This window comes from Lytechinus variegatus, chromosome 1 (genome assembly GCF_018143015.1).
Source record: "Lytechinus variegatus isolate NC3 chromosome 1, Lvar_3.0, whole genome shotgun sequence".
Classification (NCBI taxonomy): domain Eukaryota; kingdom Metazoa; phylum Echinodermata; class Echinoidea; order Temnopleuroida; family Toxopneustidae; genus Lytechinus; species Lytechinus variegatus.
In genome coordinates this window covers 32,932,789-33,056,017 of record NC_054740.1, presented here as the reverse complement: position 1 = coordinate 33,056,017, position 123,229 = coordinate 32,932,789, and the positions used below count along the sequence as shown (strand labels likewise).

The following is a 123,229-nucleotide window of genomic DNA, read 5'->3' as shown; positions in this document are numbered from 1 at the left end:
ATTATTCCTACGGAAGTGTGCCCACCTTCCTTTTGAGAGTCACTCACACCAAATAGTGAACTTAATTTTTTCGTAATAGGCCTTTTATTTATTTTACAATATAAAAAGTATTACATCATACGAAAAATATAATTTTACAAGACATGCAATGAAATATGGGAGGGGCAGATAGGTAAAGGGGCACAAAAGTGAAATTCAATACTATTGCCTCAAGGCATGTGTCCCCACACATATGCCGCTCAGGACTGCATGTTATAGATAAAGTATATAATATTCTCTTACACAAAATATTGCACATTAAAAAGTAGGAATGGTAAGGAATGGGGGGGGGGGAATCAAATGAAATAGAGATGTATTGGGAATATAAATAAATAGTACCATTGCAAAACTCGGTGCGGAACGCGGTAATATGATATTCATTGCATTATATGAGTTATTATAATTATTAAAATAGGTTAAGAAGGGCAAGTATATATGCAAGGCATATAACATAATTGACGATATCAAAGAATTCTTGGTGAAACTGATTTTAAAAGTGGGGAGTGTTGGATGTCCAAAATATTTTGGAAATCCTGGATCCGCCCTTTTTTGGAACCCAGTAGGACAGGCGGAACTTAAAGAAAATAGTAATGATATTAATATTAATAAATGATAATGATGATGATGATAATAATAATAATATATAATGATAAAAAAATAATAATGAAAAATGAGGCAACAGCGACAAAGCATATGGCCATCAAAATGTTGACATTTTAACGATGAAACAAGGCACCATATACGCTATTTTTAGAAATCAGTGATATAATAAGATAACGACAATCTTGCCCCATTTCAAATATAGCATGTACTTCTTCTTCTTCTCCTCCTCCTCCTTCTTCTTCTTCCGTTCTTCTTTTTCCTTTTTTCCTCCTCCTCCTCCTTCTTCTTCTTTCTCTTCTTCTTATTTTCCCCTTCTTCTTCTTCTCCTCCTCCTGATCTTCTTCTAGCTTCTTCTTCTTCTTCTTCTTCTCCTTCTTCTTCTTCTTCGTCGTCGTCTTCGATCTTCTAGCTTCTTCTTCTTCTCCTTCTTCTTCTTCTTCTTCTTCTTCGTCGTCTTCGATCTTCTAGCTTCTTCTTCTTCTCCTCCTCCTCCTTCTTTTTCTTCTTCTTCTTCTTCTTCTCCTTAATTCTTCTTCTCCTTCGTCCTTTTCTTCTTCTTCTTCTTCTGCTTCTTCTTCTCCTTAATTCTTCTTCTTCTTCATCATCATCTTCTAGTTTTTCTTCTCCTTCTTCTTAACTTCTTCTTCAACCTTAATTTAGATCTACGTTTTCAACGTGTTATGATTTTTTTTTTTCATTTATTTTTGCCCTCTGTTTCTCAAGCATCCTCAATATCAGTTGATTCAATTCAATACATCGAATGTAATATTCGGGTAGTGAATGAATTGAAGGTAGCATACTGATTTATTATTGTACGCGGTATTGTATTACATCATCGTAGTGAATGACGACGTGATTGAGGCCGGCAGCGCGGCACTGCTCTAAAAAAATATTTCTCTCCAATTTTACAGTTAGAAGATCACAGAGAATCATATTAACACATATGAAATATGGTAAGTATATCTACAAACTATGTATCTTACAGGGATTCTAACATTATATTTTTAGATTGTAGAATAAATCACTGGGGCGGAAGATCGAAAATTGAGTGTACTCGCGAATTATTTTAGTCCCACGCGTCTGTTTTGGTGAAGTCTTGCCTGTTGTCATATTCGTTGCGTCGCATATGCGCATCCGCCTGTCCGCAATTAAAGTTTCGGTTTACGCGATTGCTCTGCCTGTGCAATACCTCGGCCGAAGTTCGTGCAGGCTCGAGCTCCACTCCACACTATGCTCCTCCTACCCGAATTTCGGGACGGTGCAGCGAACTCGATCGGATAGCTGAGTCTGAGATAGACCAAAAGCTTCGGTCTCTGTTTTGTTGGTTGTTCAGCTGAACTTCGTTGGCTTCACTCACCAAATACACAGGGTCTCACGGGCCTAATTACTAGTGGTAGGCCATAGATATTCATTCGAGCCAACCCATTGCTATTTTTTTTATTTTGATATGGCTGATTGACAAAGTGTATGCATATGATTGTACATCTAACACTGATTCTTATTTTGGTAATTACTGAACTTCCTTTTCCCTAATTGGGAAGAAATATCACCAATTTTGGACTATATTTTGACTGGCGGAAGGATTAGGGCCATTTTGCTGTTTGAGTTGATGAATCTGCTCCCCCCGACGGTGTCTTCAAACACGCCAATTTATTTTTGAAATGAGCCGGTCGAGGGACCCTTTTCTGGTCAGATATGGATTGCCAGATATAAATCCTATCCATTGGTAGTAAACATTCGACCCCCGAATTTCATCCTTATTTTTTATGAATTTTTTAAAGTGCCAATTTAACACATGAGTCTATGGGTAATGAATTAGGCCTGTGAGACCACAGACTGACAGAGACCGAAGTTCTAGCGCGATCTGTACAGGGGACTCAATGGCCATATGTTTATGTACTTAAGATCGGATAAAATGGGGAAGTGAATTTGCGCGACAGCCGAGGTAAGTTACTGTTTTTGTTCCTTTTAACTTCATTTTTCTCCGTTTTTTGTCAATTGATGCCAAGAGGGATAAATAAAAGGTGGGATCAAAATAGGGGTTTATTGTAAAAATCAAAGAAAAAATATAAGGCCAAGAGAATGAAAGTTTTAGATTTGCGTCCACCCCCGCATGAAAATTTCATTATTTAAAAAAATTCAATTATTAAAAAAAAAATTCATTTATGTACTCTCCATCACGAAATTACAAGTTCCAAATCATCGCAGGGCAGTAAATACGCACTTACTACGTGCATATGGTATACCACTGCAGCGCACCTTCGATCTTTGCACAGCTAGCTAGCTGTGGCAAATTGTCCATTGACTGTGTACAACGGATAGACCGTCCCGGCTTAGCGAATCGGAGGTACATCGCTGATCAGGCAGATCACGTCATGACTACGTGGTCGCCAAAACAATTCCTTCAGGCTGCGTGCGAAAGTATCGATAACGATATCTGGTCACATTGTCATTGTCTACGCGGGAAATGGTCTTAATTCGTGATCGGATCGCTCCAGTATCGATCGAAAATTATCGAGACTCGGCAATTTCATGCATATTCACGCGACATTCAGAAACCTGGAAATCAATTAAATTTGTACACGTTGCAATAGACTCTACAGACTCCAACGAACACGATGTCATATCGATGCTAATTCGTAAGATTTTGACCGAAAAGCAAGAAGTAATCAAAATTCACTTACCTGTGCGGTATCGGTGAGAAAATAAATCCTCCGAGAATACCTTTCATAATTCGTATAAAATATAGGAAAGTGAAATTCTAGGTCGACTTTGGTACGAGGTGATAGAAAATTGCACACGTGTTTTGGTGGAATACTCTGTGGGGTTATGGAAGGCTTGCAATGCGCATGCTTACTATACTTCTCATTCATAAATTGGCTCTCAGCAATATCTGGATGATGTCATGTATTAAGCAAAATGTACACGCCCTCTAGATAATGAATAATGAAAAAAAGCCTCATGTCATTCGAAAAAATCTAATACCTTCTCATGGCCTAACGAGAAAGAAAAATAGCTAAATTTCTTACTCTTCACCCATAATTCACTCCGTGTCCATCCTCCGGTTATCCTCAAAATTGGTGATTTTGGGCCAGTATCAAATTCCTCACAGGTATTATTCACGGCCGATTTAAAAACATCACATGCGATCGGTCGCAGGTCAAACAACATTTTAAATGACATTTAACCTTTAAAGTATTTTATTCTATCTTTTAAAATAAAATTGGTATTCTGAGATGAGTTTTTATCTCAGATAAAATTTAAAATTTTATGTGCCATGAATTTTATCTTACATAAGATACGCGACTAAGCAGTGGATACTTGTATGTCTATGCACTGCTCAGTCGCGTATCTTATGTAAGATAAAATTCATGGCCAATAAAATTTCAAATTTTATCTGAGATAAAAATACAAGTATCCATCGCGTATCTAACCATTGCAACATGGATTATATGCTTGTGCGCGTGTTACTTTGAAGAAAAATTAAAATACCATTAAAATGGGTAGGGGTCATTTTATCTCTGCAACATCAATTTTAGTAATTTTTTAAGGCGATTTAGCTCCTAATGTTGAAATGAAAATGAAGAAAATGATATGGTCATTGAGAGTAATACCTTCAATTGTTCCTGTAGAAATAAGAAGTAAATGTATTTCATAAGACTTTTTCTTGACTATTATTTTCTTTGAAATGATGCTTGTAATGATGTACTATTGACATTGAAAAAAAAAGATGAGAATATTGTCATTTTTAATTAGAAATCTCTGTAAAGACGTACTAGCACATAGAGCAAGCCAATTTGAATTCAATAAATTGATGTCATCTCGCTCCTTTGTCACACCTGACGGAATGGATTTTCATTGGATGAATGAGATGAGAGTGCTATAAAAGAGCATTTCTCATTGGATATTGCTTCAAAAAAGGTGTCTTACAGAGATAAATTGAAGATTTATTTTTCTCAGAATACTGATCTAGAGAGATTTTAAGTGCATCTTATGTCACTGATTTTGATGGAGATAAAATATTTTATTTCATCTGAGATAAAATGGATCTCATAATACCACCCCTGGCATTAAAGTGAGTGATTGACAAGCATTATATGTTCAAAGTTTCAAAAGAAAATTGTTAGTTTACCTTCCTAATTTTATTTGTTATAATGTTTCTTCTAATATTTTGTTTATATGGAACCCTTTTTCTGTAGGCTGCCAAGTACCTGGCCCAGATTATTGTAATTGGAGGACAGGTTGTAGCAAGGGCATTCACAAAAGCTCTTCGTCAAGAAATACAAGGTATGGAATCATTGGTACTTGAAATTTTGTAGAAAAACAACATCTGAATTCTCTTGTCAAGCTACCTTTAAGTTTATATGTAAACGTAATTGCTCTTGAGTTATCACAGAGTTATCGAGCTTTAGTTTGATACATTAAACCTGAGTTAAATTATGCTTTAGGATGGATTAAAATGCAGTACGTCATGATAGTAAATACAGAAAGGAGTTGTTACAGCTTGGCAAGAACTGTGGTACATATACCTGTAATAATCACCTAATTGGTTGATGTGTTTGGAAGTCGGAACAGTCCAGCAAAAAGTTTATTTGAAAAACAGCAAAAAATAAGCAAGCACATTTACATGTATGAAGTTTCATCAAAATCTGATATTGAATTAAGTTAGAGCAGAGGTATGATATCTAAAAAAATTTGCTTATTTTCACAACCTATTATATGCACAACAACTTTGAAATAGGTACAAATGTGAGAATTGACGATGCTGCTACCTGCAACTCAATGTTTCTTTTTTTATTTAGGATATTCAATTTTTGCAGATATTTCAACTGTACGTTCACTTTTGATGAAATTGAGCATTAAATCAGAATTTAGTTTGGGTGTAGTTCTGCCTGCAGGTCTCATAAGGATAGGGGAAGGCGGGGTAAGTTGTGACAGTTTTTGCTTTTTGCATGTTAGAATTGATATGATTAATAATCTTGTCGAAATAAGTACCTTGCTTTGAAATTTCATTCTTCTGAAATATTTTCCACCTATATATAACTTTCTACCCCAACACTGAAAGTCATCGTGACCTTTGAAAAAACCGATGTCAAATGGCTCAACTTGCCCCATATATGGGGTAAGTTTGAGCCACCTTCTGGGGTAAGTTGAGCCACAAAAACTATGTACAAAATGTATGGGGGGAGAACCAGCATGTCAATGTTTTGTTTAAAGTCTTTTCACTTGCTAATTCTCTATAAATACTAACATCCTGTAAAAGGAAAAGAGCAGTCATGTTAATTTGCTCCTTTCAGCCTGTATTTCAATCAATTTTTATGGTTTGTTTGTTTTTTAAGATACATTACCATAGGAATTACCATGGCTCAACTTGCCCCATGCTGTTTGGCTCAACTTACCCCAGTCCGAACTTAGTGCGATAATTTTGTATCCACACATTTATTATGCATCCATTATATAAAAGACTATGACAAGAATGAAGATCCATACCTGGACTAATAATGTTGTTATCATGTCTTTATTATATTTAAAGACGTGTGTGTTTATAAAGCACTTATCTATTTCACACTCTTTTTTACTTTTTTGGCTGAAATTCACATTTTTCCCTCTAAAAAACTACTTTTTGTTCCAAAGTTGGAAACAATGTGGTGGGGTTAGGGGTTATGCTATGGGTCATCAATACATGACACCACCACAATGTCTGACTCATTCATTATTGGCCTGCGGCTGGTGGCTCAACTTGCCCCTATGCTCAACTTACCCCGCCTTCCCCTACCCCATTTTATGTCACTTTTTATGTTCATGTTGTGCATTTCTCTCTCTTTTTTTCTCTTCTCTGCAGCAAGTCAACAAGCGGCACAGAGAGCTGGAGGGGGTAAGCAAGGGGCCAAGACTGCAGCAGCAGATAACATTACAGGAATAACATTAGAAGAAGCCCAGAAGATTCTCAATGTCAAAAGTCTAGGAGACCAAGAGGCCATCTTGAAAAACTATGAACATCTTTTCTCTGTCAATGAAAAATCAAAAGGTGGCTCACTCTATCTTCAGTCCAAGGTATGTTGTTTGGTGTTGAGTCTAGAAACTCGTATTATTCAGAAACGATCACAGGTGATCTTTACCAGTGGGATATTTCTATTCTTGTGGTGAGGAATGAACATGGAAATGTGGGAGGAGAATTGGACACAGTTATTCCTATTGAATGAAGAGAGTAATTAAAATGTACTCTTATTGAAATGAACCCTTTGCCACTCATATGTTATCATAAAATTTTCTTGGAGTGGATTTTGCATGCAGAAGACAAGTAAGTTTGCAGAGGTTTTACCAATGTTTTACAATCACTGACCTTATACTTAAGAAATCACATTGCTGGGTATCAATTTTTCTAGATATTTTTTAAAGATGAAAATAAAGACACACTTTTGTTAAATTTCTATCAGCAAAAATTCATCCACAATGTGTTGCTCTCTACCCAGTTATTGATAATCTGTAGGATTTTTTTTCTCTCGAAAGCTTCAGTGCTTATGGCAGCATAGCTATAGCTGGGGCAATGTAATGAGACCTACGTAAGTCCATGCAAGCTTGTTGCATACAAGCATGTAATTGGTACTGTTACAGATTTTACAAGGTATGAACTTTCGAGTAGCCTTCATGGGCAGATTGAAGCAACATCACTATTTTCCCCTCTCTCTTTCTCTCAATGTAGGTTGTGAGAGCCAAGGAGAGGATAGACCAAGAGTTACAGGGCAAAGAGGAAGCCCAAAACAGGAAAACCATCCCACCCGATGCTGGTGGATCATCATCACAGTCGTCAGAGCAGCCAAAGGCTGATTCATGATAGTGGATAGTCCATCAGGCATTGACAGAAAACTGAACAATGAATTTCAGACAATGGGCAATTATTTATGGATGGCAGTGGAATCAAAACACTCCATCAGAGATGATTGATGGGTGGAGAGAGAGAGAGAAAAAGCAAAAAAAGAACCGGAAAGTGGAAGTGTCTTCCAGATGATGATGTACCATGGATGACAAGTCTGAAGGTGTGGCTGCTACACTTTCCTGTTACCCAATCCATTCTCAATAGATTTAATGCCATGCCTGTATCCATACAGAGTATGCTTAAAGTACGAATCATCTCATGTCTCGTTTTTTAGCCAGAGAGTGTTAGCTATCAAACACTATCATGAAATGTTATGCAAATAATGAATATTTATGAGTGCAATGGACTAAATACTTCATGAGGTCGCTTTATTGAATGGATCATTTCATCTTTCACCGAATGAAGTATTCTGTTCATTGCACGAATGAAAACATTCTTTGTTTTATATAACACCTAAAAATATATTCTTATTCATATGAAATTTATGAATTTCGATGCAAAATATATGCTCATGCTGTGCGAGCTCGGTCTGTTGATTGCCGTGTACTTGCAACATGCGCGCTGCAAACACGAGTGGTTTTACTTGTGGTGCCTGCAGTCTGGGTGCACGCATGCAATGGACAAAATTGTATGGATCCAAAATTGCACGATGAATGGATCCAACATTGCACGGTTGATGACGTCATTGCAAAATTGGCTGAATGATTGATATCAACAACCAATCAAATGACAAGAATCTATTTAGGTGTCCTATAATTGAAAATATAAACCAAGAGCAGCCCAAATATAATAACTTATTTACAGACCAGTTATGATCAAGATTCAATTGGTTTGCTGTCAGTGGTCAATTTGGCAGTGTGACAAAGATATGCAATTAGCTTCCTCAAGCTCACACTATAGTGAATGAAACATTGAAGTCATTGATTTGCATGCAATTGAATATCAATACTTTGTTTTAATTTTGTTTTCATACAGTATACCTCCAGTTCATTTTGAAGAGTGGAAATTTTGATCAGATTGATCGATATGTGTTGTAGGTTGACGAAAGTCTTCCCTTTGCATCGATGATTCATAAAAAGAAACGTTTGAAAGAAACAAAGTATGTGTACTTTGGTTTTGATTAATATTTGAATGATTCAACAAAAAATCTTTGACTTGAGTGTTTGAAATCTACTTGTACTATGGTAATGAATTTAAAGTGTTAGATAGTATTTATATCTGACTTCAAATGGTGTTAGAATGACCTCATGGATGCAAGTACATTTGTAAAAACTGATTGGAAGCATCAATGGCGTACCATATGATTAATTTCATCACACATTTCAAGCCGACTTCAATTACTGTTTACATATTTTAAATTTGTGGGATAATATTGATAAAGAATTTGAAATTTTCAATGTTTTCAAATAATAAAAACAAAAAAGAAAATGAGGCAAAAGTAAGGCAGAGCACACCCCTTACATGTACCTATCTCTGAATATGAGAATTATTAGAATGTAGTGTACTAAACTCTAGAGGGCAGCAATCATAAAAATATGTCAGTGCCATATTCATGATGTATAGCATAGTATATCTAGTATGCCTCATGCTTCTATCCTTAACAAATAAATACACAATTTATTTTACTCTGTCAGTCAAATTTAATTGTGAATGGTTAAAGCTAGGCTCCACACTTACTTTTTTTCTTGGTGGCCCAAACAATCTATAAAAATCATCAATTTCATATTTTTGGTGGCCCTAAAACAATAGAAAACATTACAATTTATCAAAACTTTTGTAGCCCAACCGGGCCACCAAGTGTTGGCTTTTACAAAATTTTAGTGGCCCGACTCTCATTTTTGGTTGCCCCGGGCCACTGCTAATGTCGAGCCCTGGTTAAAGATTTAAAGGCGTAGTATAAGAATAAGGGGGAATCGATCATAGTTTAACGTATGCATTTATAGAGAAATGTGAAACACTATATTTAATTTCTAAATTTGAATACTCATTTGGGTTTTATTGTACATTCTCCCTTTTGATCCAAGTCTTATATTGTTATTTATAAAATGTAATCGTTTTTCGTTAATCCAACATGTCCTTTCAATATACCATCTAAAAGTGAGTGTTCAAAAAAATCTGCCAGAAATTTAATACCAGGTTTAATGAGATGTAAAGAACAAAGATTCAGATATTGGACCAACTGCTGGGCAAAGTTTATTGAAGAAAGTTATGGATGACTGAATGGATATAAAGGAGTGTAATCAGGAAATACTGGATTACTTGAAGATACATTTTAAAATATTAAAAAGTGTGTATCTACATTTATATGAACATGAATTAAGACCTTTTCTGTGTATTTTTTTACGTGTTTGAAATGAATTTCAGTTTGAATTTATATTGGGAAGTAATTTTTTTTTAATTTCATTGCAAAAGGGCCTTGTTAGTACCAGTTTGAAGTATTCATATTTTTTTCACAACCACATTGTGGTATGGCAGTATGTCTCACCATGGTCTCACATACTCCATAATTTCAATTGTAAGCTGAATGTAAGACCCCTGTTACATCTGAGAGATTCCCTACCTCGGGCCGGCCCGGGGCCTACCTCGGGTCGGAAAGAAATCAGATGTAAACATCCCAAACCTACCTCGGGCCACCTTTTAGCGAACCTACCCGAGACCACATCCAGAGGTAGTCTCGGGTAGGTATCGGGCCGGCCCCAGTCCACCAATTCGTAAAGTAAGTAAAGTAAACGCACACAAGCTTTCGAACCTATCTCGGTCCGTTCGCCAGCTGTCAAATTACGTCATAGCCCTATCCCCTCCCCAGCCCCGTTGTTCTTCGAATGTTTTGCGGCATGCAACATGTGAATTGTGAGTAATAAAGTCTTTTGATTTGAGTGGAAAGAAGCTTAGCATTTTAAACGTATCCTTTTCAAGTCGATCATATCTTCAACGACTGCTGGGATCATCAGTGTAACTTCAATTAGGACACACAAATTATTCAGAGCCTAGATCGAGAGCACCCTTTCGTGTCAGCAGTTGGATACCGCTCGAAACCATACCGATAGGGGAGGGAATGAACACTGTGATGTAAACAGACCACATTTCGGACTCGGTCCGTTCGCGAAGCTAATCCACCAATAATCCAGTCAAGGTTGCAAGTGGACTCGGTCGGGTCTCGGGTAGGAAACTTTCAGATGTAACAGGGGTCTAATTGTGTTTTTTTTTCCTTAAAAGTTTTTCTGAGGGTTGTTTTCAGTAGATATGGCGAGGGGAATGCCACAAAATTTATGCATTTCAAAAATTCTTGCAACAATATTCAGAACAGTCTGCAATCCTTCTCACTGTACCACCCACCGACCCCAACACTAATGAGGTAGTCACTGCTGTGTTACCATGGCAACAGACCAAAGGTCTGGGAGACCCCCCATCAGGCTCTTGTTTATGTAGCGGGTGAATGAGATGGGGAGAATGTTGGGATTAAGGGGGGAGGGTGTAGAGTGGCAGGATTAGTCTACATTTACACACAGTCTTTGAGAGCAAGTTGGGATTCATGGGGTGAGAGAGTGGGAGGGCATTAGATATGAAGGAATTTGATCTTGTGGGAGTATACATTGTCAGAGAATCTAGGAGAAAGAGCTGGCTAGGATAGGAGGTGCAAACATTGACTTTTTTTTATTTAAGGAGAGAATGAAAATGGGGAAATAATGCCAAGAGTTGTGAAATTTAGTGAGAAAGAAAGTATCAAGATTGACAATGTACAAACTTTTGATAAAAATACTATTGTGAATTTGTTTTACTTCTTTGCTCATGTTGGGATTGATATTGAAAGAAAATTACAGATTGTACAAAATCACTCTATGTTTATGAGCCCAATTGAATGGCATGAAATATGTAGGGATAGACACGGAGGAGAGACAGATGGAAGATAGAAAAGAGGGGTGTGTGGGGTGGGGGTGAGAGGGGGGGGGGGGGGCAAGAGAGAGAGAATGGGGGGGGGGCAGAGTCAGATGGAGAGAATGGAAAGACTTTTTTTTGGGGGGGAGTGGTGATAACTTGAGAATTAAAAGGGTAAAATGACATACACTCTAGGAAAAAGAGAAAATGTTTGTGTAATACACTCTGGACAGAAAGAAAAGAGAAGAGATAGTAAATGCACCCAGTGTCCACAGTGAACCTGTGAAGTACAAGTTTGATGCTGACCCACCAGGACATGATCCGGCCAACCTAAAGAGGAGACAGAATTGGGAGCTGGTTATAGAGTCTAATGGGGTGTTGCAAGAAACTTGCGATCAATCGCAAGTCTATTTTTGGTCCCTAAATCAATCATATGTCTTGCAGTTAATTGCAAATTAGTGATTGATTGCTAATCTGCTCCTGGAAACAAGAAGTGTAATCCAATTTGCTACAGCTAACGTTGATCTATCAGTTGTAAAATAGCAACAGAATATTTGCAATTGATCGCAAATATTTTCTTGCAACACCCCCTTAGACTGCGTTCAGAAGCATCCATAGGTAGGTATAAAAAGAGACTGAAAGAGAGAGAGTGGGGGTGGGGCAGACAGACAGGACCAATAATGAATTGAAGCATTACACTTTGGTATGTTCACAAAATGTGACATTCCCAGGTGGTTAGTCATGGGAACTTCTCATGTTACATTATTTTGGCAGACACCCCTCTGAAGAAAAGTGCAAGACCCACATTCTATCATCTCAAGAAAACCAAGAGCAGAGTACAAGTTGTCTGGATTATAGTGATTTATACAAAACATAGATCGCGCCTATATCATATTACTTCACTTCTGAACAAAATGAAAGTTTCTTATCATTCAAAAAATGATGCAAAGAGAAGACTTTGAATAGAGAAAGTTTTGGGCAAATAGCCCGGGGGGGCTACTTACATTGACGAGTGCATACCATGCGCGACCAAAAAAAACACGTAAAAAGGACATCTTTTTCAAGATAGAGCATGTTACGTACGTAACGTGATAAGTGTGTCAAAAACACAAAAATAATGAAAAAAGGGTATCTATTTTGCTAGGAAAGCTATGTGCTTAGGGTCAGATTTGCTGGGATGATAAAACAAAATTAAAATGTTTCCCCAAATGTTTTACAAAGGATGTCCTTTTTGCCCCAACACTACATGTTCAGAGTCCGATTTTCAAGAGGTGTGGAAGGTGGGGCCATATACTAAACCAACATTAATGCTGTGTAAAGATAAAACCCGACGACCAACGGGCCCGTGACATAACAATAAAATATCGCTGTACTTGTTTAGGGGTTCACTTCAGGGAATACTTGCCAAGAGTATCGTTTTGTTTCCAAAACTTGTTAAGGGTAGGGTTTCACATGCCAATACTTGTTTAGGGGTGCATTTTCAGAATATGGAAAGTATGTGTTTGGGTGCTTTTCGAGAACCCATGGTCGTGCATGGTATCCACTCGTCAATGGAAGTGGCCCCCCTGGGGCAAATAGGCAGTGACACCATCAAACATTTGAAAGGAATTAGGTTATGCTGTTGTTTAGAGATATAGGCATTCATTTCAACTTAATATATTATTTTCCCTATTTCCTTTAACAAAAGTCTTTAGAACTTGATTCGTTTTTTTATCTTGCTCTATGACCATATGACCATGAATAGAGAAATATTGCAAAATTCAGTGAAAATCAATGTATCCATAGAACTGAATAAGTTGCATATTGTACATGCATATAAGACTGCTACATTCTACAGTTTTCTTTCACACAAAGAGCTAAAGGCCTGGTCACACCGCCCGAGCGTTGTTGGAGCGGAAGTGAGAGAGGGTCGAATTTCGCTCACAATATTTGGGAAAAAATCGAAAACAAAAAAACAATCGAAATTGAAAATGGTGAACGGTAGCGAGCAGGGATGATTTTTTTCTGACCGCTCCAACAACGCTCGGGCGGTGTGACCAGGCCTTAAATAAAACATAATCACCAACAACTATTACAAAACTCATATTCAGGACATATGCAATCACATAGAGACAGCTCGGGAGTATTTCATCAACACTGTCCAATCTGACAACTTTCCCCAAATTGATTGTAACTGAGCACTTTAACTATGGAAACTCTCGGATAAAACATGACTTAGTCGCTACAGGGTATTCATTTGTCTCGCAATCTACTATGGTCAACAAGGAAATTCGTGATCACTCTCGCAAAAAGTGTTCACTAGCTTACAAGTTCACGAGCTTTCGAGTGCCGCTGCAACTCTTTATCAAGTGACACGGATTGTCCGATATCGTACTCTATACTAACCTCCAAGACCGTACGCACAAACGCGAGAACAATAGGTGGGCACTGATCCGTTGTGTGATTGGTCAGGAGTTATGCAAATAAGCCAATCACACAACGGATCAGTGCCCACCTATTGTTCTCGCGTTTGTGCGTACGGTCTTGGAGGTTAGTATAAATAGAGTACGATATCGGACAATCCGTGTCACTTGATAAAGAGTTGCAGCGGCACTCAATCCGAAATAATGAACCTATTTAGTAAAACATGACTTGTCAGACAAAGCATCTGGGAAGTCCTTACACCTTGATATAAACACTTGTACACCATGAATATAATTAAGTGCCAAAACAGATTTAATAAGTCAGCAGTACAAAAGATGAATAGTTGCATTCCTCTTGTGGAAGAGTAGGATATAAAATAACCCAGTATTTGAATATAACATAAATACTGGATTAAATACATAATGTAGGATCTAAAATATCTCAATCCACAATACTTCCTGTGAAACGTGACAATCAATATACTTTTCTAGAACGTAAACAAAGGTAAATATCACATTCTGAAATCAATATGTCAGCGTGACATAACATTTGTAGATGAAAAATAAAAGTTAAGTGTATACATTGATCTCCTAATGTAACTTGTATCATTAAAATGCTGTTATGTGTGAGTAACCAAGAGTGATAAATTAAACATAAAAGATCAGTATGTAAGTGGTATCATGATTGTCTCAATAAACAATAAATGATTTTATTGAAAAAAACATGATTACCCCCATTATGTTTAGAATTCATAATTTAAGACAAATTAACTCATTAACAGAGTAACTCTTGATTTGCTTTAAGTTTAAAAAAATGGGTTTATATATCAAAATACTGACCACTTCATAATCAGTATATATCTATTTTTAGTGTTTATTATATTTAATTCAAAGAGTACTATATCATCAGTGAGAGTACATTACTTTGACATTAACTATAGTACTGTATTATTACACAAGAAAAATGCCTCTGGCAATCTCGCTGCATTACGCAATTCAATATACATGTTGCAGCATTGCTGACTTTTAAAGCAACTAAGGTTTTAAAAATTTATAATTTCAATACAAAATACTAAGTTTGTTGACCTCAAATGACCTTGGAACTTGATCATGTGACATGAAACTCTTGCAAACTGCTCAGTGATACTTGATTACTCAACTTATCAATTTTCATGAAAAAGATCCATATTCTTTCAAAGTTATGACATTTCAAAAATTTAAATTTGGTGAAGATCATTGTTGATACCATAACATGGTGAAAGTTCATTAACCCTACATGACCTTTGACCTTGGTTATGTGACCTGAATCTCATGCAACATGATCAGTGATAATACCCTCATGTTAAAGTTTCACAAAATGGGTCCATAGAATTTGAAATTATGATGACATTTCAAAAAAATAACTTTGGTTCAGATAGGTGGTGCCTATGGTTTGCTCTGTTATGCAGGCGAGACAAAACTGATGTCCCCTTATACCCCCCCCCCAAAAAAAAAAGCCAAAGATGTAACATTTCATTATCCCTAATTAGTTATATCCACACCTACTCATTTTTTTCATGCAGACCTTTTTATTTCTTGTGTTAACACAAAGAATACCTGCAAACCTTTCTTCAATAAAGGTGCAACTCCATACCACTATAAAAGATTTTTCAATACATAAGTATCGAGTCATACATTTAAAACAAATCTGATGCCTTTATGTTCAATTGAATGTGAATTAGTTACAACAGTATTCACGGATTATAACACTATTCACTCAAAACCAACATGTTACCCCAATCCATTAAATTATATACTTAAAACCTTTTAAAAATTATCAAGGCATCTGCATACAAATAGCATGGAAAATATTTAGGCACTTCATATCCCTGATGATCATAATGCCATATAATATGAAAATTTGAAGAAATAACTATCATAGTTTAAGATTAAAAATCTAAGCTGCATGCTCGTTCACATTTTAGTAAAAATCATATTGCATATTTCACTTTTGATTACTGTGTAAAAAATGACTGTATAGAACTTTGAATAAAACATTTATTTCAAAATTTCATTTTCCTCATAAATTTCTTAATTAAATACAAGATGATATTATCTACTTTGGGAGTTTTGAAAAAATAGAGTTCTTACTCTAATCAATTTTGGGTACAGTGTATGTTTACCTACATGTATTAACATTTAGGGCTGGTGGGAAATATTTTTTCAAAATAATCGGTGTACCGGTAAATACTATCATTTTTTACTTAAATGTCATCACAGAAAATAAGGTAATTTTAGTAATAAAATTATAGATGCAGAAAGTTGTACATGTATGATTGTGCAAGCCTGGGAAGTAAAATGAAAAAAAAAAACCACCATAGACCAATGAGATGTAGTTCTAGAATTTCTACAATAACTTTCATCACACATACAGTATCTGAAAAATAAGGACCACCATGAATATAAAAGATTAAGTTATCTTTTACTAAATTAACTCTCAATGCCATGGAATACAATCATAAGGCTAAGTTAATAATTCTAAATTTTAAGATATAATTTACAAAGTGTAATTGAACATACATGTACATGCATTCACATTGGTACAAATTTGCTATATCTTTTGATTTGTTTAAAAATATCTACACTAATTGTAATTCTATATAATAGTACTATAATTGTACAAAAAGGAAACAAAAAAACATTCATAGATCAGAAGGCATACTGTTCAATATAAGATACATATTAAGTACAAATATATTTGAATGCAGTAAAAGAAAATTACCTGCTAAACAAAATTTAATACCTGATAAAAAGTAAGCTATGAATATAAAATATATATAAACACAATGTAGAAAAGTTGTTGACAAATATTTAAAAGGCATTTTCAGGAACAATGCATACAATTCAAGACAGGCATCATGAGAAAAATTGTGACCAATAAGTGTAGTTTTTTCAGGACAAATCACAATCAAGCAGTGAAATTTAGAAACAAACAATTTTTCAACAATACCATTCAAATGAATTTTAATGAACATGTACTTCTTGTCACACAAACATATCAATCAACACATTTTTAAATACCTTAGGTAATACCTCAATCACATTTCCCCTACGGCGAGTCAAAAACAGCCGTTTTAACATTTTTTGTACCAGCTACATATACTGTACATATAGGTAGTTTGAATAAAAATGAAAGGCTGTATTTTACTTGCCGTACGGCCGCCGTAGAGGAAATGTGACTGAGGTATTAATCTAAGATCATAAATACATTAAAGGACAAGTCCACCCCAACAAAAAGTTGATTTGAATAAAAAGAGAAAAATCCAACGAGCATAACACTGAAAATTTCATCAAAATCGGATGTAAAATAGAAAAGTTATGACATTTTAAAGTTTTGCTTAATTTCACATAATAGTAATATGCACATCCCGGTCGGTATGCAAATGAGGGAAATGATGACATCACACACTCACTTTTTTTTTTGTATTTTATTGTAAGAAATATGAAATATTCTAATTTTCTCCTCATTGTCCTGTGAAACAAAGTTTTATTTCTCACTGAGCATGTGGAATAACCATTGTTTAACATTATATGGTTCAGTCGAGATGGTCCTTATTGTCAAATCTGTAAAAAATGAAATATTGTATAATTTAAACAATAAAAAACAAAAGAAATAGTGAGTGAGCGACATCATCGATTCTCTCATTTGCATGCGACTAAATTGTGCATATAACTATTTTGTGAAAAATAAGCGAAACTTTTAAATGTCATAACTCTCTTACTTTACATCCGATTTAGATGAAATTTTCAGCATTACGCTTGTCTGATTTTTCTCTTTTGATTCAAATCAACACTTTAATGAGGTGGGCTTGACCTTAAGTACATGTAGTCCATATTTTGTGAATTGTGATTTTACTGAGAAGAATAAAGTAGGAGGTACATGAATTTGGTGACCTTAAAAATACAATTGCTATCAAATCTACAGTATTAAAAACTGATAACCATACAATACAAGAAATTGTAATAAAAAGGTTTTTTATCAACATATTGTAACCCTGACATAACTCAAACTGCCTAATAAGATACACTAGCATTCATTGACAAATCTGAAAGTTTCTTTCATACATTGAATTACATTTAAGTTTAGAATGTAAAATCTTTTGAGATGCTGTTGCAACAATAATTGCTGGCCCAATAATTGTAATTGTAAGTTCAGACAGGAATCGCTGAAGATTTATAGACCATTACCACATTTATAAATTTAAATGTTGTTGTGAGACTGCTATACAGTGAGTGGCCATCCCACATAACACCGGCATTAAATGCATCTACAGTGGGCTTCCATTTCACCTTGAATAAACACAATTTTCTACAATGTTGATCCATGTCTGGTATCACTCTCATGAGGTGAAACTTTGTACATGCATTGACATTTCGTGTTACTGCTTACATAAAATCATAAGGAGTTGTAAAAATTCTTCAGTAACAACTTAGCCAACATATATTGTGATGTCATTACAAGAAAATGCAAAAAAAAATCAAAACAAAATAAAAAACAATCTTTCTAATACAGTCTGCATGTTATCATGCTTTGTCAAAATAAAACAGTGCAAAAAGATATTCAACAAACAAAAGAGTAAAGGCTAATACTGCTTCTAGCAGCGCACAGCAATGCCCTATCCTTCTAAAGTGTTCCATAAAACCACTTAAACATTAAGCTTGTCAAACATCAAGGTGTTTAATACATGTATGTGTTTACATGTTGTTGAATGATCAGTGAATAATAGTGTAGCACCATCTTGTACATTACAGATATACCATAGGGTATGTTGAGGGGCAAAAAATGCATCTTTTGTGGAAGAACCTTTCCTGCACCAAAAATACTGCAAAATTTTGAAAAGTGTTGCAGTATTTTGAGGGCCAAATACTATATATTTTTTGTGTGTGGATAATACAGGGCTTGAATTATGAATGCACAGGGGCACGGTAATCTTTTAAAAGGGCACTTTAAGGAAAGGGAGGCAGTGCTCCCTTCAGGGTGCATCCAATGCCATTAAAAAGGCATCAATAGTTAAATTTACTTTCAAATGGGACACACAGGATTACCACAGGACATTAAGGCCAAAGGCAAAAAGGATGCTTTATTTTGGCCTTAAAGGCTAAAAATATTTGGAAGAGCATTAAGGCCACCACTTTTAAGGGCATCAGAGGCCATGGCCTTGGGTTGATTTAAGCCCTGAAAATGTTTTGAATATGACCATTTAATTTTCATCAAACATGCAGGTTTTTTTTGCAAAAACATAATAAAATACTAAGAAATAGTCTGCATCTCAGGTTTATGTATTGTTGGAGTAGGAATAGGTGACTCGTAAGATACAAACATTGTGTAATAAAGTAAAAGGGAAAAACAAAAAGACCAAAAATAATGTCATCGATAAAAGAGATATCCATTGATCGATTTCAATCAATTCCACCCCCTTTTCTTTGATTGTCATCTGGCATCTGTGTGTCATTTAAACAGTATTTTCAAAACATGTTTAACTTTTATTCAAAATGGTGAGAAAAATAATGAATTGAGGCACCATTCCTAGCATTATCCTTGTCAATACAAATTTGCAGTAAATTAGGCATAATAAAGAGGACTTGGTCATGTGACCTGAAACTCACAATGTTCAGTGATACTTGATTAACTCTTTGGCCCAAATTCACAAAGGTGGTTTTGAAAACCCACGGTTGAATCCATGAGAAAAATAATGAATTGAGGCACCATACCTAGCATTATCCTTGTCAATACAAATTTGCAGTAAATTAGGCATAATAAAGAGGACTTGGAAAATAAAAACAAAAAATACATTAAAATGATATATTATATAGATTGTGTGCTCACTGAATGCTCAGTTCCAGTGTTGTGATTAAAATGATTTACTGTTCAATCAAACATCTTCAACTAAAGCTAAAATCATGTCAAATTACCGGTGCAATGTTTTAGTTGACAACCAAGTCAAAAAGAACAAGACTTTTCCAAGGCAAGATGTCCTATAATTCGTTGATATTCAACGATGTACAGTACATCATAAAATGCAGTTTTACAAATTAAAACAAAACTCACAGTAAAAAATTATCCATGACATAAAATGTATAACTTTGAAATAAAATTTAAATAGTTGATTAAAAAAGGCACCATACTAACAATTGAAATAGAAAAGCTGATGACTATATTGCCCATATATGAAAATATGAATACAAAATTACTTCATAAACTCTATGAAAAACAAACTAATTACTGATAGAATAGAAGTACTATTATCATGACATGCTAGTTGAAATAACAGAAGTAGAAGGCACAGTTTGTGTTTTAGTCAGGGGACTAGACGCTCCAGGCATCAGGACTTCCATTCCCGATGGTTTGATGGAAAGTCGAAGTCTGTCATCCCTTTTGGTGGCATCCATCGGTAAGGCACCAAGACCAAGGTTCAGACCGGCATAGGTCGCATCAAGTTTGGCACTTTGCGGAACAGTCCCTATGGTAGAAGGCTCTAGCATATGATTACCAATGATGCTACTGGATGGGACGACAGGGCTGGAGAAGAGGGGGCTTGTGGGTAAGGCAGTTGATATACTGGTCAACGCACCCGTGGGTACCGTCACGTAGCTATAGTGAGGTGGTAAATTCGGAGGGTGTACGATGATAGGATAGACGATCACTCCATCGGATACGCTTGTCCCAGTAGTCATTGCCGTTATGGCTGGTACCGGTGGCACGATGGGTTTGGGAGTAGGTGCCGGTGGGGATATGGACAAAGAGGGCGATGTTGATGTTATACTCAAACCGACAGGTCCTGTTATTGCAGTCACTGAATTAGTACTATTCGATAAGGAGTCTGTTGATTTGGAAGAATAACGACTTGCGTAGTGACCGTGAGATTTTATATGTTTGCGTAAAGAGCTAGGGTCCGTGTATCGTTTGTGGCAGCCGTGCACTTTGCAGCTGTATGGCTTTTCCTCTAAGTGTGTCCGTGTATGCTTAAAGCGGTCACTTGAGTTAGAGTACCTTTTGTTGCAACCCTCTACTGGACACACATACGGCCTTTCACCTGAATAAACCAAATGAGATTACAATTTAACTTCATATATGGTATTTGGTTTGTTGGATCAGTAGACAAGACTTCAGAATGAATAAGAATCAGAGATAAAGGGATTTGAATCTTGAGTTCAACCTCACAATACTAAACCAAAACAAGACAAAGATATTAAAAACAAGTGGAGTGCCTCTGGCAGTCTCGCATGCATTACATGATTCAATAGACATGTAGCAGCAGCGCTGACTTTGAAAATGACTATAGAATTTAATCATTCACAAAAAACACCATTCATAATTATGATGATAAAATACTAAGTTCATTGACCCTAAATGACCTTTCACCTTGACCATGTGACTGAAGACTTGTGCAAGACGATCAGTGATACTTGATTACTCTTATGTTCACATTTCATGAACTAGATCCATAAACTTTCAAAGTTATGATGGCAATTCAACAAATACCTCCAACACAGCCAAAGTTCATTGACCTTGGTCATGTGACCTGAAACTCACGCAGGACGATCACTGATGCTTAATTACTTTTATGTCCCAGTTTCGTGAACTAGATCAACATACTTCCAGAGTTATGACATTTGAAAAACTTAATCTTGGTTAAGATTTTGTTTTGATTTCCCCAACATAATGTAAGTTCATTGACCCTAAATGACCTTTGACCTTGGTCATGTGACCTAAAACTCACAATGTTCAGTGATACTTGATTAAATCTTTAAGTCCAAGTTTCATGAACCAGATCCATAAAATTTCAAAGTTATGATGGAAATCAACAAATACCCCCAACATGGCCAAAGTTCATTGACCCTAAATGACCTTTGCATTTGGTCATGTGACCTGAAGCTCGACTAGGATGTTCAGTAATACTTGATTAACTTCATGTCTAATGGTCATGAACTAAGTCCATTTACTTTTTTAAGTTATGACATTTCAAAACTTAACCTTCAGTTAAGATTTTGATGTTGATTCCCCAACATGGTCCAAGTTCATTGACCATAAATTACTTTTGACATTGGTCATGTGACCTTAAACTCTGGCAGAAAAATTCAATCCTATGGCTTAAAGTAATGTTGTAACCCGCAAGTGAAAACCCGAACCGTACCGTCCCGTATAATCCAAAAATTTGCAAGCGGGACCCGCTGACCCGTCGGGTTTTAACCCGCAAGTCAATTTATCTTTGAAAAATGAAAAATATTATTTCTGCAATCCCCACACTATACAGGCTCAAATCTGGAAAATATATGTCAACTTCTACCTAGCCTAGAGTGAATTTACTTACAATTTGCAAATTAGCCTTTTACTCCGGAGAGAAAATGTTTTTTTTGGGTGACTTAAGTACTTCGTACCACGAAATGGATGCGCTCTGATCTCGGAATTGAAAGCATTACGCAATTACCTCCTCGGATCGGAGCTAGCGAGCCGCAGCTCAGCGCGCTAACGTATAACTAGCGATAGCCCAGGCTGCCCAGCAAGGATCGGCAATGTTGTTTTTCAGTCCAGGTCGGTCGACACGGCGACTCACAACAATCATAATTACAATATTCAATTCTATGGGACCTTGTCTATAAAGTAATTAAAATTGCAATAAATACGTGGATAATGATACAGTCATTTTTTTCTTCTCGTTTACCTCCATATTATTTCCTTCTGTTTTTGTATTTCATTCGATATGGCCGCTAAAACTCGATGTTCAGTTTCCCGTCGCCCGCCCGCGTTATGAAATTTGGCCCGCGTTTGAAAATCAAATTCTAAAAATAATTCATTGTTTTACTATTTTGATATAGATCTAGATGCAAAACTGATATAAAACATTAATATAAGCTTTTCAGTCACATAATTATTTGTATGTCTTGTAAATACCTGTAAATCCTTTCTTTTTCTTGTGAATGGAATGACACTGCATGCTCAACCATACCTCGAGGGATGTTCGTGCAGGGAGCCCACAAGAACACCGTTCGAGTTATGGTTGAGCTACCTCAATAAATCCCAGAGTCTAGTAACCTCGCGTTGGTGAGTTATCATACGGCCTAGTAACATCCAAAATAACTGATCTTATTTGCTAATTATAACTTATACCAGGGGATGAGGTAAATATCAGACAAAAAATCATCAAACAAAGCTAAATCTGTTTTACAGGGCCGACGTGAGGCTCACGCACGTACGCATTGGCGCTTGTGCTAGCTAGCCAGTCTGAGCTCTGTCTCTCTGCCAGAGCTCTGGGGGACAATTCGCTCTGTAAAGGCCTCAATGATGGCGATTTTCTGTTTCAGACAGAGTTTATATTTCGGGTATATTATTCAAAACTGCCAATAAAGTTTGATGATTTCTTCATTGTCATGTATATTTAAGTTATTAATGAGTTCATTCTCACCAAATTTAGACTCCCCCATAGAGAAATGCAATTTTCGTGGAGATCTGCGTTTTCAAAGAACTTCAGGAAAAGTAAGGGTATGTGGGCCTTCATTACATGGCCAAGTACTGGAATTAGATGGAGTAAGAAATTCATTTATATCCAAGTTCAACTCACAGTCTCACCCACACAAACACACCCACACCCAAGATTTTAAGCATGAAAAAAACTTTAAAAATCCTACAATATTAAACAACAAGTAATAATTAATTTAATAAGTGAACAGGTATTCTTCAAAATACAAAAACGTAGTATTTGAAAAGAGCCCCTGAAATATTACCAAAAAATTGAAAATGGAGCCCCCGTAAAAAAAATGATTAATTTTTCCGACTTCAAGTTCCACAGAATAAAGTGCGTTAAAAGGTTACAAAAGGTCAAACTTTCATCTTCTGAAAAACAATAATGAAATCGGTTCCTCATTATGAGCTGGAAAAAATGGGACGGGAAACTCAACATCGAGTTTCATTGGCCCATGCGGTTGCTTTTGACTGCGCTGCATGCACTGGCGCTGGCCTTTGAAAGAGCAACTCGATGTATTTTATTATGTTGAACTGTCTCAGACTCTGTCCTGTTCACTGTTCACAAGACAAAAATACGCCGGCATTTTTTAAAAGGAAATATCTACGTCTCTAAAAGAATCTGCCACGTAAGAAGCACATGATCTTAACTCAATTTTCATTGTGAATGTTTTTATTATGCGTCGTTACTTCTCCCTTTTTTTTCGCATGACGGCCTGCGGGTTTGAGAATGAACTCGGCCCGGCCCGCAACCCGCGATCGGAGGCATACCGGCAGGTTAACCCGTACCGCAACGGGTGCGGGTTACAACATTACCTTAAAGTAAACATCATTCTTTTTGTAACTGTAATCCAGACTGGAACTGGTTTATACCCATACAGAGATTGTAAATTCAGTAGTAAACCAATTAATAATTCATGCCAAAGTCACCAAATGCCACCCCAAAATACTTGATATTGAATAAGACGTACCTGTATGAGAGCGGTTATGGATCTTGAGGTTCTCCAGTCGTGAAAAGCTCTTGAGACACAGCGGGCATTGATGAGGCTTCTCATTAGTGTGTGTACGTACATGGATTAACATCTTGTATCTAACACACAAAAGAGAAGAGTATATTCACACTAGTCATACATGTACATTTATAGAATAAAAAATACAACATACATTACACTGTACACTTTTTTAGTATGAAAGGGGAAATATCACTTTCCATATATATGTACATGTAGGTATTTAATATTAAATCAGCACAATGTTGACAATTGTCATAGCTCATTAGCTCATAAAATCTATCAACTAACGCATAAAGAATGAGAGTGGAAGGGACAAGAGGAGAGGTCTTTTAATTAGGGGGGGGGGGTGGAAGGGGAAATTGGGAGTAATATTACAACCAGATGAACGATTCTTGCAAAAAATAGTCCCCAAAAGTTGTAAAATTTTCCCTATAAATTATCATTGGTTCAATACAAAGAGTTGTTTAGAAAAGAGACATGATAACAAATAATGATTGAGTTCTTTCACTGTAATATTATGATATAGGCTTATTGGTAATAGGCCAATAAAATAGAATTTGTATAAAATAGCAAGTTCTCAATTGATACGTGTACTCATTCCGGTCCATACTACATGTACATCAACACATGTGGCTCTTCAATTACTTACAACAGTCAACAATTTAACAATATTGCAGTTATAGAGGAACATAAATGCAATTTCTCCCTCACCCATGTTTGACAAAAACATTTATCAAAACCTGTCAGCAAAATAAAATGGCTCCCAAAACAAAAATATGAAAATTTCTAAGTAAGCAAAATCTATAATCCAGTCACATTCTTTTAACTAGGCCAAATATGCAAAATACACGTATGCACTTGACAAAACCCCCCTTCAAATACTTTCCCTACCTCACTCTACTCTTTCAAACAATGTCCATTTTCCATAAACACTGAAAAACACAAAGTAATGTTCATGCATCACCATGGAAACATGTCAGGAAAATGATAACCCAATTTCAGGGACAACATGTGGAGTGTCATCAATCTCTCGCTAAACAGAGCCCTCCATTGTCTAGATGAATTCTGACACTGTGGGATGAGCCCAGGTATGCAAACGCTCAGGTCAAATGTAATACCAGGGTCAAGGGTAACTTATAAAGAAGTGATGGTCTGTTCACATTGCTTTTTATCTTCATTGAGTTCATTCCTTTAAAACAAAGATCTAGTTTCTGATATCTACAGTAAATCTAACCTCACTGCATCTTATACAAGATCTAAACTCAATTCAATTCCATCAAGACCAATTTAATTCTTTAAATCTTTCAATCATCAAAATCAATGTGAATATGGTGTGTTCACATTGCTGTATCATCATCTGCCTTATAAATCAATAATGTCTCAGTCTAACCCCACTGCTTCTGAAATGCCTAATAAAAGATCTAATCTCAATTCAATTCAATTGAGATCATGCAGTCCTACATGTATCTTTTTCCAACAAAATATAATACAAACCAATGCATTCAAATGATTTCACTTGGCACAAAATCATGTTCATTTCCCCTAACACAGGAAGTTACATAACTTTTTAGAAGTGCTTCATCTAGCAGACTTGACATATAAAACAGTAATTGTTTTCCTCAAATGATACACTACCTCCATACATCTCAATCAATTTGATTTCATTCCAACATTTTAATTTGAATTAAACCAATGCATTCCAAATCCACTTTTCCATGAATCCATTTCTTTCCTCTGGCAGCCCCCCCCCCCCCTCAGCAATACTCTGCATCTTTGTCCATCCAAAGATGTCTCTCCTCATACTACCTCAAGTCATTTCAAATCATCAATTTTCAATTCAGTCCACTTAAAATCTTTCAAATTAAAACTCAATGCATTCCAAATTTACCTTGCATTGAATCCCTTTCCTTTCCCCTCAGCCTTCCCATCTACAGCAAGCAATACTCTTTATCTTTCTCCAGCCTCATAAGTCTCTTGTCATACTACCTCAATTTATTTCAAATCATATCAATTTTCAATTTATTCAATTTCAAATCTTTTAAATCATAAATAAAAATGCATTCCAAAATTACCTTGCATTGAATCCTTTTCCTTTCCTCTGGCAGCCTTCCAATCTACAGCAATACTCTGTATCTTTCTCAAGTCTCACATGTCTCCCCTCATACTACCTCAAGTCATTTCAAATCATATCAATTTCAATTCATTCCATTTCAATTAAAACCAATGCATTCCAAAATTACCTTGCATTGAAGCCTTTTCCTTTCCTCTGGCAGCCTTCCCATCTACAGCAATACTCTGTGTCTTTCTCAAGTCTCACATGTCTCCCCTCATACTACCTCAAGTCATTTCAAATCATATCAATTTCAATTCATTCCATTTCAATTAAAACCAATGCATTCCAAAATTACCTTGCATTGAAGCCTTTTCCTTTCCTCTGGCAGCCTTCCAATCTACAGCAATACTCTGTATCTTTCTCAAGTCTCACATGTCTCCCCTCATACTACCTCAAGTCATTTCAAATCATATCAATTTCAATTCATTCCATTTCAATTAAAACCAATGCATTCCAAAATTACCTTGCATTGAAGCCTTTTCCTTTCCTCTGGCAGCCTTCCCATCTACAGCAATACTCTGTGTCTTTCTCAAGTCTCACATGTCTCTCATTAACATGATAAACCAATTCTTCAAGCCTGTTGAATCTCTGGTAGCACGATGCCCATTTACAGACCTGGATGAGAGGAAAACGAAAACAGGATTACAAATTATATAAAATGAAAATAGGCATATTAATCAAACAATATCATGAGATACCTCATACCATCAACACTAAGTTGATATCATTACATTATGCATACATATCGAGAATGTTTTTTTTTTAAATAATAAATCAGGGGCTCAGTCATTTCTAGAGGTGTCCTTTTCATGCCACTGTGCTTATGACTATCCCCACCCATGCAATTATTGTTATTATTTTACCCTTACATATTATCGTTACTTTATATACGTGTAATTGCTGTATGGAAATAAAATAATCAATCAATATTACAGGCGAAACTTAATGCTTTGATATCTTATATACTTTTATCTTATCTATCTTATATTATCTTGAAATGATCTTTTCTATTCAAATTATATGAATGTGTATGTCAAAACACTATTATGATATGATAGTACAATGTATGAAATGAAAAGGCATTTCAACAGATTATTTCTCTTGATTATACAGTATGTACATGACAAGTTATTTTGGACGAGATCCTGACCAGATTCAAATAACTCTGTATTTTCCTTCTTGATAAAAAAACTAGGAATATAAAATTTCAGGATATCGTATGCATGATTTAATCTATTTACCAGTAATGTGCTACGTGTATTTTCTTCAGGTCTGTCCATGATTGGTTCCGGTTCACTCTTGTACTCATTTCCATCGCCCACATGGTCAGTATGGAATATGGTCCTGGTGTACCCTATTGAACTACTAGACTTGCTGGAAGATATATTGCTTAGCTATGCAGAAAAAAAAATAATATCCACAGTAAATTTAAGCATTATAAGAAAATTAAAGATTCACAGAGCATTTAACTTACACTATGCTAGTTAATCAAATTAATGAAATGTATACAAGTATGATTATTTACAAAAATAATAGATTTGCAATGGACCACCAGCAAATCAAACAGTTCACCTGCCAGACTACCAAACTACCCACTTGACTGAATGCCGAACTAAATGCCAAACAGCTGAGGTACAATTACCCAAGATGGTTGCATTGCTCAACAGACAAATCACAATTGAGGGTTTATTTGGTAATTTCAAGTTTGATGTTGGTTTTGGTATTGGAACCACATTGGGTGATTTCTAGTATGGTGTTGAAATCTGGTGTTGGTGTTGGGACAACACCAACACCAGCTACACCATCGTACTTGAAATCACTCTGGTGATGGGATTGACCTCAGAAAATATGACGTATTTCCGGCAGTTTGTGTTGAGCTCTGGTGTTGAATGTCGTCTGCTGAACCGAGCATTACAGCTGGTGTTGATGAAATACGTGCAATTTCCCTATTCACCAACACCAACCCCCAGGGATTGGGAAAATCGTGATTTCAAGTTCGGTGTTGGTGTTGAGGAACTGTAGTTCACGAACAGGAGGCGAACACGATGGAACACCCCCATAAAATTATCTATTACATCTAAGATGAGCACAAATCATTAGAGTTTTACACATTTTAATGAAAAATAATATTCATGCTTTCTGCTTATTGCAGTGATTTTAACCTGTGCATTCTGTACGATAAGATTTTACTGCAATTTCTTCCCAATTTCGCTTTCGTCGAGAATTTCTCGCGCAAAGTTGAGATGATCAGCAGCGCAACGCAGAGGCGTGACATCATAGGATATTGATAACGCGATCAGTATCGCTCCTCTGAACTCAGCTCGGTGTTGGGGCTCGGTTCAGCAGCCTTTTCATGCTCTCAACACCAACACTGAACACCGTACTTGAAATCACCCATTGCCTTTCATATTACTCCAAAACCTAATCTGAATTTACACAAATGATCCAAATAGCATATAGCTCAACACCAAATGTAACATACACCAAGACCAGTCTCATTTTTATTTTGGCGATGTGGCAATGCTACAATTGCCAAACACCAACAGGTCAACACCAAAGAAATCAGCCATTATGTCAAAACTCAAAGTGGTATCAGTTTATGAGAAATTGTTTATTTCCCTCATAACATGGCTATTCCTTGCCCAAAGTAATACCATTCATGCATTTTTATCGATACAAGCTGTCTGATACAGTTAGTCCCAATAATCTCACTTCACCATTTTTGAATGCATAAATCTACAGAAATGAAATTCCTCTGACTTACATTTATCATGCCACCTTTTCCACTAATCGCTGTCATATGATGCGCTCCATCTGATAAGCCACCTACCAGAAGGTTGTCCAACGAGACAGCAGGTTTGCTATCCATCTCAATGTTACTGTTCTCAAGTCTTTGGTTACCTTGAATAGCGACAGGTGTCAGCGATGACTGTTCACTTGATAGTTCGTTTATTCCACATCCCACTAGTACTGTTACTCCTGTAAAAAGATGAACACAAACAGAAGATACAAATAAACAGCATTATTGCTAATCAATTATCAATATCTCTATTTCATGATTAGAGGTGTATACAAATCTCTTGAGTAGAACAACATTGCAAAAAGTGATAATTCTTTCAAAGGGGAAACCAATTGTATTGTTTGTAAAATGAAACAAAAAGCAAATTACAAAAGTGTTCTATGGCACATGAAACCTCTTATTAAGCAATAGGGGTGTTAATTGCACACATAGAACAATATGCAACATTAAATATGTATACTTGATAACTCGATGGAATAATAGTCACTCAAAATCAAAGTTACATGATCAAAAACCACCTGGGTCTATTAAAGAAAGGCACTGCAACATACAGTCACTTGTCACTCTACGGCAAATCTCTTAATAAAAGATTACATGTATAAATTGCTTGTCTCAAGATATGTTACAAAGCCAAATAGTTTAAAATATATACACGTAGGTGATTGGAATACTGTGTCTGTAATACCCTTTTCATAAACCTATCCTCCAATTAGCCGCCTAAGAGTAATGCGGATAATTCAATAAAAATTGCGTTCACAAACTCCGAAAATAAGCCACATTATTTTTTACGAGCGCCTGTCCTGAAAAAGGCGGATAATCGTCATGACAACTGGACACGCCCCCTCCGATGCGGTTGTGTTGGAAAAGGGTGACCTTGTGACCGCACCATGGCAATTATCCGCATTATTTGGAAATGCGTTCATAAACTCAAAACCTTGTCCCGATGCTGCTATTATGCGGATAATAGCAGCATCAAAGTAATGCGGATAACTCTGGTCCTCCTCCAATTTTACGACCAAATTATGCTGCTACATGTATTAGCCGCCTAATTCATTTTAATTGGGTTTATGAAAGGGGTATGAGTCTATCAGATGACGCTTCCTTGACTGCTCAAACAGTATTAAAGTACTATTATTTTCAGAGTGGTTGGCAGAATATATGACCATTCCTGATCAAGAGAATGTGCCCACTGGGTATGATAACTGGCAGAGTTCTAAATTTCTCACACCATTTTTAGGCTATACACACAGAATCTACATGTAAAAACAAAAAGTGCAACCTCTTATTGTAAGGATGCACATTTTGAAACTGAAAATCAATACCCAATAGATGCTATGATAAGATCTATTGGAATTCTTACATTAACTGAAAAGAAAAACGTAGGTGCATCGATACTTGATTCTACAATTTCCCAGGAAGGCAAGTTAAGCACTTGAGGGGGCAAAATTTCCCACGAGAAATAATTGTTTTGTTTTGTATTGTCACTGTCTATTCAATTTTTAAGTCAAGTTATGCTCTTTACTGTTAATGCTGGGAAAAGGTAACAGACTCAACAGAGCATGCTCATTGTTATTGATTTTTAAGAATGGTACAATTTTTCACAAACCAACACTATTCACCAGCGTGATGTTATTATTAGTTGGATGAAGTTCCACGGCGTTTTGTGACTTAGAGAAAAATAGTGCATTTTGTTGACTAGCAACACAGTGTACTTTTGTAGTCAAATGTGTTGCTCACAATCTCAAACATTACAGCATGCTCAAAAATAAACCTACCAATCATTTGAATTCTATGATGTTGTGCTTTGTACCAGTTTGTGTTTGACATGGTTTGAATAAAATACTATACTACTACTATACATGTATTAAGCTGAAAATATTCCTGGATCTACATGTAAACTGATACATGGTAAACTGCCCAATAAATAAATCGTTTACAAAAAAAAAGCTAGTACACCTACAATGTACATGTATGTTGATATTTGGTGGTGTTGAATTTTTTACTAGATTGCAAAGAAAGCATGAATGCTTGTGAGCAAGTAACCAGAGGTTGCCTCTCGGGGGGGGGGGGGTAACTCACAAAATAAAGCATACAGGGATGTGCAGCTGGAATCGGTCACTTTTTTTTAAAGAAATCCCTAAACATGGGGTATGGTCAAATTTTAATAAATCCTTTATGGGTACCTTTCTGGCCAAAATTACCCATAAATATAGGTATGGGTTTTGAATATTCAGCCACACACCCACGTCCAAACCAAATCTAAGTACCCCCCCCCCCCCCCGGGTCCTCTCCAATGGACCTGAGTGAGGATACATAAAATGCCTTGCCAATGGGCACTAGCGCACCAAGTGGGAATCGAACCCGGGTCACCGGAATCCAAAACCCCCCCCCTCTACTGACTGAGCTATCGCGCCTCCTCTTTTTTTTAAAAATAAATTAATATAGCCGGGAGATTGGGGAGAAGATAAATTATTTTTCAAATATCATCCCCATTTGGATTGTTCAAGTAACACCAATAATTACAATTTAATATTTCATGTTAATGTACATGTAGGCATGTCTGATAAAAAAATTAAATACTTTATAAAAATAAAAAGTTAATTATTTCGGAGGGGTGGGAGGAAACTGATCCTATCTCTGTACAATTACAATATCTTCACAATATCTTTCATTTTTATCTCAAATTTTTGTATCAACTCTACAAAGGAAACATTAATTAAGGTCTGATTAATGATAATGCAATTACTCAAGAGATACCATCTGATTTGATCTCATTTTTATACTGACAATCGCAGACTGGGACTATCTCACAGGCTAAGATAAAGTATTAAAGTACAAGAGTAGAATTGAATTGTCAATGTATTGGAACACAAAAATAAATTCATAGATTTTATTGATTGAAAAACAGAGAATAGTAGGTCAGATATACAAGGGAAAACCCATTTGCTCATGGACAATAAAATATTCCAGGCTTGCCATTTGTATGGGTAAAAAGAGAAAATTCTTGCATTTTCGATTTCTTTCATCGCAGGGGATAACAGGGGCATGTGAACTGTTTGGCTGTCAATAAAATATGGGTTGTCATGGAAACTAGAAACACTGCAAGAAATGCCTTCTAAACCAAGAATGTGACATTAGTCATGAATGATGATCATTGGGGGTACGTGTGACACCCCTACCCAAATTTAGATATTCCCAAATGATTTGTACTATCAGCCAATGATATGTACATTCAGGTATTTTTCTACTTTCCTCCCTTATTCATCTTATTTACATTTTTTTTATTTGAATGTACATGAGGTTAAACTTTAACAGAGGAAGGATTTCCATGAATGAATGCTACAAATATAATCATAGGGGGGGGACATAGAAAAGGGACCCCAGGCCATTGATCAGTTCTCTTGTTTGATTAAAAATCATACAATATTATTATTTTACTTAATTTGATCTGGATTATTGTCACCAGAAAACAAAATTTGCATAAAATCATCTACAATGTACATGTAAGCAAGTAAATTAAGAGGCTTTTATAGGAGGAAATTATAATTTGATTAACAAATTTTTTTTTTTTTTTTTTTTTTTTTTTTTTGACTTATGATTTATGATTTTCATACAGATCGAGCATACTGATCTTATGATTTTCATTACAGATCGAGCATACTGATCTTAAACAAATAGGAGTAATGCCGAAAATTTGTTAAACAAATTATAATTTCCTCCTATAAAAGCCTCTTAATTTACTATCTATTGTCCACGGCGGACGGCATTTGAATAGTAATGAGTCAGAAAGAAGAGGATCGAGGGTATTTGAATTCCAGTTCATCGTGGCTTAGCCGTGAACCAGAATAGCCTGGTGGTTGAGTCGCTGCCCGGAAAGCAGTAGATGGCAGGTTCGAATCCCACTGGTTCCAATTTTTTCTGACTTATGATTTATGATTTTCATACAGATCGAGCATACTGATCTTATGATTTTCATTACAGATCGAGCATACTGATCTTAAACAAATAGGAGTAATGCCGAAAATTTGTTAAACAAATTATAATTTCCTCCTATAAAAGCCTCTTAATTTACTATCTATTGTCCACGGCGGACGGCATTTGAATAGTAATGAGTCAGAAAGAAGAGGATCGAGGGTATTTGAATTCCAGTTCATCGTGGCTTAGCCGTGAACCAGAATAGCCTGGTGGTTGAGTCGCTGCCCGGAAAGCAGTAGATGGCAGGTTCGAATCCCACTGGTTCCAATTTTTTCTGACTTATGATTTATGATTTTCATACAGATCGAGCATACTGATCTTATGATTTTCATTACAGATCGAGCATACTGATCTTAAACAAATAGGAGTAATGCCGAAAATTTGTTAAACAAATTATAATTTCCTCCTATAAAAGCCTCTTAATTTACTATCTATTGTCCACGGCGGACGGCATTTGAATAGTAATGAGTCAGAAAGAAGAGGATCGAGGGTATTTGAATTCCAGTTCATCGTGGCTTAGCCGTGAACCAGAATAGCCTGGTGGTTGAGTCGCTGCCCGGAAAGCAGTAGATGGCAGGTTCGAATCCCACTGGTTCCAATTTTTTCTGACTTATGATTTATGATTTTCATACAGATCGAGCATACTGATCTTATGATTTTCATTACAGATCGAGCATACTGATCTTAAACAAATAGGAGTAATGCCGAAAATTTGTTAAACAAATTATAATGTACATGTAAGCAACTAATTTCAGAAAAAAACTTACATACATGTAGAGCAGTAGTTACCCAGCCAATGAAGAAATCAGAGTTTAATACATAAATGTAGACAATCATTCAATTTTGGTTTGGGATGAAGAGAAAGTGGTGCTTCTTAAAACCATTACCACAGACAGACCAATCCAATTTCTGATTCAAATAATTTTAAAAAAATAAATTTAAATATTCTTGGATAACTCCAACCAGGAAAAAAATGACACAGGTGCTCAGGGTTGTTGGCCCCTGAAAAGCTTGAAAGAGCCCAGGGAAATATAAAAGAGCCCCAGAAGATTCTCATTTACTGCAGTTTTTTAAAAGCTTATGTTGCAAATTTAGTCTGAAAAGGAGTGAATAGTAGCTCCTGAAAATGAATTATTTTGGGCCTGATTCAAACCCCCCATAAAGTGCAATCTCTTTATGATAACCTACATGTACATGTACATACAAGGCACACATTTTAGAGCTAACATTGAAAATAAACATTGAATGTGTTAAATACAATAAATATCAACAGGCCTTCACTGTAGGAGTAGGCCTACACTGTCAGAAAAAAAAACTCAGCTACTGGGTTCAGAAGTATCGGGAACCTTCACAGAGCTTAACAGGAGATTCTCACAGATCTAGTAAATCAAGGATTCCCTTCTCCTAATGTCAAGTTCAAGGTCACTGTATGGGGTCATGGGTCAAGCTACTATTTAGATGAGAGGCCAGGTGTTCTCCATTTCACTCAGCCAGGCAGATCTTTGAATGGAGATCACTATGTGTGTTCAGACGATGGGGGGGGGGGGCATACTAACAGACTGTGGTAAGGGACAAGGCTACACAAACATGCATGGGGAGGTGTCATTTTTTGATGACATTCCCCCCCAAAAAAAAAATTAAATAAATAATGATAATAATAAATAAATGAATACATGTAGGCCTAAATAAATAAATTATAAAAATGATTATAATAATAACAAAACGATAATAATGAGTGAACAAATACATATTAAAATAAATAAATGAAAATAACATGAAAAATAAAAAAGAATGACCTACATAAATAAATAAAAATGATAAACAACAAATAAAAAAACAATCATTAGTCAACTATTCTATAACTTCCTAATAAAATCTGAAAACTTTTTTCAATATAATATTAAATTCATAGAAAATGTAAATGTATGGGTTACATGTAGGCCTAATATTAACTTGGAAATTTTGCTCACTGACTATATGTACATGTATGTTAATGATTTGAAATTAAAACCTGAATTTTACATTTTTGCAAGTATCTCACAATCAAAGTTCTAGTTGCACATTGTCTCTATCCTCCTTGGTACTTAATAAGCAGTTGTAAATCTGGATTCAAAGTTCAAATAATTCCTAGAGGGATAACATCGAGGATCAAAACAAGACACTGGGAACCAAAGTGTAGGTGGCCATTCTGGCGATTTCAGCTAAACTAGGTTGTCATGGAAACAATCAAACTGAGTATAAAACAGAAGAAAGGTCCTGGATGTGGGCGGTTGTTGACATTGGAAGCGTTGCCGAGACAGAGCTCAAAGTCATGAATGTGAACTTGGGAAGCCTGGATTTTTAGATCAGATATTAAAAAGGGACATTTGAGTGGAATGAATGTTTAAAAGTGTAATTTTGAAAATTGAATTTCATTGTGTTTTTCTCTTGCATTTTTCTTTACCTATTTTTTTTCATCTTACCTCCCCCCACACATTTTTTTTTCTGAATTCAACACAAATATTTGTTTTTAAGATCTACAATTTTCTGTCCTTTTTTTAACAATCCATCATTTGTGTTTTTATATCTTCATTCTATCTTGCTTTTGATTTGTTATCTTATGTCTATTGAACTTTCACACGTACATGTATGTTGGTCTTATATTCAGACCTATTGTCTACAGTGTTCAGGTTTTCTAACCTTGAGATTAAAGCTCAAAGAGGGTTGATCAAAACAGAATATCAAGATTTAGCAGACGTGGGCTGATGGAGCACTACCCAATGCAAACTATTGGAAGGCAAGGGTTGAGCCTATTCCTTAATGCAAGCCCATTTCGGGGTAAATTCAGACAGTTTTTTTTTTTTTCGTTGAGTAGGTATTCAGGACCCTGTTGCATCATGTGGTAACTACCAGAGCAACATTGCTCATCAGCCAATCAAAATCAATGTCTCCATGACGGTGGTTACCATTGGATGGCAAAGTTGAAGAGCTGCCAACCTGGGGTCCGTTGCAGAAAGAATTGCAATTGATCGCAACTCTAAAAATCATGCGCAACTTGATTTTCAACCAATCAACAGCGCGCATTTGGGGCTCGCGTTTGATTTTTTGACTTGCGTTTAAACGCAACTCTTTCTGCAACAGGCCCCAGAACAAGAATATTTCAGTATTTCTAAAGCTGAAAATCAGTATTTTGGTGAGGAAATCAGTATTTTCAAAGAAATAGCAAAGGACAATACATAAAACTGAAACATTAGAAATCAGTATTTTGCATGAAACCATCAGTATTCTTCTAATTTTTCAGTAATAAATACTGAAAATCAGTACTACTTGGCAGCTGTGAAGTTCCCATAACAGTAAACTTTTCTGTAATGGGGCCCTGATCAGAGAAAAAAATAGCACAATTCTTGCAGCATGACAGCTGACAAAATTGGGTTCAGATAGCATACCTTGCTTTGCAAGGGCAGAAGAAGCAGATGACATCATCTTCTCAACTTCGACTTCGGTGTTGTTATTGTTGCCATGGGGATCTGTGTTTCCAGATTCTTCATTCTTGGAGCTCAATTGATGATGGCATGTACTGTCCTTCCTCCAATTATCGTCTTTGTTCTGTGAATCTGAAGCCGCATTGAATGGGGGTGGTTGAAGTCTGAATGATGTCGGGGTATACTTGAATTGGAGACCAGTTGAGGGCACTTTGTCCAAAAGGGGAGAGTCCATAGAATCCATCAGTTACATGTATAGGAAGACTTCACCACTCCTGCAGCAAAGATAGAGAAAATAACAAAATGAAAATATTAATAAACAAACACATGTAAAAGAATAAAATACACACAAATTGATAATAAAAGTTTGTAGGCCCTATAGTTTATTATTCCTTTTTTAAAGTTATTTGAATGAATTCAGATGAAATTGCAGAGTAAAGTTCCTATTAAGAAATCCATTGATCTTGTGTGGATGGTGTGATCTGGAATCCAAGATTTTTAGAATTAAATTTACATTGAAGTTGTCTTGGTCCACTTTTCAATCCTAGTGTGACTATTTCTGGATACATGGATGAACATAATATACATGTATGTACAAATAGGTAATTCAGACTTAATGGGAAATTGAGTAATTGGAAAGTTAACTAAATTTTGTACAAAGAAGCATCCCCCCCTCGGTATTGAGAAAACGACACATACATGTACATGTATGTACTGTACATGTACAAGTTGGAAATGAATATGGATCGCATACATGGATATACTGCTGAGCATGATCACACGCCCAATAATTACCTCTCCTCACTACATCTGCAATGAATGTAGGCCTACATGTACATGCAATGACTTAAGTACATGTAGGTTGCTTACATGTATGTATCAAAATACACTTCTAATGTAAAAATATATATTTCACTCTATAATTTCAAATCAAAGTGACTCCAAGAAAAACAATCAGATTTGCAGCTGACATTAACAGCATGATTATCATCATACATACATGATGGATACATTACAATAGAATAAACAAAAGTAACCCTTCATCTTGAAGTTTCTAGCTGATCCCTCCAAATCCTAACCTCTTTCACCTATTGACGTACATTCTAACAATGACATTCACTGTTTCTACATGCTACATTCCCAGTCTTTAAGACATTTAATATCAGTTCTTCTGGGACAAGAGACAGATCAGATTTATTTACGCTCAGGGAATGAATCAACCAGAGAAGATAATTTCTATAGAGGGGTGGGCCCATGGCCATGTTCATGTATATGTTTAGAAATTTGTGTCTTCATGTAGGCCTACATGTACATGTATGTTACATGTAATATGTGATTCTTTGCGTATGACACATCTTTTTTATGCTAAAAGAAATCATATGATTAAATGTAAACATGATATTCAACATATAAAGTAGTTTGTACAAGTAAATTCTTTAATAGTTTGAGAGATACAGTCTATACATTGTACATGAACACCATGCATTCGTTCACAATCACACACAAAATAAATCTTTAGGTGTATTCATTCTTTCCAATTTATTCAACAGGCACAGTATGAGTAACTTTTATGAACACAAAAGAATTTTCATAACAGACCTTATTACATGGGAAACCTCAAGCATTTGCAATCACCATTTTCATACAGGGGAACCCCTGGTGTGGGTACCTTGGGAAAAATTTTCCTCCCAAGAAAATGGGTCATCGATCAGCAGTTGAAGGGAGTGTTTCCATTAGACCAAATTAAGTTTCCAAACAGTAATTAGGGCTTATATTTTTTGTTGTGCTATTTGAATTTTCAAGATTTTTGCTGATAGTGATATGCCCCTTTGAAAAAAAGACTTTTCCTTAAAATGTATTGACATTAATGCTCCGACATTCAATTGTAGCCTATTACCGTACATTTAAAGATTGTTATGCTTTTCCTATTAGAAATTTCTTTTAAAAAAGGCTCCGTCCCTCACCCCCCCCCCCCACAAAAAAATACACAAGACATTTTGAATTTTTACATTACTGAATCAAATTGATAATTGAGTAAATACATGTAGTAGATAAAGAGAATTAAATCTTTTTTCAATCTAATGATATCCATTTAATAATTAAAAGCAAATGTATACAAAAATCGGAAGGGCCCCATAAAAGCCTTATGATCACATAAGAAGTTACAATTCAAGTCATCTTTCACAAGATTCAGACTAGATCATCATGCTCTAACACTGTTTCTACTTTGCAGCACATCTACTTTGCATTGATGGTGAATAGAAAAGAAGGTACTACATGTAAATCATGTACTGTACATGTAGGCTAGCCTACAAATAGAATTTATGTCTGTCTTGTATTCATTTAAAAAGGTGAAGATATGATATCATCATTATCATTATTAATATCTTATAAAGGGTATCCTCATCAGAGATGCACACTGTTCTCCCAGAGGGCCCTGATACTGTAGAGAATACCAAATCTACCAGTACATGTATACGAAAAGAATAAAGTTTGGCGAATTGCGTCTTTAAACTTGGATCATTAGATCAATAATTTCATTTTTTGTATCTTACACCAGCAGGCCTTAAATTTCAATATTTTTAATTCAGGGTGCAACTGTGCAAGGTACATGTAATTTTTCCTTTTAAGGGCACATTAAGAGAGCAAAAAAAGAGGGAAAAATTGAAAAAGCACAAAAATCTACAAGGTCACAAAAGGGGCAACAATGCTATTCAACAGGGCATCCATGACTATGGCCTTCAATGACCTTGGCTTGATATAAGCCCATGAATGCAGCTTTTTTATTGCATAAATGAAGGTAGACAAGGATGTCTTTGGATTGAGAGGAAGCACATTTCAAATATTTTTTAAAAAACTTCATAAGAGGGAAACTGCCGATGCTTATAGTTGCAACTGCTAAAAGGCTATCCTAAAGGATAAAGTGTAAGTGTAGTGTCTACAAAGTCTGCCTAACATATATAGGCCTATGTATAGTATTCCAAAAAAAAGAAATATTTCTACCAGACTACATATAGGCCCTATATAGGCCTATATGTAGTTTGCGATACACATTGAAGTGTACATGTACTCTATCAAAGGGCTTATGTCGAAAGGGTGGGTGCTGTCGCGTTAGGGTGCGTCAACGCGAACGCGAAGATTCGTCCAAAGCCCCCCCGGTTTGGCCGAAAGGGTGCGTTGGTAGCGCCACGTCGCGTCGCGTTCACTGGAACGCGCCCTTTCGTCCAAAGCCCCCCCCCCGGTTTGGACGAAAGGGTGTGTTTAATAATAATGAATAAATACAAATATTTATAAAAAAGCTGAATATAAGGTATTTCGTCAAACATTGCCAATTTGCACGTAAAATAGTGGATTTTCAATCATTTAAAGCATTGACAATTTGAGGAAAAGAAAGAAAAGTTCAACTAAGAATAATAATGTTAATAATAATAATAATTAAGATAATAATAATAATGATAATAATAATAATGATAATAACATCAGATACCCACCCTTGCAAGAAGCCACTTGGCGCCAATTTTTCACTCCAAATTCATTTCCATAAATTCACTCTTTGGGGTGAAAATTATTATTATTATCATTATTATAAGTATTATTATTACTATTGTTATTATTTTTATTATTATAAGTATTATTATCATTATTATTATACAAACAACACGCACATATTATTATTATTATTATACACACAACACGCACACATACACAACAGATACATCTCACAAAATATACTGAGGCAGGGTCTCAAGTGTAAAATATAGTAAGGTAGGGTCTGAAGAGTTAAACGTTGTGAATGCTGACCCGACATCAATTTTGGCCTTGCCCTTCCAGGACACATCTGCTGTAAGTTTTATAATTTGGGGGACACCTAATATCTCCAGGTATACGAATGTTTTCCTTTGTAATAAATACACACCTGCAAAGTATAAAATTGAAGGTAAGTTACTTTTTTTTTATTTGAAAGAACCTTGAAATCAGTCATAATTTTTACATGTATCAATTTTACACCATAAAACATTTCCACCGAAAAATCCTCATGCAGCATGCCGTCATTGTTTTTTTTTACCTTAAAAAGAATGTTTGTGCCATATGATGATTTATGTTCCAATGCAAATTTCACATATCACTCGTCTTTTTTGTTTGTTCAGCTTTCTTATAAATATTTGTATTTATTTATTCATTATTATTAAACACACCCTTTCGGCCAAACCGGGGGGGCTTTGGACGAATCTTCGCGTTCGCGTTGACGCACCCTAACGCGACAGCACCCACCCTTTTGAAATGTACTCTATCAAAGTGCTAATATCAAACAATACTTGATTTCACAGTCCACCACTTCACTCTTCCTCATGGAAATTTTCAGAAATTTCAATACAATGTTCTATACAATTTGGTAAGAATGGGCTAATGGAAACAAGCAGCATCTTGGGGTCAAAGGATTTGATATTCTCTTCTGGAGCAAGAAGCAGCACTGTTGGGGGTCTTGGCTGAGAACAATATTCCCTTTGACCTTTTGTTTGGGAGGCTTGGTACAACAGTTTTCCGATCTTACAACTACAAACCATTTCAAAGGCGTACTATAAAAAAGAAAGGATAAAACTAAAAGTGGTCATGGAAAGTTTTGCATCAAAATGTTAAAGGTAAAGTCCACTGCAAAAATAAAAAAGTTGATTTGAATACAGGGTACACAAAATAAAACTCGAATGACACTGAATATTTCAAGAGATTGAGTGTAAAAAATTGACATCAATACACGCATACTCATTTGCCTATTAAAAAATGAATACCTGTGGTGGAATGCAAATCAGGGAAACAATATCTTCACTCAGAAATTATATCCATTTTCCTCTTGATGTAAAACTTGCTTTGGTTCCTATAATGGAATATACATTGTACATGTAACAAATACATCATCACTATTTGGTAAAGAACTGGAGATCCTCTCCATCATCAAATACAAAAAGTAGAAAATACACTGTAAATGGTATCAAGAGTTGTTCTATACAGATCAGGTGGTACCGTACAGTACTATTGTTTTGTTGAATTAATTCACTGAACTCTTATCTTGTGGTTATGTGGTGTATCAAGTGGTTAGAACATTTGGACTCATGATTGAAAAGGTTGTGAGTTCAAATCCCAGCTCTGACATTATCTCCTCTTTAACCAAAAAAGGCCGGAGATTAATTTCTGTCATCTATAACGGTCTTAACGGTCAGCCACTATTAATTTAAGACAAATTAAACCTAGATCTATGAAAATGCTTCATACTGTATGTAATTGCTATACCACCTAGGCTTTGATGCAGGGCAAGTCCAAGAATTCGCGCGCGTTACGTATGGGACATTTCAGAGGCTTCAATGACCTGAAAAATAATGTTGATTGACTTTGATTAGATTGAATACCCTCATGATGGTAGACATCTAGGAGAAGAATAATCATGGAAAAAATGGTGGCATATGACCTCGACCTTGACCTTTTAGAGAGAAAAGATGGACCGTTACGTATGGGACGCAGAAAAAAGACAATTTTTAAACAATTTTTACAAGTTGAGAATTCTCTGAAAGTATTTCATTTGACAACTTGTAACTCAGTGTGATAGAAGTCACAATACTCTAGTATATCTAAGGCAAGTTTCATGTCATAAGCCAAATCCCTCTAATTACAGACTGTAATTAAACAAATTAATGACATGTTACGTATGGGACAGTTACGTATGGGACATTTGTCTCCATAGAGAATGTACACAATTTCCCCCATAATTAAAATAATTGAAATAATTTAAAATATGGAAATAACAAAAGAGTTTCTGTCTTTTAAAATGTTCTATTGAGACATATTTGATATGACTGAAAAGGAAATTAGCCATTTCCACATTTTTTTTCCTTGTTTTTCATGGTTTCATGGATTTCTTATGTATTTCTATTGTTTTTTATTTTATTCATATTTTTCCATTTTCACAATTTTTTCGCTTCAATTGTTTTCATTAATCAGTATTCATAACAAATCAGTCTTTAAAAACTAAAGAAAAGGTAAATAATCACTTTTTAGAGCACTCTTGAAATTTGTTTTTCTCCATTCACTTTGTACACAAATCTCCCCATTGACATTGTGTGTAAATGTCAATGTCAAATGTAAATTGTACGTAACATGTTGTCCCATACGTAACAATTTTTTAATTAACTTTTAATTAAAAAGTAAACTATATTTTTGAAACTTTTTTGGGTATAACATTTTCATACTTTATAAATTAGAACTTCCCAGAGATGCAACAATACAAGTATTGTATTATGAGAAATAACTTAAAAAAACATCCTCAAAATGTTACGTATGGGACATTCCGTCCTTGGACAAGACCTAATTTGCATAATTAATTAGATGACATCACTTCTTTTCCCCAAAAAGTAATAAGATGTTAGGGGGTCCATGTCCCACCTATGACTAAATCTCACAAGTTTTGTTTTTATTTTCTATAAGTTTTTATAATTGTCCCATACGTAACACCCATTTTACCAATTATGCAAATTAGGTGCCCCAAATTAGCATAAATATGCATATTATCAAATTTTTCTTAATGAAATTTTAAAATTCAACATTTGGGCTTTCTTACCCAACCAAAGATAACTTCTTAAATTAAAGATGAAATTTTGCCTTCTAGGGTGACCTTTTCTTGGACTTGCCCTGCAGCAGAAAGTTTTGCAGAGTTCCAACAAGAGTAACCTCAACAAAAACATACAAGTAGATAATAGTGAATTGAACAATTGACTGACCGATCAACCAAACGAATGAACAAACTAACGAATGAATGAAAAGAGCCTGGAATAGAAATCCCGGCACAGCACTTTATGCCCTACAGCAAGGCATTTTGTCTTGAATCAAATATATGTGCTGTATGTTAATTTAAAAAAAAATATATTCATCATAATTTAGATGCATATACTGTGTATTCAATGCGGCTTGAGATTTTTTTGTCACACAAACCATGGGGTGGCATTTTCCTCCATCGATACGCAAAAATCTCAGTCTCATGAATACTTCACTGTGGTAGCCTGCACTCATATTGGTAAAAACAATATTAAAAAGACAGAATTATTTAACTCAAAATTATTTGGCTCGCTTTGCATAGTCAACAAGTAAAGACCAGCCACAAGGGTCTCGTCTCAGCCAGAGGCTACATGTACCCAAGCGTAAATATTCATATCTGAATTATACGTGCCTTAAAACCCAAGATAACAACAACAACAACAGCATAATGAACATCCTGCTCAGTATGCAAATGAACGAGTAAACATCCAGGTAAGTGCAAAGTACATCCATGTAAGTGTATAACGTTCAGATGTAGGAAATCACTGGTCTGATAATTATTAAGAACAAAAACATTGTGTGCGCTTTGACTTAATACATTAACTACATGTATTCCTGCCATTAAGCCATTTTCAATCTACAATTTAGAATTGGAGCTCTTTGGACAGACTAGATCAGATGTCAATATTTTCTCTTTTCACAGAAAATGATGGGTGGACCTATTTCAACATGATCTACTGGCCATCAGAGGAGATGGTTTGAAAAAAAATAGTCTATGGTTTGCAAAGTGATGCTGGAATGAGACTATTTTCCTGAGGGATGCAGCCCCGAAGGAAAATGGTCCCATTCGTTTTACTGAAGAACCATAGTTTGGAATAACTTCCTGATGTCCCCTCCAATAAATTAGAAAAAAATACTTCTCCAAAACCCCCTTCTTTCATTCTTTTTCTTTTTTCCCTTCTTAATTCTGGTTAGATCTTGGATTTGAACCTCTCGCTGCAGAACAAGTTATCTCCAGTCTCTCGCCTTACTCACTGAGCTACACTGTAGCTGGAATTGTTGAAAGCCCAGGGTTTCATAATGGTTCAACTGATAAAACTACTACCGTAGTCTACTCTCTTAGAGTATTGGATATTTATTTTTCTGACTAAATAATCCAATGCAAGTGGGAATTACACACATTCAAGATTTTGACTCAATAAAGCCATATTTTGGTATGTATCCGACTTTTCCTTCCTAAATCTGTTAGATATATAGGTTATATAATTCTTGATAAACCTTCTCGGTATATTTTTTTTCAATTTTAGCAGAGAGGACATATAGATTTTTGCTCAGGCCATACGTAGTTTCACCAAACCTTTGATTGGAGACCATACAATGTACTTGGTTTATATCTGTCTTCAAGTGAGAAAATATCAATATCTCATTAATAAAATCTGAACAAGTATTTTATAATTGCGTGATCTCTACGCGATTGCTATAAGCCCTACTCAAAGTCAAACGCCCATCAAGCTGTTTCTGAACTATTTTACGGGTCGGTTACTATTCCTGGCTTGCGACGTCATTCTTGACAGTTGACAGTCATTGGAACTTGTTAGGCAAGGCTCGACATTAGCGGTGGCCCGGGACCACCAAAAATTCATCTCGGTCAACCATTATTGAAAAAATGTTAAGTTTTGGTGGCCCGAATCGGGCAACCAGTAATTTTCAAAGTAGCGCAATTTTTCTCCAGATTTTGCATGTATTTATCAACTTTCTACAGTTCAAATTGCAAGCCAATTCGTCATGCGCCTTTTTGTTAATCTACACACAAATACACACACACAAAGATTGCATAGTCATGACAGTACGTAGGCCTACTACCGCTAGCATACAGTAACTAATATTCAGCAGGCCGCGCCGGCTGTCTGGCTGAGCTTTGCGTGCATGAAACCACTGCAGCTAGCTATTCGCGAGCAGACTATTCAGACTCAGGGAGCTGTGATAAGAAATGTTACTGCTAAGAAATCTTCCCCAGAACTCTGAAAATCTACGTCAAAGTCACATTTTACACCAATGAAATGCCCTTCTACAGTCCGTATTACTGAAACCTGATTATCTGCAAGCATTAAAAGGAGGAATTATGACCTCTCTTTTGACTCAAAAAGACCGATTTCCAAATGCATTAATACACATAAAACACATAGGTGAGTACATCACAGTCCCGTATGTGCATTTGTATGTATGTTGATATTTGGTTTATTTCGAAGCTGTGTCTTCTAGCCAAAAATGAATAGGCAGCTTCTTTCTTTCTTGTTTACAAATGACTTCTTAAACCACTCTTAAGGAAGTAAATACTTTGGGAAGGCATTTCATTGATATGAAATGTGAATTTTTCCATCATTTTGTCAAATATAGGGAAGGAATTTTCTCACCGTTTTTTCCAGATAATTTTTGCCGTTTTCTCATTTTTTTTCTTTCATTTTTTTTACAGTGATTAAACCAGTTATACCCCTTCCCATTGAATATGCCTGATTAAAGAACATGTTTCTACTGAATAATAATAATAATTTTCCCCATTTTTTGATAATTTTGTCTTATTCATTTTTCTTACAAAGTTACATTTTCTTTTGTTTTTTCCGAAATATTTTTTTCCTGTTCTTTGTTTTTTCTTTCATTTTTTCTTTTGTTTTATTTCACTCATTCATTTTTTCAATTTTTTAATTTCTTTTTTCAGTATACTATTCTGAAAATGATTTTTGTTATTTCCCCCTTTTACACATTGTTCTATAAATTCTGCAGCATATTTTTCTGTGATTTTCTCCTGCTATAATATGCTGGAAAAGAGAAAATAAACTGGATTTGGGGCCTGCATAATCTAGGTTTTATGATCAAAAAGGAAGAAAGGAAAAATAATTGTTTTGTAAATCTATCTGAGTTTGCTATATGCACTATTTATTTACTTTACCATTATGAGTGTGTGTCGACACGGAGATTAAAAATGCACAACCTGGGAACAATACAATTCTTTTATTCTCTTTCAATCATTTCATTACAATGATAGAACAATTTATATATTACCACAAAATAAGCAAAGTAAAATAACAGCAAGCACGATTTACATACAAGATGTACAAAGAATAGTGGTACGTGTTAGTGACTGCAGAATATTTCACTTTGTTTTATTCATTTTAAATTAATGTTTTTCTTTATATTTTTCGGGCCACCAAACTTTACTAATGGGCCACCAAAAAAAATTATTTGAAGGTTTTGGTGGCCCGAATGGGCCACCACCAAAAAAAGTTAATGTGGAGCCTTGTGTTAGGCCTATCTTAGTATCTACGCATGATACTGTTTTAATCTTACTTAATTTATAATGTTAGACCAATTAAATTGCCTTTCCAGATGATGATCATGATGAAAACAGTATAATTTAAATGATCCAATTTGGAAAAAAATATATGTATTTACCGGTATAGGTCTTTTCTGTGTCAGTTTCTGGGGCATATTCAGCTCAGCCTCAAGTCCCAAGCGACCTAAACTTTAAAGGACAAGTCCACCCCAACAAAAACTTGATTTGATTATATAAAAGAGAAAAATTCAACAAGCATAACACTGAAAATTTTATCAAAATCGGATGTAAAATAAGAAAGTTATGGCATTTTAAAGTTTCGCTTATTTTCAACAAAATAGTTATATGAACGAGCCAGTTACATCCAAATGAGAGAGTTGATGACATCACTCACTCACTATTTCTTATGTATTTTATGATATGAAATAGGAAATATTTTTATTTTCTCGTCATTGTCATGTGAAATGAAGTTTCATTCCTCCCTGAACACGTGGAATTCAATTATTTTTACATTTTGTGCTTCAGGCAAGGAGGTCCTAATCGTCAAATTTGTAAAAATTGAAATATTGTATAATTCAAACAATAAAAAACAAAAGAAATAGTGAGTGAGTGACATCATCGACTCTCTCATTTGGATGTAACTGGCTCGTTCATATAACCATTTTGTTGAAAATAGCGAAACTTTGAAATGTCATAACTTTCTTATTTTACATCCGATTTTGATGAAATTTTGAAAATTGTGCTTGTCTGATTTTTCTTTATTGATTCAAATCAACATTTTTCTGAGGTGGACTTGACCTTTAAATAATTGACATATAAATATTGTCACTGAACCTGAAATTTAAATTATATTTTCTCAAGGAAGTGCAGGTTGGGTTTCCTTTTTTCTGTATACAACCAGTATAAAACTTTAAAAGACTACTAACAGATACATACCTGCATATGGGTCTGGCTTGACGATGTTCTGACTTCTGACTTCAGTTCAAATTCCTTCTCCAGCTGAACTCGAGGCTGCTGAGGGCTGAAGCTGAAGGCAAAGAGAAGCTTGATCCCCGGCCCTGACGCTGGCGAACCAATTCAAAGGTACCGTAAGTCGAGTTTTCGTCTAGCAGTAGCTGCCGCCATCCACATTTCAAATTCACTCACTCGGATCGGTCGTTTGACGGCAGAATTAGTCAGTGCTGCAGACGAAACTACAGTCCAGAGAAGGTACATTGATGTCTCCAAGTTGTAGTCAAGAAAGTCAATCTTATTCCCAGTCAAAAAGGAGCTCGAACCGCGCATTGTGGTGTCAGTCCATGGAGCACCACACCACACCAGCAGCATCCAGCGCAGCGAGTCTAGTCGGGCATATATATGTGCATATGCAGCGGCTAGGTATATGGGCCAGGGGATCGAAGCATACACCGTACCCCAGCTCGACGGCGCGGGCTTTGCAAGTACATGCGATTGCGACTTTGCTTGTGCAATGCGCATGCTCAGTTCAATTAGACCCCCAACATGCTAAACACAGAACAAGTACTAGTACTGGAAGATCGGAGCATCGACATCGATGGGAGGTGTTAAAAACTATAAATGCGGAAAAAACAAAATATAATGCCACACCCATTACTAAGTATTGTTAGGGTCCCATAAAATATGTCAGAAATGAATTGCATGAAATATCCAGTATAAAAATAAAAATATGCTTGGTCACCTCATCTTTCCCCCTTCCCCTTAAACATGTTAAATAATTTATTGCAGCATAGAGCTATAGCTCCATGATTGCAGGCAATTAAAAGAAAAAGAAAAAAAAAGCATAAAGCAAAAAGAGGATGGGAGAAACAAGACGAAGGAAGATACGAGGAGGAAGAAATTAAGGTGAATGAAATAACGGGAGAAGAATACACTGTTGCCCTTAACCTTTATGTTATTGTGCGGGCAATCTTTTGCTTCAATTTCTTGATTTTTTTTTGTCACTGCCGTTTCTTAGGGACTCTGGCTATATCTTGGATGTATCCCAAACTGTTCCCGGGGAGTGAAAAATATATATTTTGTTCATTTTTTGTCAACCCCCACAATGCGATTTTTTTTTTGCCCCCAGTGTACTTTTTTATTATTCTTGACGTTAAATCAAGGTTTAAGGTCGCAGGCGGGTCTTATATATTTGTCTAGGGTAGGGGAAAGGTTGATCGGTGAATATTTAAATATTTCCCACGTACCCCCATGCATGGTCAAGAGAGAGGAAACAACCATGTATCCTTAATTATCCTCCTTTCCCCCCAAAAAAATAGTTTCAGTCTTACTATAACAAGCTTTTAGTCTATAGGACCCTTTTTAATTGTGATTTTATGTTTGACTGAGATTCTACAATATTGGGAATATTTTGATGTTTGGGGAAGACCCGGGGGAAGATAGATATTTCCATATTGTTAAGTGAATTTTGAGCCTTGAATCGTTACAAATCTTCATATTCCCCTGAATAATATAAATCTAAGTCTGTGACCATTAATTTAGATCCGATTCCTGAGATGGGTTTTGCGGGGTAGGAGTGAGGGGTCTCGGTCACCTGGGCACTGACAAATACGTGCCCAAAATTGAATAAGATAACAAAAATGGGCACATGACTGTGTGGGTCCCGAGTGGGTTGATTTTTTTTTCTTTGTTAATACCCGGGACTGCATGGGGAACGTCCAACATGACCAGGGTGCCGAAAAGTAAAAGCGGCTGCAATATTTGATAAAATGAGAGAAGAGAGCATAGCCCTATCATTATTACAATATTTTTTTTTCAAATAGGGCCTGTGTTTAGGTCTAGTTGTAAAAGAAAAATAGATTGATTTGCCTTCTCCACCCCAAAAGGTAGCACCTTGAAAAAAAAAACTGCTGACGGCACTGTATGTATTAGTGTTTTTGAAAAAAAAATTATTACTATTTATTAGCATCTTTCGCGCGATCAGAAAATAAGCGGTAAGTCGCAAAATAGTTCGTACTGTTGGTCAAGCTTTGAACTAGAACTCTCCAAATATAAATGTTTGTATTCCCTGCCACCCCCCCCCCCAAAAAAAAAAACGTATGGATTTCTTTATGGCACAGCTAGGGCAGGCATAACAGTCACTCTCAAATGTAAGCCATAAAACATGAGTGACACGTGAACTCTATAGTGTATAATCCCCTCAACAAAAGGTTCAATTAGAGAAAAAGTGTGACGTATCTCCTCTCCAACTGATTATACAGTGCGTATTAAAAAACGGGACAGATTTGAAAAGTGTATGAAATTTTTGTATGAAATTATGATGTCTATAGTTTGGTGTTAATAGGCGCTCTGAAGTCTTATCTTTCAAATGCCATTAAAAATTTAGTTTCATTCATGCTTGAGCGAACACGAATGTTTTTGTCTGGGGTTAAAAAGGAGGCTTGCGCCAAAATGCCATAAAATGATAAATGATAATGATCGGACTTCTCGCTAATCAGCAGAATCCCTCTTAAACCTTTTCATTATCTTTGCCATAATTTTGAAATTATGCGGTCAAAATTAATTTTCAATTTTTTTTTATTTGCTTGAATTGTTCTGTTATTTCTTTTTAATATTGCTTTTGATTTTTGTGTGTGTATTTGAGTTTTGTTAGACGTGTATCAATCAGATATGATTATTTACGTCTGGGACCGACCTTTAACGTCACCATCCGAAAGACGTGACCAGGGCTCGAACCTCTGCATCAATTTGTAACTTCCCCACAGCTTGGATTACAGGCGCACGCCACAACGCCCACAACGCTATATTAGCTTTGAATATTCTTTCTTCAAGCAAAAACATTTTTTTCAACCAGAGTATGGGAGAGTTTTTTTTTCAAATCCTTTCATTGTGTGCTGCAAAGGTTAAGGTGCCTTTTGAACAGTGCCATACATATGGGCGGGGGCTTGGGGATGCCCCCCCCCCATTAAAAAAAAATCTTGACCAATAAAAAAGTGGAAAGGAAATAAAAGAAAAGATAGAAAGTAAAATATGATATCATTTTCTGAATATTATGTCAAAATCTATCACAAAGTTTAATATATTGTAATAAAAGTGGGAATATTTGCGTGCTTGTTTCGCTCGCTCACAACTTTTTAATACATTTTACCCGATCTGCCATATATCTAGCTCTTTAAAAATTGACTCAATACACCATTGCCGTTGAAAGACATGAATCCTTCCTGTTCATGCTGTCAGTTATATAATTAAACTTGGTCAAGGAATCAATAACCCCTTGAAAATGGATTCATGTCTTTTAAAGGTACCATAACATATTTTGTTTCACATAATAAAAGGATTTGAATAATTAAAAGTTTTCCCAATTAATAATGCAAATCTTCTTGCTTTTCTAACTTATGAAGGAAAATTCAAAGGTAAATGAAGTTTAAATGAAAAAAACAACAACAAAATAATTCAAGCAAATAAATAAATTTGTAAATAAAATTTGACAGCATAATTTGAAAATTATGACACAGATAATTAAAGAGGAAGTCTGCTGATTAGCTAGAAATCTGATCATCAATATTACTCATATTCTGCCACTTTGGCGCAAGCCTCTTTTTTCAACCCCCGACAAACACTTCCCGTGTTTGCTCAAGCATGAACAAAATTTATTTTTTTTAATTGCCTTTCAAAGATAAGATTTCACAGCATCTATAAACATCAAAAAGAGATGTATAGTATGAAGGCGTCCCACACATATACAAAGACTCGAAGAAAGAAATGACATACGAGGCTTATTGAAATCTGTAATATCAATTCCTTACTCTCTATTCTCCCTTTTCGCTCTCTCCCTTCCTCTCTCTACCTTCACTGTAATCCCCCCCCCTCTGTAACGCATTTCCTTCCTCTCTCCTCTCCAAGGTCCCAAAATACAAACCTGGGTGATGAATCGTACAAATTATTTTTATTTTGATTTTACAGGGTAATGAGTGGTCAATAAAAGCATTTGGATTTTACTTATTTTTTTATTTTCCTATATGAGCTCTGGATTCCGGAGCAATGAGTTTTCTGATGCTTTGAACAAAAAATAGGTACAATAGAAATCACATTTGATTTTTTTTTATGAAAATCTGTGCCAAGTATTTATTTCAACTTCATGAGATACACAACTCGTTCTTTATTTAAAATCGTGCTCAAAATGCCCGCTTTTCTGATTGGAATATAAAAATTTTCAGCTCGCGCTTCGCGCTCGCATCATTTCTGTAGCAAAAACCCATACTTTTCATGATTAAATAGGTGAATGCAAATGTCCCGTTTTCAATTTAAAGCCTCAAAAGAACTCCTGCTTCCATTAGCAATCATCTTTTCTTGGATATATATCTTGTTCTTTATCAAAAACGTCCATTAAACTGTCATTTTTTTCAGATCGAAAAATCCAAATTTTCAGCTCGCGCTTCGCGCTCGCATCTATTCTTCTTTTAGATACCAATCTTAATCATTGGTACCAAAAATGCTTAGAATATCAAGCTTTCAGGTCAGAATATAATTTTTTTTTAGCTCACTCTCGGCACTCGTACTATCTGTGTAGTGAGATATGTATCCTCCTCATGAGTTACTACAAACAGTTCTAAACAGGCACGCTTTTCCTGTCAGTATACTAAAAAAAAAAATCAGCTCGCGCTTCGCGCTTGCTTTCATTTGTTGGTGAGATACGTGTCTGTGTCTGAGTCATTCATATATATATATATATGTGTGTGGGTGTCTTGTACGATCCAGTGCCTTTGGAACATTAATGATTTTGCCCCCAAATCTGAAAAATGGATTGACGCCCCTGTTCTATATTATTTAAAATAAAAACTAATTATTAAATGAGTACTTTTACATTTCACACACTGATATCCATCTGCAATACATAATTTTTGCAAGGCAGGGAGCTAAAACTTTTCAATATGTCACACATACAGATTATGCAAAGTTTATTATTCTTAAATATTTCCAGTATTTTCGACATTCAAATAACATGATTTTTCTTGTTAATTTCAAATGACTGGTCATTACAAATACACCTCAAAACGGGCTTATGAATACAATACATTATCTAGTCTAGAGCTGCAACAAATGAAAATGAAGACAAGAATTAGGATACTTCTTGCCATCTTGAAAATTGAAATATCAAAATATAACAAAAATAGATGATTATTATAAAATGAAAAGAACAGATATAGGGTCTGAGATTGAATAAATCATAAATAAAATATACAGTGACCTAGTATTAAACAAGGATCATACAGCAACTAAATGATATGAATTTGAAATAATTACATCATTACTTTTTCATTTCACACACTGATATCCACCTGCAATACATACCGGTATATAGTTTTTTGAAGGCACATACAGATTACCGGTATGCAAAGTTTATTACTGCTTCTGAACAAAGTAACAGAAGAAACTGAAGAATTGGGATGCTCCTTTCATTCCTGAAATTTTAGATATTTTCAACAAAAAAAGGAGATATTCCATATCAAATGAAACGAACACACATACGGTCTGAAACCAAATAAACCGTAAATAGAACACACTACAGTGTCCTAGTACAGAGATCATACAAATTCTTTATTATTCTTGAATTGATAATTAATAATTACATCATTAACTTCACGTATCACACACTGATATCGACCTATAATAGAAGGCAGGGAGTTATAACTTTTCAATGCATCACTCATAAAGATTATGAAAATTTCATTATTTTTTAATTTAGTATTTTGAATGATCATATACGTTTTTGTTGTTAATTTAAAATGACTGATTATAATTTTAAATACACCTAAAAACATCAAGAGATCAAGCTTCTTGACAAACAAGACTAATCAGAAAAGCTGCAAAGAAGAATTTGGATGCTTCATGTCCATCTCTAGCCTGAAATGGCAGAAACAAATTCTATTTTTCATGCTTGCAGAATAGAAATTCATAAAAAGCGAAGAGGAATAATTAAAGAGGGCAGCATGTAACAATATCATTGCTTTTCTTCAAATGCATCTATAGTGTCTTGACCTACAAATATATTTTATTGTAAGGGCTTTGAGGAGAGGCTGGAAAAACATTGAGGTCGTTAAAGTGATTATGGATTTGTGACTGGTGTAATATCTAGCTAATGAAGGCATGTGAACCCACAAATGTGAATTGGACTCCATCTTGAATATTGTGTAGAATGTCAGTTTCATTTGGTGATGAGACGTGGAAACAAGGCTAGGAAAAGAAGACAATTGTGATCAAAATCATGAAAAAAAAAATAATGAAATTGCCCCAGTACTGAAATTTGACCCTTATACGACTGCAGCGGAGTATTAAATGGATGCATGGTTTCAAGTTGGACATTGCAGCTGCAGGGAAAAGAGCAACTGATGTAGGGCAGAAGATATCTCTGTTGTTGCTCAGCGCTGGGCGGGCTTTGCAAGACACTTTCTTCATGTAAGAATTACATGCAAAGGCAACAATCGATAAACATTTCAAGAGACAGGTAAATGTGCCGTGTGAGAGGCATTGCTTTTGACAGCTGAAGCAGGATGTCAATGAAACTATGGATGAGTTTATTGTGAGACTCAGACAGGAAGCAATGTTGTGTGAATTTCATGGTTCAATAAATCAGGGATCAGGTAGTGAAGAAATGAAGCTCTCATAAAATCAGATCAAAGATACTGGAAAGAGGTGCAGGATTGTCTCTCTACCAGAATTAAGAAGTAGCATCTACATTCAAAGCTACTTAGATGCAAAGCCAACACAATATGGATCGTATTGATAGAGCATCAGCAGAGGTCCAAACGATTTAGGCTAGATGTTGGTCGCAACATGCAATGAGTGGTCGGTCATCAAGCAAGACAGGAAAGTCATCACACTACCAATACGATATGGCTGCATGGCAGTGATATGGTAGGAGAGTTGTATACATTGAGCACCCATTACAGGACAGCATGTTGACAACGAGAAGGTGAGACAAAGAATGGATCGGTCGTGGATGGGTTAGATTTCTCTGATCGCCAACTACCAGGAAGGACGTGGATAAGGTAAGGAAAATGCTAGGTAGGTATCCATATGCTTTCAGTCAGTCGGACATGGACTTGGGGACATAGTAACCTTGTGACCCATATGATCCGTTTGACCGACCAGCAACCTTTTATGGAAAGGTATCGTCGCAATCCCCAGCTATGTATGCAGAGGTACGAGAGCATATTCGTTCAATGCATGAAGCTGGGGTGATCAGGGAGTCATTCTCACCTTATGCTAGCCCAGTAGTCCTAGTCAGGAAGGAGGATGGGTCCCTGAGGCTTTGTATCGACTGTCGTAGAGTAAACCAGCGGACAGTTAAAGACTCGCATGCCTTGCCGAGGATAGACGAGACTTTGCAAATGACGGAGGGTGCTATTTGGTTCAGCTCCCTGGACCTGAAGTCAGGGTATTGGCAACTAGAAATAGAGGAAAATTACCAACACAAAACGGCCCTTGTACTTCCTCCCCCTCTTGGGTTGTGGGAATGCCATTTGGGTTGTGTAATGCACCGAGCACCTTCCAACGTGCTATGGAGAAGTGTCTAGGCGAATTGAATCACACAGTCTGTGTTGTTTACTTGGATTATATCATCTATAGTAAAACAATAGAGGAGCACAATGGCTGAAATCTTATCTCTCATTCCATTCACAGTCAGTCCTCATAAATGGTGTTACCTCTTCATCTAGGCCACTGGTCCTCGGCGTCCCCCAGGGCTAAGTTGGAGGGTCCACTTTGTTTTCCATTTTCCATTAAACATCACTCTGTTCATGATCATTTATATACAGAAGATATTCATTTTTTTGTATCATTTTTACCCAATCAAACTAGTGCCACACAAGCCCTGTGTAATCTTAAAAGATGCATAATGGACATTGGCACTTGGTTGAAGTCAAACTCGTTACTTTTGAACAATAGTAAATTTTATTTTTTATGTTTTTTGCTCAAAGTTTCAACTTAACAAATTCAACATTGATTCCATTTCTATCTCAGACAATGACATCCCCTTGTCAAAATCATGTCACAATCTTGGAGTTATTTTTTATTCTCACATGTCCACCAAGATTACAAGCATTTGCAGATCAGTTCTTTATCGACTGCGCAATATTGGCTTCATAAGAAAATATCTCACTTGCTCAGCAAAACAGAGAAACTGGTACATTCATTCATTTCTTCACGATTCGATTTTGGTAATAGCCTTCTTTACAACTTACCAGATTCTCATCTTGGACAGTTGCAAAGGTTGCAAAATGCAGCTGCGTGTGTTGTAACTCTATCTAGCAAGCGCAGCCAGATCACCCCTATATTGAACAATCTTCACTGGTTGCCCCTTAAGTAACACATAGTCTTCAAAATCCTTCTTTTGATTTTTCATATAGACCAATTTCACGGCCGGTTTATGTATTTGGCCCTCTATCGGCGACGCCATTGCTGCGGTGGGCAAGTGCGCTGACCGCGATTGGCTCTGTGTACAAATTCAATGAAAGATTACAGATAAGCTCTGATATTGTGTCATTAACTTCATCATAAAACAATAAAATAAAGCATGGACACCTGGGTAGACGATGTAAGACAATGGCCATATCTGACCGATGAAGGTATGATGAATTTTTGCACTTTGGCTACTTTTTCCCCTTAGTTTTGTCAGTAAAAGTGAGTTGATGATGACCAAGAATCGCTGTTGGTTTTCATCAGGGAGCTCACTTCTTGTTGCTAGTAAATTGTGTTAGAGTAGCGGGAGAGTGAACGAGACAGAGTGAGAGGGAGAGAGAGAGAGAGGATGAGAGAGGGGAAGAGGGGGAGAGAGTATGTGTGAGAGGAGGGGGAGAGTGAGAGGGGAATAGTGAGAAAGGGGGGGTAGTGAGAGAGGGGGGGCTAGCGAGAGAGTGTGTGAGAGAGGGAGAGAGGGGGATAGTGTATTACAGAGAAGGGGATAGTGAGAGGGAGAGAGGGATAGTGTGAGAGAGGGAGAGAGAGAGAGGGACTGATATTTCCATCTAAGTCCTTTCTGTTGATGTTTTTTATCCACTGGCGACGCATTCCTTCATCACGGCCTGGAAACCTATGCAGGGAGTACGGCTTCACACACAAACAGGCTTCACAAGTCCAAGGCGAGTGAATTTCACATTCACTTTGCTTGCAATCCTGAAACTTTCTCCAATTGTTGTGGCAATTGAACACAGCACAGCTGCGACCTGAACTTCTCCGATTAATGCTCATTGTGAATCTTACAAGAAATCTGCTCAATTGGTCCAAAATAAAAAAAAATCGAACGAATGTACCAAATACCCTATTGACTTGTGTACTATAAAAGTTGATTCGCCCACCGCAGCATGGTGACCAGTCTGCTGCCCTCTCACGTTGTGAAATTTTTCATATATAGTCAATGATAAGATAAACTAGTGCCCCTGTATATGCCAACTTCTCAAAAGCTTTCATCCTCCATACTGATGTGAGTACGGGCATGGAAAGAGCTCACAGCTCTGGAGCAAAACCCACTGGCTCTGCACCCCCCCCCCCCCCGGCCAATAATGATTGCTTTCAGCCGCTACACAATGAGACGCAGCGTCATCAGTAATGCCTGGCAACACCTGAAGGATAACAAATTCCAATACAAGAATAATTAGTACCCAATCTTCAAAGAGGAGAATGCTTCGTAAGGAAATAAGGGAGCAAAGACAAACTCTGCAAAATATGCAGAAGCTGAAGGATGAACATGGCAAAGCGTATTTCCAATTCCTAGCAAGGCTTTACTTCTGTGACAAGAACTCAAAGAAAGAAGTAAAATTCAAGCCAAAAAACACGAACCCCCCCTCCTTGTTTTGTCCAAATATCACTTGGTCTAATAATAAGTGTAACAATCATTTAATCTAATGCCCAGATGGTCTTATTTTCACTTGGTCTATTCATCAGTTTGCGCTTTGTCAAATGAAAAGTTTATTCATAACTATTTCATGACATCATTTTAACTGAGTGATGTTAGACCAAGCTATTGGATGATATTGGTATAGCCCAACTGGAAATTAGACAAAATGATAAGTGGGCTAAATGGCGATTAGCCCAAATGATTAAAAGAGGAACTGGTAGTAGGCAAACAGGATTAGACCATGTGAGGTGAGGTAACCAGAAATAAAACAAAGCTCCTAAAAAAAATTACCCAACTGCATCCACAATGCCGGCCCTTTCTTGTAAGGCTCCTAAACAAATTCCCATCTATGGCTTCACCAAATGTGTTGTGTTAAATGTTGTAGTGTATGTATGATAATGATTTATGTGGCAACACTGTAAAGCTGCGCCTGCGCAGTGCAATATTATAGTGAGAGTTAAATCAGCCATCTTTGTGTCCTTATGTGTTTGTTTCTTGCTCTCACTATTCATCAAAATAAGTTAATGATACAGAGTGAAACGTGTCATTTAGTGGCGACGAGGATAAACTGTGATAATAGTTTTTCTTGTGCAGCGAAAATAAAGTAGGAAAAATTACTACTCTTTTGGGACAGTTGGGGAGTTTCAGGTGGAAAGTGGCAACTGGGTGCAGTACACCGAACGTCTAGAACATTTCTTTGCCGACAACGACATAGTCAACGTGGAGAAGAAGCGAGTTATCTTACTCTCCGTTTGTGGAGGACAGACTTACAGGCTGATTTCAAGTTTGCTGGCACCAAAGAAGCCAGTACAAGTGGATTATTCGACTATAATTGCAACGGTGACGAACCACAAGGTTGCGAAGCCATCGGAAATTGTTCAGAGGTTCAAGTTTAACTCAAGGCAACGAAAATCTGGTGAGTCAGTTTCGGATTATGTAGCTCAGTTGAGACACCTGGCGGAATATTGCAATTTTGGGACTAATCTTAAAGAGATGCTGCGAGATAGATTGGTGTGTGGGGTGAATGATGACAGGATCCAGCGACGACTGTTGGCCGAAGTCGCGCATAAGGCACTTTCACTTGCCACCACCATTACAGTGAGAGTGAAACGTGTCAAATATGGGATTACACAGGATCTTTTATAAACCTCCATTGTGTTTTTGATTGTCTATGCAGATGGAAGAGAAGACTCTTGACCAAGATTCCTGCTTGCTAAAAGCAGCTGCTAAATTTGGCTTTCTGTCCAGGCTAACCTAATAGGTACTACTGCATGCCTTATAAAATAAGGGGTTGCATTGCTCTTTAAAGTACATGATTGCAATATAAGTGACCTAATTAAAAACATTAATTGCATGTTTATCAGGTAAATTGTCTTTAAAAGGAGATATATTTTTCTTTGAAGTACATGAACATGATTTGCCAAAGACTTACAACTGATATAAATTGAAATATTAATTGCATCATTCATCATACACAAATAGGTTACATATGTTAAGCCCGTCTCACACTGTGCGATCCAATCCAATACGATTTTTCAAGAAATCACATTTCGCATTAAATATGAAAGTTGCAAGAAGTAAAATCATTTTATTTAAAGTTTGGCATGATGTGAGAAATACTAAAATCATATTTTTACTTTGCGGCAAGCTCCGTGGTCAGAGTAAAGTCCAAATGGGCTTCAAGTCACAGCCGATGATGACATCATTACGATTTGGAATTGAATTTGTTTTCATTCATTCGGGGAGGCTTGAACTGGACTGAATTTCGATTTCAGCAGTCCTACCACTATTCTGACCTCTAATCCGTAAGATTTTATTAGCTGGAATGTCCATATCAAACGTTATCACAATTTCTTTGAAATTCTGAACGCAATGAATCCCATAGCATGAGCCAGGCTTTATGCAAGCCACAAAAGTACTTTTTTCTTTGCCCTAGATTATGCCTGCCATCAGAACATCAGCTGACTGGTCAACCTTCAGGACTCTTGGAATCTTAACTTGGTTGATGGAGGCTTGTGTGTTGGTCAGTAGATGTTCTCTTAACTTCCTGAATGTCCCTGGTTTGACCAAATGGACCTTGATGGGACCAATGCTGCCCTTTTCTCTGAAGGAGTTGTAGACAAAAGAAGCTTCCCGCAAGTTCTTATCCAGCTATTAAGGGCAAATTGAGACACAGAAACAAAACATATTATTAACCGTATCAGACATCTGAGCAGGGCAACTTTGATACATTGTTGCCTGCTTAAGACTGGGATGAAATGGCCGGTCAATAAATTTTCAATTGTTTATCCATGGGCCCAATTTATTGCCCGCTCAGAAAAGTCAATGAGAAAATGCGTGGAAATGCAGAAGGCAATAAAAGGCAGCGCTAATATCCGGGTATTCTACGCGTTTTTGTACGCATCCTTGAAAAGCGCAGTGTTTACGTCACAATGTTAATCAAGTTAAGACAATGCTGGATACTGTGTCCCCAGGCCACTTACGTCACAATGGTAATTACGTCACAATGGTAAAGTTCAGAGGCCGAGTCTGCTCAACATGACAAAATTGATTCCCATTATTAATCTCTAAAAAATATCTAAATTCTAACGATTTTTGCTCTAGATGTCTGATTTGGTTAATAATAGCAATATTGACTGGCCTGGGGGCGAAAGGACATATATCACCCTCACTAAAATTGATAACACCCTCGTCTACGATTCGGGCGATATATGCTGTATCGCCCCAAGGCCAGTCAATATTGTTTTATTATATGTTTATATTATATCATAATTACACAGTACACAATATTACAGCAACAACAACAATAATAATCTGCCTTTATACATTGGAGCGTTTCTACACGCTGTACAGATGTATTGTACAAGGATGGAATTTTATGTCGCTTTCATATATGATTTATATCTCAAGTTGAAAAAATTAATATTCATGATAGGGGTATACTCTGCAAACTGTGCATGTGATTGTAAAAAAAAAAGGAAAGTTTTTGATAATTTCTTTTAGATAAACTTATCAACAAATCAATAATCAGTACTGATATGTTTTAAGAATCATTTCTGTCTGATACCACAACCCTTGATATGTGCTTAACAATAAACAAACTGTCTTACTAAAGTCATTGTATGTACTCTATAACAAATATCCCTCTTTCTCTTTGACAACATCCATCGTGAATCTAATGTGTATCTTCCTTCATTATCTATATTGGGTTGCTGCTTTCTTCTGTGTATATCCCTCACACTTGTACTTGGGACTGGAGATTCCATGAATTACAGGACCCAAAATTTGTGACATTTTTGGTGTCCCATTTACCCTAACTTACCTGGGCTATTTTGCAAGCTAAAAGTCCTACCAAGGTGCCTTTTAGGCCTTAAAGAACTCGGCCGCGAATCGTGACAAAAATTTGCACAAAGGTAGAGAATGACATAATCTACACAATTGCATAGATAAAGATAAGATAAGATCTTTTTTAATATGAATTAATTATGCTAATTCATTTATGAAATCATACTTTTTTTGCACTATGTCACTAAATAAAGCTCCTAGAAAGCTCATTTGTGGTGAAAATATTCTTTGTGCCATTCCTAACAAATATAAATTAAAAAAAAATCTGCTATCAAAATCAGTTTCTTATGCATTCTATTGTTTTTTAAATTTCTTATATATTTTTTGTTTCAACAAGATTCATTGCTACATCATTTCAGTCACAAATAGCATCAAATCAATGACTGTTGTCAATAAAAGTGAGAATAATCATTCATAAGTCACTTATGAATTCCACAAGAAACAGATTTTGTATTGACTTTGAACAGGATATATGTTCTTGAGCAATTTTGGTCTGACATGCACTTACATAACTTGTAACCACATGCCCGGCATCACAAATTTGGTCTCAAAAGTTGCGGAAGACTTGAAGTATAAAATATTTGAGCATATGTATCTCGAAAAATGTTGAGGGGGGAACTGAAAAGGCCCCCCCCCCCCGGAGATTTGATCCATTGAGACCTTTTGTCTCATATAAATTGTCATATTAATCAGCTTTCACTCAGTTCGCCGGCCACCCACCAAAGAGTAAACAGTAGGTTCTCTGTGGGCTCATTCAGTATACATTAGATGAAGCTTCGCCCTAGGTTTAGGATCGTTTGAATGGCTTAGAATAATTCTAAAATGTCACAACTTGCACCATATTTTACGGGATACCCCACTTCCTATGCTCCCCCCTCTCAACTCCCTCATCCTTCTCTATTTCCTTCATCCATTCCTCCAACTCTCTTTCTGTCCTTCTTCCATCTTTCCTCTTTATTCCCCCGCCCCTAACCTGTCTGCTTCCCTCTCTTTCTACTGGTCCCCATCCTATCCCCCTTCTACAACCACCCTTCTTCCATTCCTCCCTACTTTCCTCCTGCATCCACATTTCCTCTCACCTTGTGCAGATCCTTCTCAGATGATACCTTTCCTTCCACTTCAAGAAATACTTCATAATGTGGAGTCTTGTTCCAGGCTAAATGTACAAGAAATATAAAGATCAATGCATATTATTATTATTATTATTTTATTTGGCATTCAAAAGACAAAGAATACAAACAGATCAAAGACAAGATCAATCAAAATTGTACATGATAGAGAAAATAAGACCTGGATGAGAGTTGGAGAGGCTGCCTGGGTATGGAAGAGGCTAACTTAATAGCCATAACCCACAGGTCCTCCTCCCCAAACCTCCCAACCCCATCCAGGTCATAACACTAATGGTGAAAATAAAAAAATGAAAATATTTAGAATCGGCAAAATACAATGGTCATACATGTGACTTTGTCACCTCAAGTCAACCCCCACAATACCTCCCCAATCACATCATTATGTATCTACGACCATGAAAATGATAAGCATCAAACATTAAAGCAATCGTAAATTTAAAATTGTAAATATATAATACTGCATCTACCATAAATAATGGGATATAGGACAATAAGAATTGATAAAACCATAGAAGAGTGATCAAATGACATGATGTTGAGGCTAAAATAGGCCGGATTAAATTTAGTGTATAAATTTAAACTTGCTCTTTAGTTGAAATTGGTCAATGGGGAAAATAATAAATTAAACTTATAGAAGGAAATATTATAAATCAGACATCTAATTATTCAAAAAAAGACAAAGAATTTCACGACGAAGGAGATTCAGAACTTTTGAGATGTTTCCAGATACAATTTCATCTTTGATATGTGAGGGCATACTTTCCCATATAATTGTAAATCTATGTATTGCAGTTTGGTGCAAACGTTCGGTTCTGGCTTTCACGTGGTGGAATAGGATTGTGTGTTCACTCTGGCGTGATCGGACCGTTATATTGTCATTGACCGCCTCACATAATACAATGTTATACAGGTTTTTGATTACAAATGACATCATTAAATACTTCCTTCTGGATTCGAGAGTAAACCAAGAAAGGGTCTGTAAGCGCTGTGGGTAAGACATTTCCTGTTACCTTTGTTTCAAGATATCTTTATTAGATATGAACAGAGGTTGACAACATGCTGATAAAATTCTAGTTTTACTTTTGATTTAAGGGGAGCCAGACAATGTTTCATTATACCTCTTCAATATTTATACCTTTTTAATATTTATACCCAGGTTGCACTGTACACATTTTCAATCCTCGGATTCAATAGTGGCATAACCAAACAACATTTTGATATGCATTGATAGTTTACATCAAAATACCATGTAAATATCCATTGCAACATAAACTGATATAAAAAATGAATAATTGAATGATAGTTACCTTTCTCCTTGAGTAAGGGGCTCTCTACAGTTGAGTAATCTACTAAGGATACTTCACCCAAGTCATCTAGGGTTTTTTGGATTGTCTTGAAAATCACATCCTCTGAAGTCTTCTCTCCTCTCAGGTTTAACAACTGTCCTTGTCTGAAAGGGGAAATACAGTATCACACTGATCAGTCTGTAATCACTTAACAAAGTTGATTTGGGTGCATCAGCAATCATGGACAGTCAAGGCTTGTTGAGAACACTCACTCTTAAGTAGATTTGAATAGAGATTTTTAAATGTTTGTATCCACTTGGCCTACTCACAAGTGGTCTAATTCTCAGATAAGCTAACACCATCATGGCTAAACCCACTTATTCTACTATCTTTTTGGATGGTTTAATATCCTCTTTGTCTTCCTATTATTTGCACTTTATCAAATCAAACTTTGGTTCATACGCACTGTATAGACTAAGTGGTGTTTAGACCAAGTGGATATTTAGGCAAAATGGGTATACCCTAACTGGAAATTAGACACAATGGTAGATGAGCTAAATGGCAATTATATCAAACGGTCAATAGATAATTAGGATAAGACCATGTGAGATGAATCAAATTGGAAAGTAGACAAAGTGGGTGTAGGCCAAGTGGTAATTTACTTTTCACATTTCCCACCTCTCCAGACACTATCTGCCCCACAAAACCATGTACATGTAGGAGGTAAACAACAACTCTATAAACAAAATATCAAGCAACCTGACACTTACCTGTATAAAAACTCAACAACAGGAGCTTTATTGTAAAAGTCAGTAACACGGACGACGTCCCCAAAGCGGTACCTGTAGAACCCACTCATGTTGGTCAGTACCAGTTCGTATGTGGATCCTTTCTCCACCTGATCCATGAGAAGGGTAGCAGGTTGCTCTTCATCACTGAAAATGAATGTAATCAGGATAGCATTTCCTGAAACAATTAGTCCATATGATTTTCACTGACTTATGTTATAAGCTACTGAAATCCTTGCACCTGATTGGCTCAGAACAAATACATCAGTGGAAATCACTGACAGATTGTTCCATGAAGCACTCCCCACATTGCACTAGTCAATAGGAAAGTCTTTTGTGCAGTTATATAAAATTTGAAGTTAAAGGAGCAACTAAACTCAATATCTAACAATTTCAAGAAAACTATTCTTCAGCTTGCAGGTAATATGTGATTGGCATGCATTCAAAACTACAAGTAAAAAAAAACCTGAATGAAACCTGCATATTGGGGCTCTGCATCAAATGTCTGAATTACATAGTTCTCCCAATTTGATTTGGACTTGTAATATCATCTGTTTCTGAATATATGATGAAATATTGATGTAAAGTGTGTATTATATTACTTAGGATCGTGCACATGCATGTATGCATATTCTCGAGCACCTGACCATATATGCAATCAATATGATTGTCGCTCACCTATTCTCAATTGGTATGAATTCACAGAACATACTCCTGGGGACTAATATATAACGTCTTTCTTCATCATGAGGCCAGACATTGATTCCAATGAGTCCTTCACTGGCAGCATACAGGCATGAGTAAATTGGAATATCTAATAAAGGAGTTAAACATGAAAATATTACCTTAAAAAATAACTGATCATGAATGGTAATTGCAATGGAAATCTCAATTTTGGTTGTCTTTTGAGCAATTTTACAATGATCACAATTGCACATTTAACTTAAGGCAATACTACTGGAGACTCTTACATGTTTGTTATCATCTTCTTTCTCATAAAATGTTTGCAATTAATTAGGACTCCATGGTCAATTAAAAATATCTCTTTTACAAGGAAGTCTGAGAAACAATTCCAAAGACTGCAAAATGGGAAGGGTTTCAATTTTCATACAATTACTCTATTTTAGCTTTTCAAAATGCTAAACATGTTCATTTCAGATATCGAATTCTCTATTTTGTAAGTTATTGTTGAAACAGAATCATACCATTCTCTCAAACTTTGTCTCCATATTACAATCTTGATTAAGAAAAATAAATTGCTCCTCTTTGATGCCAACTATAAACATGTAGGTCAAGGGTCATCATACCTTTGGTGAACTTTTCTCTCAGCATATTGCCATAAACCTGAAAAGCCCCTGAATCCACAGCTAAGATGACCTGAACATTGGGCCATATTCTCTTGGCAATGTTGTCAAAACCTCTCTCAAACTCCCTCCTCAATTCCTCAGCCCTTTCTGGATCAGGACTCAAGAGGGCATTTAATTTCTGCCGCACATCTTCAGGAATGTTCAATTCAGGGTGCACTTCTCCATGGGCAATATCCTGCACCAATTGCTCCCAATTTTCCTCCAGTTCCACAAAGGCATTATGTATCAGAGGCACAAAATTTGCCTCGATGGCCCCAATCTCACTGTCTTTCAGAGCAAACAGTAGATGCGCATACAAAGCTTCCTTTTCAGTTGTAATATCGAATGCAGCCATGGGGGTGCTGTACATGTCAATGAACTTCTCAGATGATTTTGGAGTGGCCGAGTTGGGTCCAATGGGGACTCCTCCAGGGGAGGTGCGTGACTTTGGATTGTAAAATATCTTGAGAGTTCGCCGAAGGTGGCGTGTTTCTGGAATAGCCTTACGCACAGAGTCCAGACAGACAGTAACACCATTTAGCAAGAAATACACTGTCTGGGCCTTGATCATTGGAACAAGGTTATGGTGTCCTGATGTTCCGGATGTCACAGCGAGAATGATGGGATCTTCTTTAGTAAGCACATGATGCATACCAGAAGCAATCTCTTGGACAAAGGGTTGGTAGTGACTGGCCCTGGTAAGTGGGTGCTTCTGGCAATAATCCTCAGGGGATTTGATATCAGCAAAGTTGAACTGTTTTCCATACACTGTTTCACTTGCTGACTGCAGCCGGGACATTAGGATTTCTGTCTGGACCTGGAAAAGGAAAATTAATCATTTGAATACTGGACCTCATAATCTGACTTCAGTTTTTATGCGTAATTACCAGAATATCCAGGCAAGGTTCCAAGACAATTTGCTCCTGCCATAATTACTCCTATTGAAAATCTGAAGATTATACCAAACTTGAGAAACAACCTAAGACCTAAAATCCTAACTCTTTTTAAGACAGGAGCAGTTGGTGGAGGAGCCTTAAGTTTGTTCACCACTAGACAGACTGTATAAATATTTTAACTGATTGCATACCACTGGCATTCTGGACCCTGTGTGAAATAATCTACGAAAAAGGGGGAAAAACAACACAGGAATATGTCAGAATGTTTGAACTGGTGGAACCTGATTGTTCAAGACAAAATTCTTATAAAATTCTAGTATTCAAAACTTGTGTAGGACTGTTATTTTGACATTTTGTTTCCTTTAATAGTTTAGTTATTTACAGTTCAAGCTTTGGTATTTAGTTCAGCATTGTTTTCATTCCTGATGCTTCTGTTGTCATCCATTTACATTTGACTTTCAACCTACTTCTCCTGTCATTCCTTTCCTATTCAGATGTGTTCATTCATTACATTCCCACATCTGATTCTTTTGTTCAACATTTTATGTAATCATCCCAACATCTTATTCATCTCCATCCTCTATCTCTTATTGGTTATTTTTATGAATTAGACTTTCCCACTTTCCGTTGGCTCCTCCATTCTCTTTATTTTCATTGGTTGATTTTGTGTAATTTAAATATATGCTAATTTTGTATTGCCATTATGAGTTTAGCTGAGGCAAATTAGCCCAGCAAATAAACAGTGCACTACCAGACTTCATTGAGTTAAGTTCTATTATGTTCCCGTGTCTTTCGAGTTAAGTTCCCTCTTCTCCTCTCCGTTTGCTTCTGTTTGATGCGTGATTGAGCTTATGTTATTCCCTTCTTCAGTTAAACATTTATTTCCCCCATAAACTCTATTATTTTTCAACCCCACACTTGGAATTAAGTAAATTATGAAATGGTCCTAGCTGAGCCCCCTATGCATATAACCTATCATAAAGGTAATTCTATTTTCCAGTTAAGGTGACTTCCAGATAAATCTCAATTCTAGTTGGCTGAACCACTAGAATTAAATATTGATGGAGCAATAACTTAAAAAAAATAAAATCACAAAGTTTTTAAAGGTAAGAAACCCACCCTAATTCATCCATTCCACAAGCAAATAAACTTTCACTAAACAAAGGAAAGTTTCTCTCACCTCCTGACAGTTCTGAGAGTCCATATCGAGCTTCTTTCTCATAAGTCTGCCAATCACCTCAAAGATACAATTTGTTGTATACTGCTTAGCTGCCGACTCAAACGTGTGGCTTTTAGACTTGTGAAGTTTCTGGAAGTCATGTCTTATATAGATGCCAGCAGCACAGCCTGCTACAACAGGGACCCCAATAACTGATAAAATGGGAGAGAACATTTTATAATTAGTGAACAGTAAAATGATATTCATTTTCATAGTAATATCCACTGCAATTCCTAATGGGATCAGATGTCAATCAAGTGAAATGTCCTTAGCAGTCTCGATTCCATATGATTCAATATAAATAGCAGAGGAGCAGAGTTTTTTACTCAGGGATGAGTGTAGTACCGTATGTTCATAAAAATATTGACAAAAGATTAGCAAATTTGCCACCGTTCGCAGCCGTTCCAAAACAAAACTAAATTTCTCAACAAGCATAACGATATTGTTTTGCAAGAAGAGAGAGATCATTAAAAATGTGAGTAATGATCGATTTTATAGCATTTTGCCGTCCATCTGATATAAATTCACCTTTCTTTTAAATTTGCGCTTGACTCAAGTTTTTGTTGAATTTTTTGTTTAAATCTTAACAAAACTTTGGTACGCAAAGCAAAGTAAAATCACATTTTCAGAATGGTTTTCCTTTCCAGCACAGCACACATTCGTTGATAGATATAAAATTTTGAGATCGCGATACTGGCAAACCCTTTACCTAAAACAAAGTCTACTTAACATTTTTGTTCATTTTTTCCACTGCTGACACGCATGTCCGTAACATTGGGGAAGAAAATGGGGAAAAACAATACTAATAGGAAACAAGATGGCGGCATAAACATCGGGCGGGTCTCTCTCATCATTGCATAATATAATTCTCACTTTTTAATGAATTCTTGTTTAAAAATGAAATCGATATTGTAGAAATGTCCGAAATGATTCAGGTTGGTAAATTAAAAAAAAAAAAAATCTGAGAAATTAGGTGTTTGCTTCATAGCATCATTTAGAGCTCATCAAGACCTTTCATTTAATACCTCATTCATTCCAATAATCCAAGTAACAAGAAAGTTATGGCAGTTTAAAGTTTGTAAATATCGCCTATTCAATAATATGTCGGCCTAATCTTTGTTTTTTTTTTAAGGAAAAGTTTAGACTTTGATTGGGACCAAGGTGCACTAGTAATAGAAAACAAAAATGCACATACATGTACTGGTACTTTGGCATATATGAAAGTGCCCAACACTCCCAAAAATTACAGATGCCGCCGAAACAGGGACATAAGAAAACACACTTAGCGTCAGTATACCCAGTTGTTGTGTGTCTGGACAGGTTGTGTGTCCGGACGATCAATATTAGAAAGTCATTTCGAAAAATTTACAAGGGAAGTCTTGTCAGTTTTTAGTACAAAATGTCAGGAAATATTATAGAGAACAAAATAAAAGATGATTACAACTATAAAATTCGTATTTTTAGTGACAGTGTAATCCAAAGACAAAAAGGCGGCTTCAAAAATATAAAGCGTCTGGACACCTGACCCCCCATCCTACCGGTAGATTTCTTTCAAACTTCACCACAATGTAGTTGAAATGTTGTCCTATCAGAATGAATACCTTTTAGAGTATAGCATACGTACGTTAGTAAAAATATCATTGGAAGTCGGAAGAGACTTGCCCGATGTTTACGCCGCCATCTTGTTTTCTATTGTTCTTCCCCAACGTTACACATTGCAAGCGTCCGCATCGTGGGAGAAGAACAATAGAAAACAAGATGGCGGTGTAAACATCCAGCAAGTCTCTTTCATCTTTCCATATTTTTTCATTTTTTTTTATGACTTCTTGTTTAAAAATAAAATCCATAACATACTTTGAAATGAAGTTTTATCCCATGTACATGATTAAGGGCTAGATCTTTTAGAAACTAGAAATCTTGGGGGGCGAATGAATAGGAAGGAAGACCAGGGGCTGATTTCACGAAAGGGTCCTTGCAAGGACCGTCTTTCGTATCGCCCATTTTTTATGACGCGCCATATGAAAAGCATTTTAAATAAATCATCTGCCCACTTATTTTATTCGTCCGTTAAACTAAACAAAATGTTTGATTATAAAATGATGTGATACATCATGAAATTGTATAAAATTTGATTTAAAAGCAAGCTAACGGCTCTTTATTTTTTATCGTATGGTCAGTTCCCCCATGTCTGCGCTGTCTCCCAAGTCTGCGCACCCGCGTATCTGAGCGACTTAAGTTACAGAAGATACGAAACGAGCACGAACTTTACACATGCACTACATAGACTGGTATTCATAAAAAAATCCGACTCAAAATGGTGGAAAAATAATGAATTGAGGGCATGTGACGGCCTCAAAATGCAGCCTTTGTCATCAAAATCCCCGAATCGTGTGCAAAGTGAATGAGTGCGCAGACATGGGGTACAATTTTTTTTTAAATCTGAAAATGACTGCCCGAGGTTTTTTCAAGAAAATTCTCTAGACTAGGCCTATATGTCCTTTCACTTTTTAATGAGAAATTTGGTACACTTACTTTATAAGGAACACTACTAACCAAAAGATGTTGTGAAATAAGAAGAAATTCATGTTAAATCTTAACTCAAATTGTTACTTAGGTGCGCAGACTTGGGGCCCACCATCATAAATTTTAGAAACACCCCGCTTATAGGCCTAGCACATCATAAAAGATGGGCGACACGAAAGACAGTTCTTGGAAATACCCTTTCGGCCCCTGGCTTCGTTGAGAGTAACCTTACATTAGTAAATGATTTTTTTACTCTCTAAGAAGTCTAACGTATAAAGCCTCCTGCCGGCTGCCTGGCTAATTTAGACTTAGACTTAGAGAAATAAAATTAAATGATAAAAAAAAATGTTTAAAAACTCCTCGAGACAAACGGCTGCAAGCTGTCCTTATCTTAGACAGCTGGCAGCCGTCTGTTTCGAGGAGTTTTTTAACATTTTTTTTGTATTTGGTGAGTGAAGTCAACGGAGTTCAGCTGAACAACCAACATAACATTAACAGAGACCGAAGCTTTTGGTCTATCCTTATTATCTATGAGTATGACCTGATGACTTTTGTAGCATCATAATTACCTGCACCAATCATACGAAGAAAAATCCCCATGATTACCAAGAATTTGTAGGTTTCTGCGTGGACATATCAGCTAACAACATTCCACAGCTCAACACAGCCACAGGGCGCACGTCTCAACTGATTCAGCTACAGTCAGTGCATGTGCAGCGCTCGCCACACGGGGACGCCCGGCCGTCGCGCCGGGGATCGGATCGGACCGGGGCCTCCGGCTGTAATGCTGCATGCATGAGGCTTGACTTCATAATTGCTTGGCCCGATCGAATGTTGTAATTTAAGGCCACCGTACATGTAGGTTAACTCATAGGCCATCTCCATACGAAATACGTGTGATTTGTAATGCACGTACGATAATATGTAAATTCACAATTGTATGATGCGGAGATACGAATTTATAAACGAATTAATCGTGGGCTAGCTAGATGGGAAATCGCGCGTGTCTCATACTTGGGCCGAATTGCCGACGCCATTGAACAGCAGCATGCAATTCTCCTAGTCCTGTTCATTAAAGATTTGAAGGATCTATGTTCAACCTGGTTCAGATTTTTTCCAGTTCTATTGCTTTGGCTTTTGGAGTACGGTACGGTATGGTATTGAGCTCTCAGATATAGATCTAGCCTAGATACACTTTATTTTGTAAGTTTTCACATTCAAGGCTAACCCTACAGTACAGGGCTCCGCCGCGAAGCGGGGGAGCCCTGTACTGTACAGTGTAGGGTTAATTCAAGGCAAGAAAAAGGGGTAGGATGGGGGGTCGGGTGTCCGGACACTTTATCTTTTTGAAGCCTTCTTTTTTGTCTGTGGATTACACTAAAAATGTGAATTCATTACTTCTAATAATTTTCTGTTTTGTTCTTTATAATATTTCCTAACATTTTGTACTAATAATTGATGAAACTTCGCTTGTAATTTTTTTCCAAAGACATTCTAAAATTGATCGTCCGGACACACAACCCGTCCGGATACACAACAACTGGGTATATTTGCAATGAAATGTACAAGGAATCAAAGGAAAGGCAAAAGCCGGGGTCTAACTTAGTCTTGAGTGAGGACGCAATGATGTTTTTTGATATAGGCCTACTGACATCAATGATGATGTCAGTATATAAAAAACATCATCATTGCTTCCTCAACTTCAAGACTAGATTCTACATCTAGGTCTGAGTCTTACATGTCTTATCAGTAGAGGCGCTGGTCCAAAAATTGGGATTGTCCCAGAAAACAAGGACATAAACCAAGACAAATCATGTCTTGATAAATTGAGACTGTTCTTAATTTATGGGGACTTTTTTTTCACTTCCTCCTAAGGCCCTACGGGACAAAGACAGCAATTACGGAAATTGAGAGTGCTAAAAATAGATTCAGTGACCTCAATTCCCCCCAGTTCTCCGTCTATTATTCATGACTTACCGTCTTCCAATAATCTTGTTATGAAACCTGATATGTTTACATTGACTAGCACACTTGATTGGTGTCGGCACTTGACAGGTGAATGCACATTCCTAGATTTCTTGTGTGAAGAAATCCTTATAAACTGAGACAGTCCCTGTAAACTGGGATGATCCAAATTTTCTGACCAGTGCCTCTACTGATTATGTCTAAGTATGATGGTGGGCCCCAAGTCTGAGCTGAGCACCTAACAATTTGAATTAAGATTTAGACGTAGCATGAATTTTTGTTTATTTAAAAGATCTTGCAGATAATTATGATCTCTATATTATTATGAATAAATGTACCAAATATCTCGTAAAAATTTGAAAGCAATAGGATTTTCTTGGAAAAAATCTCAGTCACTCATTTTCAGATTTAAAAAAAACGCATAGGCCTACATTTATTTTCCGAAGCTTCGTTATTCCGAAGGTTCGGATATTCCAAAGGTTCGTAATTCCAAAGGTTTGTTAGTCTGAAAACGAAATGAGGTTCGTAATTCTGAAGGTTCGTTAGTCCAAAAACAAAGTGAGGTTCGTTAATCTGAAAACGAAATGAGGTTCGTAATTCCGAAGGTTCCTTAGTCCGAAAACGTAATGATTAACGAACCTTATTTCATTTTCGGACTAACGAACCTTCGGAACATCGAACTTTATTTCGTTTTCAGATTAACAAACCTTCGGAACAACGAACCTTATTTCGTTTTTGGATTAACAAACCTTCGGAATATCGAACCTTATTTCGTTCTCGGATTATCGAACCTTCGGAATAACGCTACAAATGTTCAGATTAATGAACCATTTTACGTTTTCGGATTAACAAACATCGAGGTATAGGCAATTTATTTGTTTCGGAATTACGAACTGTAACCAAAAAAAAAAGGTACCCCATGTCTGTCAGGGTGTTACATAACTCTTTTGACTAAGCTAGCCGTACTACAGGGAAAAGACAAATTGAAGAGAGAGTCACCCAAACCTCCAGAAAGGGGAATACAAGTCCATGAATGAGACTCTTGAAAAAATTGACTGGGATAAGAATTTTACTGGCAAAACTTGTCAACAAGCTTGGACCTCATTGCCTCACAATATAAAAGAAGGTGTGGAAAATTAAAGTGTAACAAGGATAAGAGACAAAATATTTATGTAACAAAAGCTATACTTAAGTTGTCTATAAAAGAAGTCGTGTTACTGGAAACGTTATTCAGATGTGAACAGGTCTAGAGAAGAGAGAGAAATTGACAATATAAACGAGTGAGGAACCAATTAAGGAAAGAAACAAGAACAGCAAGTAACAGCTTTGAACTCTACCTTGTTGAAAACATTGGCCATAATCCCAAAGCGTTATGGCGTTATGCTAACAGCAAGGTAAAGAATAAAGGTCGTATTACAAGCCTCATGAAGGACAATGGACAACTTACTGAATCAGATGGTGAAATAGCAAGTGTTCTTAACGATTAATTCTCCGAATATTCCCTAGAGAGGACATGGACAGTAGGCCTACACCGGATATACAAATTCCTTTGCGAAGTGACCTGCCCATGCTAAGTGAAGTAAAAGTACAAGAGGTAGATGTCTGCAAATAGTTAAAAAAATTGAATACAAATAACTAATAAGTCACCAGGACCCGATGGGTTGCATCCTAAAGTATTGAACGAGTTAGCTGAGTCTATTGCTAAACCATTGACATTAATCTGTAACAAGTCTATGCAGGAAGGTAAACTCCCATGGGACTGGAAGCAGGGAACTGTAGTACCAATCCATAAGAAAGGGAGTCGAACCCAAGCCTCAAATTATAGGCCTGTTCGCCTTACATCCGTTGCAGGGAAGTTGATGGAGAAAATTCTTCGAGATGTTATAGTTACACACTTGCTAAGAAATGACCTTATTACACAGAGTCAGCATGGATTTACCCAAGGAAGGATGTGTGCCACTCAACTTCTTTAGGAATGGTCAAGGTTATTAGATGAAGGTGAAACGATGGATGTCCTATACCTTGATTTTCGGAAGGCATTCGATAGCGTTCCCCATCAAAGACTCGTACTCAAGCTAAAGGCACATGGTATAGAAGGTAAACTCCTGATCTGGATTAGAGCATTATCGATCGGAAGAGTACAACGAGTCTTTGTTAATGGAGAATCATCCGACTGGTCACCTGTAACAAGCGTAATTTTTGCAAGGAAGTGTCCTTGGGCCGGCCCTCTTCTTGATCTACATAAATGACATCCCACCTGACGTAATAAATAGAGTGGCATTATTTGCTGATGACACAAAACTCTACAGTACTGGAAATAAACCTGGTCTTCAAGACGACCTGAATAACCTTATTGAGTGGTCTGAGAGATGGCAATTACCCTTCAATGATGACAAATGCAAAGTGTTGCACATCGGCAGGAGAAACCTTGAAAAAAGTTACCATATGCATGGGAAAGACTTGCAAGTAATGGAAGCCGAAAAGGATCTTGGTGTAATAGTGGACTGTCAGCTGAAATTTCACCAGCATGTGTCATCAGTAGTCGGCAAAGGATACCAACTCCTCGCCATAATGAAAAGGACATTCACTCAACTCACAAGGACAACTCTGCCTCTGCTCTTCAAAACCCTAATAAGACCCCACCTTGAATACGGGAGTATCCTCTGGCATAGCAGATTCAAAGAAGATGCAAGGAGGATCGAAAGGGTCCAAAGAAGGGCAACCAAGCTGGTCAGAGAGCTGAAGAATGTCCCATATCAAGACAGACTCAAAGAACTGAACTTGTACTCCCTGCTGTACAGGAGGAGAAGAGGAGACATGATCTTTGTGCACACACCAGTTAATGCATGGACTTCTTCACAAAATCAGTAGGCAGATCAACAAGGGTACACTGCCTGAAACTTCAGTAAGAGCACTGTAGACTGGACATTCGCAGCAAGTCTTTTAGCAGAAGAGTGATAGATGATTGGAATAGCCTCCCTGAAAGTATAGTCATCTTGCCAACAACAGAATCATTTAAAAGGCATGTAGACAGATATTGGTGGGATCATCGCTTTGATCTACCATGACTCCCACTCCTCAGCATACTTGCAGTAATCAAATTCTCCAGACTAAAACCATAGATGGCGTGACCGGGAATTACAGGCCACCGCCTTTTTCCTGTACCAGATGATGATGATGAATGATGATGAAGCAGTTGCATTGAAGGGAAGAATGAATAACGGAAAAGAAAGAAGGAAAGAAGATAATAAAGAAGGAAAGAAAGGATGAAAGAGTTGGGAAAGAATGAAGGGAAGAGAGAATGAAAAAAAAAAAAAATAATGGTAGAATGAAAGAGAACCAAAAAAAAGGAGAGAAAGAGAGGAGGAAGCAAAAGAAATCTCAAGGAAAGAAAGAATAAAGGAAATAAAGATTTTTTTATAGAATAAGGAAAGTAAGAAAAAGAAGGAAAGAAAGAAAAAACAAGGAAAATAAGTAAACACAGAATTAAAGGAAGGAAGGAAAGCTTGGAAATTATAGGAAATAAGGATAGATGGAATGAAAAAAGGAATTCAGGAAGGATAGACAAAAGAAGGAATGGAAAGATAGAAAAAAATACAAAAGAAAAATCAGAAAGGAAGGAAAGAATCGTGTAGATATGCGTGTGCACAGAAGTTTTATTGTATTTTTAAAAATTTATATCTACTGTTAATCTTTGTTCATTCTACAGAAGAAATGCATATTGGACCGAGTTGTGTGACTCCATGATCAACCTTCTGTGGTGCTGAATGTCCTACTGTTCATGGAAAAACCACCTGATTGGTACCATCAAGTCAATATGGTGCGCTTGAGGCGTCAATGCTGCACTCTGTCATTTCTCTTCAAGGGCTGTGTCTTTCTGCTTGCAGTCTCGAGTGTCCTTCTTCTCCTGCAAAGTATCTGGAGCAGTGGCAGTGTATTAGAAAGAACTGGAGGAGCTAAGTCTGGACGGTTGACCAGTAATAATATTAACAGTGGTGCATTCATCGAGCGTGCATATTTACCTGAAGAGGTAATGTACTGTGAACTAAATTATGCAATACATGTATGCCACCTTGTTAATGCTACTAAAGGAATTCTTTGGGTCCAAAGCCAATTATCATAATACTAAGAAAAAATAGGAGTTACTTTTTAAAAATGTGAGGATTATAAGTCTGAAAGTCTGAGATTATTAGCTGGCCCCTGCATCCTGAGAATGTATGAAGTAGCACAATTTGCATGAATTATATTTTTGTTGATTTATGAAATTATTTTTAAAAATCTGGTTCTTTACAATTTTTTTTCTGCTTTAAAGTCAATATTATGAAAAGCATTGTAGCAGCACTAGCAGAGTATATCTGGCACTCACTTGTCACTACCAATAATTTTTCATGAGTAAAGTCATTAAATGATACTGACATTAATTGTTACAGGATCTGACACACGTATGAATGAACCCAACTTGTATTCTTCATAGTATTAGTTGACTTGGGAATTTAATCTCATTTGTATGCCCTAAGCAATATCATATTTACTTGGATTTTTATCCATTGTCAAATCCTGCCTTGGGGAAATTTTACAGTAGGTGAAAAGATTTATTTTTTTTACTTTGTTTTCCTTTTAATTTTACGAATCTCTTTGTTCGTTTATGTTCTTTTTTTCCTACAGAATTATATGAGCCACACTTCAGATTGTGAAGTACCAAGATTCAATAGCAACTCAACTGTGCCACAAGATGTGGTGTGCAAGAGAATCTCACCTCGACCTGGGTCATGTCAGCTTACACATGAACTGTACACATCTCAGAAGGCAGCAACTTGCAGCCACCAGGAAAAATACCAGCTGTGCCAAATAAAGGTGAGAAGTGTTATTGTGATGATGAATCCCATTATTTACCCTGTCTTTTGTTCTATGATATTATTCTCTTTAAAATTTGAGACATTTTTTTAAATTATTTTAATCAGGTTGTATACAATCATAACTAATTGTATACAACCCTCTTGCAATGGCCAAGTACATGTGTCCGTAGATAAATCAAACCATCTTCTGTATTGTATTCCCTATGAAGAGAAATTGTCAAAAGTCATTATCTAGTTTCCCTTTAATTGCTCTAGAAGGAGTTTGACAGCATGTTGAAATCAAGTAATTGACATTTTCATTTCTAGGGAGAGGGCAAGGAGATGGCTGTTGAATGCGACCAAGAAATTTGTCCTGGACCAGTATCCTTGGGGACTATTAACCCAGCCATCGGTGTGCTTCACTGGGAGGAACTTGGTGACATGAAAGAACTGCAGACCCATCTTCAGCACTTACTCATAACAGGCAAACCAGAAGCAGTCTTTGGCTTTTGCTTCATCAAGTGTCCATTAGAGTTACAGGATGCTCAGGAGGGTGAACAAGGTCGGGAGGATGGTCAGGCAGGTGGACAAGATGATGAAGGTGAGGAGGAAGAGCTGGAGGAGGGCTTGGAGAATAGTTTTCAGGCATTTGAGAAGGATTACTTCCAGGAGGACATTGAAGAAGAACCATGGGCACAACAGCTGCTCTTGCTTCCACCCAAGCTACAGAACACTCACAGCAAATCACGTAATAATAGTCCAGAATTGAATATCAATATTATTCTGCTGGATTCAGTTTCACACAGTCACTTCTATCGCTCTCTTCCAAGAACAGTTCATACTTTACGCGAAATAAATAAATTAAAAGCAGGCAATGTTTTCAACTACAATTTGGTACAGTCTTTGAAGGGTCGGACTTATGAAAACATCCAAATGCTCTTCTCTGGGTTTATGTACAACCCAGAGAAGCCTTTCGGAACACGAGACATGCCCCCTGACCCGATAGGTACCAAGGTACTTTTAGAAGGGTTTAAGCATATGGGATATGAAACCTTGTGGTTGGAAGACCTTTGTTGGACCTGGGAGTGGGGAATTGCCAAAAACTTTGTTGTGCATTCACCAAAGGAGATGCTGAGCTTCCGCTGGAAGAAACTTCAAGATGCTATGAAGGAGGGTGGAGTGGACCAGCTGGGTTTGGCTTTAGCAAACTGTGAGATCTTACACAGAAACAACCACAATGATCCTTTCCATGGACCACCTGCAATTTGTTACAATGGAGAATACCAGCATGCTTACATGCTACAGTACCTTAAAAGTCTTCAGAAAGCTCAACAATCTACCAGGACTCCATTCTTCCATTATACAGAATCAAATGTTGGTCATGATGATCTTGGTGTAAGAGTCCAAGGTTTAGATAAGGCCCTTGCTGAATATCTCATATTTGCAGCATCGTTGGACAACACCATGACAATTCTTCTTGCCGATCATGGAAACTCTTATGGGTCATTTATCCAAAAATCAGAGGAAGGACGTATTGAGATGTTCCATCCGTCAATGTTCATTTTGCTCTCCAAGAATGCAGGACGGCTTCTCACCCCGTCCCAGATCAATGCGCTTCAAGTTAATCAAGATCGGCTCACCAGCATCTTAGACACACACTACATGCTCAGGTCGCTGGCATACCCAGGTCTCAATGCTAAGGTTGCGGAGTCTCATCAACACTTTGACGTCAACCCTGATGGACTTCTGCAGGAGGTGTCTAAGAACAGGACTTGCGATCACATCCCACGTATTCAACCAAACATTTGCATCTGTGAGGATTATGATTCCAGGGTCTATAATGACACCAGCAGAGTGATCTTTGCAGAATTTGCACTTGGAGAGCTCAACAATGCTATCCAGAACCAGTTTGTAGAGGCACACCCAGAAGCCAGGACAGGATTTGGAAGATGTCAACCTCTCCATGCTCTCAGATTTTCCAATGTGCGAGAGAACTATCATGGGGTGAGTATCAAAATAGTAGGATCTCTACTTCAAGAGTTTATCACAGTCAGGTTTGTCATGAAAACTTTTGAGCATTGTACTAAACCATACTTTTGTACATTATTGTAGGTCAGACTTCAGGATAATTTGCATGTTTCTTTATATTTGCCCCAATATTGAATATATCAATATTGGGGCAACATGATTTACTTTTCCGTTTTTTAATTTGCACTGAACTTGCATAGTTTTATATGACAGAAAAGCTACAGCATTTGTATAATTTCAGTTTATTAACAATAAATGTATTTTCTGAAAATAAAGTTCTTAATGAAACAATTTCTGTATTTCTAATTCAAAGATTTTCCACTTATGATATACTAGTATTGTGAGAAAGCTCAAAAAGTAAAAAAAAAAAAAATAACAGATAGAAATTATTAGTATGGATTGTGGTACATGTACATTCACTTGTTCTTTGTCAGGACAACAAAATTGGAACAGTTATTGGAATCTGATAGCAATGGAAGGATTTTGATGTTCCGACATGAGGTCCCAGGCCTTGTAATGATATAGAGCCAGTTGTTCAATTTAAAGTTGCATAGAACCCACTGTGAGAAGGGTGTAGCTGGTTTATATTTGCAAGTACCTGTAGTAGACCAGAGGATCATTCATCACCCTGCTCAATTTTCTTACTTTTAATAGGACAATAAGATTATCATCAAGCTGGATCTGTATGTCAAAGCTGGGGAAAATGCATCTCAAACCGAGGAGATCTTCTTTGTTACTCTCATGGCTTCCAATACTCATCCTAGAGAACAGCTACGTCTCCTGAGCTATGAACGTCTGACTGCCTACAGTCAGTATGATGCGTGTGCTGATAAGGGTGTTGCTACCAAGCTCTGTGTTTGTTCCCTTGCCAGATTGGATGCCGCTGCCAAGAGGGCCTTGGAATACAGCTCTACCCCCAGGTGGCACAGCATCTCATCTTTCTTCAGGAAATACACCTCAACCATAAAAGAGGTGACATCGTGCCTCTATCTTTACGAGAGACGCACACCAAACGGTGTGTTGATAGAGGCATCCTGCGAGTGCAAAGATAGGCTGTACTTAGTGGAGATAAAGTCAAAGTCACAGAACATCATAATGTCAAAAGAGTTACCTTTTAGCACTGTCTTAAAGCCAGGCATGAGAACGTTTTTGATTGCATTTGTGCAGAGTGTTAGGAAGAGGGCATGGTCATTGGAATACAGTGTGCAATATACTGAACATCGCTTAGTGTGATTAAGTACTTTAAATTTATCAATATGTAAGTATATGCTTTATCAACCGTTTTCAAAGATACAATGTCTTGCTGAGAATATGAAATAGTTTGGATCAGGGCATTTTTAAATATAACACAACACTTGTCATCGATCATTGGACTGACAATTATGATTGATTGTTTCTATTGTTTCATGCGATCAAAAATGTGATCAATCACAAAGCTTTATGACCCCATTGTTCTGTATGATTTTCTGTTTTTCTTCTAAAAATTTCTTGCATAAATTATAATGAGTACCATATATAAATATTCAGGATTTTTAAAAAGCAAACTGACTCTACATCTAAATATTCAGGATTTTTTTTAAAGCAACCTGATTCTACATCTATGTTAGATAAGAGATTAAAAACTATTTTATTCACTCATTATCTTCTGAAAATAATCTTTTTGAAATTTTTTTTTTCACAATATCACTTAAAATAAAAGCTCAACTTGACCTTCAGTTAGAAATTTGGAGTGACTGTCAAGTAAGGTACCTTACCATATAATATATAAGTATCAAACACTGGAATTAAATTTTGCACCTGAGGTCTATACGTGTGAAGAATGATCAGTATTGTAGTAATAATGTGAGCCTTGTCTTGTTTGTTGTATGTATTAATTGAGGTATGTATTGTACAAAATTTGTACATGTAGCTTGTGTTTTGAAGGGACATGAGTGGTGCTCTACAAGTTCACTTTTGTATGGAGATTGGAGTACCTACCCGCAGAAATCAAACATTGTGTTGATATGCTGGTATAGTGTGATATGACTCTTACATGTATACAAGTATCTACATATCCATAACTCAATGGTTCTTAAGAGCAGTACTTAGTTGGCATCGACTCCATTGAGTGTATCATAGCCTAAACAAATCTTCGTATATTTTCTTTGAATTAAAAGAAAAAGAAACTTTGATTGGTTTTACTGAGCTGTGTTTGAAGGGGGAAAACCAACTACAAAAACCAACAAGGTCTAATTGTGTAGATTATTGTTTTGTAAACAATGTCTCATTATTTGATCATTTAGCTTTGTCCTTTTAATAATATGTACTTAATACTAGTCGATGATTTCATATTGATATGTGCAGTATTCGTCATCAATGAGTTTTTTAGTATCAGACTTTTTTCTAAAAAATATTGAAAGGGGGGGGGGGCGGACCCAAGTATGTTTATGAATATATGTTGTGTATATATCTGAGGTTTTGAAAGTAAAGAAAATTCATTTGTATAGGCTCTTAGAATTTTAAACTGTACTTAATATGCAGGGTTCCAAAGAAAGACTTAGACCTACTTATTTTGATTAAAGAATTATTCAAACACATTTATAGGTATTGTTTAATATCTAAATAAAATAATTTTTCCTTTAGGACATACATGCTTGTATTTACTCTATATTAATTGAGATGCCAGTACTGCAACACTTATTTTGTTTGATGGATGACAACAATATAAATGCATTCCAAGTGGATGCTGTGATTCTAAAGCAATTGTAAATACATAGCACAAATAATTATTTATTCTTTTACGTCATCATCCGTCAGGTGTACAGTACGTGTATTTTACCAGAGAAGTGTGTGGTCCAAACAGTCGCCTTTCATGGTAAACTGCTTAAAAAATTTGGAGGTAGAAAGGGAGAAATTCAATTCATGTACATGTATTTTATTCTTTAATCCTGGACCCACCATAAGAGCTGTTGATTGTTGATAAAGAATAAAGAACAGACAGGATTTATTCAGTGTTTGTGAAAAATAGTTATCAAGGGCAGGTGTCATATTGCTTATTGGTTGTGAAAATCTGATGTGCAATATTGCTGCAATCAATCAATTTTGAATATCACTGCATTTATGTCTCGTACATTTTGATTTGATGCAGGTATTGATTACTATCATGTTTGTTAGAAAGTAGTTTAGTACAAATATTTTTTAGGCGAAAACTTATTATTGAAGAGCTGAATGATATACATTGTACATGTAATGAAAGCTCATTATGTGAGTTTTGAGAACGTAATATTCTACTGTTTCATGTTCACAAGGGACCTGGGGCCCGTTGCAGAAAGAGTTGCAATCAATCGCAACTCTGAAAATCATGCGCAACTTGATTTTCAACCAATTAAAAGCGCGCATTTGGGACTTGCGATTGATTTTTTGGCTTGCGTTTAAACGCAACTCTTTCTGCAACGGGCCCCTGGTGTGTACATGTATATCATACAGTTATGCACGCATTTTACGCACAACTGGGCCACGTTACATAGTTACCATTATGGTATCTTTGCCATCCAATGGTAACTACCATGGTAACGATGATCAATAGCCAATCAAAATCACTTGGATTCCAATACCATAATGGCAACTTTTGTGCAATGGGGCCCTAGAATATTTTCTTTAAGTGGCAAGTTAGCTACCCTATATCATATTGTACAAGAAAGGATCACCAGTCATGCACGTAAAGTTGTTCGTAATTTACAAAACAGCTTTATGAAAGTCCCACTTGCTATAAGGCAGAAAATGTAGCAGCCTCCTTTGACCTCTTATATGAGCTGTATCTTAAATATTATGAATCTTCCTTTCTACAACTCACAAATTATTTTCATTGCCAAAAGAAAAAAAAATAAAGTCTTTTTGATGAAAAAAATGTTTAGCAGTAACAGTGTAACACTGGAGTGAATGATAGTTTGATGAGGTTTCTACGACCATGTTCTACTGAACATCATTGTCCCCCCCCAAAAAAAAAAAAAATAGCAAGTTGGTTAGTTCCATGGCACATTGAATAAATACATTGTGTGTGCTGACATGCATCAACAATTTAATTGTTAACAAGCTTGCCTATAGAAAGTATGATTTTCATATTTCAAAAATTGAAAGCTCTCTTTAAAAAAAAACAGTTCCTAGATATAGACACAGATTTGAAATGTGACTTCAAAGATTGTGTAATCTCTTGAGCTGTCTTTGTAATGTCCATTGTGTACAATGTCTTCAGTATGCAAATGGACTTGTTATTGAGAACAATATTGTTCTGTGATACATGGTCCTAGATACTGTAATAAGTTATAATCTCATTAATTATTTATTTCTTTGTTTCAAATCATAGTTATCCATTATTTATGATTTTCTTCTTATGGAATGATGGAAAGTGTACTGTGTTTATACACTGTATACACCCTATGTATTCATTGGCAAGTGTTGCAACAAGCAAAATGAAACATACATTTCATCTACTTAAAATATATTCAAATTTGTAGCAATTACTTATTTTCTTATTTTTCTAACCATCCTAGTGTAGATCTATGCATACTGTACATGTAGTTATTCATTGAATAACTATAATAGCCTTAATTTATAAACTGGCCCTTTGTGTTCTCTTCTTTACAGTTATTTGTCTTTAATTCACATTGTGCATGTTGTTTACTTTAGTTTTCATAATTATGTTTGTATTTTTGTTGCAGGGCCTCCAAGGACAACAGTATGTCAATTACTGATGGTGCCACCCTACTAATGAATATATAAATGAATAGAATATATCTCTAACTTTAAATACACATATGGTAGTATATTTGAAAGAGCTTGTGTATTCAGATGTTACTCATCAAGTATCAATGCATCTCATGAAATCTAATATGTCAAGTTTTATTTTGATTCATTTAAAGGTCAAGTCCACCCTAGAAAAATGTTGATTTGAAGAAATAGAGAAAAATCAAACAATCATAACACTGAAAATTTCATTGAAATCGGATGTAAAATAAGAAAGTTATGACATATTAAAGTTATGCTTATTTTTCACCAAACAGTGATATGCACAACTCAAGTGAGACAGTTGATGATGTCTTTCACTCATTTCTTTTGTTTTTATTGTTTGAATTATACAATATTTAATTTTCATAGATTTGACAATAAGGACCAACTTGACTGAATCAATTAGTATTAATCAATGCTCATTCCACATGTTCAGGGAGGAATTAATCATTGTTTCACCTGACAATGAGAAAAATAGAATATCCCCTATTTCTTATACTAAAATACAAAAGAAAAAGTGAGTGGATGACATCATCAATCTCCTCATTTACATACCCACCAGGATGTGCATATAACTATTTTGTGAAATTGAGCAAAACTTTAAAATGTCATAACTTTCTTATTTTTCATCCGACTTTGATGAAATTTTCAGTGTTATGCTTGTTGGATTTTTCTCTATTTATTCAAATAAACTTTTTGTTGGAGTGGACTTGTCCTCATTTTAGGGGCCAGAAGAGTGTCACAACTCAATACACATATTGTGCATAAAAATCAACTCGTATATTTTATTTCAAGTCAACATCCCAGATTGAAGGTCTAAGATATTTGAATTCAGAAGTTATTTTTGCCATACTTCTAGACCAATATACCTCGGATACCATTTCTAAGTACATTGTTTTTTCTTGGGGGCTTCCTTAATGATTAATGCACTGATATAATTATTAGCAATCTACCCAAGTCACTATATCCATAATCGGATAATCCACCCAATTCTATTCTTTCAATCTTGAAAGCCCCCAGTTAAAACCACTTGCATCAACAGGAGTTGCGTTTAATCGCAAGTCCTAAATGTGTGCTGTTGATTGGTTGAAAATCAAGTTGCGCCTGATTTTTAGAGTTGCAATTGATTGCAACTCTTTCTGCAACGGGCCCCTGACCAAACAATATTGTGATCATTTTTGTAATTATCTCTTTTTTGACAATTATTATGTTTACAAATCAATGTGTCTCTGTGAGTGAATGTACTAAAAATAAAATGTATCTATAGTACTTTTGTTCATAAAAATGTGTTATTCATGAAGTTAAACATTTTGAATAATAAAACACAAAAAGACAAGAACTTTCTGATTCAAGACTAATTTTTCAGTATAAAATGTACATTTTTATTCCATTCATATCAAATCACCAAGAAATACATAATGTATACTGTAAAATTTGAAAAATATTTTTTGGAAGAAACAATATCAGGCACGAGTGCAAGCTTTATATGAAGTTTTGCCAGAATTTTTTTTCAATTGATCAATTGAAAGTTTGCAAATAATCAATTTTAACTTTGGCAAATGTAAATCTTACATACTTTCTAATCCAATATTGAGTCCAAAAATTTTGATCACAAGATGACTTGCCATTGATTGCACATGGGTCATGCAGTGATGCAAATAGGAAATGGCAATCCTGTTTGAAGATTGCTTTAGCCTTTGGAATGACTGGAAGCTTGCAATATGAAGTCATTTCAATATTTCTACATAACCACAGGTCAACCCCTTATGGGTAGTGGGCAAGCATAGTATTTACAACATATTTACATAGTGAATTAACAAAATATACACCATTTCACATAAGATGAATAATATGAATTCAAAATTCATCAAAAATTGAATTGGTAATTTCATTCAACCAAAGACACAAATGGTGGCATTCATGATTTAGGTGGGACTTCATTTTGACAGTTCAGGATTGGCTTGTTGGTATTCATTGGTATATTCAGCGTTTTGTTGGGGTTTTCCCATTCAGATATACAATCATTACACCATAGCATATCCATAGGAGCTTATTAGGAAATGGCCTCATAATAATTTCCCCAAACCATGGCAAACTAAGTTTCAAATTACTCAAAATTCCTGTGTGTTTTTTTGTAAATTGATGTGTTGCTGGTGATTATGAAACCCTTTGAATCTAACGTTTCTTAATTAACGTCAACCTACTAGATTCACCTGAATTTGAGAAAGTGCAAAAATAAAACTGGGCTGATGTCGTCTTTACCATAAACATTCCCAATCAAAATTTTGAAACAATTTCTGCAAACAAACACATAGTAGACAACTGGGGCCTGTCTTACAAAGAGTTGCGATTGATCCAATCAATCTCAACTATGGAAAGCCAGCAAAGTCAACATACAAAATGCATGTTTGTTCAAAAAAATTCTAGATATGAATGTATATCCATAAATTCTTTGATTTCTTGACAATTTGGTGTGTTCTCCCTTGTTTACAAAGGACATTTTGCACATTTCCTGTAGAAAAATTATGACACTGATGGATTTCCATAGAGTTATGATTGATCAGATCAATCATTACTCTTTGTAAGACGGGGGCCCTGTGCTCGCAAAGAGGATCATTAAAAACTTTAGGTTTGCATGGACAGCACTTGGTGATGGTGGACTGTTCTGATCAGACATTAAGTTGGGAATCAGACCATTGTTAAAACACAATGGTTCACCACTCCATATTACCAGGCTATGATATGTTTAACAAGTCAATGTTGCAGGGGTGTGAGTGGTCACAAATAAAAAGATCTGAAAAAAGCTAGAGTGTTAAAAAATCTGAAATCGAAAGAGCTCCCATACTTTTTGTACAGAGAAAAGCCCCCAAAAAGCTGAAATTAAGCTGAAAATCAAAACAAAAAAAATCTGAAATCAGATGAAAATCTGAACTCTCACATCCCTGATGTTGTTATGAGGATAGAGACTTGGTGTAGCGATCCAGTTTAATATCATGTTGAAAGGCTAAAGATAAGTTCACACACACACAAATTAAATCACACTAGAACTGTAATGCATACATGTACATTTCCAAGGCCTTGAAATGATCAAGTATTCGACATAGAACTGAGAAAAAAAAAAGCATAAGTAAGAAACTTTGCACGACTCAAAAGGTGATTTAAAAAAAGTCTTTTTGATGCCTCTATGTCAGGTTTTGTCGATACAAATGATTTTCTATAATTCATCATAGACTTTAATTTTGCTTGGTTGATAATGTCTATTACTATGAACTCCTTTCTAAGCCAAGATTTCAGTGAGGCACTTGTTTCTTTGATACTAGTACTGTTGTTGGTAGCAATCAAACATCAAGAGGTTTGAAGAAGCTGCGGTTGCTAGGACCAAGCAGTTTCTTCTTTCGCTTTACGATCCCCTCGTTCTCCAGGTTAGCCAGCGACCCCTTGGCATCGCCCTTCAGGGCATCTGACGATCGCTTGCGGGAACCTGCTCCAAAGGCAGTCTCCCTCTTGAGTTTGGGCTTGACGGTGGTGGTGGGTTTGCCTGTAGCCAATGATCGATTCACAGGTGCTAGAACCTTGCCAGGCATCTTGAAGTCATGGAGACCAGGGGTGTCGGCATCCGCTTCCGATGTGCTATTTTCTAAGACGACCGTGGTGTTCATCATATCTGTATTCTCTATGCTGGTAACGTTGGTGGCACTCTGCAAGAGAAGGCGGAAAAATAAAACTTCAGCGTGACTATTTCTACAAGTTGTTAAATGCACATGTGTAGGGAATAGTAATTGTGAAATACCAATGTCATGATATGAATCAGCATAGGAAACACATGAGATCGATGCCTTGACGATCTTGCCCTCATGACAACCTTAATTACCCCGAAAATCCCCCAAATTGGATGCTTTGGAGCGACTATTTTTTAAAGAGTCACCCCAAGATCTGCCACAAACAATATTCACGAATATTTAGTAAATGAATATTAAGAAAAAAATGGAAAAATAGCCCCAATGAGACAAAAAAAATTTGAATATCAAAAGTACACGTTGAAATCAGTACTTGGTTAAAATACAAAATTATGCACACAAATCCAATGAAAACTGTGATATTGGCCATATCTCTTCATGAGTTGCAATAGACCAAGGACAGTATGAAAGATGATACATGTAGATTTCAACTAATATTTCCTAACATCCTGTTGTGATAAATGTAAATTAAGAAGCAAATTGAATCACTATATGTTCTATATAAACAATACCTGATTTGAAATAACATTTCATCAACACAATCTGATGGAACAAAAAAAAACTCATCATCATCACTTCTCTACAGACTAGGCCCCATATTTATCTCTCTCTCTCTTATCACACAGACAATCACAAAGGGAGAAGGGGGGGGGGTAATAAACTCACCAAATCTGCACTCTCATTTGAATCATGACCTTCGTGATTCTCACAAGTTTTCGGGTCACATTTGCATGCTTTGCTGCAGGGACGCCTATTTTTCTTGCATCCACATGTACCCCGGCATTTGGTTCTGCAGTTACAGGTCTGTGACAGAAGAGAGAAAATGAGGACTTTGGGCTAAAAAATGGGCACCATTCTACTTCATGCCACACAACAGAAAAGATTTATCTTCTAGATCCCCGATGTGAACGGACACTCTGAGTGATGTAAAATTTTACACAGACACTAAAACACTTGTAAAGTATGTTGCTATGTATTTTTCTTTGACTAAATCATTTGTATTTTCATATGTATGTCATATGTATTTCTACCCTTGTCATCATTTCCCTAAAATTAGGCACTTTGATGCCAATTAAAAAGAAAAACCCTTTTTTACATAAATAATTCTTATATATTATATCTGCCCTTATTCTACATGTATTTCTCTTCAAAATTGTCTCCACCCAGTCTAATTCAGAATCAAATTACACCAAAATTATTTTCAATCTCACTTGATATTGATTTGAGCTCTTTATGATCCATCCCCACTACTCTGTTAATAAAGTATTATACTATACCTTTGCTCTACTAGCCCGCCTCCTCTTAATAGGTGTCTCCATCCAGTCTGATTCAGAATCAACATCATATTCGGAATCACTCTCATCATCACTGAACAATTCTTCCAGAGTCACTCGTTCTTCTTTTTTCACTTTACCAACTGCTGTTGACTTCTGCAACAAATAAAATGGAAGGATCATATTAGATTTGGAGCTTGATTTAACCCTAGAATCGCCAGGAGAGGGGGGGGGGGTGAATCAACCTCCCCTCCCCCCCACAATATTTTCCGAGACCATTCCACTGACCTTTTTCCTTGAGGTCTTGCGCGTCTTTTGAGGCCAAATTTACGATGCACGGTTATGTGCTTTGAAAATTACGCGCCATTACGTAAGTGCATGTCAGACCAAAAATTGCTCAAAACATGATTCCGTGTACACAGTCAATGTAAATTGAGTCTTATTCATAAAGATATTGTTATTTCTACTTTCATCAGCTGAAATTAAAGGGATAGTCTAGGCTGGAAATTTTTCTTTAAAATTCACAAAGCAAAATGCTGAAAATTCGATCAAAATTGGATTACAAATAACAAATTGAATTTCAAAGATTTGCATTATTCCGGGGAAACAGTTCTAGGCATGTCTTTATGAATATCCATTAGGTAGGCTGATGATGTGTCATATCCCCAATTGTTCTCTTGTATTTTATCATATGAAAGGTTTATTCAAAATCTTTCTACCATGAACTAAAACAATTGGATTGACATCTGATTATTAAAGTGAATTAGTTATTTCTTGCTGCAACTTATTTCATCATAATGGAGACACATCATTTAAACATGTATGGGAAAATGAAACATTTATGATTTCATGTAATAAAATAAGAAAAAGGAAAGGGGGATTACACAAAAAATTAGCACTCTATGAACTGTTTATAGTGAATTAGAGTAAAAAGTGTGATTTACGCATAAATTAGCATAATCAATTCATATAAAAAAGTCTGATGATTTCGGAAAAATTAACCATACAGCCTTGTAGATTACATCCCACACTATTATCATGCCATTTTTCACTGTGTTCACGTGATCGATGGCCGAGATCTCATGGGGGGGGGGTGGTTGAATAATCCCCTCTCCTGGGCATCTAACATCCCCCAAAACCCGGTCTGGTTAGGGTAAAAAATTAAGGCTTTGTAAAGTTTTTAAATCCTTTCATGGTTTATCGTTTTATTTGTTTTTTTATTTGGATGAGATTACAGTAAACATAATCACGTTAAGAAAAATAAGGAGTGGCGTGTCATTGAGATGTTACAATCAAATTCTGCTGAAATTGAGGTAAAGGAAAAAATTACATAAAAACATGAGTCATGTGGTCTAGTGTTTTAGCAATGGACTCATGATTGTGAGTTTAAATCTTCACTCTGCCAATATCTCCACTTTGATAAAAAGACCTTAAACATAATTTATGTTGTCTATAAGGTCAGCCACTATGCCTGATTAACTGAGATGTAAAATGTTTCCCCTGCATTTGGTTATACCAGCTTGGATTTTTATACTAGCAGGAAGCTTGTACTGTCAAGTTCCTATTAGGGTGTTAAAATAACAGAAAAATAATGAGAAAATACAAATAATTTAAAACCTCCCCTATCCTACTACTTCTTCATTTCATCTACAATTTTTCTTCATGTTATCCACACTGTGAGATCGTTTGAATACAATCATGAAATATTTGGAGGGAAAGTTGAAAGGTGAATAATACATTCGACCAACACAGTGACTTGTTAATTGACATTGAATACGACAAGATAGAATGAAAGACTTCACCTTTTTCTTAGGTTTAGTTTGAGGAATTGGTGATGCTTCTGGTGATGTCAGAACAGGCATAAGAGCGGATTTCTTTCCTTTGTACGTTGCTACAGTCAGTTTCTATGGAAAGAAGACAGACAGACAATACAGATGATCTTCTAAAATTTGAAATAAAAAGAAGGCTGTAATGTGGTATCACCATCAATAAAACAAGAAAGTTAGTAACATGGTACATTGAAATATATGACCAGGGATGTGGACCTATGTGAAATAATGCCATAATGCAGTACTATATTACAGTTTATTATCATTAATCATTTGACCCAGAAAGGATGACGCAATTAACAAATTAATGTATCATACATCATCTTACATATATCAAAGAGCAGAGCAGAACAGTATTTCATTCTTGTTAAGGCATTCCAATCAATGCTTACCTTCTTTAGTTCATCATTCTCTTGCAAGGTTTCTTGAAGTTGTTCATGTATTGACTTTAGCTCCTCAATTTGCTCCTCCTACCAAAGGAAAAAAAAAAAAAAAACTTTCATGTTAAGTGGTAGATAAATTTAAGTGATTACAGTCTGGTATCAAAAGAAGATCCATTCAAGTACAACGTAACTTATATTTACTTGGATTACAAGCAATTTATAGTCTATTGATACCATATGGACCTAACTATATGGTCTGCTGTAAATTTAGTCTACATGTCACTTGGTCAAATACCCACTGAATTGAAATCCCAGTTGATGTAATTCTTACCTTGTCAAATGAAAACAATAGTTCATAAAAAGGCCACCTAACCTTGTAGGCATTAGACCAAGTGGGAAAGACGAAATGGGTATAGCCTAAATGAGAATTAGATGAAATGGTAAGCAGACTAGGCGGCAATTAGACCAAATGGTTATCAGCTGATCTGGTTGGAGACAAAATCGGATTGAACCATCTAGGATGAAGCCAAACAGGCAGTATACAAATTGGTTGGAGACCACCAGAAACTTACCAGTACAAGGCTTAAATGATCATGTTTGTGATAAGGTTTAATGACCATATCATTCAGTACTGTAGGGGGTAGGTTCTTATAGTCGTTATTCAATGTGTGTTACAATCATTTGCCACTTCTATGTTCAGTTCCTTCCCACCCTACTTCATGCCCACTATTCATAATTCTCTTGGTCTCTGTTTATAGGCTTTTATAATTCAAACATCAGTGCAGATGGTGAAAAACTGAAAATAAATCAAGAAACCTACACAAAAGTGTAAGAAACATGACTGTACATGTACTTCCTTTGATATTGTCTTATGTCTTCATTTTATGGAAAAGGATCTGGTAATTCCATGAATAATCTCTTGATTATAGAGATTGACTATAAAAAAAAAGAGTTTTTTGAAAATCTGAGATACAAGATTCTTTCTACAATGCAACCGAGTCAACCAGGACAAAAACTTAGAGGCTTTCCGTCCATGTGAAGCTTAGCAACTAAAAAAAAAAAAAAAAAATCATATTCTGACCTGGAAATGGAGTCTTTGTTTGAGTACACTCTCTTCAGCGTGCACTGTTTGCTCTGATTCATCTGGTTTATCAGAAGCTGCGGAGAGCTGGGTTAGTAGGTACAGAATCTGAAAGGAAAATACAACAGAGCAAATTACAGAGCATGTTTCATCACAAGACTCCACCTGGGATCTGAGAAAGGCTTTACCATCAAACAAATTTTTAAAACAAAGACCAAATTATTTCAATTAAAATCATGAACCTCACTCAAAGCATGGGCAGGATTCCAATAGAAACTAAAATACTTAAGATCAACAACAGAATGTAGACAGAATTTACACGAATCTCATGAATTGATTGACTTAAAACATAAGGCAAACAAAAATATCGGGTCTGTTAGCATAATTTTTTAAACCTACTATGGCAAGTTGTCATTTATGGTAGCTATAATTCTTGTAACTGCAAAGTTATCAATTCATGGAACAGGACCCTGATAAATCAACATATGATACAATGAACACAAGATAATCGTACACAACAAATTCAAAAGAGGTGACATTCTAACCTTGTCTTCATGTGCTCTTTGTATCTCAGTCCTTTCTTTCTCATAAGCCATCTTCACCTCGTTCATTTCCGTCTCCATCTCTTCTTTGTCTTTTTTAGCGTCGTCAAGTAATAACTGCAGCTCAGACATCTTGCTTTCTAAGATCCCCAGCTCAACCCTTGATAATGTGGCCTACAAGCAAAATAGTTAAGAGTTCAATTTACTATTCTTCTTCTATTCACTCATCTACATTCCATGTCATGGTGAGGTTCAGATGACTGCAGCTCAGAGGGTTTACTCTTTCAGATGCCCAACTCAACCCTTGATATTGTGGTCTAAAGGAATATTTGTCAAAAGTTAACATTATTTTTCTTCTTGAATTCTTCTTTGGTTCATCTATCCCTTGCCTCGATGTGCTTTATGAGCTCAAGCCCAGAGAGCTAACCCTGTAGCATACCCATTTCAAAACAAGACCTATAAGAAAAGACTTGTTCTTCTGTCCTTCATAAATTCACTTTTTTTTGTCTTTGTGTTCCACGAGCTGAAGTTCGATGAGCTTCCTCTGTAGGGTACCCATCTCTACAGGCATTCATGCATCTATTACTATTTCATTTTACATTCATTCATCCATTTCAGTTATTCACTCAATTAGCGTATCACTCTTTCATTTGGTAACATACTCCTCCCTTCATACATTCCATCAATCATTAATTGATCCTAACATCAACTGTTTGATATTTGTAGTTGTTGTTATTTCCTGACGAACAATAAGCTTTTGAATCTACAACATTGTAAAAACACACTTGCTGATGTATGTTTGGATGGACATAGTTCACAACAAAAATCAGTGTTGAATAGCCAGACCTGCCAACCTCTGGGAATGAAAAATTGTATTCTGTGATAAAAAAAAACTGTATTTTTCTAAAAAAAAAGTATTTAATAATAAAATGTGTGGCATGTGCGCTAATCGCGGCACTCAAGCTGCAAGCTGCATGCAAGCTAAAATGCGCTCTGCTCTTGCAGATGAAAAAAAATAACATTGAAACATGTGTATATCTCACCCTGGTTTTAACAAAATGACTGTAAAAAATCAGTTCCCTGAAATTACACTGATCCAAGTTTAATGAAATAGAAACATATAGAGATGATTTTTCTCAATAAATTACAATTTTGTAAAAAAAAATTAAAAACATTATAAAAACATATTTTTTTAAAGAAAAACACGTACTGTCGTATTTTGAATGCAGAAACATACTAAATACACAAAAACATACTGGTTGGCAGAATAGCCTTGTGTAAAAATATCAAAGTTGACTTACTGCTTCCATGAGTCTGTCAATACCAGTCTTGGCTTCAGGCATACTAGTGATGTGATGCCATCTATTGGTCTGTGACTTCTCATCTGTAGGATAATCACATGTATAATGTGTAAAACAGGAAGAGGTGAATGATGTAAATGATATCAAATTTCCCGGCCATTTAATTCCTTTCCAACAATTTCCGCCCTCCCAAACAGCAAGTTGTTTTCCTATACTGATAGTTTTTGAAAAGACAAAGATATTTGTGTATTACACATATAGAAAGCTGCCCCCACCATAAGTATGCACCAAATTTTTCTGATGCACACTCCAGTTCATAAAAGTGAATTTAATGAAAATGATAAAGAAAAATACTTTTCTCTCAATTATATTCCAAGTTTTTTCCCCGAAAGTTTGTGTGACTTTCCAACTTCTGTTCAGGTCAAATTTCAATTAGAATTGAGCCCAGTGCAATTTACATGGACTCTTTTGCTACTTATCCAGGAGAATTTTGGACACTTTGGGGTGAATCATCATTTACCTTTGTGTATTGACCCATCACATATTGAACATAATATCCTCTCTGGAAAAAATTCCTACATAATGACTTTGACTAAACCCAAGAAGTATGAGACACAAGAATGAGAATCCAGGCACTCACCATTGTCAGCATCCATAATTTTCTGCTGCAGATCTGAGATCTGAGCACTTCTAAGTTCCATCTCAGATCTCAATTCATCTAATGCTGCTTTTCCTTTTGGTTCCTACAAAATAAAAATAAGATAGTTCATGGATAAATAATCACCATTGGTGAAGGCTACAGGCAAAACATCACTTTTGCAGTCATGATATTCCCCTCTGAAAAAAAAACTCTGAAAAATAGCCAAGGCTACTATTAGAGTCATTGCCGAAGTCCAAGGCTCCCCAGTAGGGGTTACAAGCTCTTGCATAGTAAAGAAATCAAGTGATTTTTCACGGTAAGTCTGCATGATAGTTTTATCGTTTGACTTTAATAAGTATGAAAATGGTCTAGGGCAAAGGATTTCACAAAAAACGAAGAAATAAAAATTATATATATCTTTTTTAACATGAAATCTAAACTTCCTTTTTTTCAATGCACTTGTTTTACTGCTAACAAATATGTTAACTGCATAAAAGCATCTAGATCTTGCTTGAGAAAGGGAATTGTGACATAAAAAAATGATGCGGCCACAACAAAATGCGAGATCTTGCACCATTGCACGAATAAGAATATTCGCTATTTGTGTTGTACAACGCCTCGGAATCTAGCGAAAATATTCAATTCAATTCAATTCATTTATTTATTCAACCATCAAAAGGATAAAAACAGTACAATATACAGTATCAACAAAGTATCAGAAAAACAAACAAACAAATAAATAGATGGTTCGGAGACCCCAGAGAAGCAATGCTTATGAAAGGGGTCACCACGCGATACATTAATACATTACAATTGACAAAATTAAGGAGTAAAAATCCCAGATCAAAATTAAAAGAAACACTCCTGCAGCAAAAAAAAAATATGAAGAAAATAGTTTTTCCCTGCAGTAATCTATGAAAAGGGAGCAATAATATTGAAAGCGAAAAGCAAAATCGCACATGATCTTGGACAGCATTGTGCATTTAGCCAGCGGGCTGTACGCGCATTGCCACCTTTATTTAATCAATGAAATCACATTGTGACTTCACCTCCTAAAGCCGTGCAACGGTACATTTTGGATGGTACGTCTTGTGTGCAATTGTACGAATGTGTGACATTCAGCCTCCCATTTGCTCGTGTACAACAAGCTAAGTAGGCGTTGTACAATTATATAATATTGACTGGCCTTGAGGGGAACATCAAATATATTGCCAGCAAATGAATCATATTGGCCCGAGTCTTTAGACGAGGGCAATATGGGTCATTCAAGGGCAATATATTTGATGTTCCCCGAAAGAAGAGCCAGTCAATATTTTTATTATCATCCAAATCAGATATCTAGAGCAAAAATCATGATAATGGGGATATTTCTTTTAAAAATACGGTTCTATTGTGTCATGTTAATATCGGTCTAAGCTCTGCACTTAACCATTATGACGTACTTGCAAGCGCTCGGATTCAGCGTTGTCTTTTATTATGACGTATATTGTTGGTGGGCAGATCCTTATGAAGCGTATCTCTTTATAAGCATCCACAAATGCCCGGATGTGAGACCAGGGAAAATACAAAGGTATATTTGCTCCGTCTCTGCATGCAAAGTAAATACGCGCATTGAGACCGAGGAAAATACAAACAATATACCTATATACCCTTCCCGATATTCAGAAAATGTAGGGCAATACGGTTTTGTAAATGACCAGCTCAGATGTCTGATACGGGTGACAATAATCATTATTGCACAGCTGAAATCATTGTAATCATGATATATAATACCTGACTATCATCCTGTTGTGTTGCTTCTCTTCTCCTGATCTCCTGTGATAGTGTCTTGCGGTCGTTGAGAAGTGAGGCTAGATGTCTCTTAGCTTCATTCACACTCACTCGTACCTCAAGCTCATGATCGATCCACGACTAGGATAAAATATACATGTACAAGAATTACATACAGGCAACTTTATCCCCAAAGCGATATATTATAGCACCACATTCATATAGCATACTTTCAAGAAATTATTCGTCTTAAAAATTGCTTTGACTGGAGATTATTAGAGGAAGGTTTATTTAACATGTGTCCCAAACCTGACAGCCAAGAAATTGAAACAAATTACTAAGAAATTTCAATTTCAAGAAAAAGAAACATTTTGACCTTCCTATTCAGATTTTGTTTTCACAGGAATTGGAACACAAAAGGAAAGCCAAATTAGGAAATATCCTATTAAATAGGAACATTTTGCAAGTATGTGATATAATATAATTGACAGCAAGAATACCAAGTTTACGAGGATAACTCCAAATTACAAATAATACTTTTTCAATCAAATCTTGACTACCTTAAAGAATTCTTACCTTGATTCTCTTTCCCATTCCTTCTAGTCTATTGGTATTATCAACCGTTTTTCCATTTCTTGCATTACTCTTCTTCTCTAGAGCGTCTCTTAGGCGCTTATTAGCAGCTGCTGCCTGTACGTGAGAGATAAAGAGGAAAAAATCAATTGCAGAGATATTTCATGTCTCGTAATAACAAAGGAACAAGGGTCATAAAAACAACCCGGGATGTTTCCTAAAAATGCATCCACAATGAAAGAGTTCCTTCAAGCATTCCTTTTATGCCCTTTCTTTCTTTGATCATATACATCACTTGCAGCCAAACAGATAAGGGCATAAAGACGTGTATGCTCCAATTATAAGTACGCCGAATACCAACACAAGAAAATTTTTTGTCACATTAATACAATCAGAGCAACTGTTGTGTTTTTGTCGTTTGAGCACATATTATCAACCAATTGGTTTGGAACAAATGTATCCAGGTGGGTATTTCATAAAGCTGTTTGTAAGTTATGAAGTTCTTGTGGTAAATGAAATATCCATTGGCGATGGTTAGGCGGGTAAGAAAGTATCACCAGTCGTTCTTAACTTCAGAACAGCTTTATGAAATGGCCCCCAGGGAATATGTTTGACAACAAGTATTAGAATGCCTAAGTATGACATAATCAATTATTCATAAATTGATCTTGAACATGGATGATGAAACTACAAGTCATATACCTCTTCCATCTTTCTCCTAAGAACATTCTGAGTCTTCTGATTCTGACGTTCTAACCTTGTAAACTCAAATTGACGCTTGCGATCCTGAACAAATATAAAAAAAATGAAATAAACATAGATGGGAATATCCCATTTTCAATCTTTAAATTCAACAAATACTCAAATTAGAGCTCTATGTATTCTGAACTTGTAAATAACATTGCAGTATTTTGAGGGCGAAAAATATTGGGATAGTATGTCAATATAAATATATTGGAACAGTAGACTCGAATACTATTCAATATCTATTCACTACACCAGACTAACAAACAAAGTAAAATTCTAAGAAATATTCAATCATTCAAATTTTGTACATGTATACATTATAAATTATGAAAATAGTTTGTCCTTAAAGGACAAGTCCACCCCAACCAAAACTTGATTTGAATAAAAAGAGAAAAATTCCACAAACATAACACTGAAAATTTCATCAAAATCGGATGTAAAATAAGAAAGTTATGGCATTTTAAAGTTTCGCTTCATTTCACAAAACAGTTATATGCACATCTAGGTCGGTATGCAAGTGAGAAACTGATGACATCACTCACTATTTCTTTTGTATTTTATTACATGAAATATGAAATATTTTGATTTTCTTGTCATTGTCATGTAAAATGAAGTTCCATTCCTCCCTGAACATGTGGAATTCCATTATTTTAACATTTTGTGCTTCAGGCAAGGAGGTCCTAATCGTCAAATTCGTAAAAATTGAAATATTGTACAATTCAAACAGTAAAAAACAAAAGAAATAGTGAGTGACATCATCGACTCTCTCATTTGGATGTAACTGGCTCTTTCATATAACTATTTTGTTAAAAATAAGTGAAACTTTGAAATGTGATAACTTCCTTATTTTGCATCCGATTTTGATGAAATTTTCAGCATTGCACTTGTCTGTTTTTTCTCTTTTGATTCAAATCAACATTTTTCTGAGGTGGACTTGACCTTTAACAACGCATCGATGAGAGGAAAGAGTTACAGAGCACAGTGTAGAGTCAATTTGACAAGGCTGAGTTGAAAAAACTTTTTTTAACCAAAAGTGATGTCTTTTACCACTCACTGAGCTGGAAAAATTGTTATTAATATTTATTAAAATCATGAAAGATATTATAATTGTTATTATTATTTCTTTGTAGAGAAATAAAGTACAAAAATAAGAAATAAGTTTTGACTGTGCTTATAATGTGTCAAGATCTCTAGTATGTATTAACTTGTGCATATAGTGCAACAACTTGCTTGGTAAGTATCAATTAGTACACTGATCTTACAACAACCCAATTTTGTCACATATAAGCACCAAAATTATATGGTGAAAAAAGGTACCTTAGCTTTGAGCTGCAGAACTTCCTTATCCTTTGTTCGTTTCCATTGTTGAAATCTGGCCGTGTCTTCTTTCATCTGTTTCATTAATCTGACCCTGGCTTGCTTCATTGCCTGAAACAAAAGAAAGGTCAATGAACTATCATTACGCACCTGATATCACTGCTAGGGTTTACAAAACTTTGTATCTCAACATAAATCAGAAAGAATAGCAAATAGAGTACAAAGCGAGAAATTCATCCACATTGTGCTGAACTCAACCCGGGTGAAATTAAAGGATTGAATGTAATTCCTTGAAAGCTATGAGTGCTATAGAAGCAGTAGTTTGAGCCGAGTCCGGGGTAACAGTAGTTGTCCTTCTCTTGAAAAAAACGGCACTTTACATGTATAAATCCAGCTTTGATTATCATTGTTTAGGTAGTGAGATGAAACTTGACGGGATGGATCAAGGAATAATAATAAAGTTTTATAGTAGTGATGTATTCATACCCCAATCTCATTGTTGAGTTTACCAACAGTAAGATCACTCTTCTCTTTGAGTTTTATGAGTTTGGCTTGTGAGTTAATCTTCTTCTTTAATGCATTCAGTTCTGCCTCCAACTCCTGAAGTCTCTTACGACGCTGCTCGCTCAACCTACACGTACAAAAGAAAAAAAAAGCAACTTAGATCCCTTTAATCAATCATCGCTCAATGTATAAAGCAAAATTACAACTATGACAATTCATAGACACAACCAGTGTTTGTAAAGCTTCAACCAACTCTATGCTTGAAAAGGGCTAGATCAAACCTGTAACGCATTCATTTTATAATATAACCTTTTAATTTATCAGTTTCGCATAGTGTATGCGAGGCTTAAAGATAAATCAAATGCCAGTTGTAGTAACGATTTCAAATTGAGTTTGAACATAATCCAATGAAATGACCACCTAAGTGTCTGTTTGTGTAAATAAAAAATATGTGCCAAAGGATTCCGGAAGAAATTGCTGAGAAATTAGCAAATAAGCAGCACAGGAATCGGGTCAAGCGTCTGGCCGACATTCAAAGCAATAATTATACACTGTCCCACGTGCGCTTATCTGTGTTGGTGATCTTCAGTGTGAACATTTTTCAGCGTAGATTTCAAGATTTCTCAAAGTTCAGTTAAAGTTAAAACTGTACCAGATCTAGATCCTCGATGATACAATGACAATTAAGCCTGGTTTTACTGACTTTCTCGTGAAATCAGTGTTTACTGCAACTAATTTCATTTATCTTTAATATGTATGTATTTCCAATCCCAGCTGCAAAGAGTCAACTTAGTATTGAACTGAGATAGACAAGTTTCGTTGGCAATTATCTAATTCTGTACGACTACAAGGTACAAAATACCAAGTGTCTACAAGTGTTCAATGTATGACACAAACAATCAAATGACATGAAATGAAAACGGATCTTACTTGTTAGTATTTGCATTTGATTTGTTTGCATAGAGCTCATGACTCAAGGTTTCCTTCTCCTTCAGTAATGTGTTCACTTGATCCTCTAACTGCTTCATAGTCGTCTGTAAAGGAAGAAAGATCAAATATGAATCATACGAGTGTTTAATAAATGAGCAAAATAAACTCCTCAAAAAAAGTTTGGAAATCTGACTTTGATCGATAATCCATCCTTGGTTTTAGTAAATATCTATTTGTTATTAATAGAAATGAATAGAGCATTCAATTTTCTTTAAAATGATACCCTACATGATATGATTATGGTTCATATGGAGGTGCAGTGCCTTGAAATGTGGGGCAAGGTCAAAATTCAAAAGTTGCAAAATGACACAATATTGAAAGTCACTGTTCTTTTTTCTGTGGTGATGCGTGAGTTTCTCAGCGGTTTTCTTTACTTTGACCGATTATTCCTCATCGGTTTTAGTAAATATCAATGTGTAATCAATATAAATAGATCATTTAATTTTCTTTAAAATGATACCCTACATGATATAATTTTCGTTCACATGGAGGTGCAGTGCTTTGAAATGTGGGACAAGGTCAAAATTTAAAAGTTGAAAAATGACACAATATTGAAAGTCACTGTTCTTTTTTCAGTGGTGATGAGTGAGTTTCTCAGTGGTTTGTTTTAATCGTTTTCAAGCACCTTAACATCAACATTAACATGGAATCCAACACACCTCTACACAAGCAAAAACATGACAAACAAACAAACTTGCATTGTTATTTCAAACCACAACTCAAACCATGTTATCTGACAGAACCATCACTACAGAAGCAGGGGCTTGATTTAAATGGATTTTCATCTCTATTGACACAGACAAAAGAACTATGTCCTGTATTGACCCTTCATGACTATTTCTGCTCGTTTTGCAGCTTTTCAATTCAGACCTCATCCAACACTTTTGAATCCTGCTATTTCCATGATGGCATGATCATAAAAAGCATGGTATCATTTTAAAGGGAATTAAATGATCTTTTGAATGATGTAAAACATGCATTGTGTAAAATTGGGAGATGGGAAAAATAAATGGCCAAACACAGATTTCCAAACTTTTTTTGAGGGGTTTATATCGGTAGGGTTGGTTTTTTTCTCTCTATTTTATTTAACCCTATCTAGGCCGGGGTATTTTGGGAGTTCATATGGCCGGGGGGGGGGGGGGGGGGGCCTCCCAGGCCCCCCTTAAGGTCTCGGCCGTCGACCGCGTGATCGCGCCGAAAATCGGCACACGGGTTGCCTGGGACATAATCTACAAGATTGTATAGTAATTTTTTTCATGCGAATCGCTATTAAGTGATTATGCTAATTTATGCGTAATTAGTATGCGAAATCATTCTTTTTCCTCTAACTCCCTAAATAAAGCTCCAAATGTACTAATTTTTGGTATAGAAACTCTTTGTGGTGTTCTTAGCAAGTGTACATGAAAAAAATTGCGATATCAAATCATTTTCTTATGTATTATATTGTTTTTTGCAATTTCTTATGTATTTCTTTGTTTTTTGACCTTTTGTTTTTCATTGTTTTTTTCAATGAAATTTGTTGGGGACTCTTCTGTGATCATAAAAAGCATAAAATAAATACATTTAGACCAGCAAAACTAAAAATAATCATGCATTTATGAATTTTGGTTGAAAACACAATTTGCATTGACTTTGTACACGAAATCACGTTTTTGAGCAATTTTTGGTCTGACATGCACTTACATAATGTTGCGTAATTTCGGAACCGAGTACCCGGGTGACGCAAAATTGGTCTCAAAAGTTGCGCAAGACTTGAAAGTAAAAAGTCAGCGAGCGGCGCGGTCAAAAAATTTTGCGCGGCGAAAATATCGCGCGATTCGTTGAGGGGGGGGCCTCCGAGGCCCCCCCCCGGCCTAGATAGGGTTAAATCACATTTTATTGATAAAAAAGGATGACAATCGTAATAAGCCTAAGTAACTTTTTACATGTGAACAAGATACAGGGCAACATAAAATGAATATTAATGAATATTACAAGAGTATAGAAAAAAGGCCTAAAATAAGAGAACTGCCGATATCAAACAAGAAAAAGGAAAAGGAGGGGGATACAATCTTTTCTTTAACTTACAATTGTTGTACTGATTTTTATCATCAATTCCCGGTTTTACTGATATAATGAATTACAAAATAATATGAATTATGCAAATACACTTTTGAAACAATAAAGTTGTTTCAGGTTATTGCCTGGGTCTTAGAACAATATGCTGTCCTGGTTCATCAACTTTCGACAAAAGCTTTTTAGCTTTGCAGAATTCGTGCCTGCTGCAGTTGCAAAAACTGCCTAATTATAAAGGACCAACCTCATATTGGATCCTCATGACTTCCATCTTCTCATCACTCTGTCCCATGGTTTGTGCAAGTTCCTGTTTCCTAGCTAGAGCTTGGTTGAGCTCATGAAGCTCTCTGCTCAGGGCTGCCTGACGAAGGGCATGCGTCTTGGTGATATCAGGAGTGGCCGAGTCCTCCCCCTCGGGCCTCGGTGAAGATCCGGTGAATTCAGTCCCATCCGATGAGGTAGCAGCAGTCTGAGGACAAAGTAATGTTAATGTGAATATTTATCAAATTGGAAAGATACATCTGTCAGAAATTTATTATCTGCAGGAATTTATTCCTTGAAAAGCTTTATATGCACTGTAAAAAGCTCACTGGGCGAAAGCAATAATATCCAAGTCGTTTGGAAGCACCTAGAAATGTTAAATGATACATGGTATGCACTATACAAGAACTAAATATCACATCAATTGTTATCTACAGAAAAACAAAGTGGATGCCTGCAAAGAAATGAAAATATTAAACAAAGTAAATGCTTTCAATACCATATTGATGGCAAAATGATCTTGTATGTACCGAGATTAAACATTCAGGGCCATTCAATAAAATAGATTCCTGTGGCAAATCATTTTAACCCTTAGAAGTTATTTCATATTGTTGTTTGTAAAGTCATGCCTGACAATCTCATTAAGTTACGTGCAACTTTGAACAGCAGGAATATTAAGGTTCTTTAGCATTCTATGTAGTATGTTTAAATTTCAAATACTCTTGGAATAGGGCCAAACAAATAATTCGCCTTGATATTTCCATTAATCAACATCAGTCAATTTCAACTTTAACCTAGCCCAATCAAACACTGAGAAATACATTTAGCTTTTCAATATTCCAGTCATCCAACTTTGCACAAAAAAGTTCATGAGACATACATGCCCACATCACATAAAAAAACCAATGCTAGAAATCTATGACAATTTTCTCTTGACCAATCAAATCCCAGGATTTTAAAAGCTTGTAACAGAGACACATTTCTTGCCATATATAACAGGTTTATGAAACATGGCCCAATGGGTGCAATCTTTCAGACTACCTGTGCATTTATGCATTTACTTCATTACGATACTAACCGTAGGCCTTGACTCGGCATCCCCATAGAGTGCTTCAGCCTTCTCATCCTCCTCATGTTGAGTCTCTAGATCTACGATCTTCTGCTGAAGTTCTTTCATGATACCAAGCTGCTCTTTGACCTTTGACATGTCATGCTCAGTGCCACCCTCAGCGATGGTCATGTCAAGAGCTCCGATGCTCATGTCAGCCCTCGCCCTGAGCTCATTGATTTTTTGTTTCAGCTTTTCTTTGGTCATCTCGGCCTAAGAGAGGAGAAAAGCAAAGAAAAGAAGCATGTTTAGTAAAATACTTTCCCATTGCCATCTCACAAGAATGAAAAAGCACCTTTCACTTTCAAATAAAGATGCAATAATAATAAGTTGTGTCCTCCCATCCCCTTACTCACATCTCTCTATCCCTCTCTCTATTTCTATCCTTCTCTCTCCATTTCTCTCACTTTCTTAACAAAATACATAAAAAATACTTACCAGTATGACCTTTTCATACATTTGAGTCGTTTGATCTATCGATGACTGCAGTTCACTTGAGAGCTTTGCATTTTCCGCCTGTTTTAAAAATTAGATAACGAATCAAAAAATAAAAACATACAAATTTGTTGAAATGTTCTTTGCATCTAGGGTATTGAACTCTTCTCTGAAGAGATATTATCTGAATGCTCGCTATAATAATCAAATCAATCAGTTTCAATATTCATTCATGAAAATGTTCCTGGGGGGTGTTTCATCAATATTTTTGTCCGACAAGTTGTCAGATCTGACAACTTTCCTGGATTCTGATTGGTTGAGAAGCATTGTTACTATAGTAACTGTCGGATAAAACAGGACTTGTGAGATAAAACGTCCAACAAGTCCTTTCATGAAACGCTCCCCAGATCGTCGCTAATATAAAAGAAGTCATTTAAAATCCTGTGACATCATCATGTTAAATAACATTCCTCCTTGCTTTTAAATTTCAATTTATTTTTATGGGGGGGCTTACAAGAGTGATTATTTCTTTGAGAACTGAAATCGATGACAGAACTATGTAATTTGCACTCATTTCCAGCCTTTGTAAAAAAATAAACAATGGAACTTAGTTCACAATTTGCTGTTCAATCACTTACCATAGACCTGCAAAGTAAACAATTTCAAACAACTAACTAATTATGTTTGCGGGAAGTCATATGAATAAATAGCTCACCTCTAATGACTTGTTTCTCTCCAGTAAGGTCTTCAGATCTTGGCCTCCTTCCATGCTAAAATAAAAACAAACATTTTAATAATAACACATTCCAATGTCTATTTTCCACACACACTGTCTAAATAATGTCATAAAAAGAAGTATGCTGACAGGTCAAATTAATCAATTTCAATAAAACAATTTATCAAACTGGTACTTCAGTACTATTGCTCTATGTATCATGAGAACTATTTTCAACATTTTTTGAAATTTAATGAATATGTATTTATAAATATGATATCATTATCAATTCTTTTACAATTGTGTTGTAATTATTGTAAAACATGCTTGCTTTTGATCTTTGATTCATATATTCATGTTTTTTTAACCAAATAAATAAATAAAATAAATACTTCATTTGCATATCAGCAAGGCTGATAAGTAAGAAATTACTATCAAATTTGAGGAAGAAACCATAGTCCAATATCGCTTATTGGGATCTGTCAAAACCTGACACACATATCTGTACAACCAGATGATGTAATTCAGAGGAAAATTGGTGAAAATTATGGAAGGGTCTATTAGTGAAGAAAAATAAATTTCCTTGGTGTTCTTGAATTATAATTTTCCTTTCCCAAGAAGAAAATACAACATATATTTTTGGCAAATTGTATGAAGAATAAAATGTGCTGGATAAAAGCATTTTAATATATGATGGCTGGATAAAAAGCAAATGTCAGACTTGCACTTTTGATTTAAAAAAATATATAAATCTAGTTTCATTTTAAATGAATATTTACCCCAAAGCAGCAGGATCACCCTCTCCATTGATAATTTTTCCTTGAAGAAGCTGGATCTGAAGTTGTTGAACCTTTTAAAGATAAAGTTGATTAACAAAATAAAAGTAATCGTATTTAATTTAAATGACATGGCCAAAGCTTTTCAATATGACCAAGATGAATAATTAGGCTACAGCTGTAGCAGTTAAAATAAAAACAACTTTAAACTACATGTATGCTTCAACGTCTCCATATGTATACTAAATTAAGTGAAAATAGGCCTACATGTACATTGCTCACTTTCCCCCGTACGCTCAAATAAAAACAATGACAAAATTTCACGGCATGTAAGCTTACAATACAAAGTGACAAGCAAACCACACTCATATCTAATATGCATATTAAACCAAGTGAAAAGGAGCCCATATTATTTTCTCAAAATGAGTTTTGCAGGCATGTAAGCTTAAAGGAAGGAGAAGGTTTCAACTATCAGAACACTTTTGAATGAGTCAATCCATTTCAGTAATGCTTGATATTATACATGCAACATCAATGCTAAACCCAACTATTCTATCATCCTCATTAAAATAAAAGCAAATCAATATCTACATGTAGCCATAATAACATCATAGAAATTGGATGATTGGCTACGATTTGAAGCTAATTTGGCCTTTAATCCAAAATAAAGGTTTTTAATCATCCAAAATTGTCAAAAAGAAAGATGCTTATTCATTTACATTTTCAGAAAATGTGTTTTGTTTCAAAATCAGATTGTGGACCAGTCATAAGATGTAGGATGGCCTTTCATCAAAATAATAATCAGAGAGCCTCATTCTCACCTGTTGCCTAAGTTTATTCAGCTCGGCTGTCTGTGGATCTCTGTTTACGATGGGTTTGTTCTTAATGCGTCTAGCCCGGTCTGCATAGCGCAGGGTATTCAAAGTTTCCTCCATGTTGGAGTCGGCAGGGCTGATGCAAGCAATCATCACAGTCTGGCTGTTTCCTCCCAAAGAATCTACAAACAAAACAAATCAAACAATAATAAGAAAAAATAAGCTTACAGTCCACATTTCCTTGCTGAATGCAGAGAACAATTAAAAACAAAGAGAAAAAAAGGTTAATAAATGAGATGGGTCATGAATACCATTCACTTCGGCAAAGTTCCATCTCTGAAACCTGAATTCAGTTAAAGCAATGTTGGCTGCATATTATCTGAAGGGTGCAAATGTCAACTTTCAAATTAACACCACAAATGTTTTGAGAAACATGAAAGGAGGAAGGCAGATTCAAAACATAAGAATATCCAGATGACAGAAACTACATATTTTCAGACAGATATTCAAAGCATTATCCTGGAGGTCATATGATAATTATTTTAAAGGACAAGTTCACCCCAACAAAAACTTGATTTGAATAAAAAGAGAAAAATTCAACAAGCATAACACTGAAAATTTCATCAAAATCGGATGTTAAATAAGAAAGTTATGACATTTTAAAGTTTCGCTTCATTTCACCAAACAGTTATATGAACGAGCCAGTTACATCCAAATGAGAGAGTTGATGATGTCATTCACTCCCTATTTCTTTTGTTTTTTATTGTTTAAAATATGAAATATTTTGATTTTCTTGTCATTGTCATGTGAAATGAAGTTTCATTCCTCCCTGAACATTTGGAATTCCATTATTTTAACATTTTGTGCTTCAGGCAAGGAGGTCCTAATCATCAAATTCATAAAAATTGAAATATTGTATAATTCAAACAATAAAAAACAAAAGAAATAGTGAGTGAGTGACATCATCGACTCTCTCATTTGGATGTAACTGGCTCGTTCATATAACTATTTTGTAAAAAATAAGCTAAACTTTGAAATGTCATAACTTTCTTATTTTACATCCGATTTTGATGAAATCTTCAGCATGTGCTTGTCTGAGATTTCATCATTTTTCTGAGGTGGACTTGACCTTTAAATATAAAAACATTAGAATTGTTCGCCCTGAAAACAAGTGATGCTTTGGTCCCATCTTGAACCCTTAAAGTTCTAGTATATTAACCTTGTAGAAGCCTTGTTAGTTTGGAATCTCTGTATGGTATGTGAGCTTTACGGCCATTCTCATCTCCAAGTGCACTTATTACATTGCCAAGCGACAGAAGACCCCGGTTGATATTTACTCCTGTAAAAGATGTAAAATTGAGCAAAATAAGATAGGTCAGTCAGATTTCAAATGAGTCTACCTGTATGGTGATGATGAATATGATGATGATGACAAAGATCATGATGAATAATGACATAAATATTACAACGAGAGTATTAAAAACAATAATTATTTTTAAAAAATGAAATAAAAATTGATGACAATGAATAACAATAACAAAAAACACAATATTTTCTGCCCAAATTAATAAAAAGTATTGTTACTATTTGCTTTAATTCATCATTCTCTTCTGCATACATTCATATATATTGTTTACTGTTTTTGGCATGAATCATAGATAAATTTTCCTAAAATATAATTCAACACAAACACACATAATGATACCATTCCAAAATATTACAACAGTTACAATTAACAGGATTGTCATCATAAGCATCATATACATACATATATATATATATATATATATATATATATATATCAGTAAAAAGTTACAAAATTAGGGGAAGGCGGGGTAAGTTGAGCATAGGGGCAAGTTGAGCCACCAGCCCCAGGCCAATAATGAATGAGTCAGACATTGTGGTGGTGTCATGTATTGATGACCCATAGCATAACCCCTAACCCCACCACATTGTTTTCCACTTTGAAACAAAAAGTAGTTTTTTAGAGGGAAAAGTATGAATTTCAGCCAAAAAAGTAAAAAAGAGTGTGAAATAGATAAGTACTTTATTCACACACATGTCTTTAAATATAGTAAAGACATGATAACAACATTGTTAGTCCAGGTATGGATCTTCATTCTTGTCATAGTCTTTATATGATAGATGAATAATAAATGTGTGGATACAAAATTATCGCACTAAGTTCGGACTGGGGTAAGTTGAGCCAAACAGCATGGGGCAAGTTGAGCCATGGTAATTCTTATGTTAATGTATCTTAAAAAACAAACAAACCATAAAAATTGATTGAAATGCAGGTTGAAAGGAGCAAATTTACATGACTGCTCTTTTCCTTTTAAATGATTTATAGAGAATTAGCAAGTGAAAAGACTTTAAACAAAAAATTGACACGCTGGTTCTCCCCCATACATTTTGAACGTAGTTTTTGTGGCTCAACTTACCCCCAGACGGTGGCACAACTTACCCCATATATGGGGCAAGTTGAGCCATTTGACACCGGTTTTTTCAAAGGTCACGATGACTTTCAGTGTGGGGGTAGAAAGTTATATGTAGGTGAAAAACATTTCCCAAGAATCAAATTTAAAGGCAAGGTACTTATTTCTACAATAGTACTAGTCATATCAATTCTAACATGCAAAATGCAAAAAGTGTCACAACTTACCCCGCCTTCCCCTACTGTTTGTAATGTGAAAGATTAAGATCAATTGATAGCATTATTTTCCTTTGATAACAAAGCAATACAATGGTCGAAAGATAATTCTCGTTGGAATGTCAATAAACCTACGATACATGTTATTTGATTTATCTTACCTTCTTTGAACCTATCTCCCTGTGCTTGGGTGCGCTTTGCTCTCTCTGAACCCGCAAGATCAACCAAATGAAATTTAGCATGACAACATGATTCACTGGAAATAAAATGTAAAAAAAAAAGATAGGGGTGAGTTCAAGTTCAAGTTAAATTGAAAAAAAAAGTCATAAAATTTTTTGGACTATCTTTTGGCGTTTTGGAAATATTGCGTGAAGCGTTGAGGGGGGGGGGCCAATCCATCATGCCCCCCAAGTCCTTTTAAGGCTAAGTGTCAAATGATCTCAAATCCACTTTGGAGAGTACTCAAGACGCATGGAGAAATAAGAATGATCAATAGGTTTTGAGAAAATATTTGATGGACACAAGATATAAGTTCTGATGTCTTCGGGTAGGCAATTGCATAAAATTAAAGTGGAGCATGTGTTGTACAAAGTTTTAATTTTTTTTAGAATTACGACAGTACCAGATGTTGATTTCAGATTCTTTAAAATGAATAATTCTATGAATAAGAGCTCAATAGGGATCGAAATGGGAAGGAGAGGCTGGGATATCTGGACACCATCACAAGTTGATTTACCTTGAATCTTTCTTCTTCAGCTGCACATAGATGGTGAAGATAGCATGCGATCTGCTGGACTGGAGGTTCATAGCCGTAGACCCTGTGGTTCTTCCTACAGATCCTTTCTCAAGACACCTGAACATATCACCAGCACTAGTCACTGTCACTTCACTCAACCCCGACACCTTGTATAGAGAACCAATGAGATTGTACATTCAATAAAGCACACACTGTAGGTGTCTTTATTTTCAATGGGCATTAGGCGACAACATCACACATACATGTACACTTCAATAGTGAAATGGATACAACAATTCATTATAAACCTCCCATTAGGTAGGTCCGGTAACACAAAGGTTAGCAATTGATTGTACATTGTGGTCAATGCAATCAATCGTAGAAAAATTTTCTCTGATGACTGCTATAGCTTTTGTGTTATGGGCCCCAGATAAGACTTTGATGTCTGGAAGCTCTTTCCCCAAAGCTAACAGAGAGGGCAACTGACTCCCAATCCATAACCCACTGCCAATCCACTAGTCTCCCACCCAAATCAATTTAACAATAAGATCCTCCTTCAGTCCCTTGTGCCTGAAAAAATTCAGTTTGGGTCACAAAGCAGTCCATATATCAATATCACTAAGCGAAATAAGATTGGCTCTAGTAGTCTAGTTATGCTAACTCACAAATACTTACTCTTATTCCACCATCTATGTCTTCCCTGATGGCAAGGGACTCCTTTTTGTCTTTAGATAACAGATCATGGATGTCCTCATTGTAAATCTAGAATGTAACAATCAATGTATAGGCATTTATTTAATAAGTTAAAGTCATAGATGATGTAAAGCTTTCATGTTGCTCTTGTACTTATGACTTTCTTGTCATTTTGTTTTCAACCCACAGTTTTCAGGAAATTTACTTCATGTCTCAAGCATTCTCAGAATTATTAAAGGAGTGAAGAAATAAAGAAATTACTAAAAAGTTAAAATTTCTGTAGAATCCTGCTGAAATCTTTTTTATTGAAACTCTCAAACAAGTCAGCATTTATTCATCTAAATTGCATCATTATTTGAAAGCAAATTCAACCCTGACAACACACCCTTCAAAGTTCTTAAAGGAAAAATAAAACCTTTGGAACAAGAAAGCTTGTGCAAAAACAGAAAAATCAAAGAAACAGATCAACAAACGTTTGAGCAAAATTGAATAGATGGTAAGAAAGTTATGAGCATTTGAAGTTTAGATCATTATTGTAATGTAGATCCTCTTATTGTATGCAACAAAGATGTGTGATGTCACATGTAAACAACTTTCCATTACTTTTCAATATATTTCACTTAATCTGTCTCTTTTATCACATAACACTAACAGCTCCATGTTACTATCAGTAGATTATGTTTTCTTTCTACAAAAGGACATATAATATAGATTACCATAAGAGCAAAAAGAGACAATTGGGGGGTATTTTATAGCCCATCAAAGGAAAAGATGCTCACATGTGACATCACAAATCTTTGTCGTATTGCCAATGGGAGGACCTCTATAGCATTAATGATCACAATGATCAAATGGTCATATCTTTCTTTTCATTTGTCCAATTTTCTCAAACTTTCTTTGATCTTATTCTTTGATTTTTATGTTTCCACACAAGCACACTTAATCCAAACGTTTCATTCCCCTTTAAGCAAGACAGGATTATCAAGCATCAAGATTTTTTATTGAATCTTTTCTGTGAGGAGCTATAGTTGACCACTTGACTTTCCAAGAAATATCAAGAATTACAAGATGGCATTCTTCAAAAGAGTAATAATAGATGAAAGAAAATATCAAATTGACTTGAAGCAAAGATTGATTTGGCCTTTTCAAATTGGTTCTAGGATTACACATAATTAATATGAAATGTTATTTGAAATAAACAAAATAAACATATATTCAAGTGGAATACAAAATGAATCTGCATTTTTTCTCCAATGGACTTACTTCAAGATATGAAACTTTAAGCATGACCTCCATGTCGTGTTTCTCTTCAATCCCTTGAAAGAGCTGCTGAATAACTCTAGGAATCACTCCCATCTTGATCTCGTCAGTCATGTTGTATGCGTTACCCATGGCATATGTTTTCCCTGATCCCGTCTGACCATATGCTAGGACTGTTGCATTGTAACCTTGGTGGTGTAAAGGGAAAAGATGGAACAAGATTTCAAGACTTAGGAGAAAGAAATCCACCTGTTTTGTCTGAACAAATAGAGCAGTTCTGGTTTTTTAAGATTTAAGTCAACTGGTAACCCATTTTATCCATTTTATTCTGTCATAATAAACACTGACTTGAATCTGGTTGGAAATCTCTACTTACTATAAGTAATGAATCCAATGAGCTTACATGAAAACCTTTCAACTTAATTTCAATAGTAATTAAATTTGATGGAGTTTTATTGGCTAGGTTGGTAGAGTTACCACTAACGGCAAGTTTTTTTTTGTAAATTATGTTCAATGGGACTCTGAGAGAGAAAAAGAAGATAACTTCCTAAGTACTGTAAACTACTTTTTGATAGTTGAATGAGAGAAGTCATGAAATTTGAAAGGAACTTCATATTCACCTTTGAAAATTCCATCCACAAGACGTGAAACCACCTTTTTGTAGACCATCTCCTGTGGATCTTCAGCCCTGAAGGCATAATCAAAGGTGAATGCCTTGTCCTTGCCAAGGACTACTTGAGGTTCTCCAGGGGTGAAGGAAACACACACCTGACATCCCTCTGCTACCTCCTTGGATATGAGGGGACGGGAACGGATGGCAACCCGAACACTGATGTCTTTATTCTGCTCCTCTGGCATCGTTGAACCTGCATAAAAATGAATGGAAGGATTTTGGATATATGCATCACACTCACAAGCTCATTTTAACATCTGCTATGCCTAGTTCAGTACAAGTACACTGCTGCTGTATTAATTTTAGACTTGTGCAGTATACTAGTAATACATGAATCACATACCTCTAGAAAGTCTATTTCCTACATGTATTACCCCTCTAAAAAGTCTATTTCCTATTACGCCTGGGATTGACCTCAAAAATCATCATCCAAACGAAGTGACCAGGGCTTGAACCTCTCACTCTGCATCAATACTAGTAATACATGAATCACATACCTCTAGAAATTCCTACATGTATTACCCCTCTAAAAAGTCTATTTCCTATTACGCCTGGGATTGACCTCAAAAATCATCATCCAAACGAAGTGACCAGGGCTTGAACCTCTCACTCTGCATCAATTTACTTGCATAATTCCCCACCTATACCTGTAATCCACGGTTATTCCTGTCTATCCACCCCCCCCCCACCCAATAACCGTCTTTTTCTGGGGATTTATTCAACAATTACTGATACCATGTATTTTATTATCATCCTCAGACTGTAGTACAGTACTGTACCCAGGTACCTTGAGTGCTATATGTATGCAGCTACACACATCGCCCAGTAGAAGCCTATGTTTTGTCTCAGAGACATTATTATTAAGCATCTTTCTCTCTCCAACTGAAATCATACTTTTAATTGATGGCCGACATTTTTTGTGAGATTAAGTTTTTGGGGTAATAACCTTAATTTATCAGACAAAATGCAGAAAAAGTATTTATCTACATGTATGAGCTCTAGAGAGATGAGAAACTATATCTACATGTATGCAATTTTGTTTGAATGTCAAATTTTAGTTTTGGCTCCTTTTTGAATATTGACAGTAGCCTAGATATATTCATATTTTTAATATCTCCTTTCCACAAGGACCATGTCTTGATAGACTCTTATTTCCTCTAGGTAGTTTAGGTAACCTTACCCTGGAAAAACTTCATGACGTTAAGCCACTGTGGTCCATCGATGAGACAGCCACAATCCTGCAATTCTATACGGGTGTGGGAAAGCAGTTTTTCTTCACTTTTTCCAATTCTTTTCACCAATTATTTTCTGATACAGAATAAATACATATCCCAATTAAACTTTTTGATCAGCATTGTCCTAAGTAAATAACTTTTACATATCTCTCTCCCTCACTTTCCTTCTCCCAACAAGTACCGTAATGGCAAATATTTTCATCTAGAACCAAATAAAAAAGAAGTTTACCCGGTAGATCTAATTAAAATATGTCCAAATGAGGGAAAGTATCTAGATCTAGGCCCAAATCAAGTAACCATTCTTTTTGGGGAGGGGGAAGTTCTGTTTTATATTGTCTTTTTCCCCCTTTTTCGTCAATCTTCCTTGACTTTGCATCTTGTTTCTTAAATTACTAATTTTACTTTAAATAGGAAAAAAGTGTGCAGCTTTGAAGCTGCTCTAGATAGATGCTGGAAAAAACAAGCAAATAAGATACGACTATAAAAGTCCTCTTCCTGGAAATGAGCCAGCCATCTTGAGGAGTAAAAACCTCGAACTGAATACAGAGGCATAACAAGCCTCTCCTAATCTGAGAATCTTCCCTAATATCGTCTAGAAAAAATCCAAGAAAAAGAGAAGAAAAAAATGGGTTAAAATGAATGAGATAAGAGATTGCACAAACTCTGTGTAGATGAAGACTGTAGAAAGCGTAGGACAAGTAGGTCAATGATAGGAGTGAGGTGAGGATGCGAATGCAGATTTGCACCGGCCGACAGAGCAGAGCCAGAGAGGACCTATCTAGGCCTACTTTTCTTTTTTCAATTTGCTTGCTCCAAAATCGCACCGTTTCATACAATGGCATATTTTTTCTTATGTTTGATATCCTATAGCTATAAAAGTATTCTGAAAGGAAATTGTCTGAGGAATTAAAAAAAAGCAATCAGAAAAGGCGTAGGGTAGTGACATAAAAAGTTTGAGTTCAAAATATGTGAAAAACTGTGAAAAAATATACTTCCCAATATATCTTAGAATCAGAAAAACTTTTCACCCTATAGGAAAATAACATGCATATTTCAACTCTTTAGAGTGAGGCCTTTCCAATGATTATTTTCTTGTTAGGGATAGCTTTTACCAAAATTATTTTACGCAATCATCTTTTAAGACAAAATTTTTCGGGTAAATATGTAACAATGCTGGATTACCCCCAAAATATTATGTAGTCTTGCCTTTAGTTGCATAAATACACTTGCAAACACTAACCAGTATATTACATGGTTATTAATATGAATAAAAATGATTTCATTTGACTCAAATCGTGGGATTTGTCATCCCTTGGCTCAAAGATCGCTGGACCAAAGGTTGACAACTAAAAGTCAGGTTTAACATAAATATAGGAAAGATATGAATGCACTGTTATGAAAACTTCTCATACCTTTATATGCGCACGGCATGCGATCGACCGATCACATGCGATGTTTTTAAATCAGCCGTAAGTAATACGTGTGAGAAAAAAGATACTGGCCCAAAATCACCAATTTTTAGGAAAACCGGAGGATGGACACGGAGTGAAATACGGGTGAAGAAAAAAGTAAGAAATTAAAGGACAAGTCCACCCCAACAAAAACTTGATTTGAATAAAAAGAGAAAAATTCAACAAGCATAACATTGACAATTTCATCAAAATCAGATGTAAAATAAGAAAGTTATGACATTTTAAAGTTTCGCTTCATTTCACAAAACAGTTATATGCACATCTCGGTCGGTATACAAAAGAGGGAACTGATGACATCACTCACTCACTGTTTCCTTTGTATTTTATTATATGAAATATTTTGATTTTCTCGTCATTGTCATGTGAAATGAAGTTTCATTCCTACCTGAACACATGGAATTCCATTATTTTAACACTTTGTGCTTCAGGCAAGGAGATCCTAATCATCAAATTTGTAAAAATTGAAATATTGTATAATTCAAACAATAAAAAACAAAAGAAATAGTGAGTGGCATCATCGACTCTCTCATTTGGATGTAACTGGCTCATTCATATAACTACACTGTATTTTGTTTAAAATAAGCGAAACTTTGAAATGTCATAACTTTCTTATTTTACATCCGATTTTGATGAAATTTTCAGCATTGTGCTTGCCTGATTTTTCTCTATTGATTCAAATCAGCATTTTTCTGAGGTGGACTTGACCTTTAAGTTTTTTTTTCTTTCTCGTTATATATTTTTTTTCATTTACAATAAATCGCTTTTTGATCCTGCCTTTGTCACTCAGAATATCCGATCAAGGTCACCATCCCAAGTTCGGGTAGGTGGAGCGTAGCGGTAGTGAAGTGGAGCCCGCACGAACTTCGTCCGAGGTAACTTTTACCTAGATTTCGTCTAATTTGTGCAGAAAAATGAGCAGATCAGATTCCCACATTACGATTGACTCTGATTCTATTCGCGTATATAACGGCGAACAACGAATGCGACGATTTTACATTTGATCATTTGCACCCTTCTTTTGAAACCGTCCACCCGTGATACGGTTAGTTTACGGCCGATTCTTGTCACATAGGCGAAATATTTTGAATCTTTCAAATCAGTTCTATGTCAACATGCTAAATGATCGTCTCACTACTTCCACTGCACTGCGAGCTCCAGCACTTGTTTCAACAATTGACGACAGATATTTTTTCTAAAGCCGTTTCTTATCGGATTTCTTGGTATACTATGAAGTATCAACTGTTTTTCGGTGGGGTTCGGGTCTGGTCAATATAATTTTGATGAATTCTACTAAAGTTTTAAATTTTTTCCTTCTTTTTTGTTGTAAAATCGATTCTTACCATTCCTATGGACACTGCGCCTACTCTCCCATGCGTATGAATCGATTGTAATACGCAATAATTTGAATCAAATGCACACAACTTCACAAGGTGGTCAGTTTCAAAAGAGGTGGTCGTGGTGATCTCCACTAACAGGTGTAACTTTGTCTTTACATGTAGTTTTACGTGATGATGATGATCGATAGAGTCTGACTAGTCATGCTAGTCAATTAAAGTAAGTAACGTTATCGTTAATCATGTTTTGTTAGATTCTACTATTTCTAGCCTAGGGCGTATTCATCATGTTCATAGTATAGGATTCAGGAATTCCTGATTTCCCGGATCTTCATTTCCTGAAAATTACCTGAAAATTATTTCGGGATTTGGGAAATTTCCTTCAATGTGGAACCGGAAACAGTAATAAGCCTTTGCACAGACCAAAAGCTTCGGTCTCTGTTTTTGTTGGCTGTTCAACTGAACTCCATGGCGTTGGCTTCACTCACCAAATACAGAGACCGAAGTTCTAGTTCTACTTCTAAGTTCTAGCGTGATCTGTACAGGGGACTCAATGGCCATAGCCTAGGCATACTTCGATTCTTCGAATAAACGAATTTGCGTGACTGACACTGACAGCCGCGCCGAGGTCACTGTTTTTGAATTTTGTTCCTAAAGTTCACTTTCTCCATTTTTGGGGAAATTAATGCCAAGGGGGAATATAAATTTGCATTTTGGTCACTAATTTTGGTTGCATTAATTTTCAAAACTTTTATTCATTAATTTAAAGACAAAAATTGAAGAGCCCCGACGCGACGGGGGGATTTTGCATTGCAAGTAAGTAGGCCTGCTTATCAATATCATGCTTATAGCTTATCATGCTTATCAATATCTAGACCAAAAGCTTCGGTCTCTGTTTTGTTGGTTGTTCAGCTGAACTTCGTTGGCTTCACTCACCAAATACAGAGACCGAAGTTCTAGCGCGATCTGTACAGGGGACTCAATCGCCATACGTTTATGTACTTAAGATCGGATAAAACGGCGAAGTGAATTTGCGCGACAGCCGAGGTAAGTCACTGTTTTTGTTCCTTTTAACTTCATTTTTCTCCGTTTTTTGGCAATTGATGCCAAGAGGGAATTATAAATTTGCACTCTGGTCACTATAATTTTCGAAATTTTTATTCATTAAAGACAAAAATTGAAAAGCCCTGACGGGGGGATTTTGCATTGCAGGTCCCCTAATGGTGGCTGCACAATAGCGAGCCGTCTGTGTACGAGGAGAAATAAAAAAACAAAAATGTTAAAAAACTCCTCGAAACAGACGGCTGCCAGCTGTCTAATCAATATCATGCTAATAATCGTCATGATCGTGGCTGCATCTGCATGCGCGTGATAGCGAGCCGTCTGTGTACGAGGAGAAATAAAAAAATGTTTAAAAACTTCTCGAAACAGACAGCTGCCAGCTGTCTTGCCCCGGGGACCCCGACACGTCTTCAGACAGTGTCGGGGTCCTGAGTAACTCCATGCATTCTCACCGGAGTACAAAACTTCGCGATGTTTGGCATTAGAAAACCGGTGATAATAATGAATTAAAAATCTAACGATTGATATCGATCTTACCTAAACAAACTGTTCCTAAATTAGCTTAACTTTCAATTAAAACTGATGTATACAATTCCAAAAAATCCTTCGAAAGAACGTCAATTTTCGGACTTTTGTTCCAATCGCGAGATCGCCATGTTTGAAGAACGTGAAAATAGTTTCTGCGCATGCGTATATAAATATTCATAAGATGACGTCTCTGCCTTTACAAAACAGTTTAATGAATATGCATGTAAGTCAAAACTTTCGGCAAGTCGCCTCGATTCAGTTAAATCGTGTTTTAGGCATGTAATTCAATACCATTTTTTTCATTTTAATTTGAAAAAAAAATCTGTATTAATGAGAAAATAATTTATTTCATATATATTGCTATTTTGTTACATTCTGTGTTTTTATAATAAATGTTTTTTTTTATTTGTCATTTGTTATAAACTTATATTTCTTTCTCCTTTTCATTCTTTTTATGATTTATTTATGGGAAGGGGGGGGGGGGGGGGAGCATGACTGTTCTCTTGGTGTGTGTGTGTTTTATATACTGAACACATAAAATTTACGAATAGCATGATTGTGTTTTATAATTTTATTAAGAGATATCTAGATCATGTAGAAACTTTTAGTCTGTATTATGACTATTCCCTTTGTGATTATGAGATATTAAAGAAATAGTTACAGATTCTAATTTTACATTTAGAATAACTTAACGATTTTCTTAAATATGAATCCTGATTTTATTGATGTTATTCATCTTTTTCACTTGTTATAGCAATTAGGAAGGAATGAATATGATTTTAAATGAAAGGACATACTTAAAAACAACTTTGCTTCCTTTTAAAATAAATATAAAGATATTGTAAAGAATAAATAATTATGTTTAAAAAAAAATTCTGTTGCTTTGATAATCTCTAATCACCATGGCAGTAGCATAGGTTTTTTTAATCGCTCCCCCCTTCTGAAGAAAATTGATACGAAACGACCTCCAATTTTATGTTGAAGACCTTTTTTTGCTTGTCAAATTCACATTAAAAACATCGAACTCACTGCTGGATCCGGGGGGGGGGGGGGGCAAAGCCGGCTCGTCCTCCCCCCTTGAGAAGCATAATGAAAATTTGTGATGTTAAAATGGTGTTAAAACCGAACTGTGCCCCTCCCCTTTTTTTCTTGTCAATTTTTTTTCGGGCCAAATAATTTTTTTTTGTTACAAAGATTTCTTTCATTTTGTTTTTTGGCTTAGCAATTTTTTTCCTGGACGAAATTTCCTTAATTTTGGTTGGAAAATCTTTCTTCTTGTTTTTTTTTGCTCGTCAAATTTTTCATTGGAATAATTTGCCCCCCTTTTGAAAATCATGGTTCCGCCCCTAATTGAGCTCATTTATATGAAGTGCTTACACTGTCAAAAAATAATTTAAACACCACTATTTATTGTGTGAATTGCGCAGTAGTTGTTTAAACATTTTAAATAAGTGTTTAAACTCTTAAACAATCAAGCTTTAATTATTGATAATTTGATATTTGAATTTAATTATTGATAATCAAATTTTGAATTTAAACTGTGTTGTTTAAGATTTTAAATACTTGTTTAAACAATTGTGTGATTCGTGTCGTAAACAGCGTTTTTTCAATCATTTTTAACAGTGTATTTGTATGATTAGGAACAAAAAGTGACATGCAAAATATCAAATTAATGGCGCAAAATAGGCGACAGGAGATTGATGACATATGAACTTCCATCATTTAGTAATACTGTATTTTTTTCACAATTTTTATAACTGCCCCTTTACATGCTCATGATAAGGCCGTCTGCGGCCCCAAATAAATTCACTAGTAAAGAGCTGAAAAGCGGAAGAAGTAGCCTTTGTGGGTAATTGACATCATTGTTATTATATAGTTTACCGCCCTTACCTAGGGATCGGAAAAGTTGGTATTGATCAATTTGAAGAAATATATTACTTTGACCTGTAATCTTAATACAAGTTCCGTTCCCAAATATTATTTTTAAAAACTTGATGCCGCAACGAAACAAAATAGCATTAAGCCAAGATGGGAAAACGGGGAAAGGTAAACAAAGGAGAAAACTATATTTTCATGATTTCCTCGCAAACTTGCGCGGAAGCAAATATTTATAAAGAAAGAAAATCCCGCAAAGCTATCTTTTTCGCCATTGCTTTCCCCTTCGCTCTCACCATTTCTCATGTTCTTTTTTTTTTTTGGGGGGGGCGTTAGGATGGGGAAGGCCACCCCACAGCCTCCTTGCGACGCACTTGTTATAGAAAAATGGAAAAGGTTCATGACAAAGGCCTGACTTTTATTGGGATGTTATGACAAAATCTATCACAAAATTTGATTTCTGCATCAATACTTCAGTGGTACTGCAGTAGAAATATAGATAAGCTGATTTAGTGTCATCATTATTATTCATTAATTCTTATAAGCAAAACAATTAAGATAAAGAACGGGACGTATTCGAAAAAAGCGCCTCTTGGATGCCAGGAAAACAATCAGATAAGCAAGATTCCCGGCGAATTAATGCATCCTATATGTAATGAGCAATTCAATTCTTTGTAATTACAGGCCTATACTTATCCCGCAGAGATTTATATACTCAATGATTGAGGCTTAAAGAATGCCAACAAGATGAAAGATTACATAGTAATCTAGAAACAAACATATGAATTTTAATCATATTTCATGATCATCTTATAATCTCCGTTCAAACAAATTACAAATTGATATTGATATAAGCATCAAGAGTATATGAAAATGGTTGTTGGATGATAATGAGATTTGCATATATTTTCATTTCATTTATTTATTTTAAATTCTCAATAAAACATACAACATACAATTCAAACTGACAGAATGATTCATGCATGCACAGTATACAAAATAAATAAAATGGAAAACATAACAAGAGAGAAAGAACAAAATTAAAATATGTGGGAGCCAGCATTGGACTCCGTGATAATGTCTTTAAAATAATTTCACATCACGGAGTCCTCTAGATTCTAGGCTGAGTCAGCGCAGACCTTTCAGTTGCTGGGTTCCAGAAAATGGGCATCAATATCTTAAAGAGATGATTTGCTGATCACTCAATTTTGATCAACGGATATTTTCACAAGCGTACCTCAGAGAGAGAGAGAGGGGGGGGGGGTAGACTGCCCCCCCCCCTCTGACGAGTCATAACTCATGCAATGGACGTACCCCTGCCCCCATGACGAATCACAACTGATCCCGACGAGCCACAAGTGCCCCCTCTTTTGAACTTGTAGACCTTTTTTTTTCTTATTTGCTTGTCAATTTTTTTTCTGGTACGAAATCATTTATTTCTGGTTGAAGACAATTTCTTTTCTTTTTTTTTTGCTTGTCAAATTTTTGGGCAGACGAATTTGCCCCCCCCCCCACGGAAAATTTTGGGTACGCCCCTGAAAATATCCTTTAATATATGAGTATTAATTTATTTCTTCGCTTGTTTATTTACCTATATCTGTAGATTTCTATAATAATAATAATGATAAAAAATTTGTAGTACGACCCCATGAGTATTATCTCTCGAAAACAAAGAAGACAAGAAGAAAATTAGAGACAAAAAAGAGAAGAAAAAAAAGAAGAAAAAAAACAAAGGCGAAAACTAAAAAAAAGGAAGAAAAAAAACCGACCCAAAAATGAAGAGAAGGTAGGGGAACAAAATAACGAGAATAAAAAAAGGGCAAAGGAAAATAAAATAGAACAGAAGAAAAGAAAAAAAATGAAGGAGAAAGAAAAAACAAATAATTCAAAAGAAAATATGTTATTTCTTTAAAAAAAAAACCAAAGCCGTATGTTGACTTGTTATCAGGCAAAGGGAAAAGCAAGAATTTACGGAACTAGACTCATGAATATTCATGTATCTTTCTCCGACGCATCGAATGATAGCCTTTTGTCGGGGCCTTAAGTTATATTTTCTATATGGACTTTAGTGCTATTGGCAAATCTGATGAACATGCGAACTTACTAAAATTCACAAATATTCCGCATATTCAATTATCATTTTATTTTTTAAGTATATTTTTCTTTTATTGTTTGTTTTTGTTTTTTTCGCCTGTTTGCTGACAAAAATCAAATTTATCTCGTTGCCTCGTCAAAAGGCTATATCGATCCTCCATTGGTTCCTGTACAAACGACTTTTAATGCACATCGGAAAAACATCCCTCCATTTTTGCCTAGTTTTGGGACATTACTTCTTCGTTTTGAGGATTGTGAATATTCCGGCTTAAGTTGTAAGAATGTATTGATTCCTTCATCCAAATTTTGTGTAATATTTCTAATAATTATTAAATTCCCGAATCTCTTTTGGCCGATCCGGTCCGGATCCGGTGAGCTTGGGTGAAGCTGTTCGCAGCCCGAACACAGTACGTGTTCGGGCTGCCGCAGTAACCAGCTGTCTAGCCTTTGCATTCAAGGACAGTTCCCGTAACAGCCATGCGCCCGGCCCGGTACGGTATGTCGGTGTCAAATCGCCGCCGAAGCACACGGCCGATGTCGAGCTGTGTGTGCGGTACGAAATCGGCAGGGATTCCGATCAAACTAACGTAACTTAGATTCTATCAAAAGTGTTCAGTGATTAATATACATTGTTAATTCAAAGCGAAAGATAACCACACTATGTCACAAAAAATTGATCTAAACTTACGAGCTTCAAATCAAACGTATTCAAACATGTAGTAGCTCCCCGAAGCTAAGGTAAGACTCGACTTTTGTCAATAAAAACAGCCGTTTAAAAAACGTGCCAAGTAATCAGATTGGCCAATCAGCGCGGCGCTTTTAGTACCCGAGAAATTAACGCCATCAACGAAAATTTAGAGCACAATTTCCAATTAGTACATGTACATGTATTATTCATTCATTTTCGTGTAGGCCCATATAGAGATGTATACTAATTAGGCATATATCTCTATGTGTAGGCCCTATCTATATAGCACTGGCGGATCCAGGGGGGGGGGCA

At 35.9% G+C, this 123,229-nt stretch overlaps 5 protein-coding genes across 8 annotated transcripts; 2 read left to right on the top strand and 3 right to left on the bottom strand.

Moving 5' to 3' along the window:
• Positions 1 to 1,460: 1,460 nt before the first annotated feature.
• LOC121411826 (mitochondrial import inner membrane translocase subunit Tim16-like) lies at positions 1,461 to 9,823 on the top strand. The gene is made up of 4 exons (XM_041604701.1): positions 1,461 to 1,595; positions 4,842 to 4,929; positions 6,485 to 6,696; positions 7,346 to 9,823. Exons 1-4 carry the CDS (start codon positions 1,593 to 1,595, stop codon positions 7,475 to 7,477), a joined length of 435 nt encoding a protein of 144 aa, XP_041460635.1. The 5' UTR covers positions 1,461 to 1,592; the 3' UTR covers positions 7,478 to 9,823.
• An 8,898-nt stretch (positions 9,824 to 18,721) lies between these two features.
• Positions 18,722 to 48,108, bottom strand: LOC121411808 (zinc finger protein GLIS2-like). 3 transcript variants are annotated; one of them, XR_005969545.1, is made up of 8 exons: positions 47,727 to 48,108; positions 36,623 to 36,933; positions 29,187 to 29,401; positions 27,664 to 27,816; positions 26,886 to 27,037; positions 24,268 to 24,386; positions 19,549 to 20,870; positions 18,722 to 19,363 (listed from the first exon to the last, which is right to left on the bottom strand). XR_005969545.1 is itself a non-coding variant. In XM_041604679.1 (7 exons), exons 2-7 carry the CDS (start codon positions 36,900 to 36,902, stop codon positions 20,083 to 20,085), a joined length of 1,707 nt encoding a protein of 568 aa, XP_041460613.1. In that variant the 5' UTR covers positions 36,903 to 36,933; positions 47,727 to 48,108; the 3' UTR covers positions 18,722 to 20,082. The 3 variants fall into 3 exon arrangements, 2 of the variants coding, with proteins under 2 accessions (XP_041460613.1, XP_041460624.1); XM_041604679.1 differs by having other exon boundaries at positions 18,722 to 20,870; XM_041604690.1 differs by lacking the exon at positions 27,664 to 27,816 and having other exon boundaries at positions 18,722 to 20,870.
• Positions 48,109 to 59,334: 11,226 nt separating this feature from the next.
• LOC121411800 (GH3 domain-containing protein-like) lies at positions 59,335 to 70,833 on the bottom strand. The gene is made up of 8 exons (XM_041604667.1): positions 70,742 to 70,833; positions 67,611 to 67,801; positions 65,496 to 66,351; positions 64,867 to 65,002; positions 64,171 to 64,335; positions 63,422 to 63,564; positions 62,064 to 62,140; positions 59,335 to 59,790 (listed from the first exon to the last, which is right to left on the bottom strand). The coding sequence occupies exons 1-8, from the start codon at positions 70,770 to 70,772 to the stop codon at positions 59,572 to 59,574; spliced, it is 1,818 nt and encodes a 605-aa protein (XP_041460601.1). The 5' UTR covers positions 70,773 to 70,833; the 3' UTR covers positions 59,335 to 59,571.
• A 362-nt stretch (positions 70,834 to 71,195) lies between these two features.
• On the top strand, positions 71,196 to 80,576 carry LOC121411794. The gene is made up of 5 exons (XM_041604654.1): positions 71,196 to 71,319; positions 75,847 to 76,167; positions 76,803 to 76,991; positions 77,300 to 78,976; positions 79,655 to 80,576. Exons 2-5 carry the CDS (start codon positions 75,919 to 75,921, stop codon positions 80,231 to 80,233), a joined length of 2,694 nt encoding a protein of 897 aa, XP_041460588.1. The 5' UTR covers positions 71,196 to 71,319; positions 75,847 to 75,918; the 3' UTR covers positions 80,234 to 80,576.
• Positions 80,577 to 84,669: 4,093 nt separating this feature from the next.
• Positions 84,670 to 123,017, bottom strand: LOC121411781 (chromosome-associated kinesin KIF4-like). 2 transcript variants are annotated; one of them, XM_041604634.1, is made up of 28 exons: positions 122,918 to 123,017; positions 112,577 to 112,822; positions 111,960 to 112,144; positions 110,679 to 110,765; positions 110,004 to 110,170; positions 109,429 to 109,523; positions 107,837 to 107,956; positions 106,624 to 106,799; positions 105,806 to 105,876; positions 105,027 to 105,081; positions 104,315 to 104,392; positions 103,847 to 104,089; positions 102,752 to 102,976; positions 100,393 to 100,496; positions 99,445 to 99,589; positions 98,959 to 99,069; positions 97,597 to 97,680; positions 96,898 to 97,011; positions 96,325 to 96,462; positions 94,552 to 94,654; positions 93,912 to 93,994; positions 92,614 to 92,784; positions 92,069 to 92,176; positions 90,997 to 91,074; positions 90,578 to 90,679; positions 88,779 to 88,931; positions 88,168 to 88,305; positions 84,670 to 87,462 (listed from the first exon to the last, which is right to left on the bottom strand). In XM_041604634.1, the coding sequence occupies exons 2-28, from the start codon at positions 112,812 to 112,814 to the stop codon at positions 87,103 to 87,105; spliced, it is 3,732 nt and encodes a 1,243-aa protein (XP_041460568.1). In that variant the 5' UTR covers positions 112,815 to 112,822; positions 122,918 to 123,017; the 3' UTR covers positions 84,670 to 87,102. The 2 variants fall into 2 exon arrangements, with proteins under 2 accessions (XP_041460568.1, XP_041460577.1); XM_041604643.1 differs by having other exon boundaries at positions 112,577 to 112,825; positions 122,918 to 122,933.
• Between the last annotated feature and the right edge of the window lie 212 nt (positions 123,018 to 123,229).

Bases quoted from the DNA above. Each gene is read 5' to 3' on its own strand.
- LOC121411826 (XM_041604701.1), top strand. The intron at 4,930-6,484 runs GTATGGAATCAT...TCTTCTCTGCAG, and splicing joins TCTTCGTCAAGAAATACAAG to CAAGTCAACAAGCGGCACAG. The intron at 6,697-7,345 runs GTATGTTGTTTG...CTCTCAATGTAG, and splicing joins CACTCTATCTTCAGTCCAAG to GTTGTGAGAGCCAAGGAGAG.
- LOC121411808 (XM_041604679.1), bottom strand. From the start codon at position 36,902: ATGGATTCTATGGACTCTCCCCTTTTGGACAAAGTGCCCTCAACTGGT. The intron at 29,402-36,622 runs GTATGCTATCTG...ATCTTTTTACAG, and splicing joins TTCTGCCCTTGCAAAGCAAG to GAGTAACAGTACTAGTGGGA. The intron at 27,038-27,663 runs GTAAATAGATTA...CCTCTCATCCAG, and splicing joins ATACACGTAGCACATTACTG to GTCTGTAAATGGGCATCGTG.
- LOC121411794 (XM_041604654.1), top strand. From the start codon at position 75,919: ATGGAAAAACCACCTGATTGGTACCATCAAGTCAATATGGTGCGCTTG. The intron at 76,168-76,802 runs GTAATGTACTGT...TTTTTCCTACAG, and splicing joins GTGCATATTTACCTGAAGAG to AATTATATGAGCCACACTTC. The intron at 78,977-79,654 runs GTGAGTATCAAA...TACTTTTAATAG, and splicing joins TGCGAGAGAACTATCATGGG to GACAATAAGATTATCATCAA.
- LOC121411781 (XM_041604634.1), bottom strand. From the start codon at position 112,814: ATGCCAGAGGAGCAGAATAAAGACATCAGTGTTCGGGTTGCCATCCGT. The intron at 104,393-105,026 runs GTGAGCTATTTA...TTTTTAAAACAG, and splicing joins AGAGAAACAAGTCATTAGAG to GCGGAAAATGCAAAGCTCTC. The intron at 87,463-88,167 runs GTGAGTTTATTA...CTTCTCTTGCAG, and splicing joins CAAATGAGAGTGCAGATTTG to AGTGCCACCAACGTTACCAG.
- LOC121411800 (XM_041604667.1), bottom strand. From the start codon at position 70,772: ATGGGGATTTTTCTTCGTATGATTGGTGCAG. The intron at 65,003-65,495 runs GTATGATGACCC...CTCCTTTATTAG, and splicing joins GAGAGAAAAGTTCACCAAAG to ATATTCCAATTTACTCATGC. The intron at 63,565-64,170 runs GTAAGTGTCAGG...TTCCCCTTTCAG, and splicing joins GTTGTTGAGTTTTTATACAG to ACAAGGACAGTTGTTAAACC.